The sequence below is a fragment of the Oncorhynchus kisutch genome, linkage group LG9, assembly GCF_002021735.2.
Source record: "Oncorhynchus kisutch isolate 150728-3 linkage group LG9, Okis_V2, whole genome shotgun sequence".
In the NCBI taxonomy this organism is placed as follows: Eukaryota; Metazoa; Chordata; class Actinopteri; order Salmoniformes; family Salmonidae; genus Oncorhynchus; species Oncorhynchus kisutch.
Window position 1 is genome coordinate 16,783,845 of NC_034182.2, and position 144,179 is coordinate 16,928,023.

A 144,179-nucleotide genomic window follows, 5' to 3' on the forward strand; every position below is an offset into this window, starting at 1 on the left:
ACATAGTGCACTACTTGGGCCCTGATCAAAAGTAGAGCACAATATAGTGAATGGGGTGCCATTTGGAACGGGCCCTCAATATCATTAAGGACTATAGGGGTGCTCTCCTCTTCTTTCCCGGCTACTCATATGTCATATGGGGGAGGTGATATTCTAACGAGGTCGTTAGCGAGGGTTTTGCTATGCATTGTTCGTTATCGGTGTGAGACAAGGCTGAGGCATCGAGCACACACACACACACACATACACACACACACAGAATGAGGCATTAATAAAGCTGTCAGCTGTAGAGTTAATTTATTCACAGATTATTTCTGTCCTTCATTCATTGTCTCATATTTGCAAACACTCCCCTTCATTCGTTCTGTGGCATTCCGGCTCCGACACTCACCAATGATAAAGGCTTCTTGAGATGAGTGCCATTAATGATCTGGGTGAGGCTTGTGCTCATGAAGCTTGTGTACACCTTGCCACCTCACTCTCTGTCTCTGCTCTCCACCACTCTCTCAGTCTACCTGTCTCAACCTCCATCTCTCACTCACCACATCTCTCTCTTTCTCATCTGTCTTCTCTTTCTCAATTTTCCCTCATTCACTCTTACAGCCTGTTGTTTCCCAGGGCCAGCGCCAGAACAAACCACTTGAATGGGCATTTGAAATTCATAGAGGGACATGTTGTTTTCACGGTGTGACGACCCTCCCACTCTGTCTGCCGTATTCTCTCTTTGTTTCCTTATTAGGATGCTGGTAGGCGGAGTTGGGAGGGTCGTCAGCTACATGGGAAACACCAGGGCCCGGTGTCTCCCAGGATAAATACACAACTTCCCCATTCATGGAGGAGACTCTCTCCGTGCAGACACCTTTATAGATTTTTTATAGATTTTGTTGTGTTTCTTGGTGGTTTTTTGGTTGTTTGCTTTAGCTTTAGCTGATCCTACTAGTTTTGTCTACAGGAACATAACACGTTAACAGACAGGGTGTAAATGCAATTATGGCTCTCCAATAGGATGTGTTTCATACACAGTAGCCTATGTGTTTTCACATAACATGCTGTGTAACATATGACTGACACACACACACAAACATTAAGTCTAGTATTGGTATGAAATTCTGATTAAGTATGTAAAACTTCATCTATGGGGTGGGAGCAATTCCCAGGGGAAGTAAAACCATAAGTTTAACTGAGAGAAAATCTGATGAAATCAATATCCAACTCCACCTGTTCAGTAACATTTGTTTTGCATATTTCATTAACATTTTCATACCTACCTTTCCTCATTCTCTTTCAGAAGGGTTAAGTCAGAAAGATAGTGTTTCTGTGAGTTATATTAAATGTTTTCTGCTGAATGAAGAAGCAGAGAAGAGTGACGTAAGGAGGAGACATCAGCAGGGGTTAGTTATCAACAGCAGCGTGAGAGAGGCAGAGAGATAGACAGATAGAAGAGAGAGACAGGAACCTTCCCCAGTTTCTTTCCTGCAAAATGATGATGGAGTAGCATTACTACTCCATCCAGATTTTGGGGGGGGCTGGTGTGTAAAATGTGATGTTGCTGTGTTTCGCATAGTACCACCCTAGCAACATTACCATATCAGTTGGGGGGGGGGGGGGGGGTTAAATGTCCATAGTGGGAGCAGAGGGTGGTAGGGATAGGAAGTCCGGGAGGCAGGAGGGAGACAGGGGGAGCAGGTAGCTGACTAGTTGTGGCTATTCAGCAGCCTGATGGTCTGGGGGTAGAAGCTATTCCCCAGTCTGTCAGTTTTTGCCATGAGGCCCCTATACTGCCAGCGTCTGAGTGATGAAAGCACAGAGAACAGGCCGTGGATTGGGTGGCTGAGGTCCTTGATGATGTTTTTGACCTTCCTGCGACACCTGGTGTCGTAGGTGTCCTGGAGGGCAGGTAGTGTGCACCCGGTGGTGCGTTCTGTAGAGCCTTGTGGTGGAGTTGCCGTACCAGGCTGTGATGCCCAACAGTGTGCTCCTGTAGAACACTGTGAGAGCCCTTGGGGACAGGACAAATATATTCAGCCTCCTGAGAATGATGAAGATGGGGCATGCCCAGCCTGGTTCCTCCTGAAGTCCGCAATGAGCTCCTTTGTTTTGCTGATGTTGAGGGAGTGGCTGTTTACTTGGCATCACGCCATCAGAGTGCCTACCTCCTCTCTGTAGGTCGTCTTGTCGTTGTTGGTAATCACTGTCGTGTCGTCAGCAAACCTGATGATGGAGTTGGAACTGTGTGAGGCCGCGGAGTCGTAGGTATACAGGGAGTACAGGAGGGGCCTGAGGATGCACCCTTGTGGGGCCCCTGTGTTGAGGATCAGTGTGGAAGAGGTGATGTTGCCTACCATCACCCCCTGGGGGAGGCTCATCAGAAAGTCCAGGACCCAGTTGCATAGGGAGCAGTTCAGTCCCAGGGCCAAGAGATTTGTGGTGAGCTTAGACGGCACTATGATATTGAAGGCATACCTGTTGTCAATGAACAGAATCCTCACATATGCATTCCTTTTGACCAGGTAGGTTAGGGCAGTGTGCAGTGCAATGGCGAATGTGTCATCCGTGGATGTCGGGGCAGTATGTGAATTGGAGAGGGTTGAGTGTATCAGGGAGGGAGGAGGTGATGTGGTCTTTGACTAGCCTCTTGAAGCACTTTCTGATGACGGCTATTTCAGCCACACCCGTTGCTGACAGTTGTATAAAATCCAGCACACAGCAATCTCCATAGACAAATATTGCCAGTAGAATGGCCTTACTGAAGAGCTCAGTGACTTTCAACGTGGCACCGTCATAAGATGCCCCCTTTCCAACAACCCAGTTTGTCAAATTTCTGCCCTGCTAGAGCTTCCTCGGTCAACTGTAAGCGCTTTTATTGTGAAGTAGAAACGTCTAGAAGCAACAATGGCTCGGCCGCAAAGTAGTAGGCCACACAAGTTCACAGAATGGGACCACCGGGTGCTGAAGCATTTAGTGCATAAAAATTGTCTGTCCTCGGTTGCAACACTCACTACCGAGTTCCAAACTGCCTCTGGAAGCAATGTCAGCACGAACTGTTCGTGTGGAGCTTCATGAAATGAGTTGCTATGGCCGAGCTGCTGCACACAAGCCTAAAATCACCATGCGCAATGCCAAGCGTCGGCTGGAGTGGTATAAAGCTCACCGACACTCGAATCTGGGGTGATGAATCACACTTCACCATCTGGTAGTCCGACGGACGAATTTGGCTAGGCCCCTTAGTTCCAGTGAAGGGAAATTTTAATGTTACAGCCTACAATGACATTCTAGATGACTCTGTGCTTCCAACTTTGTGGCAAGAGTTTGGGGAAGGCCCTTTACTGTTTCAGCATGGCAATGCCCCTGTGAATAAAGCGAGGTCCACAGAGAAACGGTTTGTTGAGATCGGTGTGGAAGAACTTGACTGGCCTCAACCCCATCGAACACTTTTGAGATGAAATGGAACGCAAACTGCGAGCCAGGCCTAATCGCCCAACATCACTGTCTGTCCTCACTAATGTTCATGCCGGAATGGAAGCAAGTCCCCGCAGCAATGTTTCAGCATCTAGTGGAAAGCCTTCCTAGAAAGATGGAGGCTGTTACAGCAGCAAAAGGGGGGACCAACTCCATTTGAATTCCCATGATTTTTGAACGGAATGTTCAATGAGCAGCTGTCCACATAGATTTGGTCATGTAGTGTACTTTCCCTTTCTTGGAGGACATCTTGAAGCAGTTGGGGATTATGGCCTGAGCAAGAGAGGGATTGAACATGTCCGGAAACACATCAGCTAGCTTGTCTGCACATTCTCTGAGGGCACGGTTAGGGATGCCGTCTGGGCCGGCAGCCATGCAAGGGTTAACACGCTTGAATGACTTGCATACATCCTCTGTGGACACCGTAAACAAGTAGCCCTCGTTGTCCTCAGGGGCTCTCATCGGCCGCCGTTATGCTCAAAGTGCAAAAAAGTGTTTAGCTTGTCCAGTAGGACGGCGTTGGTGTCTGACTTTTTTTCGTAATCCGTGATTATTGAATATAAGCCTTGTGTCTCACCACCTTGATCAATCTGCGTAGGTCGTATTCATACGGTTTAACCATACGTTTGTCCCTGGTCACCATGCCGTGTTCACAAGCAGCATCTTTCTACTACAGTTAGCCGATAAGGCTGTGGTCAGTCCACTTTTTTTTGATTCAGGCACATTTTGTAAGTCACCATTGGTATCACATCTATGCATTTTTTTATGAAATCGGTAACTGAGTCGACGTTTTCATTTTTTGTTGTTCCCAAAGCAGACCCGGAACATATTCCAGTCAAAGTGATCAAAACAGTTTTGGAGCATGGTTTCTGATTGGTAAGACCTGACCACCTGAATATCCCTTGAGTCTTTGTTTGTAAGCGGGAGAAGAAAAATGGAGTCGTGTATGATTTGCCAAAAGGAGGACGAGAAAGGGCCTTATACCCGTGTCGGAAAGGTTTGTAGCAGTGGTCAAAAGTGTAATTTCCGCAAATTGGACAGTCATTCTGGAGCACGGCCCTAAATTACTTTTGTGAATGTCCCCGCAACAATGAATGCTGCCTCCGGGTACACGGTCTCCAGTTTGTTCAGGGTCCAAGGAAGATCCATAAGAGCATTTTTGGTACCGGCTTCGGGTGGGATGTACACAGCTGTGGCGATAATCCCAGAGTACTCTCTCGGAAGGTAAAAAAGGTGACATTTAATGGCCAAGTATTCCAAGTCGGGAAAGTTCCTTTACATTAACCCCATTGTAAACTAGTTATTGTTCATAAAACAGACCCCACCACATTTGTTCTTGCCAGAGAGAGCCTGCTTCCTGTTCGCTCGATGAACTGTAAAACCTTCTGGTTATACATAATCCATTTGGATGTCGGAGGAAAGCCAAGTTTCAGAAAAACAGAGTTTGTTGAAGAATCTGACATCCCCCTGCAAGGAGATCCTCACTCTGAATTTGTCAAGTTTATTCACTCATGACTGAACATTGGCGAGTAGTATGCTCAGTAATGGAGGATAGTCACCCGGAGTCTCAATCTTGCTAAGACCCCTGCATGTCTGCCTCTTCATCTGCATCTTAATTTCCTTCTCTCCGGTAGGACTCACATGCTTCCCGGTGCCTTACCAAAGAGGCTAGACCAGGGGTGTCAAACTTATTACATGGAGGGCCTAGTGTCTGCAGGTTTTTGTTTTTTCCTTTCAATTAAAACCTATACAACCAAGTGAGGGGAGTTCTTTACTAATTAGTGATCTTAATTAATTTATCAAGTATAAGGGAGGAGCGAAAACCCAAAGAAACCACTCCGTGGAATAAGTTTGACACATTGGCTAGATCATTGTTACGCCGTGTCCGGCAATTTCTGAATTTCGGGTGGACTGCGAGTACACAGCAATTCGTATTCCAGCCTCTCGGTTTCAGCTTTGACGCCCCTGCACTGACCTCGCCCTCCGGATGACAGTGGGGTGAACAGGCAGTCGCTCGGGTGGTTATTGTCTGTGATGATGTCACGTTCTGACCTTTATTTCCTTTGTTTTGTCGTTATTTAGTATGGTCAGGGCGTGAGTTGGGGTGGGCAGTCTATGTTTTTTTTCTATGATTTTGGGATTTCTATGTTTCGGCCAAGTATGGTTCTCAATCAGAGGCAGAAGTTATTAGTTGTCTCTGATTGAGAATCATACTTAGGTAGCCTGGGTTTCACTGTTTGTTTGTGGGTGATTGTCTATGTTAGTTGCTTGTGTCAGCACAGTTCTCATTACAGCTTCACTGTCGTTATTCGTTTTGTATAGTTTGTATTCAGTGTTCAGTGCTTTCTTTAATTAAAAAATCATCATGAACATATACCACGCTGCATTTTGGTCCGCTCTTTACGACGATCGTGACAGATGATGGGGCAGCAGGTAGCCAAGAGGTTAGAGCGTTTTGCCAATAACCGAAAGGTTGCTGGATCTAATCCCCAAGCTAAAAATCTGTCATTCTGCCCCTGAACAAGGCAGTTAATCCACTGTTTCCTGTTAGGCTGTCATTGTAAATAATAATTTGTTCTTAACTGACTTGCCTAGTTAAAAAAAAAAGTAATTATATTTTTGGCCTTCCTGTGACATCGGGTGCTGTAGGTGTCCTGTTAAATATTTTATTAATCAAATGTTTTTTGCGTTAAAATATATCACATTACAACTGCATTGCAGACACACATTACAAACACATACATTTAGTAATGACAGAATGCATTTTAAACTTCAAGCAATGTATCACTTTCTAAAAAATATTGATAGGAGTGGAAAAGGATTGCTAGTGCATTGATAAGCAGACCAAAGACGGCATTAACGATAAGTAAAACAATTATAAAAGGCACTTATAAAAGCCTATTTCACACTATAGCATGCTGAATTTGCAAGATACATTTTTTTCAAATATTTCAGCGGTCTCAATTAAGTGTTTGGCGGTGCACACAGTTATATTCCTGCTACAGTTAGCATCAAGTGGAGGAGCAATATCTAAATCGTAGTACAGATGAAGCCAGAGCTGGAATGTGAAGCTAACTGAAGCTGGTTAGCTTTAGAAAACCCTGAGAAGATCTAGCTTGCTTCGTAGAATACCCCTCAGCAGGTGTCAACAGGAGAGAGAGAGAGAGAAGATCGAGAGAAAGGAACTTTCCCCTCTTTCTTTCCTGCATAATGATGGAGTACTATTTCAGGAAACCTAGGTGGTGTGTTTGGGGGGCTGGTGTGTTTAATGTGATATTGCTATTTACAGTTGTGTTGCATCATACTGCCCCAACAACACGAGCACTAAGAATACAACATGAATATGATACAAGTCTAATTCAAAGTTACAAAGCAGAGCTTGTTTGTGATATGAGTCTTCTCAACTGCATTGCTGACACACACATTGCTGACACACAGATTGCAAACACACACACTATAATTTATTTTATTTTTATTTCACCTTTATTTAACCAGGTAGGCTAGTTGAGAACAAGTTCTCATTTGTAACTGCGACCTGGCCAAGATAAAGCATAGCAGTGTGAACAGACAACACAGAGTTACACATGGAGTAAACAATTAACAAGTCAATAACACAGTAGAAAAAAAAGAGTCTATATACATTGTGTGCAAAAGGCATGAGGAGGTAGGCGAATAATTACAATTTTGCAGATTAACACTGGAGTGATAAATGATCAGATGGTCATGTACAGGTAGAGATATTGGTGTGCAAAAGAGCAGAAAAGTAAATAAATAAAAACAGTATGGGGATGAGGTAGGTAAAAATGGGTGGGCTATTTACCGATAGACTATATACAGCTGCAGCGATCGGTTAGCTGCTCAGATAGCAGATGTTTGAAGTTGGTGAGGGAGATAAAAGTCTCCAACTTCAGCGTTTTTTTTTTATATTTTTTTTTTTTTTTGCAATTCGTTCCAGTCACATAATAGCGAGGATCCACAGCTGCATAAGATTTGTTGAAGGAGAAAAGTCAAAGTCAAAACAAATGCCTTTTCTATCACTAGGTTACTGCCAGACTGCCAGTAAAGCAAGTGAAATAGCTTTGTGCCCGGGGACATTTTAACTCTGAAAGAATACAGAGGCAATATCCTCAGGAGGTTCTAAAACAGAGAGCTGGAGGGGAGGAAGGTCTTGTTGACAGGGTGTTATAGGGCTCTACTGTGATTCAGTGTGTTTCAGAGAGTACCTCTTCTGCCTCTTTTCTCTCTCTTTCACAGCACATGCTGGCAAACCTTAGATCTCCCCAAATAAATACCATAATTGTAACTCGTTTTAGGAAACTAGGCATATGTCGCGCGTCACTACTTCACAAAAGCTCTATTTGATTTTTATTTTTTTATCAAAATGTGTTTTTTTTGTCAGAAATGCCTTCTGGAACTTTCATATGCCTTAATAACAAATGTTTGTGCCCTCTGTAAATAAAAATGTAATTGTAAAATTAGGAGCCTAGTTGGTTTAGCCACAGATGAAGTAGCAACCATCCCGCCAGCCATGAGTGGGCTGGACATGCCAAGAGATGAGTTCAGATTGGTCTTCTATGTAGTCGCTTCTGTCTATAACATGAGCTGGTCAGCAGCTTTTTTGAAAGCTAACATATAGTAGAACTGCATAAGTGTGGCTCTCCACTTTCTGGAGGACTGAGTTTTGAAATCAGTGGAATTAGATAGAATCAAAAAGAGAACACACAGAAGGGTGTTGTTTAAAACACCTGTCTCCGGATTACATCTTCAAACTAAGGGCAACCATGGCATCCGTGACAGAGAGGGAGAAGCTTCCATCCATGTATACGGGTAATATAGTGTAGCTAGCTACATTTTCAAATATCACACGTTTCTAATTTTGTCAGAATGTCATTTTCATTTCAAGTTAGTGTACTGTCAGCTAGCTAGCTAATGTTACCTGGCTGGCTAGCTAGTTAATATTACGTCTATGATCTGTGTAGTAATATTATTCATATCTCAGAGCCATTTCCATTGCTAGTTAAAGCCTAATGTTAGCTAGCTAACATTGAACCTGGTTGGTTTGCTACCTGCAGATTCATGCAGGGTAGTACCGTTAAGAGTTGGGATTATGGTTCATTGTTTTGCTAGCTAGCTAGCTAGCTACATGTCTAAACAAATGTCTCCATTATGCAAGTAACTATTTCAATAGAATGTTTATGATGTATGTCACTGTGACAACTGTCGATAGACTTAGCTGGTAAATTTAGCTCTGGCTATCTACTCCGTCTTCAGAGCACTCTCGTTTGAGTGTGCCAGAGCGCAGAATAACTGACGAATTTACGAACGCTCAACATCCGTTGAATATGGCCGGTGTCAGTAAACGTTGTCAAAAACGCGTAATTAAATTGTTGCCAGCAGCACAGTTGCAGTCACCAATGCTCTGGATAACATAAAATCAGCCTAACCAGCTCTGCTAGGGTGAGTAAAATGGTCAGTGAGCTTTGCCCTCAGTGTCCAGTGTTCGCTCTGAATGCTCAGAGAGCCAAGCTCTCTAAATTTACGAATGGACAACCTCACAACCCTCAATTTACAAATGCCCAGAGCATACTCTGGCACTCCAGATTAAATGTACATACACACCCATAGTATAAACCAGAGTTTAGTCTTAATCTTTGGTTGTTTAGTACATAGCCTCATATGTGAATCCTTAAAGAGAGTGGGCCTAAAGCTTAAGAGGGTGTGAACGATGCTGAATGGGTGTAGACAAAGAATAGCTCTCCAGTAGATACCAAAAAATTCAAGGGACATTTTCTCGAAAGTGAGGTCAGAAGTTTATCAACTTTCAAAGCATAATTACTTTCCCATTGTTCCTCAACTGTAGTGTATGATATACTATTTTCTAGCTCCGAGTCTCTATTTTTATGCAATGTAAAAAACGATTTCAAATTTTGCTACATAAGACCAGATCGAGCTGGTCGGTCACAATTGTGCTGTTCTCTTGTTTGTATGGATTTGGATAATTATTTTTTTATGCACCATTCAAATACATTCAACCTAGAATACTGAATATGATGATGCTATTTCTTTGGAGAGACCTTGGGTTTGAATGAATCTGACATTTATGAAATATTTAATTACTTGAGTTGTGCTCAAGTTTTTGTATGCACAAATGTTTTGCAAGAACTGTCTACTTCAGTCTCAGCTGACCTTCCTCAAAGCTCCCACAATGAACTGCATTCCTTCCTATATGACAAACAGTCAATTGAAAACCACAGGGACACAACTCTTCATCTCTCTTTACAAATCTTTTAATTCCTTAAATATCCTTTGAGGTATCACAGTCGGTACATTTCAAAACGTGATCATATGTGACCCGATTTCAAGAAACTAGTTATTTGTCACAAGTCACGGCTTCACAGGAGAGCCATTTGAACGTAAAAAAATATATTTTTATCAAAATGCATTTTTTGGATTGGTCTGCCATAAACAAGGCTTCTGTCTATTTGAGCTCGTCAATCTTGGTTCATAATCCTGCTGAATGCGGCATTTTTTTATGTATTGTGTAGTGGAGCTGCATACGTGTTGCTCTCCACTTTCTGGAGGATCATGTTTTGAAATCAGTGGAATTACAATATGACAGCTAAAGCGATGGAGAAAACACCTGTCTTTGGATTACATCTTCAAACTAAGGGCAACAATGGTATGGCATTCCTGAAAGGGAGATGCATCCATCATGCATGATGATGTATACAGGTAAGATAGTCCAGCATTAGCTAGCTACATTTTCAGATATGACATGTTTCTATTATTGACAAAGTGATTTCATTTCAAGCTAAAGTATACTGTTAGCTGGATGGCTCCCTAGCTGGTGTTATTATTCATTTCCCAGAGCTGTTTGCTTTTCTAGTTAGAGCCTAATGTTATCTAGCTAACATTGAACCTGGTTGGTTAGCTCCCAGAACTGTGGCATTGTTGGCACTGTTCATTGCTGTTTAACTAGCTAACGTTAGCTGGCTGGCTCGTTGGATAACATTACATGACGTGTGTACAACACCCGTTGAATATGGCCGGTGTCAGTAAACGTCTGCAAAAAAGCATAATGAAATTGTTGCCAGCCGAGCTGGTTAGGCTGTTTTCATGTCATCAAGAGGTAAACAAATCATCGGTCAGAGCGTCAACTGTGCACTCCGAGAGCGAAACAAGATGGGTGTGGCTAAAGCTTAAGAGGCTGTGAACGATGCTGAATGGGTGTAGACAAAGAATATCCAATGTAAAAAAACACAATTTCAAATGTTGCTACATAAGACCGAATCCAGGTGGTGGGTCAGATAATAAATTGATGTATTTCTTTGAGAGATAAATCAATCTCATCCATTCTTTGCTCGATCCACCAATGATTTACCTTTGTCCACCACTAGTGTGAATTAATTAGAAGTTACACTTGTTCGTTAAATTAATTACACATTGGTTTAACTTTACAGTAATGTACTCTTAGTGTCACGATCGTTTTTAGAAACGGACCAAGGCGCAGCGAATGTTGAGTTTATAATTTATTAATAGTGAAACTTAGCAAAAACAATAAACAAACAATGAACCGTGACTACAGAGGTGCTACATACACTTACTCAAATTACAATATCCCACAAACACAGGTGGGAACAAACACTACTTAAATATGATCCCCAATTAGAGACAACGATTACCAGCTGCCTGCCTCCAATTGGGAATCATACAAATCACCAACATAGAAACTTGAAAACTGGAACACCCACATATAAATAATAAACTAGACAAACACGACAGTCACGCCCTGACCTACTCCACCATAGAAAATAAGGACTCTCTATGGTCAGGACGTGACAGTTAGCCTAAAGTTTATTTGGAATTTACAGTAACATGATACTGTACCTTTTATTACACTAACTTATTACACGGGGGGCAGAGTGTCTGCAGGTTTTCGCTCCACCCTCGTAATTGATTAAATAAGGTTGCTAACTAGTAAGGAACCCCCCTCACCTGGTTGTCTCGGTCTTAATTGAAAGGAAAAAACAAAAACCTGCAGACACTCAGCCCTCCATGGAATGACTCTTTTCTCTGTATATATCAACGATGTCGCTCTTGCGTGATTCCTTAATGCACCTCTACGCAGACGACACCATTCTGTATACTCCTGGCCCTTCTTTGGACACTGTGTTAACAAACCTTCAAACGAGCTTCAATGCCATACAGCACTCCTTCCGTGGCCTCCAACTGCTCTTAAACGCTAGTAAAACTTAATGCATGCTTTTCAACCGATCGCTGCCCGCACCCACACGCCCGACTAGCATCACTACTCTGGACGGTTCTGAATATGTGGACAACTACAAAAACCTAGGTGTCTGGCTGGACTGTAAACTCTCCTTCCAGACTCATATTAAACTTCTCCAATCCAAAATTAAATCTAGAATCGGCTTCCTATTTCGCAACAAAACCTCCTTCACTCACGCCAAACATATCCTCGTAAAACTGACTATCCTATCGATCCACGACTTCGGCAATGTCATTTACAAAATAGCCTCCAACACTCTACTCAGCAAACTAGATGCAGTCATCACAGTGCCATCTGTTTTGTCACCAAAGCCCTATACACCACCCACCACTGTGACCTGTATGCTCTCGTCAGCTGGCCCTCGCTACATATTCGTTGTCAGACCCACTGGCTCCAGGTCATCTATAAGTCTTTGCTAGGTAAAGCTCCACCTTATCTCAGCTCACTGGTCACGATAACAACACCCGCCCGTAGCATGCGCTTTTTGGCCGCCTTTCCTTCCAGTTCTCTGCTGCCAATGACTGGAAAGAATTGTAAAAATTGCTGAAGTTGGAGACTTATATCTCCCTCACTAACTTCACTAACATCAGCTATCTGAGCAGCTAACCGATCCCAGCAGGTGTACACAGCCCATCTGTAAATAGCCCATCCAATCTACCCACATCCCCATAGTGTTTTTATTAACTTTTTGCTCTTTTGCACACCAGTATTTCTTTTTGCACATCATCATCTGCAAATCTATTAACCAGTGTTAATTTTCTAAATTGTAATTACTTCGCTACTATGACCTATTTCTCTTCACACCATTTGCACACACTGTATATAGACTTTTTGCTATTGTGATATTGACTGTACGTTTGTTTATTCCATGTGTAACTGTGTGTTGTTTGTGTCGCACAGCTTTGCTTTATGTTGGCCAGGTCGCAGTTGTAAATGACAACTAGCTCTCAACTGGCCTACCTGGTTAAATAAAGGTGAAATTTAAAAAAATGAAATAAAATAATGACGCTGGAGGGTGGTGGCTGCAGTTATACGGGCTCCTAACCAACTGCTATTTTGTTAGGTATTTTTTTGCATTTTCGCAAAGATTTTTCTTTAACGAGTCCAAAGAGAAGGATACACTCCTTTGTCAAGAAAAGGCCCAGGGGAGGAGGGTGGGGTACCTTGTAATAATTTGCCTACGAGTAGGTAAACCAACTCTGCCCTCCGTATTATTGGCCAACGTGCAATCATTGAAAAACAAACTAGACGATCAAGACTATCCTACCAACAGGACATTAAAAACTGTAACATCTTATGTTTCACCGGAACGTGGCTAAACGACGACACAGATAATATAGAGCTGGCTGGCTTCTCCGTGCATCGGCAGGATGTAGCAAGCTATGTCTGGTAAGACGAGGGGTGGGGGTGTGTGTCTATTTGTCAATAACTGCTGGTGCGCAATGTCTAATATTAATCATGTCTCGAGGTATTGCTCGCCTGAGGTAGAAAAGTTCATGATAAGCTGTAGACCACACCACCTACCAAGAGTTCTCATCTATATTATTCATAGCCATCAATTTACCACCACAAACCGATGCTGGCACTAAGATCGCACTCAACGAGCTGTATAAGGCCATAAGTAAACAAGAAAATGCTCATCCAGATTTGGAGCTCCTAGTGGCCAGGAACTTTAATGCAGGCAAACTTAAACCCATTTAGCTCATAACATTTGATTTGATTAAAATGAGTTTGACACCTATGGTTTAGGCAATGATTTGTCTGCCATTTATACTGCTGAGAACTGAGGCCCTGGCCTCTACTCTCATGTCTTCTCCTCCCCTCCCTTCCTCTCCACCATCCTCTCCTATCCTCCTCTCCTTAGACCAACCACTCCTCTCCTCCATCCACACCTCTCCTCTCAGACAGACCCACCACTCCCCTCTCTTCATGTGAGAATGCGTGACACATTCTCTCACCCTCTCCAGTAATCGGTCTGGTAAACGGGTTGGGTCCCAGCCACTGTCGTCAGCCCAGAGATTGATGCACGCTGGCTGTCTGCAGGGAGCTGATAGGAGAAGCCAGGAGAGCCAGGCATCGGGCCCCAGGTCGTGACAAAACCACTCCTAGGCAGGAAGGATCCTGGATCGAACCACAGTGTGGGTGGGTGGGTGGGTGGGTGGGTGGGTGGGTGGGGGCGTGCGTTTGTGTGGATAGGACCACAGACAGGGGCAGAATACAAAATGGTTGGCCTGGAGAATCTGATTTAACTCTCTCTCCCTCCCGATCGCTCCCTCCCTACCATTCAAAGGACTCCAATATCTTCGCCTCCCGTTGGAGTCCATTCCAGGCTCTCGCCCACCTATGCTGCTGGCCATTTCGCCAAGGCCACAGGTTCAGAGTCCAGAATCTGTTGTTGGCGTGAATATGGTAGAGCAGAGCAGACACACAAGGTACTCTACAGGAAGGGTCCATCACACAGGGTTATACAGAGTGGAGCCATAGTGGAGGAAAAAAATCAGAGGATGGACTCATTGTTGCCCAGCCTTTAAAATAATTCCATCCTCTGATTAAAAGTGCCTTATAGAGGCAGCATGCTGACCTAAAGCACCACAGGAGATAGCATTACTCTGACAATGATGCACCTTAGTGAGGGAGAACTTTGTCATTTGAAAGCTAATGTCATTTTGACACCGAAAAACATTTTTGTGAATTTTAGTGGGGAGTGCAAATGAGCATTATATACATGTCTTTTCTAAAGAAATTAGTCTAGGAGGAGCTAAATGGAAATAAATTACCAAAGCACACTGGCACCTAGATGTTGGAAACATTTATTGGATAATAAATTCAGCTTCCATGCAGCTCGTAAATGAAAATAAGTGACTGACAAATTTAACAAATATTAGCACACATATTATTTTTGATTGCTACTCTTTTCTTTATGAACTGGTTTTGTGTTGGAATGCAAAGGATATTCCCAAGTGTGTTCTTTCATTATTTTCTCTGAAATGTGCATGTTCTCTTTTCACACAAAGATTATGGATATTATTAATTGCCAAGAGGGTAACATACTGAACCACTACGTGTTGAGGTACAGCTATGTTAAACTACATCTAACATCTGAAACTGCAATTTCTATGTTGATATCACATGAAAATCAAAACCTAATCATGTCAGGCTTGTTAACACTTTATTAATATTTTCTCTCTTGAGGGTTGTCCACATGAACACAGAGGCTCCAGGAGACCTCCATTCATTAATTAGCATTTGACACTAACCAGGTGGTTCTTCTCCAAAGGGCCTTGGATCACATTAAAGGGCCTATGCTGGTGTAGAGAACATAACCCCGGAGGACACCCTGCTGGGCTGCCCACTGAGTACAGCTATAGATACATTCTTTAGAGCTATTCACAAAAAGATGTATTCACAAAGGTCTGAGGTGTTTTCAGAGAGCGAGAGAGAGGCAGATGGTTATAAAACCTTCATAATAGAACCGTATTGTGTAGGATATTATTCTCAGTTACAAACATATCGAGTCAGCTCTATATTGCATTTACACCACACTGACAAATACAACACTAGAACATGTCACAAATGTTGCTAGGCAGATTAAATCATAAGTGACATGTAAAAGGTAAACACATACAGGGAGAAAGGGGGAGGGAGGGGTGATGGAGGGAGTGCGAGAGATAGTAGAGAGAAAAAGAGAGAGCAGAGAGAGGACTGCAGCCAGGACCAGGCCTTTATTCTGCATCCCTTAGTAATTTGTAGGGATTTCCCATCCCTCCATCCCTTTGTTCTCCAATTAATAGTCTCAGCTCAGAGAGGAGAGGAGTGAGGCAACCGTGTTTATTCAACATTAATCATTTAACACTTTAGGCTGGTGGGAACTACAGCTTATTAAAACACTATCACTTCAAATACTCAGAAGCAACATGCAGGGAAATAAAGCATCTGGCAGCAACATTTAGGTTTTAGTACAACAGGTCCATTCCGGTCTAGAGACCTTCTAGCTAACAAAGGGATAGAAATGTGAGAAGGAGGAAGGGAGAGAAAGAGAGTGGGAAGGAGACCACTAATTATAGTTATTTCATCAGCTAGGTTATTGAGAGAGGAGAACACATTCTCTTTTATGGTAACAACCTGGCTATAACACAGAAGCAGACATTATCCTCTCTCTCGGCAGCTAGGGAAAGCTCCCCCTAAAATGATTTTGTTTTTAGTGAATATTATTGTTGTTTTAAAACCTGTTGCGACTCTAGGGGCAGTATTTTCATTTTTGGGAAAAAAACGTTCCCGTTTTAAATGGGATATTTTGTCAGGACAAGATGCTAGAATATGCATATAATTGACAGCTTAGGAGAGAAAACACTAACGTTTCCAAAACTGTAAAGATATTGTCTGTGGGTATAACAGAACTGATGTTGCAGGCAAAAACCTGAGAAAATCCAATCAGGAAGTGCCCCATATTTTGAAAACGCTGCGTTCCAATGAGTCCCTATTGAGCTGTGAATGTGCTATCAACCAGCTTACGCTTTATACATATTCCCCAAGGTGTCTACAGCATTGTGACGTAGTTTTACGCATTTGTTGAAGAATAGCCGTAGGCGGCTACATTGCGCAAGTGGTCACCTGATGCCCCCAGAGAAATTATCGTGTAAAATACAGAGGTAGCCATTACTCCAATCGGTCCTACTGAAAAACGAATTGTCCCGGTGGATATATTACCGAATAGATATTTGAAAAACACCTTGAGGATTGATTATAAACAACTTTTGCCATGTTTCTGTCGATATTATGGATAATTTGGAATCTTTTTTGCCGTTTTCGTGACTGCAATTTCCGGGCGATTTCTCAGCCAAACGTGAAGAACAAACGGAGCTATTTCGCCTACAAAAATAATATTTTGGGGAAAAAGGAAAATTTTGCCATCTAACTGGGAGTCTCGTGAGTGAAAACATCCGAAGCACATCAAAGGTAAACGATTTCATTTGATTGCTGTTCTGATTTCCGTGACCAAGTTACCTGTTGCTAGCTGGACAAAATGCTATGCTAGGCTATCGATAAACTTACACAAATGCTTGTCTAGCTTTGGCTGTAAAGCATATTTTGAAAATCTGAGATGAACAAAAGGCTAAACTGTGTTTCAATATATTTCATTTGTGATTTTCATGAATAGGAGTATTTTCTAGGGATATTTATGTCCGTTGCGTTATGCTAATTAGTGCACGCTCCCGCATGCGGGAGTCAGAGGTTTTAATGCAGTTTTAATGCAGTTTTAATGCAGTTCATGTTTTCTCCACATCTGGAGGGAGTAGGAAATATTTAAAAAGCTTTAAAATGCTCAAATTCAAAAAATTACAATGTTAACAGTAGCAGGAGCATTCCATTTGATTTACCAGCATCACATACAAAAGCTGCAGAGGTTAAATGTTTTGCTGACTATAATAATAATAATAATAATAAATTGAACTTCTATAGCGCTTTTCATTACAGAAAATAATCTCAAAACACATGAAAAGCAAAACAAACAAGATATTTAAATTGAGATGGTGGAGATTGAATGTCACAAATGTCCAAATCACCTGTCTTTTCAATGCAGACTTTGTATACTGATAGCAGAAGTCGCATGTCAAGTGTAGACACTGCCAAAGACAGTCTGAAAAAACAGACCTGGCACGCTACATCAGTGCACCACATCTGCTTCTCCCACGGTCAGTTACTCCATAGGAATTGGTCCTCCACTGCTGAAAATGTAGCACCTACAGTTGAAGTCGGAAGTTTACATACACCTTAGGCAAATACATTTAAACTGAGATTCACAATTCCTGACATTCAATCCTAGCAAAAATTCCCTGTTTTAGGATTGATTAAGGTCAGGCTTTATGATGGCCACTCCAATACCTTGACTTTGTTGTCCTTAAGCCATTTTGCCACAACTTTGGAAGTATGCTTGGGGTAATTGTCCATTTGGAAGACCCATTTGCAACCAAACTTTAACTTCCTGACTGATGTCTTGAGATGTTGCTTCAATATATCCACATAATTTTCCAGCCTCATGATGACATCTATTTTGTGAAATGTACTCCTGCAGCAAAGCACCCCCACAACATGATGCTGCCAACCCCCTTGCTTCATGGTTGGAATGGTGTTCTTCGGCTTACAAGACTCCCCCTTTTTCCTCCAAACATAATGATGGTCATTATGGCCAAACAGTTCTATTTTTGTTTCATCAGACCAGCGGACATTTCTCAAAGTATGGTCTTTGTCCCCATGTGCAGTTACAAACTGTAGTCTGGCTTTTTTATGGCAGCTTTGGAGCAGTGGCTTCTTCCTTGCTGAGCGGCCATTCAGGTTATGTCGATATAAGACTCGTTTTAATGTGGATATTGATACTTTTGTACCTGTTTCCTTTAGCATCTTCACAAGGTCCTTTGCTGCTGTTCTAGGAGTGATTTGCACTTTTCGCATCAAAGTACGTTCATCTCTAGGAGACAGAACACGTCTCCTTCCTGAGTGTTATGATGGCTACGTGGTCCCATGTGTTTATACTTGCGTACTATTGTTTGTACAGATGAACATGGTACCTTCAGGCATTTTGAAATTACTCCCAAGAATGAACCAAACTTGTGGTCTACAATTATTTTTCTGAAGTCTTGACTGATTTCTTTTGATTTTTCCCATGATGTCAAGCAAAGAGGCACTGACTTTGAAGGTAGGCCTTGAAATACATTCACAGGTACACCTCCAATTGACTCAAATGATGTCAATTAGCCTTTCAGAAGCTTCTAAACCATGACATCATTTTCTGGAATTTTCCAAGCTTCTGAAAGGCGCAGTCAACTTGGTGTATGTAAACTTCTGACCCACTGGAATTGTGATACAGTGAAATAATCCTTCTGTAATCAATTGTTGGAAAAATGACTTGTGTCATGCACAAAGTAGCTGTCCTAACCGACTTGCAAAACTATAGTTTGTTATCAAGAAATTTGTGGAGTGGTTGAAAAGAATAGTTTTAATGACTCCAACCTAAGTGTATGTAAACTTTCGACTTCAACTGTACCTGGGTGATGCCACGCTGGTGAAATGCGCACAAAAAAGAACAGTCCCTGAGCCACCTCTGGAGAGCATCTCTGGACAGCATGCAGTACTTGCTGTGATTATTCGACAGAAGAAACAATAAAAATGGAGTTGCCTTATTTGAATCCAAAACAGGCCTATTAAGCCTATTCCAGAGCAACAAAAAACACAATTATAAAATGATGTAAAATAATAACATTATGTTCAATATGTACAAGAATACAATCTCTGACATGCTATTCTATACAGAGCATACTGCTGCTTGGCATTCTGCTGCATGCAGGCACTTTGACCATGCCAGACAGAGGAGGAATCACTAATGGTCGCCAGATCTTGGTATTTGATGAACAGGAGCCTGATAATGGACCCTTAACCATTAACACCTACAACAATGGCACCGTAATGATTCATGGCATATAAGTTGCACTTATCCTCTATATACATGAGTTTACATCACTAAAAGAGCTAGCAGACACCTTGAAAGAGAATGAAGTGTAACAGAGTGCCAATCAGAAGATTGACCTGATAAGAAATCAGTTAATTTCAAAAGTCCCCCCCACCCTCATCTCCAACCAAGCCACCATAGCAGACATGGAGTGACAACATGCACCAGCTGTCCCAGGCCTTTGGCATCATCTCCCTACTGGAGGTAAAGGTGAATGAGCTTCGTGGTGAGGTGACTGTTCTTGAGGCAGGATAAGGAGGAGCTCAGAGAGGACTATCATTAGTACAGCGATAGCTGACATCAGGGTGGAGCTACAAAGAGTTACCTACAACAACCCTCACTACCACACCCTCACATCCTCTCATCGGCAGGAACACTGCCGGCGGAGCCATGCTGGGACCCTCATGAGAGAGGAAGACAACAAAAATCCACCTGTGGTCCCCAGCCCACTCCATCCAAAGAACATAACTTAGGACACCACAACCCACAACTGCATCACACACCATGTTCGTCATTTGATATGACTCCAATGGGACATTTCTCAGAGAGAAACTGCTAATCCATTGCATGTCAGTCAGAAAGCTATTATGCCCAACAACAGCAAGTGCCTTAAATTCCGTCAAGCAAAGAATTAAATGGGCCAACCATATCATAATTGACAAATCTGGCATACATCCTCCAAGATCACAACCACTAGCCCCCAACCAAAGTGACCAGCACCATCGGGCCCCATCCAGAACAGCCAACACCACCCTTCACCATCGGGCCCTTTCCAGAGAGGCCAGTACTTGGCGGTCCCATTCTGTTAGCTTGTGTGGCCTACCACTTTGCAGCTGAGACCTTTCCACTTCATAATAACAGCACTTACAATTGACTGGGGAAGCTCTACTAGGGAAGAAATTTGACAAACTGACTTGTTGGAAAGGTGGCATTCTATGACGGTGCCATGTTGAAAGTCACTGAGCTCTTCAGTAAGGCCATTCTACTGCCAATGATTGTCTTTGAAAATTGCATGGCAATGTGCTAAATTCTATACACCTGTGGCTGAAATAGTCTAATCCACTAATTTGAAGGGGTGTCCAGAAATTATTTTTGATATATAGTGTATATTGGTGACCTGAACATTGACTGATTTATAATTTAGTTGTCCTCTCAAGAGGAAGGTTTTTACTTTGACTAATTCCTGCAACATGACCCAGGTTATCACTCAAACAACTAGAGTGTATACCAATAGTGTTGAATCTGTGACTTGTGTTGATCATATCTTCACTAATGCTACAGAGCTTTGCTCCTACGCAATATCAGTTCCCATTGGCTGTAGTGACCATAACATTAGGGCAATAACAAGGAAATCCAAAGTCCCACAGTACTACAGTTGATTATGCTTTCTCATCAATCTTTTTTTGAATTTTACCCCCTTTTCTCCCCAATTTCGTGGTATCGAATTGTTAGTAGTTACTATCTTGTCTCATCGCTACAACTCCTGTACGGGCTCGGGAGAGAAGGTCGAAAGCCATGCATCCTCCGAAACACAACTCAACCAAGCCGCACTGCTTCTTAACACAGTGCGCATCCAACCCAGAAGCCAGCCGCACCAATGTGTCAAAGGAAACACCATGCACCTGGTGACCTGGTTAGCGTGCACTGCGCCTGGTCCGCCACAGGAGTCACTAGTGCGCGATGAGACAAGAATATCTCTACCGGCCAGACGATGCTAGGCAAACGATGCTAGGCAAATTGTTCGTCGCCCCACAGACCTCCCGGTTGCGGCCGGCTGCGACAGAAACCTAGACCACTGCGCCACCCGGGAGGCTCTAAGACTTAAAGTTTTTAATGTTGGTCGGTGAAGGAGGAGTTGGAGTATTTGTATAATAATTATTGCCAATTGTTGACAAACATACACCTGTTAAGAAACTAATTGTGAGAACTGTTAGAGCCCCCTGGATCGATGATGAATTGAAAAATTGTATGGTTCAAAGAAATTATTGGCTGACATACTGTTAATTGAGAAATTGTGACTAAACGTAACAAAATAAAATAAGAAATTGCAAAACAAGAAAAATGACAAGCTATGGAAAAAGACTTGAGCCCTTTAAATGATATTATGGGCAAAAAAACAATTAATCTCCTCCGCTCATTGAAGTTGATGGGTATCTATAACAAAACCTTTTGATATAGCTATTAATTTCAATGACCGCTAAAGTAAACAAATTGACAAGTGAAATGACAACATTTGTTTATTGAAGATCTAATAATGAAAGAAGGCTGTTTAGATTTTTTTTTTGGTGTGGAAGAAGTGGAAAAACAATTGTTATCCATCAATAATGATAAGCCACCTGGTATAAACCTAGATGGGAAACTATTGAGAATGGTAGCAGACTGTATTGCCACCACTATTTGCCATGTCTTTAACCAAAGCCTAAAGGATTGTTTGTGTCCACAGGCATAGAAGGAAGCTTAAGTAATTCCACTACCTAAAAATAGTAAAGCACCCTTTGCTAGCTCCAACAGCTGCCCAATCAGTTTGCTGCCAGTTCTTAGTAAACTAATTGTTTGAACAAATACAATGCTATTTTTCGAAGAACCAGTTAACTACTGACTTTCAGCATGCATATAGGGAAGGGCACTCAACTTGTACTGCACTGACTCAGATGACTGATGATTGTCTAAAATAAATGGATAATAATATGATAATTGCAGCTGTATCGTTAGATTTCAGTGCAGCCTTTGATGGAATTGATAATGCTCTGTTATTGAAAAAACTTCACATCACCTGCCATCACATGGTTGGAGAGTTACTTATCCAATAGCACTCAAATTATTCTTCAATGGAAGATTCTCTAAAATCAGATATGAACAGTGCGGTATCCCTTACTGCAGTTGCCTTGGGCCATTACTCTTCTCTATTTTTACAAGAAGCTAAAATTACTATGTATGCTGATGATTGCACACTGTACGCATCGTCACCAACAGCCATTGAGCTCTCGAAGACTCTAAACAGGGAGTTAGTCAGTGTCAGAGTGGATAATTAACAATAAAATGTCCTTAAAAACATCTAAAAACCAAAATAATTGTTTTTGGTTCGAAGAATTATCTTAGACCTAAACCTCAACTGGGGATGTGCATAAATGTGCACCAATTGTGAATACTTATGTAAATTAGATACAGTTGAAGTCGGAAGTTTACATACACTTAGGTTGGAGTCATTAACCTTGTTTTTAAACCACTCCACAAATTTATTGTAAACAAACTATAGTTTTGGCAAGTCGGTTAGGACATCTACTTTGTGCATGACACAAGTAATTTTTCCAACAATTGTTTTTCAGAGTTGATTATTTCACTTATAATTCACTGTATCACAATTCCAGTTGGTCAGAAGTTTACATACACTAAGTTGACTGTGCCTTTAAACAGCTTGGAAAATTCCAGAAAATTATGTAATGGGTTCAGAAGCTTCTGATAGACTAATTGACATAATTTGAGTCAATTGGAGGTGTACCTGTGGATGTATTTCAAGGCCTACCTTCAAACTCAGTGCCTCTTTGCTTGACATCATGGGGAACTGAGAAGAAATCAGCCAAGACCTCAGAAAAAGAATTGTAGACCTCCACAAGTTTGGTTCATCCTTGGGAGCAATTTCCAAATGCCTGAAGGTACCATGTTCATCTGTACAAACAATAGTACGCAAGTATACACCCCATGGGACCACACAGCCGTCATACCGCTCAGGAAGGAGACGTGTTCTGTCTCCTAGAGATGAATGCACATTGGTGTGAAACGTTCAAATCAATCCCAGAACAACAACATAGGACCTTGAGAAGATGCTGGAGGAAACAGTTACAAAAGTATCTATATACACAGTAAAACTAGTCCAATATCGACATATCCTGAAAGGCTACTGCTCCAAAGAAACCACTGCTCCAAACCACCATAAAAAAGACAGACTATGGTTTGCAACTGCACATGGGGACAAAGATCATACTTTTTGGAGAAATGTCCTCTGGTCTGATGAAACAAAAATACAACTGTTTGGCCATAATGACCATTATGTTTGGAGGAAAAAGGGGGAGGTTTCAAAGCCGAAGAACACCATCCCAACCATGAAGCACAGAGGTGGCAGCATCACGTTGTGGGGGTGCTTTGCTGCAGGAGGGACTTGTGCACTTCACAAAATAGATGGCATCATGAGGTGGGAAAATTCTGTGGATTTATTGAAGAAACATCTCAAGACATCAATTTAAAGCTTGGTCGCAAATGGGTCTTCCAAATGGACACTGACCCCAAGCATTCCCTTCCAAAGTGACAAAATGGCTTAAGGACAACAAAAAAATGGCTTAAGGACAAACAGAGACAAGGTATTGGAGTGGCCATCACAAAGCCCTGACCTCAATCCGATAGAACATTTTTGGGCAGAACTGAAAAAGGGTGTGCGAGCAAGGAGGCCAACAAACCTTGACTCAGTTATACCAATTCTGTCAGGAGGAATGGGCCAAAATTCACCCAACAATAAGTTGTGGGAAGCTTGTGGAAGGCTACCCAAAACTTTTGAACCAAGTTAATTAAACCATTTAAAGGCAATGCTACCAAATACTAATTGAGTATATGTAAACTTCTGACCCACTGGGAATGTGATGAAATAAAAGCTGAAATAAATCACTACTTTTATTCTGACATTTCACATTCTTAAAATAAAAGGGTGATCCTAACTGACCCAAGACAGGGAATTCTTACTAGGATTAAATATCAAGAATTGTGAAAAATTGAGTTTAAATGTATTTGGCTAAGGAGTATGTAAACTTCCGACTTCAACTGTATTTGAAAATATCTACACTGGTCATTCCAACACTTTTTTAATTATGTCATGGAAATAAATGTATTTCCTATTACCAAGTAATTTACGTTTTCTATGCCTTTTATTTTTTCCATGTGGAACAATTAAAAAATTGGGGAATTCTGAAAAGCTATCCAAAGATTTGTTCCATAGGGTTGTGTTTTTAGGGAGTGATATTGGTTCTTGTAGAATAAGTTTAATGTTGTTCCATATTGTTATAGTGTTCTTAACTATTACGTTGTTCATGGTCTTAGCTTTATCATTTGAAAATAGACATGTGAAAAGATTCTGAGGATGAGCATTGCTTCAGGGTTGTTGAGTGTAAGAAGGCTGTAGGATCAGTCCAACTATTGTTTAATTCTGATTTATATGAGTTTCAGAGTTTTCAAAGTTTTTTAAAGAATAACATTTGGCAGCAATTACAGTGAGTCTTTCTGGGTACGTCTCTAAGAGCTTTGCATACCTGGATTGTACAATATTTGCCCATTTATTATTTTCAAAATTCTTTAAGCGCTGTCAAATTGGTTGTTGATCATTGCAAGACAACCATTTTCAGGTAGATTTGTCAAAACTGTAAGTCAGCCACTCAGGAACAAACACTGTCTTCTTGGTAAGCAACTCCAGTGTAGATTTGGCCTTGTGTTTTAAGATATTGTCTTGCTGAAAGGTCAATGCTGCTGCTCCAGTTTCAACTGTTCTGCCTTATTATTATTCGACCATGCTGGTCATTTATGAACATTTGAACATCTTGGCCATGTTCTGTTATAATCTCCACCCGGCACAGCCAGAAGAGGACTGGCCACCCCACATAGCCTGGTTCCTCTCTAGGTTTCTTCCTAGGTTTTGGCCTTTCTAGGGAGTTTTTCCTAGCCACCGTGCTTCTACACCTGCATTGCTTGCTGTTTGGGGTTTTAGGCTGGGTTTCTGTACAGCACTTTGAGATATCAGCTGATGTACGAAGGGCTATATAAATAAATTGTATTTTATTTTATTTGAATTCATCTCCCAGTGTCTGGTGGAAAGCAGACTGAACCAGGATTTCCGCTAGGATTTTGCCTGTCTGTTTATTTTTTATACTGAAACTCACCAGTCCTTGGCGATTGCAAGCATACCCACAACATGATGCAGCCCCCACTATGCTTGAAAATATGGAGACTGTTACTCAGTCATGTGTTTTATTGGATTTGCCCCCAAAATAACACTGTATTCAGGACAAAAAGGTAATTGTTTTGCCACATTTTGTGCAGTATTATTTTAGTGCATTGTTGCAAACAGGATGCATGTTTTGGAATATTATTCTGTACTGGAGTATTTGTAAATGTTATGTGGACCCCAAGAAGAGTATCTGCTGCATGTGCAGTAGCTAATGGGGACCCTAATAAACTAAACTGTCTCGCTCTCCACCTCCCTCATTCCCTTTCTCCTGTCCTTCCTTCCTTCCTTCCACACTCTCTCCCTTGCCCTCTCTCTGTTAAAAATGGGAGCAGTGTGAGTTTTAGTGCCACTGCAGCAATGAGTGATGGGGATACAAAAGCACAGGGAGGCAAAAGTGACCAGCCATGCAATATAAACCTGGAAAGAGGCTCAGTGTATATACAGTGCATTCGGAAAGTGACAGACTTCATCCAGACGTGACGCTTAGCATTCAGGCCAAAGAGGTCAATCTTGGTTTCATCAAATCAAATGTATTTGTCACATACACATGGTTAGCAGATGTTAATGCGAGTGTAGCGAAATGCTTGTGCTTCTAGTTCCGACAATGCAGTAATAACCAACGAGTAATCTAACCTAACAAAACTACTACCTTATACACACAAGTGTAAAGGGATAAAGAACATGTACATAAAGATATATATGAATGAGTGATGGTACAGAACGGCATAGGCAAGATGCAGGAGATGGTATCGAGTACAGTATATACATATTAGATGAGTAATGTAGGGTATGTAAACAAAATGGCATAGTTTAAAGTGGCTAGTGACATGTGTTACATAAAGATGCAGTAGATGATATAGAGTACAGTATATACATATACATATGAGATGAGTAATGTAGGGTATGTAAACATTATATTAAGTAGCATTGTTTAAAGTGGCTAGTGATATATTTTACATCAATTTCCATCAATTCCCATTATTAAAGTGGCTGGAGTTGAGTCAGTGTGTTGGCAGCAGCCACTCAATGTTAGTGGTGGCTGTTTAACAGTCTGATGGCCTTGAGATAGAAGCTGTTTTTCAGTCTCTCGGTCCCTGCTTTGATGCACCTGTACTGACCTCACCTTTTGGATGATAGCGGGGTGAACAGGCAGTGGCTTGGGTGGTTGTTGTCCTTGATGATCTTTATGGCCTTCCTGTGACATCGGGTGGTGTAGGTGTCCTGGAGGGCAGGTAGTTTGCCCCCGGTGATGCGTTGTGCAGACCTCACTACCCTCTGGAGAGCCTTACGGTTGTGGGTGGAGCAGTTGCCGTACCAGGCGGTGATACAGCCCGACAGGATGCTCTCGATTGTGCATCTGTAGAAGTTTGTGAGTGCTTTTGGTGACAAGCCAAATTTCTTCAGCCTCCTGAGGTTGAAGAGGCGCTGCTGCGCCTTCTTCACAATGCTGTCTGTGTGGTTGGACATATTCAGTTTGTCTGTGATGTGTACGCCGAGGAACTTAACTTACTACCCTCTCCACTACTGTCCCATCGATGTGGATAGGGGGGTGCTCCCTCTGCAGTTTCCTGAAGTCCACAATCATCTCCTTAGTTTTATTGATGTTGAAAGTGAGGTTATTTTCCTGACATCACACTCCGAGGGCCCTCACCTCCTCGCTGTAGGCCATCTCGTCATTGTTGGTAATCAAGCCTACCACTGTAGTGTCATCCGCAAACTTGATGATTGAGTTGGTGGCGTACATGGCCACGCAGTCGTGGCTGAACAGGGAGTACAGGAGAGGGCTCAGAACGCACCCTTGTGGGGCCCCAGTGTTGAGGATCAGCGGGGTGGAGATGTTGTTACCTACCCTCACCACCTGGGGGCAGCCCGTCATAAAGTCCAGTACCCAGATGCACAGGGCGGGGTCGAGCACCCAGGGTCTCGAGCTTGATGACGGGTTTGGAGGGTACTATGGTGTTAAATGCCGAGCTGTAGTCGATGAACAGCATTCTCACATAGGTATTCCTCTTGTTCAGATGGGTTAGGGCAGTGTGCAGTGTGGTTGAGATTGCATCATCTGTGGACCTATTTGGGCGGTAAGCAAATTGGAGTGGATCTAGGGTGTCAGGTAGGGTGGAGGTGATATGGTCCTTGACTAGTCTCTCAAAGCACTTCATGATGACGGAAGTGAGTCGTTTAGCTCAGTTACCTTAGCTTTCTTAGGAACAGGGACAATGGTGGCCCTCTTGAAGCATGTGGGAACAGCAGACTGGGATAAGGATTGATTGAATGTGTCCGTAAACACACCAGCCAGCTGGTCTGCGCATGCTCTGAGGACGCGGCTGGGGATGCCGTCTGGGCCTGCAGCCTTGCGAGGGTTAACACGTTTAAATGTTTTACTCATTTCGGCTGCAGTGAAGGAGAGTCCGCATGTTTTGGTTGCGGGCCGTATCAGTGGCACTGTATTGTCCTCACAGTGGGCAAAAAAGTTATTTAGTCTGCCTGGGAGCAAGACATCCTGGTCCGTGACGGGGCTGGTTTTCTTTTTGTAATCCGTGATTGACTGTAGACCCTGCCACATACCTCTTGTGTCTGAGCCGTTGAATTGCGACTCTATTTTGTCTCTATACTGACGCTTAGCTATTTCCTTGCGGAGGGAATAGCTACACTGTTTGTATTCGGTCATGTTTCCGGTCACCTTGCCCTGGTTAAAAGCAGTGGTTCGTGCTTTCAGTTTCACACGAATGCTGCCATCAATCCACGGTTTCTGGTTTGGGAATGTTTTAATCGTTGTTATGGGAACGACATCTTCAATGCACTTTCTAATGAACTCGCTCACCGAATCAGTGTATTCGTCAATGTTGTTGTTGGACGCAGTGCGGAACAAATCCCAGTCCACATGATGGAAGCAGTCTTGGAGCGTGGAATCAGATTGGTCGGACCAGCATTGAACAGACCTGAGTGCGGGAGCTTCTTGTTTTAGCTCCAGACCAGAGAATCTTGTTTCTCATGGTCTGAGAGTCCTTTAGGTGCCTTTTGGCAAACTCCAAGCGGGCTGCCATGTGCCTTTCACTGAGGAGTGGCTTCTGTCTGGCCACTCTCCAATAAAGGCCTGAATGGTGGAATGATGCAGTAATGGGAGAACCTTCCAGAAGGACAACCATCTACACAGAGGAACTCTAGAGCTCTGTCAGAGTGACCAAGAACCTCCCTGACCAAGGCCCTTCTCCCCCGATTGCTCAGTTTGGCCGGGCAGCCAGCTCTCCACCAATCAGGCCTTTATGGTAGAGTGGCAAGATGGAAGCCACTCCTCAGTAAAAGGCACAACAACTCGCTAGGAGTTTGCCAAAAGACACCTAAAGGACTCTCGGACCATGAGAAACAAGATTATCTGGTCTGATGAAACCAAGATTGAACTCTTTGGTCTGAATCCCAAATGTTACTTCAGGAGAGAACCTGCCACCATCCCTACGATGAAGCATGGAGGTGGCAGCATCATACTGTGGGGATGTTTTTCAGCGGCAGGCACTGGGAGACTAGTCAGGATCGAGGGAAAGATGAACAGAGCAAAGTACCGAGCGATCCTTGATAAAAACCTGCTCCAGAGCGCTCAGGACCTCAGACTGGGGCCAAGGTTCACCTTCCAACAGGACAACAACCCTAAGCACACAGCTAAGACAACGCAGGAGTGACTTCGGGACAAGTCTCTGAATGTCGTTGAGTGGCCCAGCCAGAGCCCGGACTTGAACCTGATCGAACATCTCTGGTGAGACCTGAAAATAGCTGTGCAGCGACTCTCCCCATCCAACCTGATAGGGCTTAAGTGGATCTGCAGAGAAGAATGGGAGAAACTCCCCAAATACAGGTGTGCCAAGCTTGTAGCGTCATACCCAAGAAGACTCAAGGCTTTAAATCGCTGGCAAAGGTGCTGCAACAAAGTACTGAGTAAAGGGTCTGAATACTTATGCAAATGCAATAGTTACACATTTCCAAAAATCTGTTTTGCTTTTTCGTTATGGGGTATTGTGTGTAGATTGATGAGGGGAAAAAATATTTTATCCATTTTAGAATAAGACTGATGTAACAAAATGTGAAAAAAGTCAAGGGGTCTAAATACTTTCCGAATGCACTGTATATTGACATGATCCCATTATGAAAAGGTGATTGTAGAGATGGTTGGTGCCTTCATATTGGACTTCAATCAAACCCACCATAGCAATGTTTATGCAGAGTCTTTGTTTACAAACTTCACCCTGCACTTCAGAGTATGATTGAATAGATAGAATTGTGCTCTTAGAAAAGTTTTGAATAAACTCATGCTTTAGTTTACCACCAGGGAACAGAGTGTGATTGGGTTCCGTGACAAGCCTGCCACATATCAACGTTTCATTTCATATGTTCAGTCCTTTGAAGGAAGAAACAGTGGAGAAACCAGACTACTCTGGAAAAACAAGCAGTGATGATGAAAATGATGATGACTCCGTGACTGCAGGTGCATCACTGTCTATAATCGCCTCTGCTCTGCATCCACGGGTATAAACAGGCAAGCAATGCCACACACACGGATACACACAGGTATAGACACACACGGCAACTGGTAGTGCACACAAAACACACACATGGCATATATTATGTATTATTTTCACACAGGAATGTACATGCGCATAAGCACATGAATACACACCCTTACTCATACTTACACATGATCCCCAATTTGTCCCTACACTGCCTGTCCATCCACATATGCAAAGACTTACGCAGCTTTCCACACCTCACACTATGACACAGATCCAGAGAGAGACGTCCTACACTATTCATGCTCTCAGATAGGTAATTATGTTTCTGTTTGTTAGAAAGAGAAGAGGGGGGGTTGAAAAGAAAAAGAGTGTAAATGTAATAATTCTTACAGAGCAGGGCTTATGGCGAAGCCCTATAGGATCAAATCCAATTGTGGCTAGATGCACATTAAGCCCTGTCACTCAGTAGCAGCACAACACTGGCTGCCCTTCGAACAGAGAGAGGAATGTTGATGAGACTACTGGTGGTGGTGGTGGGGGGGGGGTTTCTCTCTTAGGAGCAAGAAATTAGTGTAAACTCACGCATGTACACATGTCCATGTAAGGACAAACACGCACACACATGAAAACAAATGTGCACACACGCAAGGGATGAAGTATGTAGAAACGCAAGTACACACACACATCCGACCCATCATCTATGCTCCAACACCAGGCACTGTACCACAGCCAATCAAACACTGAAAACAAGATTATGCCGCACTGGGAACACTACTACAAATACACTACTACAGATACACAGATACATGACACACACCCACCCAAAAGCAATGACGAGTCACTGTTTGATTAGGTTACCTTTCACAGCGAAAAGCTGTAGTAACGTACAGTCAAAAAGCATTCACGAGTCTATTTACTTTAGTGCTGGACTTTAGCTAACTGCAGAAGTAATTATCCTTCACTTCAAAGGCTCTGTCTGCGTCCCAAACGTCACTCTATCCCAGCTTACGTAGTGCACTATATAAGGAATAGGTTGCCATTTGGGACGCATTCCTGTCCCACAACTTCCTGTGCTGACTGAAGCATGACAGATAATTGGCTGACCACTATGCTGCTGATGTGTTTGAAGAAAGGACATCTGAGAAGAGCCCCTACAGGTTGGGTACTAAACACATACTCGCACATGAGCATTTGCACTCACACACACACACACGGAAATGCACACACTCGCACACAAACACGCTTGTAATTTGAGAGATAAGGGGGATGCTACACATAGTCATTCAGTGATTGAAGGTGTTAATGCCTGTTATAAAGGTGCTATAGACTTATCTGTCTATTGGGGCAAAGCCCTGCAGAACACGAGTAAAATCAACTTCACCCCAAATTCCATCCTCTGGCTTCAGGTACAACCAGTCAAAACTAAGAGCCAACAGCGCCAGAAATTATTTTATTCCAAGTGCAATACTTCAGATGTACAACATGTTAGCCTAATATACACTTTAAGCACTAAGCACTTTGACATGAAAATATAGGCCCAGCTTTACTCAGACATTTTTAGACCCTTGCACTACCTTACTGACTTGTTTGTAAATATTCCGTTTTTTTCTGTTGTGTTTTACATTTTAATATGTGATCTTGTCTGTATGTACTTTGACTGCTGCAAAATTAATTGACTCGAGGACATTAACATATATTCTGAACAACCACACAGTTTGTCAGGGCGACATCCAAGCCGTTACACCAGAGGTCCAAACCTCTCAACGAAGTATCTTCTGTTCAGATGCAGACTATGGATCGCTACAATATGACGAAAAGAGAGTGTAATGGAATGATGCCCATTGGATCAATATATTAAATGTATGGGAAGTCCATTACACCATAATCTGCCTTGATTCAAGACAGTTTACTCCTTTCACCTCATGACATTAATAGAATAATATCTAATCACAGTTGATTCAAATGGACACAATGCAGTTGTTTGACTGAAGCATGTGGCTCCATAGTGGGCATGATATCATGCCAACAGCATTTTGTTTGAATTTATTTAGTCACCTGCCAATAATTCTCTGCTGTTCTCTGACATTCAGAGATTGAGGCAGCATTCCAAAAGTCACTCTATTCCCTATAAAGTCCACTACTATGGGTACCAGTCAAAGGTAGCACACTATAAAGGGAATAGGGTTCCATTTGGAACACACTCAGAGACAGACTATAAACGCAGCAAAAAAAGAAACGTCCCTTTTTCAGGACCCTGTCATTCAAAGATAATTTGTAAAAATCCAAATTACAATGAAGATCTGTGAAGTTAAGGGTTTAAACACTGTGTCCATGCTTGTTCAATGAACCATAAACAATCAATGAACATGCACCTGTGGAACGATCGTTAAGACACTAACAACTTACAGACGGTAGGCAATTAAGGTCACAGTTATGAAAACCTAAGATACCAAAAAGGCCTTTCTACTGATTATGAAAAACACCAAAAGAAAAATGCCCAGGGTCCCTGCTCATCTGCGTGAACGTGCCTTAGGCATGCTGCAAGGAGGCATGAGGACTGCAGATGTGGCCAGGGCAATAAATTGCAATCGCAGTGACAGACCACGTGTAACAACACCTGCACAGGATCGGTACATCCGAACATCACACCAGCGGAACAGGTACAGTATGGCAACAACAACTGTCTGAGTTACACCAGGAATGCACAATCCCTCCTTCAGTGCTCAGAATGTCCGCAATAGGCTGAGAGAGGCTGGACTGAGGGCTTGTAGGCCTGTTGTAAGGCAGGTCCTCACCAGACATCACCGGCAACAACATCGCCTATGGGTACAAATCCACCGTCGCTGGACCAGACAGGACTGGCAAAAAGTATTCTTCACTGACGAGTCGCAGTTTTGTCTCATCAGGGGTGATGGTCGGATTCGTGTTTATCGTCAAAGGAATGAGCGTTACACCGTACCAGTTTGTTGAATCTTGTTATGTTCATAGAAATATTTACACGTTAAGTTTGCTGAAAATAAACGCAGTTGACAGTGAGAGGACGTTTCTTTTTTTGCTGAGTTTAGTAATTAGGTTATCAAGTACAGTTATTAAATGTTCATTAGCTAGCTATTAGCAGCAGCCAATTCCAACATGCATGGCTGCATAGAAATGTAATGTACGATAGACTGAAATTATAACACTTGCATTTATATTCTTTTGAAGTTGTTTGTTTGGCTTACCTTGGAAATACTCAATTCCTATTTCCCCTCTGTGTGATGTTTTTGCGGTTTGCATTAATATTTATATAAATGTACATTGGGCCTCTATCCAGCATAGCTAGTGTTTCCACCATAGCTACTGGAAAGCAGGCCTATTGGGGGGAGAAGGTGGGATAATGCTGAATATTTGCCAGTTTGGATGTTCCTCAGTTGAAAGTTAGACTGTTTGTGTTGTTTATGGAAGACATGTAGTTTTTAAATAAACATTAATTTAAATGTGCTACAATACACCTCATACTCTTTTCTTCTGGTCACAAATGTCCCTAAAGAGATTCCTCTTATCAATTTGAATGTCTTTCAGCTGCAGAATTTTGACTAACCCAAAAAGTGTGTGTGTGTGTGCTTCATATGCGTGCGTGCACCAATGTGAAATGCTTTAAACCACTGACATTTCCTATTCCTCCCTATGCCAGGTTGGTGACACATCTTTATGTTGGTGAGATTACGCATTCCTCCCCTCCTCTTTCTCTCTAGTTGTCACTATGGTTTCACCTGCTGGCTGCCTCCATGCCATCCTATCAACGTATCAGGCAGGGTGATGTCACGCACGTCGAGCCTCAGGCCCTGCCATGCTCTGCAGCCTGCGGCATGGTGTGTGTGTGTATGTGAAAGAGAGCTTCTCTCGCTGTGTGTGTGTGTGTGTGTGTGTGTGTATGCGGCGCCACTAGGCTAATTAGAGGGCTCTTAATTCTGTCAAAGTCATTTGATGACACTGATGTGACAGATTAATATTCACACTTAACTCTCCCGTCCTCTCTCTACCTGAGTGCTTGCTGTTGTGTTGTTTACTTCCCTACACAATTAGTATCGGATTGTTGATGGTTGGGGACTGAGTGAAGAGGTCTCACTGTGCAACCTGATGATTAGGAGATTGGAGGAATATGCCTATGTCACCGGCAACATTTTTCAAATCGCATAAAAATACCATAAACTTTAACCCTTGTGCTTTGTGGTATGGGTCAGATTGACCCGCACAGTTTAAACACACTCAAGACAGTCCAAGAATCAAGTAAAAACAGCCCAAACATTATTTTGTCTTGTCAGACCTTTCGAAAAGAAGAAATACAAGAACATTTGATTTCAAAAACTCGATATTTAAAAACCATTTGTTAAACATATTTCCTTTCTGGAGCTAATTTTTGAGTGTGTGTCAGAGATCTGCTGCTCTCACACAGAGAAGGACAAAGCTTGGGAAAGCTCCTTTTCACCCAAACATAATTATAAAAGTGCAACCAGAACCAGTCAAAATAAAATACATCAAAGACACTTGTTAATTTTGGACCTGTGCAAATATCTGTACAGATGAAAGCCTCCAGGTCAAAATGCCCCACATGTTTTTATTCTAAATCTACACAGATATTCTACAACACATCAGTGTGTCAACATTTTGAAGTTAGGTTCATGACCCTTAATGAGGAAAAGTCATTTAATTTCATGGATAAAACGAGAGGTCAACTAGTATTTTAGACAAATTGAGGTCAAATTGACCCGCAACATAATATGAGGGTTGCTCTTTCATTCAGTGGTAAAAAAAAAACGATTTTCTCTGAACATGTGGACCTCAGTTGGTAGAGCATAGTTATTGTAAGGTCAGGGTAGTGAGTTTGATTCCCGGTACCAACCATAAGTAAAATATATGCATGCATGACTACATGTTGCTTTGGATAAAAGCATCTGCTAAATGGTATATATTGTATTATGTGAAATCCATGCACGCTGTTGGAGTGTCTTCATGAAAATATTCATATCATAAAGCTATATAATGGTTTCTATATAATACTCTATGATTACACCTGGCTTCATCTGTGTCATATGATGTGAGAGTAGAGTAAGCCTCAGTCTGCATTCTAATGGCACCCTATAGCCTATGTCGCCCTGTTGTATCCTGTACACGTGACAAATACATTTTGACTTGATGTAGGGAATAGGGTGCCATTTGGGACGAAACCTCAGTTATAGTTTTGTTTTGATTAATTATTTTGCACCAAAAAAAACAAGTGATAGATAACAATACAGATAAAAACAAATTAAAATAGGGATCATCAATTAACAGTTATTTGTAATGGGTGTTTTTACCATATGTTGACATGACACCTGGTATGTGTACAAGCTGCATGTTAACCAAGCTGATTCTCTAGCACACATAACATAGCTGATTGAGGAATCTAAGTTATGCCAGGGATCATGCCTTCTCATTTTCTATAGAGTCACAGCGCCCCTATGTGAACAGCCATAGAATGACATCCCATATGAATCAAATGATCGATCCTTAAATGTCCAATATCCCATGCCTCCACAAATCTAATGCTTTTAGATTTGTGGAAGTATTGAACAAGTGCACACTTCAGGAGAAAGGAGATGTAGGTGCTTCTACACCTGCATTGCTTGCTGTTTGGGGTTTTAGGCTTGGTTTCTGTACAGCATTTTGTGACATCAGCTGATGTAAGAAGGGCTTCATAAATACATTTGAATGATATTATTGGGACGGACCGTCTGTTTGAATGAGCATCCTTCCTCCCTTCAAGTTATCACTGATGTCAAAATAATTGGTTCTGTGAAATCTAGTACAGCCATTGCCTCCACCTACTATATGTACTCACCTGCATGCACTCACCTGACAAAGACTTCTTTGAAGTCGAAACAATGTTGATTTGGGTGCAAGAATAAAGCACTGGGGAGCTGCAATATTCTGCATAAGGGCCGCTCATTGCTTTTACTCCCCCTACTGTATTAGATTGAGGGAATCACTGATCCAGCACTATGAAGGTAGAAATGAGGGAATTTGAACAGTATTAATTTCAGATGCAATCTTATCCTTCTTCAGTTTGATGTCGCTCCTGAGCTGTTCCATATGTGATCTCTGAGCGTCAATACTGCTGAAAGAGGCATGGCATGAGTAATGGGTACAGTACCGATGAAAGATAGATTGTATCTTAATAAGAGATGACATTGCTCAGTAATTTTATATCCTTGTCTTTTTATTATCTGTGTTTTGATCATTTAAAAAAAGGAAACAGTCCCAGCAATAGACACAATAAAAAAATCTACCAAGTATAAAAGTATCAAAAACTACCCAGAAAAAGAACATACAAAAAAGAATGTTGTGAAGTCTACAGCTAAACCGTCAAAATTACCCAGAAGTAACAAAGAAAAAAAACAACCCAAGGATTCACCACAAAATTTGCCAACAACCACAAAGTCTTACATGACTCTCAAAATATAAAGCAATGTAAATACTTTACAATAAATAACAAGCACATCTTCCTACGTCTACAATAAAAGTTCCTAGAAGTACAGTCAAATTACAGACAAATTCGTGATGTAAAAAATAAACTTTTCACAATTGTTTGCAATAAACTTTCACACCACAGGCACAAACAAATCAAAGTATAAAATTATCTGGGCAGCAAGTTTTTTGGTTTCTTGAGAACGCACATTTGGTTTCCATAACATGAAAACACTTCCCAACATGTGAGCATCTGAATTATACAGATATACAGTTGAAGTCGGAAGTTTACATACACCTTAGCCAAATACATTGAAACTCAGTTTTCACAATTCCTGACATTTAATCCTAGTAAATATTCCCTGTCTTAGGTCAGTTAGGATCACCACTTTATTTTAAGACTGTGAGAATAAGGGAGAATGATTTATTTCAGTTTTTATTTCTTTCATCACATTCCCAGTGGGTCAGAAGTTTACATACACTCAATTAGTATTTGGTAGCATTGCCTTTCAATTGTTGAACTTGGGTCAAACGTTTTGGGTAGCCTTCCACAAGCTTCCCACAATAAGTTGGGTACATTTTGGCCCATTCCTCCTGGCAGAGCTGTAACTGAGTCAGGTTTGTAGGCCTCCTTGCTTGCAGACGCTTTTCAGTTATGCCCACAAATGTTATGTAGGATTGAGGTCAGGGCTTTATGATGGCCGCTCCAATACCTTGACTTTCTTGTCCATAAGCCATTTTGCCACAACTTTGGAAGTATGCTTGGGGTCATTGTCCATTTGGAAGCACAACCAATCTTCAACTTCCTGACTGATGTCTTGAGATGTTGCTTCAATATATCCACATAATTTTCCTGCCTCATGATGCCATCTCTTTTGAAGTGCACCAGTCCCTCCTGCAGCACCCAACAATATGATGCTGCCACCCCTGTGCTTCACGGTTGGGATGGTATTCTTTGGCTTTGAAGCCTCCCCCTTTTTACTCCAAACATAATGATGGTCATTATGGCCAAACAGTTCTATTTTTGCTGCATCAGACCAGAAGACATTTCTCCAAAAAGTACAATCTTTGTCCCCATGTGCAGTGGCAAACTGTAGTCTGGCTTTTTTATGGCAGTTTTGGAGCACTGGCTTCTTCCTTGCCGAGTGGCCTTTCAGGTTATGTCGATATAGGATTCGTTTTAATGTGGATATAGATACTTTTGTACCTGTTTCCTCCAGGATCTTCACAAGGTCCTTTGCTGTTGTTCTGGGATTGATTTGCACTTTTCACACCAAAGTACATTCATCTCTAGGAGACAGAACCTCGCGGTATGACGGCTGCGTGGTCCCATGGTATTTATACTTTTGTACTATTGTTTGTACAGATGAACATGGTACCTTCAGCCGTTTGGAAATTGCTCCCACGGATGAACCAGACTTGTGGAGGTCTACAATTTTTTTTCTGAGGTATTGGCTGATTTCTTTTTTTTTCCCCATGATGTCAAGCAAAGAAGCACTGAGTTTGAAGGTAGGCCATGAAATACATCCACAGGTACACCTCCAATTGACTCAAATGATGTCAATTAGCCTATCAGATGCTTCTAAAGCCATGGCATAATTTTCTGGAATTTTCCAAGCTGTTTAAAGGCTCAATCAACTTACTCTATGTAAACTTAATTTTTTCTCCAGAGCTGTATACAGACAAAGTGCTTTCGGAAAGTATTCAGACCCCTTGAAGTTTTTCACACTTTGTTACATTACAGCCTTATGTCTAAAATGGATTAAATTAAAACAAATCCTCAGCGACCTACACACAATACCTCATAATGGCTATGTGAAAAAAGGTTTTTAGAAATTTTGCAAATGTATTAAAATAACACAGGAATACCTTATTTACATAAGTATTCAGAACTTTTGCTATGAGACTCGAAATTGAGCTCAGGTGCATCCTGTTTCCATTGATCATCCTTGAGATGTTTCTACAACTTGATTGGATCTACCCGTGTTAAATTCAAAAGATTGGACATGATTTGGAAAGGCACACACCTGTCTATATGAGGTCCCACAGTTGACAATGCATGTCAGAGCAAAATCCAAGCCATGACGTGGAAGGAATTATCCGTAGAGCTGAGAGACAGGATTGTGTCGAGGCACAGATCTGGGGAAAGGTACCAAAAAACGTCTGCAGCATTGAAGGTCCCCAAGAACACAGTGGCCTCCATCGTTCTTAAATGGAAGAAGTTTGGAACCACTAAGACTTCCTAGAGCTGGCCGCCCAGCCAAACTGACAAATAGGGGGAGAAGAGTCTTGGTCAGGGAGGCTACCAAGAGAAACAAGATTCTCTGGTCTGATGAAACCAATATTGAACTCTTTGGCCTGAATGCCAAGCGTCACGTCTCGAGGAAACCTGTCACCATCCCTACGGTGAAGCATGGTGGTTGCAGCATCATGCTGCGGGGATGTTTTTCAGTGGCAGGGACTGGGAGACTAGTCAGGATCGAGGGAAAGATGAGATCCTTGATGAAAACCTCCTCCAGAGCCCTCAGACTGGGGCCAAGTTTCACATTCCAACAAAACAACAACCCTAAGCACACAGCCAAACAACGCAGGAGTGGCTTTGGGACAAGTCTCTGAATGTCCTTGAGTGGGCCACCTAGAGCCCGGACTTGATCCCGATCTAACATCTCTGGAGATACCTGAAAATAGCTGTGTAGCAATGCTCCCCATCCAACCTGATAGGGCTTGAGAGGATCTGCAGAGAAGAGCAGGAGAAACTCCAAATACAGGTGTGCCAAGCTTGTAGCGTCATACCCAAGAAGACTAAAAGGCTGTAATTGCTGCCAAAGAGACTTCAACAAAGTACTGGATAAAGGGTCTGAATACTTGTGTAAATGTGATATTACAAAATAAAATAAAAAAATTGTCTTGTCATTACAGGGTAGTGTGTGTAGATTGAGAAGGGGGAAAAAACAATTTAATCAATTTTAGAATAAAGGCTGTAACCTAACAAAATGTGGAGAAAGTCAGGGGGTCTGAATACTATGGACAAACAAATATTGTAAAACTATTGTAAAAAAAAAAATATATATATATATATATTTATACATTTGATTACAGAAGGACTAATGCCAAAGGGAAGTTTATATTTTATAAACTTCATTAACTTAATAAAATACAAAAAGGATATAAAAAAAAAATCCCCATTATTTTATACTGCTAAGGCTTTTTACACTTGTCTTATTGTCATAGCACTTTGAATTACCACACCGCAGTGCTTACATACTTCACCAACAAGTATAAATACTAGTAAGAAAATCCATTGTACAGTACAAATTTCACTCAATCTACAAAATAAGTTAGTGTGTCAGACAAATATTGCAGTTATTTACAGAGTTAACATAAAAATGTAGTAGGTAGTTTTGAGTGGAAATAAATGGCATAATGGATTAAAGCACTTAAGTAGTACTTTCAAATATTTTTACTTAAGTCGTTTTTTGGGGTATCTGTACTTTACTATTTATATTTTTGACTACTTTCACTTCATTACATTGCTAAAGAAAATAATGTACTTTTTACTCCATACATTTTCCTCGGCACCCAAAAGTACTCGTTACATTTTGATTTCTTATTAGCACGATGAAATTCACGCACTTATCAACCGAACATCCCTGGTCATCCCTACTGCCTCTGATCTGTGGGACTCACTAAGCACACACGCTTCATTTGTAAATTATGTCTGAATGTTGGAGTGTGCCCTTGGCTTTCCGTAAAAAAAAATACAAATAAAATAAAAAATGGTACCATCTGGTTCGCTTAATATAAGGAATTTGATACTTAAGTATATTTTAAACCAAATACTTTTACTTGGGTAGAATTTTACTGATTGACTTACTTGAGTCATTTTCTATTGTCTTTACTTTTACTCAATGATAGTTGGGTACTTTTTCCACCACTGATAAGGCGAGATGAGCGAGTTGTTTTCTTCCATTTGGTGCATCATGAACGCGACCATGGAGAACAGTAGATAGGAGGGGAACTGGGGCACATTCTTTAAAGCAGCAGTCGTCAGACCAGCGGGCGAGGGCTGACGTGGAAGCTGGAACCATACCAAGCCAGGGGGGTAGCCAGGCACCTGGTAAACACAGCCAGCACAGACCTTTGGAAAGACTGACAAAGTGGAGAAGGAAGGAGTGTAGGGCAGACTCAGGTCTGAGACAAGACCATGAGCAGTAATTCAAGGGTTGGGTGTGTGTGTGTCTGTGTGTGTGTTAGTCCACGTCGCTGACAGGTTTGTCCTGAACGATGCTACGATGGTTCATGGCACGTTTGAAGGCAGTCTGAACAGCCTTACGGATGCTGGATGTTCTGCCCTCCATCATCTTGATCTTGTCGATGGTCTTGTCGATCCCCAGAGGGACCATCTTAGACTTAGGAAGCCATTGCCTGAGAAGAGATAATAATGAAATCAAATTCAGCTACATTTCTTCTGATACAAATCTGCAAAAATGTAGAACTTATAATACAAATTTGAGTTCTTTGTGTTGTCTGTTGGTTGTGTATGAAAATTCACAGCACGTATTGAAATAACACTTAACATTGCAAATGAAGATTGCAAAATGGTGTATCCATGTATGTTGCTATCAACAACAACAAAAAATCCCTTTCTTAGCATTTAGTATTGGAGAACAGAGAAGATGTCTCACCAGCTGCGTTTGTTGTCGAAGAATAGGACGAGGAAGAGTTTTTCGTTCTTGAACTGCATCCGTTCTCCGACCCGGAGGACGTCGAGGGGAGGTATGGGGATAGACACCCCGTTGTGCTGGTATCCAACCCGGGGCATGTGGGGGTCAACGATCTAACGTGGTGGAAGAGGTGTACCAGGTTTACTAGGGAGTGGTGCCTGGAGTGTTATGGCACAGTATACTTGAATACACACACACACACATGCTCAAACACACAGCTGGTGCTTGTGTTGAAAAGAGGTGCGTCCTCTTAAACTAAGGTCAAATCAGATCTGTTTATTTGACAATGGCGCCATCTAGAGGACTTGGAGTTTGCTTCCACTGTGGAAGAGGAAGAGTCGTTGTCAGCCTCTACTAGTCAGATTCTCACAGGCACACTAGAATACATACATTGCGGCCTCATTGTTTGCTTTCTTGAGTAATGCAGCTCCAAAATGCAGGTGTGTCAGCCTAGCTCAGTGCTTTCTGTGGTGGTGGGGCAGCCAGCAGAAAATACGGAGCATAGAGGTTGGTAATGTTCTCTAGTTGCACCGTGATTGGCTTAGTGTTCTGTCACAAAATCTACAGGGAGAGCTCAAATTCAATCTCTTGCGTGTTGCCGTAGAGTTACATTAGAAGTGCCCATCCAAGAAGGATCAAGGTCATTGGCCACAGATAAAATGAGGTCAAATCACATATCTACAGTAGCTTTGATTGGATTGATTATGTCAACGTCATACTTTCAAAATCTTACCTAGCAGTCATGAATCACGTCAACAATCTACTGTAAAATCCTTTTCAAATAAAGAGAAATTATAGATAAAAAGTATCGGTGCTCATCGGCAATAAACATTACACAACAAGTTGGAAATCACAAATTCAACAATGAGTGGTTTGGAAGGAATAAGTGGCTAACTGGCAAAGCAATCACTAGCCTGCTGTTCAGTGGAGTGGATGTGTGGTCCAAGTCTGGGTTTAAGGGTCTCTTTCTAAGCTTAAAAGGATAAACATTCAACATTGGCCATGCTGTCAATCCAGCATGACTTCTACCATAAATCCAGAGATTGGCAGACTGATGACAATTTTCCCACAAGAAAGACCGCCACACCACCTTCCTGTTCAAGTGATTACAGCACACCAAAGTGAGTCCAAAATGTATGGTATGCTGCTGCATAAATAATGTAATATGTCAGGGAGATATGTATACTGTAGCTAAGAAAGTAATGCTATGTGTATGTTGTATAGTAAGCTGTTAGTAGCCCAGGTGCCTCACCCTAATAATTTGGTCCCTTTTCCCCCTTTAGCCTACTGTTCTGACTTGGTGGTGCACATAGCTTATAGCCTGTTTAACAAAATGTCATAATCAAATATTGTAAGAGCTTTCATTGTCTGCTTATATGCTCCCTTTATTTATCTGACTTGGTGTACAGGGAGAACACTAAGAACGGCCCATGTTCTGAATTCTGTTGCTGTACATTTCAAAAGTGCTGAACAAAGTTATATTGACTAAGTCCGTCCTACCTCGCTCATTAATTGCCTCTTACCCGCTCGTCGTCCCCTGATGCAATAGTTTATACATCTCAATTGTCAGAAACCACATTTGTTTAAGCAAGTCAACCATATCAGCTATGTTTTTTTAAAGGCAGTAAATGAGGCTGAATGAACGGTTTTGCTACCAGACAAGGTTCGTCTGATAGCCGGGTGGAACAGTGGTAAGGTGTTGGGACTGCAATTGGGACAGCTTAATGTAGGCCCAAACAGAGTGTGGGCACCGTTTGTCACCATTATAGTCCAATTAATGTATTGTTTAGTGTTGTGTTGTGGCATGCATCTAAAAAAAAAAAAAATGTTTACCCCACCAAGATTTACATCCTAAAATGGCCACTGATCGTGTCCTGCAACGTCTCGCGCAAATTCACTAGTAGGGCCTATAAAAGGAGGAGACTGAGCTATTCTACACAAAAACAGACCAAAGACTAAAACACACACGTGCGTTTTTCCTAGCAAAGAGAAAGACCAGGCGAGCCAGCAAGGGAGAGAGAGGGAGAGAGAGGATCGGGTCAGGCAGACAAACGTGCACATAGGCTATATCTTGGTAATCTGTATCTCGCAATGTCTTGTCTTTCAAAGCCTCGCAAATTCACCAAAAGTACATTAAAGTATATAATAGGCTATCAATGGCTAAGCTATTATTCACGGTGGCAGTGAATTGAAGTTAAACATCACCAAATGCTTATTTAATGAAACCCTGGCTGGCTGTTGATATCCTAAGTCAGGGCTCTCCAATCCTGTTCCTGGAGAGCTGCCTTCCTGTAGGTTTTCACACCAATCCCAGTTGTAAACTAACCTGAATCAGCTTATCAACCAGCTAATTATTGAATCAGATGCAATAGATTAGGGTTGGAGTGAACACCTACAGGACAGTACCTCGCCAGGAACACAGTTGGAGAACTCTGTCCTAGGCAATCGATCGTAAAGCAGGGCATCCCCACTAAACTTGGAAATGGCAAGTTCACTTTCTCATCCATAAATGCAAATACTGTTCAGCAGCTTAAATCATCAGGATGTTATTGTTATTAGAAAGGACGCCTACCATGGATCGCTAAAATAATGATTATGATCAGACTTAATCAATTTAAATATTATGGGGACACCTACAGTGCCTTAAGAAAGTATTCATACCCATTGACTTATTCCACATTGTTGTGTTACAGCCTGAATTCAAAATGGATTAAATAGATTTCTCCTCACCCATCAACACTCCATAATGACAAAGCCAAAACATGTTTTTAGAAATGTTTGCAAATGTATTGAAAATTAAATACATAAAATCACATTTACATAATTATTCACACCCCTGAGTCAACACATTGTAGAAGCACCTTTGACATTGATTACAGCTGAGTCTCTGGGTAAGTATCAAAAGAGCTTTCCACTCCTGGATTGTACAACATTTGTCCATTAAGCTCTGTCAAATTGGTTGTTGATCATTGCTAGACAACCAATTTCAGGCCTTTCCATAGATTTCAAGTAGATTTAATCAAAACTGTAACTCGGCCTCCGGAACATTCACTGTCTTCTTGGTAAGGAGCTCCAGTGTAAAATTGGCCTTTTGTTTTAGGTTATTGTCCGGCTGAAAGGTGAATTCATCTCCCAGTGTCTGGTGGAAAGCAGACTGAAAAAGGTTTTCCTGTGCTTAGCTCCATCCAATTTATTTTTTATCCTGAAAAACTCCCCAGTTCTTAATCAATACAGGCATATCCATAACATGATGCAGCAACCACCATGCTTGAAAATATGTAAAGTGGTACTCAGTCAATAGTTGTATTGGATTTGCCCCAAACATAACACTTTGTCGTCAGGACAAAAAGAGAATTGCTTCAGTGCCTTGTTGTAAACAGGATGCATATTTTGGAATATTATTCTGTACAGGCTTCCTTGTTTTCACTCTGTCAATATTGTGGAGAAACTACAACCACCATTTTCTCCTAACACAGCCATTAACTCTAACTATTTTAAAGTTGACTTCCTCTCCGGAAAATGAGTTAGGAAGGATGCCTCTGTCTTTGTAGTGACTGGGTGTATTGATACCCTATCCAAAGTGTAATGAATAATTTCACTAAGCACAAAGGGGTATTCAATGTCAGCTTTTTTTTATTTATACTCATCTACTAATAAGTGCCCTTCTTTGCAAGGCATTGGAAAACCTCCCTGGTCTTTGTGGTTGAATCTGTGTTTAGAATGCACTGCACGACCTTAAAGATAATTGTATGTGTGGGCTAAAGTGATTAGGTAGTCATTAAAAAAATTATGTTAAACTCACCATGCAACTTTTGTGACTTGTTCAGCAATTGTTTACTCCTGAACCTTTTTAGGGGTGTGAATACTTTCTGAAGGTACTGCATACATTTGGCAGCCAAGCATGAGTTATCAGTGTAGCCTATTATAGTCTAGACATGACTATGAAATAACTTCACACCTAGAATAAAAACCTCCAGGCTTCCATCAAGAGTGAATTCAATTTGAGAGGGAAAAAAAGAATTACAAGAGACAGTTTGGAGTAATCCTGTGTGAATCGTCTTCTGGAATAACATACATGCCTGGATAATAATTACATAACCAACGTCTCTAGTAATACCTGTCCGAATAGCATTATAACATGGCAAAGAATGGGCTTATCAGCGTAGAACGTGCAGCATCATCACATGGGATCGTCAAGGCTGTGTGCAGCAGAAATATCACCAAAATATTGTAGTTCCACAAAAATATATATATTTAAAATGGGACTTTTATAGGCTAAGTTAATGAACAAATGGGCATCATCATGTTCATATCAGTCCTCTAGAACGCAAATGTAGTCTTCCTAGTAGGACGCAGCAATAATGAGGTGCGTACGTGTGTGTTTGTCTGTTTCAGCTCCTTTTGGGAGTTGAGCAAGAGTCGACTCTTGACTAACCACAGCAGTCGGGAGTCGACTTCAAAAATCCTGGAGTCATGCACCACTAAAGGCATCTGCATGTTTCCCAGCCAGAACAGCTTGTTATATTATGATGACATTGTGACATTTTTGTTCATCTTTGAGACAAGCCGAAGTTGGTAGCCGAAGTCTAGTTTTTCAAGCAAATGTCTTTTAAGGGAGTATGCGAGCACACTCATTCGGTTCGCCTAGCTGAGCATGCTGATGCCTAACGACACGTGACAACTTGAGTGGCCCCATTACCACGGTAAACTTAAAAGGGGCAGCTGAACATTTGTCTCATCTGTGATATTTTGATGAGAAGACTCAGGTCACAAAATATTAAATTGAGCAATACAACACATTACTTCTTATTAGTAATACACATTCCTTGACTTAGAAATACAACTAAGGCAAAAAATATATATTTTGGCTCCTAAAAAAATCTGAGTGGCAGGTAAACAAAAAGTTAGTCCCTGGTAGCAAGCACTGAGAAGAGAGAATGAGATAGTCAGGTGTCATACATATGCTCACTGTCACTCACCAAGGCAGGATAGGAAGGGTATCCGCTACATTTTGCCCAAACTAGCTTTCGAGGTTCCAGAACAACTGTTGAAGCACTAGCAGGCATCCAAATATTGTTATTGCCAACTTCTATGGATGCAGGAATAACAACAATCAAGTTAGGAGGGGTTCACTGTAAATATAGCAAAACACTTCCAGAGGCATGCTAAGTTACAGCATCAACACATACAGGTTAAATACATCACAACTCACTGAAAAATGTAATATTACACAAATACAATTTGGAATGTAAATCATGAATATAATGGCTTTAATTTATGTTTCTCTTGCTTGCATCGTAGTAAACTACTGAGAAAAAAAAACTCTGGTTATATCCTAAAGCTAGAGCCAAGAGTTGGGGCAAATTTTTAGGTACTGTGCTTTTACTGGTATTTCCAGCATTGTCCACTAATGTTGCTGCAGGTAGGACATCCTTGGAAATGTTATGTAATTGACACAAGCTGTCTCCTATCAATCAAACAATGTCTGGATGTGCATGTGTGTTTGGCAGGAGGGATTACTTAAACCAGGGGAGGAGTAGCTCTGCGAATCATAAATCACACAAAACCTATTATTTTGCAGAGAATACTATTTGTAGATCAGTGATTCTACATCTCACTTTGCTCAATCTGATCCTCTCCAACAGACTTGGAAGTAGTAGCTAAAAATAGATAAATTAGGGGCCGTAAAAGGGAGAGTCAATTAAACCAACCATGGAAGTATATTGTAGAAAATTTGGGGGGTAGCCCAGACTGGGATTCGAACCTGGATCCAGCGACTGTCAATGGCTTCCCATGGCTTAGGCGATCCGCCCACCAAACACACACGCACAACAAGACATTGACTGAGTGGAGACAGTTTGTGTCAATTAAATAACATTTCCTAGGATTTTCTACCTGCAGCAAACCTAGTGGATCATGCTGGAAGTGCCAGTAAAGGAACAGTGCCTCAAAAGCTACCCCAAAACTCCTGACCCTATAGCAATAGATCTACTTCAATGACTCTTAGCCAGACCTCATATGACACAAACACACTTGCCTCCACAGTCTCCATTTTCCTGTATGATTAACATCAATACTGACAACTTACCAGCAGCAATCCTAGCAGCTCTGGCAAAATTCCCGGTTTCTATACAGGCAATGAGCTCGTTCTTATCATCCACAGTGTTTCTTCGGACCAGGGCCGGTTTGCCCTTACAACATGTTGGAAGATGGAGGTTGCTGCTGAAATCAGGAAAAGGCATCCACACTGAGTCAGACTGCCTTCTACATAACACACTATAGAGAAATTACAAATCAAATCAAATGTATTTATATAGCCCTTCGTACATCAGCTGATATCTCAAAGTGCTGTACAGAAACCCAGCCTAAAACCCCAAACAGCAAGCAATGCAGGTGTAGAAGCACGGTGGCTAGGAAAAACTCCCTAGAAAGGCCAAAACCTAGGAAGAAACCTAGAGAGGAACCAGGCTACATAGTTGAACTACCAAGTACCACCATGTTCAGCAGTGAAAAGTGTACGAGCTAGAGATGCCGTGCCTACATTGCTTAGAGCATTTGATTAAGCCTGCCTGTGTTTCCACAGTTGGGTCTATTCTAGTGTTTCCATTGTGCCAGGCGGGCTCGATCAAGCTCAGTTCAGGTAATTGAAAGACAAATTCTACTTGAACCCAGGTCTGTTGTGAGGTATATGCATGTACCTACCTGGTGCTGCCCAGCAGACTACCACTAGTTGAGATGCTGGACTCAGAGGCACACCGCCTCCTGGTTTCTAGAGGCCTGCTGGCAGTAAGCTCCCTCTCTTCATCAATAACCTGCTCCATCACAAAACCATTAGACAGGCCTGAGGCGAGTAACACAGAGCAGTACAGTAGAGTCCGTATACTACACATAAACCAACTACAGCATAGACCTACAACATTTGAACCTTTATTCATAAAGCATCTCAGTAGGGGTGCTGATCTAGGATCGGTTTAGTCTTTTAAATTATAATTAATAAGATTACATAGACAAGAATTATCTCTTAATTCACAAGTCTGTGAAGATCATTTTCTACTTCTTACTCATGCTCTATTTAAGAGTTCCTTTTAATTTTATTTTATTTCACCTTTATTTAACCAGGTAGGCTAGTTGAGAACAAGTTCTCATTTGCAACTGCGACCTGGCCAAGATAAAGCATAGCAGTGTGAACAGACAACACAGAGTTACACATGGAGTAAACAATTAACAAGTCAATAACACAGTAGGAAAAAAAATGGGAGTTTTATTTTTTTATTTTATTTCACCTTTATTTAACCAGGTAGGCTAGTTGAGAACAAGTTCTCATTTGCAACTGCGACCTGGCCAAGATAAAGCATAGCAGTGTGAGCATACAACAAAGAGTTACACATGGAGTAAACAATTAACAAGTCAATAACACAGTAGAAAACAAAGGGGGGGGTCTATATACAATGTGTGCAAAAGGCATGAGGAGGTAGGCAAATAATTACAATTTTGCAGATTAACACTGGAGTGATAAAAGATCAGATGGTCATGTACAGGTAGAGATATTGGTGTGCAGAAGAGCAGAAAAGTAAATAAATAAAAACAGTATGGGGATGAGGTAGGTGAAAAGGGTGGGCTATTTACCAATAGACTATGTACAGCTGCAGCGATCGGTTAGCTGCTCAGATAGCTGATGTTTGAAGTTGGTGAGGGAGATAAGTCTCCAACTTCAGCGATTTTTGCAATTCGTTCCAGTCACAGGCAGCAGAGTACTGGAACGAAAGGCGGCCAAATGAGGTGTTGGCTTTAGGGATGATCAGTGAGATACACCTGCTGGAGCGCGTGCTACGGATGGGTGTTGCCATCGTGACCAGTGAGCTGAGATAAGGCGGAGCTTTACCTAGCATAGACTTGTAGATGACCTGGAGCCAGTGGGTCTGGCGACGAATATGTAGCGAGGGCCAGCCGACTAGAGCATACAAGTCGCAGTGGTGGGTGGTATAAGGTGCTTTAGTGACAAAACGGATGGCACTGTGATAGACTGCATCCAGTTTGCTGAGTAGAGTGTTGGAAGCCATTTTGTAGATGACATCGCCGAAGTCGAGGATCGGTAGGATAGTCAGTTTTACTAGGGTAAGCTTGGCGGCTTGAGTGAAGGAGGCTTTGTTGCGGAATAGAAAGCCGACTCTTGATTTGATTTTCGATTGGAGATGTTTGATATGAGTCTGGAAGGAGAGTTTGCAGTCTAGCCAGACACCTAGGTACTTATAGACGTCCACATATTCTAGGTCGGAACCATCCAGGGTGGTGATGCTAGTCGGGCATGCAGGTGCAGGCAGCGACCGGTTGAAAAGCATGCATTTGGTTTTACTAGCGTTTAAGAGCAGTTGGAGGCCACGGAAGGAGTGTTGTATGGCATTGAAGCTTGTTTGGAGGTTAGATAGCACAGTGTCCAAAGACGGGCCGAAGGTATATAGAATGGTGTCGTCTGCGTAGAGGTGGATCAGGGAATCGCCCGCAGCAAGAGCAACATCATTGATATACACAGAGAAAAGAGTCGGCCCGAGAATTGAACCCTGTGGCACCCCCATAGAGACTGCCAGAGGACCGGACAGCATGCCCTCCGATTTGACACACTGAACTCTGTCTGCAAAGTAATTGGTGAACCAGGCAAGGCAGTCATCCGAAAAACCGAGGCTACTGAGTCTGCCGATAAGAATATGGTGATTGACAGAGTCGAAAGCCTTGGCAAGGTCGATGAAGACGGCTGCACAGTACTGTCTTTTATCGATGGCGGTTATGATATCGTTTAGTACCTTGAGTGTGGCTGAGGTGCACCCATGACCGGCTCGGAAACCAGATTGCACAGCGGAGAAGGTACGGTGGGATTCGAGATGGTCAGTGACCTGTTTGTTGACTTGGCTTTCGAAGACCTTAGATCGGCAGGGCAGGATGGATATAGGTCTGTAACAGTTTGGGTCCAGGGTGTCTCCCCCTTTGAAGAGGGGGATGACTGCGGCAGCTTTCCAATCCTTGGGGATCTCAGACGAGATGAAAGAGAGGTTGAACAGGCTGGTAATAGGGGTTGCGACAATGGTGGCAGATAGTTTCAGAAATAGAGGGTCCAGATTGTCAAGCCCAGCTGATTTGTACGGGTCCAGGTTTTGCAGCTCTTTCAGAACATCTGCTATCTGGATTTGGGTAAAGGAGAACCTGGAGAGGCTTGGGCGAGGAGCTGCGGGGGGGGCGGAGCTGTTGGCCGAGGTTGAAGTAGCCAGGCGGAAGGCATGGCCAGCCATTGAGAAATGCTTATTGAAGTTTTCGATAATCATGGATTTATCAGTGGTGACCGTGTTACCTAGCCTCAGTGCAGTGGGCAGCTGGGAGGAGGTGCTCTTGTTCTCCATGGACTTCACAGTGTCCCAGAACTTTTTGGAGTTGGAGCTACAGGATGCAAACTTCTGCCTGAAGAAGCTGGCCTTAGCTTTCCTGACTGACTGCGTGTATTGGTTCCGGACTTCCCTGAACAGTTGCATATCGCGGGGACTATTCGATGCTATTGCAGTCCGCCACAGGATGTTTTTGTGCTGGTCGAGGGCAGTCAGGTCTGGGGTGAACCAAGGGCTGTATCTGTTCTTAGTTCTGCATTTTTTGAACGGAGCATGCTTATCTAAAATGGTGAGGAAGTTACTTTTAAAGAATGACCAGGCATCCTCAACTGACGGGATGAGGTCAATGTCCTTCCAGGATACCCGGGCCAGGTCGATTAGAAAGGCCTGCTCACAGAAGTGTTTTAGGGAGCGTTTGACAGTGATGAGGGGTGGTCGTTTGACTGCGGCTCCGTAGCGGATACAGGCAATGAGGCAGTGATCGCTGAGATCCTGGTTGAAGACAGCGGAGGTGTATTTGGAGGGCCAGTTGGTCAGGATGACGTCTATGAGGGTGCCCTTGTTTACAGAGTTAGGGTTGTACCTGGTGGGTTCCTTGATGATTTGTGTGAGATTGAGGGCATCTAGCTTAGATTGTAGGACTGGCGGGGTGTTAAGCATATCCCAGTTTAGGTCACCTAACAGAACAAACTCTGAAGCTAGATGGGGGGCGATCAATTCACAAATGGTGTCCAGGGCACTGCTGGGAGCTGAGGGGGGTCGGTAGCAGGCGGCAACCGTGAGAGACTTATTTCTGGAGAGAGTAATTTTCAAAATTAGTAGTTCGAACTGTTTGGGTATGGACCTGGAAAGTATGACATTACTTTGCAGGCTATCTCTGCAGTAAACTGCAACTCCACCCCTTTGGCAGTTCTATCTTGACGGAAGATGTTATAGTTGGGTATGGAAATCTCTGAATTTTTGGTGGCCTTCCTGAGCCAGGATTCAGACACAGCAAGGACATCAGGGTTAGCAGAGTGTGCTAAAACAGTGAGTAAGACAAACTTAGGGAGGAGGCTTCTGATGTTGACATGCATGAAACCAAGGCTTTTTCGAACACAGAAGTCAACAAATGAGGGTGCCTGGGGACATGCAGGGCCTGGGTTTACCTCCACATCACCCGCGGAACAGAGAAGGAGTAGTATGAGGGTGCGGCTAAAGGCTATCAAAACTGGTCGCCTAGAGCGTTGGGGACAGAGAATAAGAGGAGCAGGTTTCTGGGCATGGTAGAATATATTCAGGGCATAATGCGCAGACAGGGGTATGGTGGGGTGCGGGTACAGCGGAGGTAAGCCCAGGCACTGGGTGATGATGAGAGAGGTTGTATCTCTGGACATGCTGGTAGTAATGGGTGAGGTCACCGCATGTGTGGGAGGTGGGACAAAGGAGTTATCAGGGGTATGAAGAGTGGAACTAGGGGCTCCATTGTGAACTAAAACAATGATAACTAACCTGAACAACCGTATACAAGGCATATTGACATTTGAGAGAGACATACAGCGAGGCATACAGTAATCACAGGTGTTGAATTGGGAAAGCTAGCTAAAACAGTAGGTGAGACAACAGCTAATCAGCTAGCACAACAACAGCAGGTAAAATGGCGTAGACTAGGCAACGGGGCCAACAGATAAAACAAACAAGCAGAATGGAGTACCGTGATTTATGGACAGTCCAGCGTGCATCAGCTATGTAGCCAAGAGATCAGTGTCCAGGGGGCAGCGGTGGATGGGGAAGGGAAGCTGGACTGGCGAGTGTTATCCAGGTAAAAAAAAACGAACAATGACTAAATAGCTTGTAGCTAGTTAGCTGGTTAGCTTCTGGAGGTTCTTGAGTGTGTTCTAAAAATAAATAAAAAATAATAGCGATTCCGTATCACATTGGGTGAGGCAGGTTTCCGGAAGGTATAAACAAATTAAAAGTCAAAAGAGATAGAAAGTAAATATGGGTCCGGTGGGCGTTTGGGACGCGGCGATTCAGGCGGTTAGCAGGCCTGTGCTAACAAGCTAACAGTTTGTAGGCCCGGGCTAGACAAGGTAGCAGTTAGCGGACCGGAGCTGGACAAGCTAGCAGTTAGCAGGCCGAATTAGCAAGCAGGGAGATAGCGAGGGCTAGAGAGTTAGCCTTTGGGGGACGTCGCGATGGGGTGAGTCTGTTTATTCCTCTTCATGCGGTGACATCGATAGACCGGTCGTGGGCCCGGGTATTGTAGCTCAGGAGTATGCTACGGTGGTAGCGCAGGCCGGGCTAGCTTCAAGCTAAGTGGGTGGAAACGCTAGCCAGGGGTAATCATCCGGGGTTGCGGTTTAGGTAGATAGCTAGTTGTGAAAATCCAGCGTATTTGGAAGCTTAGGTTTAGCAAAATGTTTTTAAAGGGATAGCTATGTAAAAAACGAAAAATATGTAAATAAACAAAATATAAACAAAATATACAGGGACACGACACGACAGGACGACTTACTGCTACGCCATCTTGGATCATCCAAATAAATCAAGTCTATATACATTGTGTGCAAAAAGGCATGAGGAGGTAGGCGAATAATTACAATTTTGCAGATTAACACTGGGGTGATAAATGATCAGGTGGTCATGTACAGGTAGAGATATTGGTGTGCAAAAGAGCAGAAAAGTAAATAAATAAAAACAGTATGGGAATGAGGTAGGTGAAAATGGGTGGGCTATTTACCAATAGACTATATACAGCTGCAGCGATCGGTTAGCTGCTCAGATAGCAGATGTTTGAAGTTGGTGAGGGAGATAAAAGTCTCCAACTTCAACGATTTTTGCAATTCGTTCCAGTCACAGGCAGCAGAGTACTGGAACGAAAGGCGGCCAAATGAGGTGTTGGCTTTAGGGATGATCAGTGAGATACACCTGCTGGAGCGCGTGCTACGGATGGGTGTTGCCATCGTGACCAGTGAACTGAGATAAGGCGGAGCTTTACGTAGCATGGACTTGTAGATGACCTGGAGCCAGTGGGTCTGGCGACGAATATGTAGCGAGGGCCAGCCGACTAGAGCATACAAGTCGCAGTGGTGGATGGTATAAGGTGCTTTAGTGACAAAGCGGATGGCACTGTGATAAACTGCATCCAGTTTGCTGAGTAGAGTGTTGGAAGCAATTTTGTAGATTGCTTCCTTTAGCCGCACCCTCATACTACTCCTTCTCTGTTCCGCGGGTGATGTGGAGGTAAACCCAGGCCCTGCATGTCCCCAGGCACCCTCATTTGTTGACTATCCTACCGATCCTCGACTTTGGCGACGTCAACGTCAGTTGACGTCGCCAAAGTCGAGGATCGGTAGGATAGTCAGTTTTACTAGGGTAAGTTTGGCGGCGTGAGTGAAGGAGGCTTTGTTGCGGAATAGAAAGCCGACTCTTGATTTGATTTTCGATTGGAGATCGGACAGCATGCCCTCCGATTTGACACACTGAACTCTGTCTGCAAAGTAATTGGTGAACCAGGCAAGGCAGTCATCTGAAAAAAATCGAGGCTACTGAGTCTGCCGATAAGAATATGGTGATTGACAGAGTCGAAAGCCTTGGCAAGGTCGATGAAGACGGCTGCACAGTACTGTCTTTTATCGATGGCGGTTATGATATCGTTTAGTACCTTGAGTGTGGCTGAGGTGCACCCGTGACCGGCTCGGAAACCGGATTGCACAGCGGAGAAGGTACGGTGGGATTCGAGATGGTCAGTGACCTGTTTGTTGACTTGGCTTTCGAAGACCTTAGATAGGCAGGGCAGGATGGATATAGGTCTGTAACAGTTTGGGTCCAGGGTGTCTCCCCCTTTGAAGAGGGGGATGACTGCGGCAGCTATCCAATCCTTGGGGATCTCAGACGATATGAAAGAGAGGTTGAACAGGCTGGTAATAGGGGTTGCGACAATGGCGGCGGATAGTTTCAGGAATAGAGGGTCCAAGCTAAGTAATTTATTTTCTGACAAGTGAGAAGAACCCTATTTACCTGTGTCAATGTGTTTGACAGGGGACTCCCCGTCTCCACCCCCGCTGACCCCCACACTGGAACTGTGGCTCCTCTTCCTGGTCCTGGGGTGGAGGAGGGTCTCCAGCCTGGGGATCATCACCGACAGGAAGGTCTTGGTGCCCAGCTGAAGGCACCCTGTCTGGGCCTCGCCTCTTCCTCTCCCCCCCTGGTTCTTCCCAGGGCTAGAGGTCTTGGATTTTCTGAAGAGCACGGCAGTGTGGCGGTTGACAGTCATCCCCGAGGGTTGGGCCAGGGTGGAGGTGGCCACCACACTCACGCCCCCCTCTAAGAGAAGCAGGGGGTTCTGGGACTCAGAGTGGCCATTGAGAAGGGTCTTGGTAGTGGTTGAGAATGTGTTGTTGGGTTTCTTCCGGTCAAATTTGACCTGTCCGTGGGTCTTACTGTCCGGAGTGGGGTTGGGGTGGATGGGTTTAAGGGTAGGGGGTTCTGATTTACTCTCGAAGTGCAGGAAAGGAGGACGGGAGTCAGAGGGTTCCAATTTGGGAGGTAATGATTTGTCCCCTGTTGAAGAATACGAGAGAATACAACACAGAAAGCATAACATTATATAGATCACAATGTAATATGAAAAGAGGGAATTGCACATCTTGAATAAAAACACCAGAACCATTCCTAAAGCACATCATCCTTATCCTTGCAGAATTACAAGACCTCAATACAAATTATCTTGCCTTCTATAATGCATAGCTAAATAACCAATGAGACAGCAAAATATTTTAAAATCACGCAAAGTATTCTGCATTCTAGAAGGCAATCTAATAGTTACTGAGTCAGTGTAGGTTTACTGTGAATCAATTCAGGCTCCTAGCATATCAACTCCACTGTACCAATACCATGTTAAAGAGAAAGCCATGCTACCATTTAGCTATACTGTATAACTACAATAGTATCCCACTTCAACACTCATCAACCAGGCAATGGGATGTCCTGAGACAAGGGATATCATGTGACCCAGCATGACTACGTCATAGCAGGTTAGCATGGCTAAGCACACTATATGGTATGATGGTGTGACTAACTAGGAGTTAGTGGTTACGGTTAATTCCTGATCTAGCTATAGTTTATATCTAGTTTCGGCCAATAAAACAAAGAACTGAGAAGCACATGACATCCTGACACCAGGTCACTGGCGATATCTGAGTGCTTGGCCAAAGCCAGGTACCCCCTCTCCTGACGCTGAAACCCTCATACATGCATTCATCTCCTCCAGTCTTGACTAATGCAACTCGCCACTCTCCAGCATCAACTCAATGTCCTTCCATAAGCTCCAAATGGTTAAAAACTCAGCAGCTTGCCTTCTCACCAACACTAAGCCCCGGCAGCACATCACTAATGTTCTCGGTGAACTCTACTGGCTGCCAACTAATTAATTACAAGATCCTCTTCCTGACCTACAAAGCCATTCACCACCCTGCTTTACCTGTTAAACTTTCTTCTCCTCTACCAAACCACACACGCAATCCATTCTGCCACAGAAGGCCACCTTGACATCCCAGGTCAAAACTACAGAGCTTCGGAGAGAACGCCTTCTCCGGGGTTGCTCCTAGGCTCTGGAACTCTCCCGAGCCATCCGTGACTGAGTTCATCACCATCTTTCAGTCCCTCCTAAAGCCCCACCTCTTTGACAGGGCCTACCCCCCTCCTGTATGGGCAAATATTTACAGTACAAGTCAAAAGTTTGGACACACCAACTCATTCAAGGGTTTTTCTTTAGTTTGACTATTTTCTACATTGTAGAATAATAGTTGAAGACATCCAAACTATGAAATAACACATATGGAATAATTTAGTCAAGAAAGAAAAAGTGTTGAACAAATCAAGTAGCCACCCTTTGCCTTGATGACAGCTTTGTACAATCTTGGCATTCTCTCAACCAGCTTCATTTCAATTAATAGGTATGTCTTGTTAAAAGTGAATTTGTGAAATGTCTTTCTTTCTTAATGCGTTTGAGCCAATCAGTTGTGTTGTGACAAGGTGGGGGGTATACAGAAGATAGCCCTATTTGACAAAAGACCAAGTCCATATTATGGCAAGAACAGCTCAAATAAGAAAAGAGAATCGAGAAATGACAGTCCATCATTACTTTAAGACATGAAGGTCAGTCAATACAGAAAATGTCAAGTACTTTGAAAGATCTTCAAGTGCAGCCGTAAAAACCCATCAAGCACTATGATGAAAATGGCTCTCATGAGGACTGCCACAGGAAAGGGAGACCCAGAGTTACCTCTGCTGCAGAGGATGAGTTCATTAAGGTTACCAGCCTCACAAATTGCAGCCCAAATAAATGCATAACAGAGTTCAGACATCTCAACATCAACTGTTCAGAGGAGACTGTGTGAATCAGGCCTTCATGGTCAAATTGCTTGAATAAATCACTACTAAAGGACACCAATAAGAGGAAGAGAGACTTTCTTGGGCTAAGAAACACAAGCAATGGACATTAGACTGGTGGAAATCTTTCCTTTGGTCCGAGGAGTCCAAATTTGGGATTTTTGGTTCTAACCGCCGTGTCTTTGTGAGACACAGAGTAGGTAAACAGATGATCTCCGCATGTGTGGTTCCCACCGTGAAGCATGGAGGTGGTGGTGTGATGGTGCTTTGCTGGTGACACGGTCTAAATTCATGGCTGACTTCTTGAGATGTTTCTTCAATATATCCACATAATTTTCCCGCCTCATGATGCCATCTATTTTGTGAAGTGCCCCAGTCCCTCATGCAGCAAAGCACCCCCACAACATGATGTTGCCACCCCCGTGCTTCAAGGTTGGGATGGTGTTCTTCGGCTTGCAAGCATCCCCCTTTTCCTCCAAACATAACGATGGTCATTATTGCCAAACAGTTCTATTTTTGTTTCATCAGACCAGAAGACATTTTTCCAAAAAGTACATTGTTCCAATGTGCAGTTGCAAACCGTAGTCTGGCTTTTTTATGGCAGTTTTGGAGCAGTGGTTTCTTCCTTGCTGAGCGGCCTTTCCGGATATGTCGACATCAGACTAATTTTACTGTGGATATAGATACTTTTGTAACCGCCGTGTCTTTGTGAGACACAGAGTAGGTAAACAGATGATCTCCGCATGTGTGGTTCCCACCGTGAAGCATGGAGGTGGTGGTGTGATGGTGCTTTGCTGGTGACACGGTCTAAATTCATGGCTGACTTCTTGAGATGTTTCTTCAATATATCCACATAATTTTCCCGCCTCATGATGCCATCTATTTTGTGAAGTGCCCCAGTCCCTCATGCAGCAAAGCACCCCCACAACATGATGTTGCCACCCCCGTGCTTCAAGGTTGGGATGGTGTTCTTCGGCTTGCAAGCATCCCCCTTTTCCTCCAAACATAACGATGGTCATTATTGCCAAACAGTTCTATTTTTGTTTCATCAGACCAGAAGACATTTTTCCAAAAAGTACATTGTTCCAATGTGCAGTTGCAAACCGTAGTCTGGCTTTTTTATGGCAGTTTTGGAGCAGTGGTTTCTTCCTTGCTGAGCGGCCTTTCCGGATATGTCGACATCAGACTAATTTTACTGTGGATATAGATACTTTTGTACCTGTTTCCTCCAGCATCTTCACAAGGTCCTTTGCTGTTGTTCTGGGATTAATTTGCACTTTTTGCAGCAAAGTACACTAATCTCTAGGAGACAGAACGCGTCTCCTTCCTGAGTGGTATGACGGCTGCATGGTCCCATGGTGTACTATTGTTTGTACAGATAAACGTGGTACCTTCAGGCGTTTGGAAATTGTTCCCAAGGATGAACCAGACTTGTTGAGGTCTACAATTTTTTTCTAGGATCTTGGCTGATTTCTTTTCATTTTCCCATGATGTCAAGCAAAGAGGCACTGAGTGTGAAGGTAGGCCTTGAAATACATCCACAGGGACACCTCCAATTAACTCAAATGATGTCAATTAGCCGATCAGAAGCTTCTAAAGTCATGACATTATTTTCTGGAATTTTACAAGCTGTTTAAAGGCACAGTCAACTTAGTATATGTCAACTTCTGACCCACTGGAATTGTGATACAGTGAATTATAAGTGGAATAATCTGTCTGTAAACAATTGTTGGAAAAATTACTTGTGTCATGCACAAAGTAGATGTCCTAACAGACTTGCCAAAACTATAGTTTGTTATTAACAAGAAATTTGTGGAGTGGTAAAAAACTAATTTTAATGACTCCAACCTAAGTGTATGTAAACTTCCGACTTCAACTGTATGTCAAGAATCTAGAATATAAATAAATATTCACTGTATAAAGAGTAACTCAACTGCAATGTACAGTAGTAGAAAGATAAGAATAAGCTGTCGAGAATACAGTATTTAAATACACAGCACAAAACCCCACAACAAAAAGGATTGACTGGCACCCAGGCTACGGGGGAGCAGCCTCACCATTAAGTTTTGTAAATTTGAAAAGGCGTAATTTGAAAAGAAAAAGCCTACCTGACTGACGCCCTCACTCCTCCTCTTATCGTTAACTACTTCCAGCCAGGCGTAGTCCTCCTCATCCATATCATACTCCACCTCCTCATCCAGCTCCTCTGATGTCTTCTCCACATACTTATAATACACTGGGGGCCTTCTGGGGACAGCTGGAAGGTTATACTCCACAGTCCGGACCTTGGCCTCTGGAAGTGTCTGTGCTGGTGCTGCCTGTGCTGCTGTAGCTCCATGTGTTGTAGGGTTCTGTGCGACCGCAGCTGCACTCCTCTTCTCCTGGCTGTTTTTTAACCGGACGGAGCGCATCAGTGTTTGCTGAGGCTTCTCCATGTTCTCCTTGTTGCTGGTGCACTCCATAATCTCCTGCGCCATAGGGTCATCATCCGAGATCACATCCAGCTTGTCGTAGATGCTGATCCGATGCACCCGGCCGTCAATCTCCATGTCCACCATGCGCTGGGCCTGGGCATAGGTCAGAGTCTGTTTGTTGGGGGACGGCCGGATCGGGGAGGGTGGCCGCTGGGGCACGGGGACCCTGTGGTGCCGAACCTTCTTCCTCATCCTCAACACCTGAACAGCTGCAAAGAGAAGAGAAACAGGTACATAGATGTGTCTATATTGCAACAAAGTAAACAAGCATGAGGAAGACAACAGAGGCAGACAGAGATTACCATCACAATACAATGTCATTAAGTTTTTTTTAAACTGTGTAAACAAAGATTATTTTGACTGGTTTTACCTCCTAAGGGTGTGTTAACAGAGACAAACACCAGGACAATCTAGACAAGCATCAACTGGTGAAGAAATTTGAATGGGCCAACATCTATCTGTTGATCGACAATATGTGATATCAGTTTGAGGATTTAAAATTAAACAATGCTATGGAAATGTATTTACATTAGAAACTATAATAGCAAGTGGGACTGGGTGAGCATCTGCTGGGACATAAGGATAAAAAAGTGCGTCACTAAAATCAATTAGGGACAAGAGGATAGTAGTAATATTAGAGGGGAAAAGGCATGGCTTGTGTTCAAAAGAAACTCAGGTTTCCCATGACAGCAAAAGTATGAGACAACTGCTAACGTTATTACCACTGCTGCAGTGCAGACAGCTACTAACAAGGTCAGAGTTGAATTCGAAGTTCCAACAAGATAAATCTCTGCATTGGTTTGTATGGAGAACGCGTTGCGCTTTAGAGTGGTTATATATATATATATATATACATACATACACACACACACACAGTCTGGTTATTATTATGGAGCTTTCAAGATTTGAAAGTGCGAGATCACGCAGTAAATAACAGAGCCTAAACATTACAACACATACACAGGAAATGTTTTGGGTTGCTAGAGACAATCTAAATGTCGAATCAGTAACGTGTGCTATGCCAGAGAGGACATATTGTTCACACAGTCTGCGTAAAGCAAGGTGAGTGTTTACTTTAGACTTTTAAAATTGTACCAACTTTGTTACACCTAGGAGTGGCAGCCAACTGAGCCAAGCACCCCACCCACCGAACTATACACTGCACCATGATAAATTGCACCATTTAATTTACAATTTGGTGCGTTCGGAGGATGTTATGGTTCCTTCTAGCAAACTAGCAGCTGGCTGAAGAAAGAAAACAGCAATACCAACGAATAGCGCAAACAGAGGAAGCCAGTGTGGACTGTTCGGGTATGAAAAGCCAACTGACATTTACTCATGAGGTGCTGACTTGTTGCACCCTCGACAACTAACGTTACTGTGATTATTATTATTTGACCATGCTGGTCATTTATGAACATTTGAACATCTTGGCCATGTTCTGTTATAATCTCCACCCGGCACAGCCAGAAGAGGACTGGCCACCACTTATAGCCTGGTTCCTTTCTAGGTGTCATCCTAGGTTTTGGCCTTTCTAGGGAGTTGTTCCTAGCCACCGTGCTTCTACACCTGCATTGCTTGCTGTTTGGGGTTTTAGGCTGGGTTTCTGTACAGCACTTTGATATATCAGCTGATGTAAGAAGGGCTATATAAACACATTTGATTTGTAGCTAACAATAACATTACTGTAGCTACTAATGCTAGCTAACAACCTAACGTTAGCAAATGGCGTCAAACAAAACAAGGCAACGGAGCCCTTTAAACGTGTATTGTGCTTCCTATAACACATGCAGAATTAAATCAGTTACTGACCGACTATGTTCTTCATAATCCATGATAAAATGCATCGGGGGGAAACACACACCTCAGAACTAGAAACTGCTTTGCTGGTTGTAACAGATAGAAGCTTGTCAAAAGCCTTTGGAAGCAATGGCGATGTGGCCTGTTAAGATACTGTAATTCCGCGTAAACAATGTTCTCATCCAACGGGAGATGTTTAGGCTTTTTCAGTAATAACAGACAAGAATGCAGTTGGGAGCTCTCTGCGTCTTGCTAAATACTAGATTGGGTTCTATCATGCGTATAAAAAAGTATTTGCTAATTGATTGGCTTCCTCCCTATATATAGCCTGGACCCGTTTGGAGGCTGCAACTGCATGCTCGAGTTCCCCACAACAAAGCAGTGCACGCCGCAACTACTGACGCAATAAGTAATGTTGGAGAGTGCGTTCACACACAAATAGAACAATGAGCCCGATATTTCACCGGATGTATAAATGTGAAGCATCTGGTAGCGTTTAACATTCACTACTAAATATGGCGATGAGAGGAACCGCCAGTCTATGGCAGTGGGAGAAGATTGAGCTAGATTAATTTTGGCCGAAATTCTGCAAATTTGCTCACCGATTAAACATTTACAAGAAGCTCTAACAAACAGAGCGGACTGCGTTTTGTAGACTTTAGCCTTTGCCAAAGTTTTTTTTTTTTTAGTAGCATTGTTTAGGAGTGCAAGGGCGAATTGAGTTATTGACACGCGCGCTTCAGACTGGGCGTTCCCTGACGGAAATATGCAAATAAATGCTAGAACGAGCCAATAGGATTTCACTAGCTCGTGCCTGGCTCTGCTCAATTTCCTCCAATTGGCAACGACAGGCCCTGGTCTATCTTGGGTTAGTTGTAAAAACCATGCCAGAAGAAGTCGTCACTAGTTACCATAGGCACGAAGTCAGAAGGCCCGCCTAGTCGACCAATCAAATGAGGGAGTGTGAGTGGTCATTTTTTTCTGATCGGGGCCACTCTGGTCTACTTATTGCTCCCCCCCAAATTTAATACCACAAAAAGTACAGGGTAGCCTCTTCTGGAGGATAAGGCCGATGTTCTCCGCGGGTGCCAATAAGATAGGTTACTGTTCGCTCAATTAAGTTAAGAATATTGATTACTATTAAGACTATTGTCACCATTGGCTTTCCAAACAGTTTTTCAGAGAACGTATTTTTAAATATTGAAATATGCCTGGCAGCTTCACATGGCCCTTCCGACCTTAGGGTATGCGATTTAAAAACAATCCACAACAGTCTGTGGCCAAATCATGCTTTCTGGTGTAGTAGCCTATTTGTTATACTTGTATTTATTTCTCTATAGACAGGAGTAAGCTAATTAAGCTAGGCCTATATACGTTTGGCGATTTAATTACATTTACTCTAGGGAAGGCTAAGGCCTTTTAATGTGGCAGAAACACAACCAGTCATGATGTTTTCATCTAATTGTCAAACAATCACTTAACTAAGGCGTTTGCGAATATATTTGTTCACTCACAAAATAATTTCAACATTGTAACCCCGATGGTGTACTGTGCACCCGCAATTTGATGAATGGAAATAGACAGTTACAAAACACCTAAGTGTATTGTAATTACATTCTGCGATTGTCATGAATGAGTATCGACGTAACTTGTAACTCAGTTAAAAGCTAAATGTGGTTTATCAAAATAATAATTATTGCGAACTATGACATGACTTAAACGAATTTGAGTATGTCGCAAAGAGAAACAATCATTTGCATTTAATAAACTCGCCAGATCATTTTCCATCAATGGATGTTGATTTAACTAGTTTGACTGCTATGATTAAGCAATAAGGCACGAGGGGTTATGGTGCTACGGGCTTTTCTTAAGGAGTGCCTGTATACAGCTGTTAGCTGTGGTATATTGGCCATATACCACCAACCCCCCGCGTGCCTTATTGCTATTTTAAACTGGTTACCAATGTAAAAGTATTTTGTCATACCCATTGTATACGGTCTGATATTGCATACTAATATCTGGGTTTATGATTGTAATTCAACTTTGCCATGGTTTGCTTAGATACACTATGTGGCCACTATGTGCTCTCGAACATCTCATTCCAAAATCATGGGCATTAATATGGATTTGGTCCCCCTTTTGCTGCTATAACAGCCTCCACTCTTCTAGGAAGGCTTTCAACTAGATGTTGGAACATTACTGCAGGGACTTGCTTCCATTCAGCCACAAGCGCATTAGTGAGGTCGAGCACTGATGTTGGGCTATTAAGCCTGGCTCGCAGTCGGCGTTCCAATTCATCCCAAAGGTGCTTGATTGAGTTGAGGTCAGGGCTCTGTGAAGGCCAGTCAAGTTTGTCCACACCGATCTCGACAAACCATTTCTATTATGGACCTCGCTTTGTGCACGGGGTGCATTGTCATGCTCAAACAGGAAATTGCTTTCTCCAAACGGTTGCCACAAAGTTGGAAGCGCAGAATCATTTAGAATGTCACGCATGCAGTAGAATTAAGATTTCCCTTCACTGGAACCAGTGGCGGTCAGTGTCGTTTAAGATGAGGTAGGACGTTTTATTTTTTTCAGAAGCTTGGCCTTATTTCTATTACAGCATATTGGATGACTGTCATTCATATTCCATTCACCCAGTTCAATGTAACACCGATCGGTTTAAGCCTACATGATACTCAAATTTTCTCTATACCCATCGTCAGTTTGCGACAACCTGAATGAATGAAAGTTTACAACATACTGTAGGTGCACTCAGGTCAGTGTAACATTCAATAGTGCCTTGCACACTCTTGCCTGCATCTAGCTGATTTAGGGTGTAATCATTAGTCCAACAGTTGCAAATGAGAGTTTCTGTTGGACAAATTCAGGTATAGTATGTTTATCCCTGTTTCGTTCTGTTTGCTTCCGTTGAAGAAACGTTTTTCAACAGAATCGGCGGAATGAATACACCCCTGATCACGAGAAAACACAGTTCACTTTCATAGCAGCCAAGTTGTATACCTTCTATGCGCTCCCCTCTTCTCACCTTTTACCTTAGCTTATGGACTTCAATGCACAACACTTCAGCTGTATGTGACCAGGTGAAAAAAACTTTCCAAACCACATCATAACCGCTACACACAGCCTACATCATTGTCACCATATTAAAGAAAGTAAAGTCAACATAGCTAATAGAATTAATGCGTTAGTAAACCTGCTATAATCATACAGTAACGTTACAGTGTACAGTCAGTAAGCAGTTTATCACTTACACCGGTGGGCCCTGGTGGCATAAAGCCGTGCTTCTACACCCGCATTGCTTGCTATTTGGGGTTTTAGGCTGGGTTTCTGTACAGCACTTTGTGACATCAGCTGATGTAAGAAGGGCTTTATAAATAACTTTGATTGATTTGATTGACGGCCTGGGAATGTGATTAAAGAAATAAAAACTGAAATAAATCATTCTCTCTACTATTATTCTGACACTTCACATTCTTAAAATAAAGTGGTTTCCCTAACTGACCTAAGACAGGGAATTTTTACTATGATTAAATGTCAGCAATTGTGAAAAACGGCGTTTAAATATATTTGGCTTGGGTGTATGTAAACTTACGACATCAACTGTAGTTGAACCACACTTTACAGACTACCTCAGGAAGCTGGTTGAGAGAGTGCCTAGCATGTGTAAAGCTGTCATCAAGGCCAAGGGTGGCTACTTTGAATAATCTCAAATATAAAATATATTTTGATTTGTTCAACACTTTGTTTTGGTTACAATATGATTCCATATGGGCTATTTCGTAGTTGTGATGTCTTCACAATTATTTGACAATGTAGACAATAGTAAAAATAAAGAAAAACCCTTGAATGAGTAGGTGTGTCCTAACTTTTGACTGGTACTGTATGTAAATAAAGTATCTGTTTTTCACTTTTAATAAATTAGCAAAAATGTCTAAACCAGTTTTGCTTTGTCATTATGAGGTATTGTGTGTAGATTGATGAGAATTTTTGTTAATTTTTTTTATCGATTTTAGAATAAGGCTGTAACGTAACAAAATGTGGAAAAAGGGAAGATGTCTGAATATTTTCAGAATGCACTGTATATAGTGTAGATGCAGGTAGCCTGTAGGCCTACATTTTTTTCAGATAGTCAACAGTAGCCTAGGCAAAATGTAGGCAAGATGTAAACTGAACGATTTAGCAGCTTGCTTAGTTCAAATTAACAGACTAATTTATTCAACATGAATAGTTTGGTGATTTTGAGGTAAGAAGTGCTTGTGTTTCCCAATATCCTGCTGGAATAGGCTACTGAGAATGGGGTCGTAATTTCAATCACTGAATAAAATATAAATAATATGTATATGAACTGAATATGCTTGTCAAGAACAGCCAGTGTTTATTTAGTCTAATCTGACTGACTGTTACCATCAATCTAATGAGTTCAAACAACTGATCGTCAATTGCCACAAAGCTTTGATAACTTCCAATTTAATTAACTAAACATGGCTATTAGCACAAGGCTACAACAACAATACACTGAAGTTATAGGCTATTTATTAAATCCGTTTGCCAGCTCCAGGTAGGCTACACAAGTGGCACATATTGATTTGCAATGATTGATTTGCAATGACTCCAATGACAGTCATTTCAACGTCAACATATGTATTATATCAAATGGTAGCCTAACAAATAGGCTACTTGATGGCCAACTGATGCAAATGTCTATTTTCCACATTTAAGTGTCAGTTTCATTGAGTAGTTTTCCCCATAACAGAAGCACATTAATGAGTTCCATAACTTCATTTTCAAATTTCCACTTGCTCTTAATGATAAGTTAATACAACCTGTAAAAAGCTCTCCCCTCTGACTCACGGACTCAACCAATTGTGGAGGCATGCTGCAGTGCTCTCTCAACACACGTATGGGGGGTGATAAAGACCTTTACATTCTGCCAAGGCAACGGTACCACCGTGTGGCTGTCGGTTATCATTGAACATCTGACTGACATGAAATGATCCCAACGCCGTGACGCCTGCGTGTCAATAAACCTAGGCAACAGTACCACCGTGGTGCTGTCGCCTACCATTGAACATATAACTCACATTTTCCGGTCACAACTTGTGGACTTGTTTATTTGATGCTGTGCGGTTTGTTGCTAACGTTACTTTGCTACCTACCAACTTTACGTTTTTTTATTAATTACCGTTTATATTTAAAACATTTCCCTCGCTCAACTTTTTTCATTCCACTTTTTCACCGCGGACGCTTTATCTGGACATGGTTCTACAGGACCTCCACCAGCCGAAGCTAAGTAGTAACATTAATATTATGCCTTCTAATTGCAGTCGCTGTACTCATAATATACAGGAGAACGATCACCTTATGGTGAGGATAGCCATGCTGCAAGCCCAGCTTCAGACGCAATTGTTAGGCAAGGGTCATTTAAGTGTAGGAAAGGATGAAACCGTGTTTGTGCCACCAATAAGTATAGAAAGTAGTATAAATGCCCTTGCACACTCCCCGCAGCCGGACAATTTTCTCATGGCTTCTGGAAGATAATGCTGTAGGAATGCTTAACCTGCGTCGCTCATTCAGCCGACAGAAACCTTTCAACCGGTTCTTCCCATACGGGGTCTGAGACGCCGAAGCTTCCCACCATTAGCTCTGAGAAATTAAAAACCCTAGTCACTGGCAACTCCATTACCCGCAGTATTAGACTTAAAAATAAGCATCCAGCGATCAAACACTGTTTACCAGGGGCAGGACTACTGACGTTAAAGCTAATCTGAAGATGGTGCTGGCTAAGGCTAAAACCGAAGAGTGTAGAGGGTATAGGGATATTGATCTCCACGTCAGCACCAATGATGTCAGGATGAAACAGTCACACCAATGATGTCAGGATGAAACAGTCACACCAATGATGTCAGGATGAAACAGTCACACCAATGATGTCAGGATGAAACAGTCAAAGGTCGTCACCAAGCGCAAAATAGCTTTAGCGTGTAAATCAGCTAGAAAGATGTGTCAGCATTGATTAATTGTCTCTGGCCCCCTCCCAGTTAGGGGTAGTGATGAGCTCTACAGCAGTCTCACAACTCAATCGCTGGTCGTTTTTTTTTTTCAAAGATAGAATTTGTTGATAATTGGCCCTCTTTCTGGGACTCACCCACAAACAGGACCAAGCTGTTGAGGAGTGACGGACTCCATCCTAGCTGGAGGGGTGCTCTCATCTTATCTACGAACATAGACAGGGCTCTAACTCCCCTAGCTCCACAATGAGATAGGGTGCAGGCCAGGCAGCAGGCTGTTAGCCAGCCTGCCAGTTTAGTGGAGTCTGCCACTAGCACAGTCAGTGTAGTCTGCTCAGCTATCCCCATTGAGACCTTGTCTGTGCCTCAATCTAGGTTGGGCAAAACTAAACATAGCGGTATTCGCTTTAGCAATCTCACTGGAATAAAGACCTCCATTCCTGTCATTATCTCAAAATGGGGCTACTTAATGTTAGATCCCTCACTTCCAAGGCAGTTATAGTCAATAAACTAATCACTGATTATAATCTTGATGTGATTGGCCTGACTGAAACATGGCTTAAGCCTGATGAATTTACTGTGTTAAATGAGGCCTCTCCTCCTGGTTACACTAGTGACCATATCCCATGTGCATCCCGCAAAGGCGGCGATGTTGCTAACATTTACGAAACCAAATTTAATTTCCCCCCCAAAAAGACTGAGTTTTTGTATTTTGACAAATATCTATGCAGCCTACTGTTTACAGGGCTCCTGAGCCGTACACAGCGTTCGTCACTGAGATCCTATCGGACCTTGTAGTCATGGCAGATAATATATTGTAAAAAATATATATTCACATGGAAAAGTCCACAGGCCCACTCCAAAAGGCTTTCGGAGCCATCATCGACTCAGTGGGTTTTGTCCAACATGTCTCCGGACCTGCTCACTATCACAGTCATACTCTGGATATAGTTTTGTCCCGTGGAATAAATATTGTGGATCTTAATGTTTTTCCTCATAATCCTGGACCACCATTTATTATGTTTGCAATCGCAAACAAATAATCTGTTCAGACCCCAACCAAGGATCATCAAAAGCCGTGCTATATACATTCTCGGACAACCCAAAGATTTCCAGATGCCCTTCCAGACTCCGTCCACCTACCCAAGGACTTCAGAGTACAAAAATTGTTTAACCATCTAACTGAGGAACTAAATTTAACCTTGCCTAATAACTGTGCTTTTTGGGATCCTTGGGATATCCCTACCTCAATGTAAAATGATTATGGTAAGGGTTACGTTTAGTGTTAGGTAAGGGTTATAGTTTAGGGTTCAGGGTACGGACATCCCAAGGAATAAGAATAACAGTGTTCGTTCAAAGAGTGAGAGACGGGCACAGTATTTGAGAGCTTGGCGGCGACACAGACATTTAGCTCCGCGGCGACACAGACGTTTGTTTTTTTACAAGTTGCAAATGCGATTTTTGCGAGTGACTTTCCCAGATAGTTTCTTTACTCGGAACCCAAACCATCTGCGCACGTGCACCATCGTGCGCCATCATGCATTAATGTATTTTGTCCCCCCACACCAAACACGATCACGACATTCAGGTTAAAATATCAAAATAAACTCTGAACCAATTATATTAATTTGAGGACAGGTCGAAAAGCATTAAACATGTATGGCAATTTAGCTTGCTAGCTTGCACTTGCTAGCTAATTTGTCCTATTTAGCTAGCTTGCTGTTGCTAGCTAATTTGTCTTGGGATATAAACATTGAGTTGTTATTTTGCCTGAAATGCACAAGGTCCTCTACGCCACCAATTAAACCACACATAAAATGGTCAACCGAATCATTTCTAGTCATCTCTCCTCCTTCCAGGCTTTATCTTCTCTTGACTTTATATTGCGATCGGCAACTTTCATAAATTAGGTGTATTACCGCCACCAACCTCATTCGTCTTTCAGTCACCCACGTGGGTATAACCAATGAGGAGATGGCACGTGGGTACCTGCTTCTATAAACCAATGAGGAGATGATGGTATGTGGGTATCTGCTTCTATAGACCAATGAGGAGATGGGAGAGGCAGGACTTGCAGCACGATCTGCGTCAGAAAGAGAACTGACTTCTATTTTAGCCCTTGGCAACGCAGACACTCGCGAGCAGTGTGGGTGCAATAATTGAATAATATAGATTTCTACATTTATTTTGCAACGCTCATGCACACGACGTGAGTGGTGTAGTCAACCTGTTAGAGAAGATGAAAATAATTACAGAGATGTCCTTAATTCTATTGAGGAATAAGTAGACTATATTTAAGTTGTGATATTGTTAGGAAATGATTATCTGTGTTAAGGAAAATTTGGTTTATTTGAAAATAATTAAATTTAGTTGATAATGAGTTGATAACGTATTCTCCAAAACATGTAGAAAATATTATTTCCTGTGTTGATAGGGGAGTAGGCTAGTGTACAATAATAATGTAATTTGATGTGCTAGTATTATTTATTTAATGGATTAAATCAATTTTAAATGAAAATATACACGCTGTCACGCTTGATAGTAAGCTGTTTTTTCTCTGTTGGTTGGGGCGTGATGATGACTTGGGTGGGTCATCTAGGTTAATATTTATTTCTATGTTGGCCTGATATGGTTCCCAATCAGAGACAGCTGTTTATCGTTGTCTCTGATTGGGGATCATATTTAGGCAGCCATTTCCCCTTTGTGTTTCGTGGGATCTTGTCTATGTTTAGTTGCCTGTCAGAACAATTTGTTTAGCTTCACGTTTCGGTCGTTGATTTTGTTGTTTTTGTTCGGGTTTCATTTATTAAAAGAGAATGTACGCATACCACGCTGCGCCTTGGTCCATTCCATATGACGATCGTGACACACGGGGTGCTATAAGATACATACATATGTTACATTGTAATACACTACCCCTACATTTCATTGTGTGCTGAAGCTATGTGGGTTTATTTTTCCACTGTCACTAGGCCTACACATTCACACTCAAACTGAATTGAATGGGGGAGGCATATGGGAAAGTATTCAGACACCTTGACTTTTTCCACATTTAGTTACATCACAGACATATTCTAAAATGTATTAAATACTTTTTACCATCAATCTACATACAATACCCCATAATGACAAAGCGAAAACAAATTTTTGAAATGTGTGCACATTTATTAAAAATAAAAACAAATATCTTATTTACATAAGCATTCAGACCCTTTGCTATGAGACTCGAAATTGAGCTCCGATACATCCTGTTTCCATTAATCATCCTTAAGATGTTTCTACAACTTGATTGGAGTCCGCCTGTGGTAAATTCAATTGATTGGACATGATTTGGAAATACACACACCTGTTTATATAAGGTCCCACAGGAGACAGTGCATGTCAGAGCAAAAACTAAGACATGAGGTCGAAGGAATTGTCCGCAGAGATTCGAGACAGGATTGTGTCGAAGCACAGATCTCGGTGAGGGTACCAATTTTTTTGATGTCGCAATGAAGGTCCCAAGAACACAGTTTCCTCCATCATTCTTAAATGGAAGAAGTTGTCCTAGAGCTGGCCACCCGGTCAAACTGACAAATAGGGGGAGAAGGGCCTTGGTCAGGGAGGGTACCAAGGACCCAATGGTCACTCTGATGAAGCTCCAGAGTTCCTATGTCGAAATTGGAGAACTTTCCAGAAGGACAACCATCTCTGCAGCACTCCACCAATCAGGCCTTTATCGTAGAGTGGCCAGACGGAAGCCACTCCTCAGTAAAAGGCACATGACAGCCCGCTTGGAGTTTGCCAAAAGGCACTTAAAGATTCTCAGACCATGAGAAACAAGATTCTCTGGTCTGATGAAACCAAGATTGAACTTTTTGGCCTGAATGCCAAGCACCATGTCTGGAGGAAACCTGACACCATCCCTATGGTGAAGCATGGTAGCGGCAGCATCATACTGTGGGCGTTTTTTTTCAGCGGCTGGGACTGGGAGACTAGTCAGGATCGAGGGAAAGATGAACGGGGCAATGTATAGAGAGATCCTTGATGAAAACCTGCTGCAGAGCCATCAGGACCACAGACTGTGGCGTAGTTTAGCATTCCAACAGGACAATGACCCTAAGCACACAGCCAAGACAACGAATGTCCTTATTTGGCCCAGAGAGAGCCTGGACTTGAACCCGATCTAACATCTCTGGAGAGACCTGAAAATAGCTGTGTAGCGACACTCCCCAACCAACCTGACAGCACTTGAGAGGATCTTCAGAGAATAATGGGAGAAACTCCCCAAATACAGCTGTGACAAGCTTGTAGCGTCATACTCAAGAAGACTCGAGGCTGTAATCGCTGCCAAAGGTGCTTCAATAAAGTACTGAGAAAAGGGTCTGAATACTTATGTAAATGTGATATTTCATTTTTTTATTATTACACATTTGCATACATTTCTAAAAAACTGTTTTTCGCTTTGTCAGTATGGGGTATTTTATGTAGATTGATGAGGGGGGAAAACAATCTAATCAATTTCAGAATAAGGCTGTAACATAACGAAATGTGTAAAAAGTCAAGGGGTCTGAATTATTTTCGAATGCACTGTATGTGCTAGTATTATTTATCTAATTCACAAATTAAATTGTAAATGTGGATGGGTGCTACTTCCTTCAATGATTCTGGTGTTTTATAAGATATAGGAGTAGCCTATTGTCTACAATAATGTCATTGAATGTGCTAGAGTATAATTTATTTAATGGATTAATTAAATTGTAAATGGGGATGGGTAGGCTACTTCGTGTGCATACTCTCTGGGAGTATGTTAATGAAGGCTTTTCAGCTGTTGAACTATGGCAATGTTGAACTAACTTCAAAATATATATTTATTTTAGTCAAGAAGTAATGAGCCAGAGCAACCATTCAGCGTCACTGCAGCTGTTCTACCCACCACCCCCACTGCTGTCCCTCCACAAGCAACCACATCCTCTTCTCCTATTCAACTCATTTGTCACCAAACTGAAAAGGACTGTGGCCATCTCATTGCAACATGATTCATCCAAGGTCTCATTTGGATGCCTAAAATGTGAGAAATGTAAACAAGATGCTACAGTAGTGTGTGTGTGTGTGTGTATGGAGTGTGTGATGTGCTCCTCTGTGTCAATGTTGAAATGCCGTAAATGGAAGACAGCAAAGGAGATAGTGATGAGAATAAAAGCATACAGTATGAAAATAATGACACATTGGGATCTAAAATGAGTGTGGGGTGCCCTCTTGTGTTTCCTTTTTGTCCGTTTGAGGATACTACAGTCACCCCTGGTGGAGGTTCTTGGAACACTGCTATTAAAGTCTTAGCATAGGTTGATGAAAACCTTCAAAGGTGGTGGTGCTATTTTGCGTGTTATCTTGAATACTAGGCAGATGTTTGAGTACCGAATGAAATGGTGTAAACTTAACAGGTTGAACAAGTTGAGTACACTCTTTGAAAATGGGGTTCCAACAGGGTTCTTGGCTGTCACCAAAAGAGAACCCTTTTCGTTCCAGGTAGAAGTATTTTTGGTTCCTTGTAGAACCCTCTGTGGAATGAGATGGTCCAAAAGGGTTCTACTTAGGCACAGAATGTGTTCTACCCGGAACCAAAAAGTGTTCTCCTATGAAGACAGCGGAAGAATCCTTTTAGGTTGTAGATAGCACTATTTTTTTCTGAGTGTAGGCCTATATTGCAGTGGTGTTTCCGTGGTTTTTAAAAAACATTGAATTGGTGGTGGGGAGTTAAGACCATCAGAAATACTATGAAACATCTCTACTTTTAGCACACATTTGCAAGCAGGCAAGTAACCTTCTATGCGTGCTGAAGCATGTGTGATCACTCAACATTGACAGGACAGACAAAAAAAAGCAGGTGCTCACATGCAAACAAAGATAATGTGTCTAACTTGCACTGTTATGCCATTTTTAAGAGACTAGATACAAATAGCTAATCCTGGCTACCAATGTTCTAGCATTCATTTATTGTGGCAAGCAGATCAGAGATGTCAAGGTAGTACCCAAGCATATGCCATGTGTATATGTGACACACATAAATATGTATGGGTCATATTTTTGATGTTTTATTTTGTTTGCTATTTTATGAAGCCATCCCTTGTATCATTTTGATGGCCTCCCAGGTATTTGCATTTAAAGTAAAGTATATGATACTGCCGCTAGGTGGAGCTGTGACATCAATGGGGAGCGTTGGTGAGATCTTGATGGTTTTTCCTTTAATCTTGGAGAATGCCTACTACTGAAAACTACTTCTCCATCTCGTCATTTTACATTCAGGTATGTAATATGCAAAATGTCATGTTGACTCTCAAAATATTCAGGTAACATGGTTAACTACATAGTCCATGAGTTTGGTGATGTTTGAAGGCAATTGAAGGGAGTATTAACCGAGTGGAAAAACTGGTTGGAATTTTCATTTGAACTAATGGAGGTTTCTGTACGTCCAAACTTTCTGTACTTTTTTTCAATATTTTAGATCCTATTTGTTTTATTTTCTATGAACAAATGCTCAGTATAGTTCAGGTAATATATGTAAATATGTGACGTCACGATAAAATGTGTTAAAGTATTAATATTTGTATGAAAATAGCGTTTAACATTTCGCTAGCTTGATGTTAACCAAATGTTGCTTGGCTAAGCGCTAGCTAGCTCTAGGCAATCATTCTGTCAATGTTAGCTTACATGTTCGTGGTTAATAATGTCATGGCTGTAGCATTGTTTCGCATAGGCTTCCAGTAATTTATATATTTTTTCGAAATTGACACTGATAGTGATGTACATAATGTGCATGTGTAGATGTATTGTGACTCCAGGTTTGGATGAACGGACTAACCAGACCCTCAAGACTGCCATGGGCAAGTCCCTTGACGGGAAGGAATGGTGGGAGGACAACCTGAAGGTAATTCTCTTTGCACACAACAGCAGCGTCCAGGGCCTCCAGAGTACTCACCCTATCTATCGCCTGCTGTACGGACGGACGGGAGCCATAGCTGTTTACTGAGGTAAACAATTCAATTGTATATCCAATTATTGCATAGAGTGGAGTATTAAAATATGTGATTGGCTTCGTGTTGTTTGTCTGTTTCTATTTTTGTATAACGTACTTTGAGATCACTGAAACTCCACCTGATGTGGTGAAAGTTGTCAAACCAGATCAGAACGTCTTCGAGGACCACCTTCAGGCATGGGCTGAGAAGCATGTGGAGGTTTTTGACCAGGTAAAAAATATTGTCCTTTGTTAATTTATTTTCTGGCCCTCCAAGAGCTATGTAAAATATGTATTAGTAATAATATGAAATATAATTTCATTTATTTCTAATGTTTATATATTTAAATCTTAAATATTGTCTGATAGGTTTTCACAGCTGTTTCACAAGGTATTCATTATTGTAAATTTTAACATATCCCTTGACGGTATTTGTTAGTGCAACATTAATCATGGTTGTATCATCGGACCTACAATAGATATATATTAAACCACAATGGTGTAATAATGCTATATATTTTTAAAAATCATAATAGCAGACTACTGATATAATATTATTTCAGTGTAGATAAGGGAAGGCCAGTTTAAGTGAAAACATGCCAGCCAGACAAGCCAATGTATGAATCAAATGTATTTACATATGAATGAAGTGGAAATTAGCTGACTTTGTTATCTTTAAGGTAAGTAACATTAATGTATGTGGGAGAGCATCGAAACAAATTATTATATATTTTTTACCCCGATGCCTGTTTATTCATAACAAACAGAAGATTGCAATCAATTATATTTACTATGGTTAGCCTATGCAAATGAATAGGACAACATCAAAAGCTCATTAATAGGACTACATTTAGCCGATTTGGGAACAAACAAAATGGGGGAAAGTCAAAGGATCCTCGTCTTCCTTTGTGTCAAATCTGTAGGCGATTGTTAGCTAAATCAATGACATACTGCTGAAATGTTCAGGCTTCATGATGAGCTGCGATCAAAACAGGCTGGGATGTTTTTGGTTCTGTTTCAGTTAAAGTTATGGGTAATAAAGCAACTGCACTGAAATGAATAGCCTGATTCAATGCGATTCCCCTGAATAAAAGGTGTACCCGTTAAACTGTTTGGTCTATGAATAGACCCATCCCGATTTCTATCTTTTTGGTCTTTTGGTCTTTCGCTGTATGCACCACTAATATTCTAAATTAGGGAGCATTTAATTAAACAACCAAACTTTTCCTGTGATGTTGAGGCTGAGCAAGACCTTCGATAGGCTTAGCCTAGATCACTTTATCAAATCAAATGTATTTGTCACATACACATGGTTAGCAGATGTTAATGCGAGTGTAGCGAAATGCTTGTGCTTCTAGTTCCGACAATGCAGTAATAACCAACGAGTAATCTAACCTAACAATTCCAAAACTACAACCTTATACACAAGTGTAAAGGGATAAAGAATATGTACATAAATATATGAATGAGTGATGGTACAGACGGCATAGGCAAGATGCAGTAGATGGTATCGAGTACAGTATATACATATGAGATGAGTAATGTAGGTTATGTAAACATTATATTAAGTAGCATTGTTTAAAGTGACTAGTGATATATTTTACATCAATTCCCATCAGTTCCCATTATTAAAGTGGCTGGAGTTGAGTCAGTGTGTTGGCAGCAGCCACTCAATGTTAGTGGTGGCTGTTTAACAGTCTGATTGCCTTGAGATAGAAGCTGTTTTTCAGTCTCTCGGTCCCTGCTTTGATGCACCTGTACTGACCTCGCCTTCTGGATGGTAGCGGGGTGAACAGGCAGTGGCTCGGGTGGTTTTTGTCCTTGATGATCTTTATGGCCTTCCTGTGATATCGGGTGGTGTAGGTGTCCTGGAGGGCAGGTAGTTTGCCCCCTGTGATGCGTTGTGCAGACCTCACTACCCTCTGGAGAGCCTTACGGTTGTAGGCGGAGCAGTTGCCGTACCAGGCGGTGATACAGCCTGAAAGGATGCTCTCGATTGTGCATCTGTTGAAGTTTGTGAGTGCTTTTGGTGACAAGTCAAATTTCTTCAGCCTCCTGAGGTTGAAGAGGCACTGCTGCGCCTTCTTCACGATGCTGTCTGTGTGGGTGGACCAATTCAGTTTGTCTGTGATGTGTACGCCGAGGAACTTAACTTACTACCCTCTCCACTACTGTCCCATCGATGTGGATATGATCACTTTGTATCACTTTGGACTAGTAACCGGAAGGTTGTGAGTTCAAACCCCCGAGCTGTCAAGGTACAAATCTGTCGTTCTGCCCCTGAACAGGCAGTTAACCCACTGTTCCCAGGCCGTCATTGAAAATCAGAATGTGTTCTTAACTGACTTGCCTGGTTAAATAAAGGTAAAATAAATAAAACATATCCACAGAAATGTATAGCCTAAGGATTGCATGGTGACAGTGTGTCACGTCTTGACCTTAGAAAACATGTATTTTCTATGGTAGAGTAGGGTCTTGTTTGGGGTCTTGTTTATTATTTCTATGTGGGGTTCTAGGTTTGATTTTCTATGTTGGGGTTTGTGTATGATTCCCAATTAGAGCCAGCTGGTAATTGTCTCTAATTGGGGATCATACTTAGGTTGCATTTTTCCAACTGTGGGTTATGGGATATTGTTTATGTTTAGTTGCCTGTTAGCACTGCATTATCGTCACGGTTAGTTTATTCTTTATTTGTTTCGTCTTTGCTTAAGTGTCACTTTATTAATTAAAATTATGTGGAACTCAAAGTACGCTGCGCCTTGGTTGGATCATTCTTATAAACGACGTGACACAGTGATTGTGTCTGTTGAACCGGTACATTTGTGGTAAACTTGGAACTCTGGGGGAAAAACGAGACAAATCATGACATCAGTGATTTTCAGGTCAGAGAAAGATGCCAGAGTTTCTGACTTGGAATACCGAGTTGCATCACCGTTCAAAACTATTTTTTTCTAGTCAGAGCTCGTGTTTCTCCCCCCCGAGTTCCCAGTTGTCTTGAACGCAATGAAGTCAGAATTCAGAGATTGCTGAGTTCCGAGTGGTTTTAAATGTGCCACTCGAGACCTAGGCTACCTTTTATTTCTGAATAGGGCTACCTGCAACAAAGAAGCCTTTGTGTCTGTATTGATTTGAGAAATAGGCATATCTACACAGTAATGGTGGCTAGCTACAAATTAACTATTCTAATAATTTTTGTTTTTAAGTGATATGCCTATGTTAGCTAAATCAACAAATGAAATTCATTTCATTACTCTGGCAAATGGAAATATTTTTTACAAAATCATGTAGATGTTTGTAAGGCGTTCATGGTGAGATCTTTAGTTTATTATTAAACAGACACTTAAACTAACACGTGACACGTAAATGTCACTTGTACACGACTTGAAAGCATGATATAGACCTTTTAAGGCGTTCATGGTGAGATCTTTCGTAAATAAACTTACAAGCAAACTGAGGGGTTCACTGTAAATAGAGAAACACTTCAAGAGGCATTCTAACAGTGACAGCATCAACACACAGGTTAAACAACTCACTGGAAAGCTTGATATTACAAAAATAATACAATTTGGACTGTAAATCATGAATAGAATTGCTTGAATTAATGTTTATATAGCGTGCATAATAGTATACCCCTCAGGAAAACTCTGGGCTCTGGTTATACTATAGCTAGGGCCAGGAGTTGTAATGATGAATTAAGTATGAATAATGAATAAGCTAAATCATGCAAATATGACTTGTCTGTGTAAGCAGTATATAAGAGGACGTACAGGACTTCAGACCGGTACTTTATGCATCTAAGTCTGACGGTGACCTCCAGCTTGCTGTTAATAAAGAATTATTAATTTAAGATTGACTTTAGTGTCCCATGTGTTGAATTTTCACGACATACCCTTCCTATCCTGCATTGGTGAGTGACGGTGAATGTATGTATGACACCTGACTATCTCATTCTCACTTCTCAGTCCTTGCTACCAGGGCATACAACTAACTTTGTCTACCAGCCACTGTGGCAGGTAAATTTTAAAAATCTACCAGCCACTCAGATTTTTTACCAGCCGTTAATTACACCAAAAAACAAATCAAAATGGATGAGTATGCTTAGTAATGTTTATAAAACAAGGAGTGTATGACTAATAAGAAGTAATGTGGTATTTTGCTCAATTGTCTTTCAGACAAAATATCAGATGAGACAAAAATGTTCAGCTGCCCCTTTAACCATAGAGATGGAGCCACTCAAGTCCTCAAGTGTGCGTTGTAAGTACTGAGGGGACACTATAACAGGGCAGTTTTCAGTAAGTTTTTTAATTCTGGAACGTTCAATTTAACAGACTGTGCAGTACTGAACAAATAGTTGAAAAACGGATTGTGGATCGCTGTCAGCATGGCCACTGCCCTTTAAATACATCAATCATTGCTTAATGGTGCTTTCAAGACAACTGGGAACTCTGGGGGGGGAACTATGTTAAATCATAACGTCAGTGATCTTCTGGTCGGAAAATTGGAGCTCTACAAAGAGGCCCAAGTTCCTTACTTGGAATATCGAGTTGATGACCATTCAAAACTATTTTTCCCAGTTGCCCCAGGGGTTTTTCACAGTCCCCAAATCCAGAACAAATTCAAGAAAGCATACAGTATTATATAGAGCCATTATTGCATGGAACTCCCATCTCATATTGCTCAAACAGCAAACCTGGTTAAAAAAACAGCTAAAGCAACACCTCACAGCACAACGCCGCTTCCCTATTTTACCTAGATATTTTGTGTGTATGTATTGATATGTAGGCTGTGTGTGCTGTTTTTAAGTATGTTGTTCTGTCCTTGAGCAGTTCTTGTCTATACATTTTCTGTAATATGTCATGTTTCATGTGGACCCCAGGAAAAGTAGCTGCTGCTTTCACTACAGCTAATTGAGATCCTAATAAAATAACAAAAATACCTTTGAACCAGATTTTGCCTCCCGCGTGAGCATGGCAGATATTATGGAGGAAACATGAGCTCATGCGAGAAAGCATGCTCACGCGAGAGAGGGAAAGCCCACTTACACAGACAGGAACCTTTAAAATGTGTTCACAAATGGCCAGAGTAAACTATACACCATCTTTGGCCCCATCTGCCCCCTGTCCTGTGAAGCCTCAAAGCATGCATGAGGATTTAAATACATTCAGCCTAGTAATTTGTTCTAAATTCAGTCTGTATTAACATTCAAATTCCCATTTAATGTGCGTTTCATGCTGGTTGAGACAGACTGTCTAAATTTAGACTCACTACACATATAGTAGCATTTACATTTCACATTCATTGTTCTCAGCAGTGATTAGTGAACAATTACTATTATACAACAAGCCTTTCATAACAATGTATTATGCCTGTGCTTCAAGAAATAAGACAAGTCAAATATGTTCATAAATGTGTCGAATTTTGTTTTGTAAACCATATGCCCACCCGTGATGATTTCAGTGCCCCTGGGAGAGACACTTCAGGTCAAGAAACCCCGTTGGTAAGGTTAAAATTTAAGAGCAGTAATAACAGGAGAAAAACAAACACCGTTGGTAAAATTGATTATTGTCCCTGTATTGGCGATGGCATATGCAAAACAATGCCAATAATGCTAACATCTGTCAAGAAGTAGTATGCACGTATCGATCTATTAAGAAGTGTTGCTTTATCGACGAATTTTAGTTTTTTTTTATTGTCCCTGTCGCCATATTGGAAAACCCTTCAACCCAGTGACATCATAAAGCGTGTTTCTTCCGTCCGACGCTGTGTGGACCTGCTTCAACTGAATGTGAACTGCTAGGAGACAAAGCAACGAAGTAAATCCCCCTCTGGATCAATCAAATGTGTCGTATTTAACTGTTTAGTAACAGAAAGCCAGTGATTTATACACTAAGATTTCAAGGTATGTATACTATCTTGGTCTGTGATTTCTAGGGGGTCTCTTTGTTAAAATAACGTCGTGCGTAATGTACTGGGCTGATTCGGTTGGTCTGTGGTTCTTCTGTTCTAATACCAGGGAAGAATCTGGTTCTGTCTCACCAGACAGGTTATGCCCAGTGTGGCCTAGCTAGCTGGCACGACCAGGTTCAATACTGTATCGGATACTGTTGCCAGTTAATAAACAGGCTGCTTCATATGTAGTTGAAAGGATAGTCCGTTTGTGAAGTTATGGTTTCCGATTTCTGTTTTAGAAACCTATACATTGTTTGTGTGTGTGTGCTAACCTAGCTAGCCTCAGATACTGGCATTGCTATTAACTTGGCTGGCTAGCTAGGGTTAGCATTACCTCAATTGGCTCCAAATTATGAGTTGAGTGAAATAGCTACTATTTTAAAGCAAATCAATGTGTCACACCGTAATCCTGGATGTTGCTCGTTAGCTAACTCTACCCGGAAAAGTACTAGCCTGCCAACTAACGCTGTATCAGGAAATAAGGCTCCTGTAGCTAGTTAGCTGTCAAGCTAACTAGTTAGCTGTCACGCTAACTAGCTCGTTAGCAGTTGGATAACGTTCTAGTTAGAAAAGGGAGTATGATACTACTCTAGTTGATTTGTCTCGATTCCAGACATAATTATGATCCAATCGGATTATGTCTGGTTGCTACAGTTTTGGTGAAACAACATTTGTTGTGGTTTGCTGGTAGCTGGCTGGCTGCATGCACGAATAACGATTAATTCCCCATTCGTCTCTTGTTCTGGGTTAGTTGATCTTAAATAACTCACTATCCCTGTGTAAATAAGCAGTTTTATTTTTTATGCAAATTAAAGTCATGATTGCTAATAAGGTTTATTTACTGTGGCAACCATGAAACCGTTTTAATTTGATAACCAATAAATGTATTGTTCTAGGCTATTTTTCTATCATAAATTGGGAAATTAAACTCATTTAATTACATTAAATTATTAACATACCTACTTTGAATTTTGATCAAATGTCACCAATGAATGCTAGACTTTACATTTTGTCACTGAAAATAAGAATTTGTTCTTAAAACTGACTTGCCTAGTTAAATAAAGGTAAATAAATAAAATTGGGTTTAAAGGATCCCAAAGTTAGTCATTGCTGGAAGCAATGCGCACCAACATTGATACCAATTGAATGTACATGTTTTGGGTGGGATACCACCTAAACAATGGTAGGCTAGTATCAATCTGGACCTCGAAGCCAGTTACACTGCATTTTATTGAGTTGTTCCTCTCTAATCAGGGACTGATTTAGACCTGGGACACCAGGTGAGTGTAATTAATTATCAGGTAGAACTCTACACTGTCATCCCGCTAAGCATGGCTAATATAATCTCAAACACCCATTTTAGGGCAATTTTTTTATTTATTTTACCTATATTTAACCAGGTAGGCAAGTTGAGAACAAGTTCTCATTTAATTTGAGGACCTTTGGATTGCAGCCTGACTATAAACAGTTTCTAGTCGGTCAACTTGTTTTTATCTGCTATTTGCTGAAATATCAAATGTTTTATTGAATTTCTCTCTCATTCCAGAGCCGACTGGAAAAGGTGGGAACGTCTCTTCACACTTTCGTAAATAGAGAAAATGGACTACAAGCTTGCTCCTTCTGATCTGGACAAGACTGAAACTTTGGCGTGAGAAATGCTCCCACACTCATGAACTTTTGGCAAGCTGTATTCGATAAGAAAATTTGATTTTCCCCCAGAACTTTGGTCGGCTAACATGGATGGAGAGGAAGACCTCTCTCTTAAGAGTGAAGACGTAGTAGACTCAGAAACTAATGGCATAGAAAACAAGAAAAGAGAGGCAAAAGGAACATGTCTAAAAATTGAGGGGCAAGATGGCTACGTGTTTAAATCATACAGCATCACCCCCCATGAAACTGCAGACGCAAAAACATTTTGTCCGTCTAAAACACTGGCAAAAGACTCTTCACCCGTGGCTTCTATTCACGAGGAGGAACCAGACAATTTATCTATTTCTCAGGTTGATGGACAATTAACAATTAATGAGTCTGTCAATGAAGCAGATGAGGCATGTGATAAAGAGGACTCTCTTGGGCCTACTTCTCCGGCCATTTCAAATAAAATCCTAAATCTAAACACTGCGGTAAAGATAGAAAATGGCACATCTGAACATAATGAGGAAGAGGATCCAAACAGTATGAAGGGGACCCAAGAGGATGAAAGGTTATCATATGATAGTTCTGTAGGCCCCTTTGTTAGAGACGATACAGATGACAATACAGATGATTACAGTAGTATGCTTAGTGGGTACACAAGCACTCTTTATGATGTTGCGATGGATGCTGTCACTCAAAGCCTATTGTCATCCATGAGAAGTCCCACTAATGCTAATCCCAGGAAGAAATCCCCTGCCTGGAACCATTTCTGCATATCTCCACGCGATAGTACCAAAGCAATCTGTATGTACTGCATGAAAGAGTTCAGTCGAGGTAAGAACGAGAAGGACCTAAGTACAAGTTGTTTAATGAGGCACGTACGAAGGGCTCACCCCACTGTGCTTTTACAAGATGGTGACCTCTCCTCAAATACTCTGACTGCCTCAGTTGCCTCATCTGTAATACCCCCCTCAAATTCATCAAATAACGGAAGCCTGGCAGCTAGCATTACTACTCCTGCCTCACGAACAAACTCTTCACCGTCCATCTCTTCAGCAGAGGGCTCTGACATATCATCCAAAGAAAAAGAAGTGTTACCAAAACTTGAAAAGGGTGCCAAAAACGACACTGGCACAGTCTCATCCTCACATTCCAACAACAACCATGAAGAAGCGATGGATGGAGGTGGGTGTGAGAGCCTCGCTGCAACTCCCAAAAACTCAAGTTCTCGTAGAAGATCAGCTGTGTGGAAGCATTTCTACCTGTCCCCTGCTGACAGTTCCAAAGCAGTATGCATACACTGCATGAATGAATTTAGCAGGGGTAAAAATGGAAAAGACCTGGGCACAAGCTGTCTGATTCGCCATATGTGGAGAGCCCACAGAGGAATTGTGATTGAAGAAAATGGACAGGGCTCGAACATCCCACCACCATATACAAACCCAACAACACTATTGTCTCGCTCTCAGCTGCATCAGGACTCAGTAGTCGAGATTAAAAAAGAATCCCCTTTCGCTCCATCCTCCCCAGAAACAATATCTGACGAAATGCCCCATAATGAAGATGAAAGCATGGATGTGAAGGAGGAGTCTGATGACACAATAAACCAATCAGAACAGGATTCCTCCCTCAATCTCTGCTTTGGACTTAGAGATGAGGATGTTCCTTTACCTCCCTCAATGTGTGATCTGTCTCTAGAGGGCTCAGGCCTGAAAGAGGATCTGGCGAGTTCAATTTTCCAACAAAATAAAAAAATCATGAAACGTGTGAAATCCGAAGTGTGGCACCATTTCATCGTCTCTCCAGTGGATCAGCTTAAAGCCCTCTGCCGATACTGTCCCTGTGTCATCAGCCGGGGAAAACGGGGAGACTTCGGAACCAGCTGTTTGATGAGGCATCTAATGAGAAGGCACCCTGATGTTCTCAAAAACCAAAAAAGCACAAATGATAAGGACTCCTCACCTCATCCCTATGCTACTCTCTCTGCTGAGGCTGTTCCAGCCAAACTGACTAACAGCCCTGCCAAAGAGAAAAAGCCACATAACTCTGTGTTCAGTAAAAAGACATCAAAGTTGTGGAATCATTTTTCTATTTCCCCTTCTGATCCCACTAAGGTGGTTTGTTTGCACTGTAGCCGCACAATAAGTCGGGGCAAAAAGACGACAAACCTCGGAACTAGTTGTTTATTCAGGCACATGCAGAGATTTCATGGAAATGTTCTTGAAAGTAACAGTACTATCTCAGGTGATGTGCCGTCTGCTGAAATTCACGTTAAACACGAACTCATGGACACTTCTTCTGTGTATGATGAAAACTGTGAAAGATTTGATGAATACCACCCGGTTGCCAAAATAATCACCAAACTCGTTGCCGAAATGCTTGCACTGGATCTTCAGCCATCAGCCTTAGTAGAGAACACTGGTTTGAATCGATTACTGGAGTATCTTCAACCCCAGTATTCTCTACCCTCCTCTTCGTATTTCACCAGCACTGCCATACCAGACATGTATGAGAGGGTGAAGGAGGTTGTTCTCACACACCTGAAAGAGGCTGAGAGTGGTATTGTCCATTTTACAACAAGCATCTGGGTCACTAGCCAGACTCGGGAATTTCTGACTCTTACTGCCCACTGGGTTTCATACGAATCATGTGTTAGACCTCAGGGCGAGGACTTTCACTGCTCCGCTCTCCTCAGTGTGTCACAGATCGACTGTGACCATGACACGCTCAATATACAGAAGCAGCTCGAATACTTCTGGGACACCTGGATCAGCTCCTTAGGGTTGAAGAAAGGATTCACTGTAACCGACAACAATGCTATTGCAAACGTCCTGGAGGACAACAACCATGTCATCGTGCAGTGCTTTGGCCACACCATAGATCTAATTGTGAACGAAGCCATAAAGAGTCAGAGGATGGTCCAGAACCTTCTAAGCAACGCTCGGAAGATTTGCGAGCGTGTGTATCGCTCAGACAAAGCAAAGGAGAAGTTGGCAGAATTGCAGAAGGTTTACCAGCTACCTGAAAATTGCCTCATCCAGGACGTTCCCTCAAAATGGAGGACATCCTTCTTCATGCTTGAACGTCTGGTGGAACAAAAGAAAGCGGTCGACGAGATGTCAATAGAGTGCAACTTCAGGGAAATGATCAGTTGCGACCAGTGGGAAGTGATGCAGTCGGTATGCAATGCGTTGAAGCCCTTCGAAGTGGCCTGCAGGGAGATGAGCAATCGCACTGCCACTTTGGGTCAAGTCATACCACTGATCCACATCCTCAACCGGAAGATAGACATGCTCTTTGACGAGACAATGGGCATCGACAACATGCTCAAGTCTCTGAAGGAAGCGATGGTGAGCAGGATGTCGTCGACCCTACACGACCCCAGGTACACTTGGGCGACAATGCTGGACCCGCGGTACAAGACTTCCTTGTTCACAGAGGAAGAGGCGGAGCAATGCAAACAAGATCTCATCAGTGAACTTCAGGTGTCCCTTTCTACCTCAATTGAGATAAAGCCTTCACTATCCAACGGATGTGGTGGAGAGGTCCCAGTTTCATCAAGCGGTTCTCCCTCAAACAAGGACAACCTCTGGGCGCTCATGGATGACATCAGACACAAGATAAAACAGGAGGACAAGCCAAAATCATCAGAGCTGGCAGTGCTGGAATACTTGGAGGAGGACATACTTGATCAAAGCTGTGATCCACTGGACTACTGGAACCTGAAGAAGTTACTGTGGCCTGACCTTGCCAAGGTCGCTGTCCGCTATGTGGGCTGCCCTCCCAGCATTGTCCCAGCAGAGATTCTGTTCAGCACAGCCAGTGTGAACTGCGCTCTGAATCAGCCCATGCCATTACTAGAAAACATGGAGGGGCTTCTCTTTCTGAAGGTCAACCTACCCTTAATTTATTATCAGCACTGATTGAAAACCATTGCTTATGAGGCTCCTTAGCAAGGTCCAATTCATAGAACTGTGAAATGACAGGGGTAACTTTTTAGATTCAGGGGTAACTAAAAGGAGAATAGACAATACACTGAGCTTCATTTTCAAATCATGAGCGCATTTGGAATTGTTAATTAAGTTATTCTTAATTGCATTTTGTGTACTACTGTCAACACTTTAGAACTTGCATCAGTCAGAGACTCAGTGGAAAGTGTCAGGGAGGGAGGGGTGCATTTAGCGGTAGGGGTTGTGAACATTTGTTCCTGTGTCTTAATTTTGTCTTCTCTCTCCTTGTGCCTTATCCAAAACTAATTCAGGTCAAAATGCTGTAAATACTTTGATGCGTAAATCAAGTCTTTCAATTTAAATGGCTTAAAATATTAGAAACAAGATGCTGTTTTTTTTTCTAAATGAACACATGGCCCAAAAATAAATGCTGTGACTGAAAGATGTTAAGTTTGTTATTTATTTCATTATGAATGTGGCTCATGGTACTGTCAATTTAGAAGTTGCTTTTTTTTAACTTGCTGAAATATTTTAATATTATGCAAGATTGCTGTATTTTTTTCAGAAGCAATTTGTTTGATATGTCTTTAGCACAATTACATTTTCAAGGGATTAAATTATGGGTTGTCAAGTAAAATGTACTGTACATTTGTTATAATGATTGTTGAACTTAATTTCAAATGTGGAAGCATTCAGACTGGAACCATGCAAATTGTGGCCATTTGTAAATAAAAGGTTTCTTATGTAATCCTTTGTTCCCGTTTTTTTATTTATTTATTTTTTTCATGCTTTATGTACAGAAATTGCCATGTTTGGTAGGGGACACTAGCAAATGTTTGGCAACAGAAAATATGTTCTTACTAGAAAAGTTGGGGCACTACCTACCAATTTCACTTAGTGTGATGTCATGTTTAGTAGGGAGAACAGTGTCACCATGGAATGTCTATTTGCAACATTTAAATGTAACCTTTCTGAAAAGTGGTCTCAAAGCATTTAATATTGCCTCAAATGGCACAAGTACTTCCTTGTAAATCAAACATTTCCTCTTCAGTTTTGTTCATATAGAAAACATTAAATGGAGAACTAGCATGAGTTCTTTGAACTTATTTCAGATTTTTTTTAAATGCACTGTTTTGAAGGATGGCAGTTATTGAACTTGGGTTATCTGACCACTGTTTGGAGGAAGTGTTAGACATTAAACCAGTTACCTGGTTTGGTGGAGTAAAATTGGAGGATTATATGGATCAATTTCATTTGAAGTAACGAAAGGACTGTATACACTTTGCATGTGAATGGAGATCTAAGCTGGCCTAGCCAGACTTTTCTTTTTTTAAATATGTAAATGACAAAGCAGGTGATCCTATCAATATCTGGTTCCAACCAACTTATATCCCAAAAGAGTGATTGAAAACAGAACACTCAATACACTGCAATTTAGTTGTAGTTATTTACAATTTGGTCATAAGAAAATACTAAATCCTGAAAAACTACATCACTTTCCTCAGTTCAACTGGGATGGTCAGGTACTCTTTCTAGCAACACCAGTTTGTCTCCCAGGTTTATACTGAAGAAAGGAAACCGAAAGGCATTCAATGTCATGTTGCTGTAACCTTGGATGAAGGCCAAAGGCACGTGGAAGTCTTTGAGTAGTGCTATGTGGGTGGCATTGGCCTCCATCAGAACATAGGAGTATGTCTTCATATCAGGGTGTCCAGGGCCAATGTCTTCTCTCTTGTCATACCTGACAATAGAACACAAAGCTCTGAATCCTTAGAATGCCTTTAGAAGGTTGGAAACAGTTATATTCCAGAATAGAATACCTAGTCAAACTAACCTCCAGTTTCTGTTCAGTTCTAAGAAATGTGACACTCCAGTTTTGGGCAGCAAATACATCAATATGAACAGGGACATTGAGGAGAAGGAATGGATTTACATACAACCTTTAAATCAGTGTTTTTGCAACCATGACATTTTCTTCACTGTCTGATTTGGTAACTGATATAACAAAAAATGTATAACCTCTTACCAAGTGATAGTGAGTAAATTAATGCTCCTTTTAATACATTTTCTGCAAAAGGTGGTTAAACGCTCACTCAAAATTAAGGTGTGTAAACAGCCTTGATGTGCATTTACTCTCTACTACATCACTGCTCTTACCTGATGTAGATGGTACTAGTTTATGCAGTATCTGCACCCCCCCGGCCTCCAGGGTAGTTGTGATGGGACACGTACAGAGATATGCTGGAGTATGCAGCATTTGTCACCAACTGGCCAACCACGATTAAGGAGCCAAGTTTATACATCCAATATGTGTGGTAGTTGTTCAGACTGTAGGACGGAGAATTAGAAGGTTTTCAACATTAATTTTATAATGTGTTTTCTCTGTCCACACTAAGGTCCATACAACATGTCCCCTGAAAGACAATTGAACTGTGACTCCAACATCCTGAAGGCCAAAAATAAGCACTAATTGTGTTTTTCCAACATTATTATACTAAATTGACCTCCCTGAACAGACAACAATCATGCCAATAACAGCCTTTTTCTACTTACATGAAGGAGCAGCCCCGTGCGGCCACTATATTCAGCACAGGGAAGGTGTAGAGGATAAAGCGTAGCTCCTTATGGGGCAGGAAAGAGTAGAGCAGGATAAATCCTACAGTAGGCAGCAGCAGGGTGCGTGTCCGTCTGTCAAGCAGGCCTGAGGGGACGAACAGCACTGCGCAGCCTAGAGCACGGGGCAGAGCAGAGTAGAAGTACTACAGAAAGGGGGCAGTTTACTGAGGGAGAAAGTCAAGGAAAGGTAGCAAGTTGTTTTCAGGTCAAAAGTGGGCTCTCCGTGATGAGTGGAAAATGAACCCATTTCATAATATTATCCCAAACGTTTATACTAACTCAGAATCAATCAAGGAGAAGCAGGTGTCTAAAGCTGTGGTGAATGATTTAATTAGTTGACTTTGAACATTGTTATGAGTTTATAAGGTTTATAACAGGCATTGAGTGAAGTGAAGGATATTCCCCAGTTGGAGCTCTTGTTCAGGGTGGTGTTGTACCAGAGTACCTGGCCCTCGGGCCAAATCAGCTTATTCCTGAAGAATGAGTCAATGCCGACAGTCAAAGCTTAAAGAGACAGGAGACAAAATTAGACGTTAATCTAAAAGAGCTTATACATTTATAACACTTCTAATCGTGAAAAACTACAGGGTATGTATATTTGGTCCAGGCAAGCTACAGCACACACGACTCATCTAACTACTATAGCTTAGCCAGGTCTGTTAGTGCTGGGCTGGAGAAAAAGCCTGCACACCCTGTAGTTATCCAGAACCAGAATTAGTCTTTCTGATAACAGATTTACCTAGTGACAGAGCACCTGCAGGAATGGCATAGTAGAGCAGTTGAAGGATCCCTAGCCTTCTACTCAGTAATGACATGAGCAGCATCAGACCCAGGTAGAGAGACAGTTCTGATCTAAATACGATGATGACGAGAGTAGAGAGACAGAGGAAAGACCCGTTCCTCTGCCCCATCCATGCAGTGAAAGCCAACAGGACTAGGGAGAAAACATAACAGACCTTTAACTGCACAAGATTACCATCAGAGAAACTGCTGGAAGAAAAAACTCCTAAAATACACTATATATACAAAAGTATGTGGACACACACACGTTGCTGACAGGTATACAATTGAGCACAGCCATGCAATCTCCATAGACAAATATTGGCAGTAGAATATCCCTTACTGAAGAGCTCACCGATTTCAACGTGGTACCGTCATAACATGCCACCTTTCCAACAAGTCAGTTCATCAAATTTCTGCCATGCTACCCCGGTCAACTGTAAATGCTGTTATTGTGAAGTGGAAACATCTAGGAACAACAAACAGCTTAGCCGCAAAGTGGTAGGACACACAACCTCACAGAACGAGACCGTGCTGAAGCACGTAAAAATCGTCTGTCCTCACTACCAAGTTCCCAACTGGCTCTGGAGGCAACGTCTGCACAATAACTATTTTTTCGGGAGCTTCATGAAATGGGTTTCCATGGCTGAGCAGCCACACACAAGCCTAAGATCACTACGTACAATGCCAAGGGTCAGCTGGAGTGGTGTAAAGCTTACCGCGTTCTCTGGAGTGATGAATCACACTTCACCATCTGGCAGTCCGACGGACTAATCTGGGTTTGGCAGATGCCAGGAGAACGCTACCTGCCCCAATGCATAGTGCCAACTGTAAAGTTTGGTGGAGTAGGAATAATGGTCTGGGGCTGTTCTCCATGGTTCTGGCTAGGCCCCTTAGTTCCAGTGAAGGGAAATATTAACACTACAAGGACATTCTAGACGATTCTGTGCTTCCAACTTTGTGGCAACAGTTTGGGGAAGGCCCTTTCCTGTTTCAGCATGACAATACCCCTGTGCACAAAGCGAGGTCCATACAGAAATGGTTTGTGAGATCGGTGTGTAAGAACTTGACTGGCCTGCACAGAGAATAACTTGACTGGCCGGCATAGAGCCCTGACCTCAACCCCATCAAACAATTTGGAATGAATTGGAACACCAACTGCGAGCCAGGCCTAATCGCCCAACATCAGTGCCCTACCTCACTAATGCGCTTGTGGCTGAATGGAAGCAAGTCCCCGCAGCAATGTACCAACATCTAGTGGAAAGTCTTCCCAGAAGAGTGGAGGCTGGTGTAGCAGCAAAGGGGGAACAACTGCTCGGCCTCCGACCGCAAGGCACTTACAGAGGGTAGTCCGTACAGCCCAGTACATCATTGGGGTCAAGCTTCCTGCCATTCCGGACCTCTATACCAGGCGGTGTCCGAGGAAGGCCCTGAAAATTGTGAAAGACTCCAGCCACCCTAGTCATAGACTTATCTCTGCTACAGCACGGTAAGCGGTACCGGAGCGCCAAGTCTTGGTCCAAGAGGCTTCTAAACAGCTTTTACCCCCAAACACAGGAGTGACGGTTGCTGATAATGGGCCTCTGTACGCCTATGTAGATATTCCATTAAAAATCTGCCATTTCCAGCTACAATAGTCATTTACAACATTAACAATGTCTACACTGTAATTCAGATCAAGTGACCCCAAACATTGATTTTGGCACAATGATTCCCTACAATATTCAGTGCTTCTTTTCTCACAGAAATTGAGCCAACAGTGTAGAATTGTAGCCACCAGGAAATGGCAGAGCGATTTTTACACTGGCCACTTGATCCGATATCCACTACATAACAGCTTTCCCATTTTGACAACGGGTGCCACTATGGCAGGAGAAATCAATAGTTGAATATCACAGCCAATCACATCACTGCGGGTAAGTAATACTGTGAAACACTATCCACTATTACTGCAGATATTATGGACATTATAAAAATATATATTATTTCCTGTAGTACTTTTAACACATTGGTGGACATTTTTATTATAGATTTTAATCCTACATGAGGCTTGTCTCCAACAGTACTTTGATACACATTTTTCAGTACAACTTATGTATATTAGTTTTCATCCAAGATATTTTATACTACAATCATGTCTACAATATATCAGTGTCTCTTACCTATTGGCAGTGCAAATACATTGGGGAGGGGTCTCGTGCTGTAGAACATGAGATGGAACTGTGAGGCGCAGGTGAGACAGAACAGTCCCGCAACTGTTGACCCAAACTGCCTCCGAACCTCCCTCTGCATGCGCCATAGAGATAAAGTTACACACACTCCCAGGCAACCTCGCACTGGACAGCAAAAAGGTACACATCAATACATTTGAATAATTGGGCTGATTTGTGAAAGACCTGTCATTTACATATCAAGACGTACTTGATTTAGTTTGTGGAACTACTGTGGCACTATGGAAACAATTGAGTAGTCCCAAAAGTGAAAAATCTATTGGACCCAGGTCTGCTCCATTGCACTGCTGTATATGGATATCATACACTGCTCAAAAAAATAAAGGGAACACTTAAACAACACAAAGTCAATCACACTTCTGTGAAATCAAACTGTCCACTTAGGAAGCAACACTGATTGACAATAAATGTCACATGCTGTTGTGCAAATGGAATAGACAACAGGTGGAAATTATAGGCAATTAGCAAGACACCCCCAATAAAGGAGTGGTTCTGCAGGTGGTGACCACAGACCACTTCTCAGTTCCTATGCTTCCTGGCTGATGATTTGGTAACTTTTGAATGCTGGCGGTGCTTTCACTCTAGTGGTAGCATGAGACAGAGTCTACAACCCACACACGTGGCTCAGTTAGTGCAGCTCATCCAGGATGGCACACCAATGCGAGCTGTGGCAAGAAGGTTTGCTGTGTCTGTCAGCGTAGTGTCCAGAGCATGGAGGCGCTACCAAGAGACAGGCCAGTACATCAGGAGACGTGGTGGAGGCCGTAGGATGGCAACAACCCAGCAGCAGGACCGCTACCTCCGCCTTTGTGCAAGGAGGAGCACTGCCAGAGCCCTGCTAAATGACCTCCAGCAGGCCACAAATGTGCATGTGTCTGCTCAAACGGTCAGAAACAGACTCCATGAGGGTGATATGAGGGCCCGACGTCCACAGGTGGTGGTTGTGCTTACAGCCCAACACCGTGCAGGACGTTTGGCATTTGCCAGAGAACACCAAGATTGGCAAATTCGCCACTGGCGCCCTGTGCTCTTCACAGATAAAAGCAGGTTCACACTGAGCACGTGACAGAGTCTGGAGACGCCGTGGAGAACGTTCTGCTGCCTGCAACATCCTCCAGCATGACCGGTTTGGCGGTGGGTCAGTCATGGTGTGGGGTGGCATTTCTTTGGGGGGGCTCGCCAGAGGTAGCCTGACTGCTATTAGGTACCGAGATGAGATCCTCAGACCTCTTGTGAGACCATATGCTGGTGCGGTTGGCCCTGGGTTCCTCCTAATGCAAGACAATGTTAGACCTCATGTGGTTCCTCTTGCAGTTCCTGCAAGAGGAAGGCATTGATGCTATGGACTGGCCCGCCCGTTCCCCAGACCTGAATCCAATTGAGCACATCTGGGACATCATGTCTCGCTCCATCCACTAACGCCACGTTGCACCACAGACTGTCCAGGAGTTGGCGGATGCTTTAGTCCAGGTCTGGGAGGAGATCCCTCAGGAGACCATCCGCCACCTCATCAGGAGCATGCCCAGGCGTTGTAGGGAGGTCATACAGGCACGTGGAGGCCACACACACTACTGAGCCTCATTTTGACTTGTTTTAAGGACATTACACCAAAGTTGGATCAGCCTGTAGTGTGGTTTTCCACTTTAATTTTGAGTGTCTCCAAATCCAGACCTCCACGGGTTGATAAATTTGATTTCCATTGATCATTTTTGTGTGATTTTGTTGTCAGCACATTCAACTATGTAAAGAAAAAAGTATTTAATAAGAATATTTCATTCATTCAGATCTAGGATGTGTTATTTTAGTGTTCCCTTAATTTTTTTGAGCAGTGTATAATAGCAGCAAGACTTAGCCATCAGTTGTGTGTAGAATTTGGAAGCCTCCAGTAGTGACAGCAGGTAGATTAGTGGGGAGCAGATCGTTGATAGGAATACAGGTCCAAGGAATGTCCGTGACACCACACCAGGGAATTCATGGTGGTCATACTGGTGAGAAATTGGGAAGATACTGTCAACATCAGCAATGGATTTCTGGCATTCGTCATTGTTTGGGTGGGCACAAAATAATATACGGGCATGTAATATTGCAGAAATCTTTATCAAGAGATGAAAAAGATCCAGTGTAACACTGTCAACAAGCATTTGCACCATACATGTGTAAAGAAGATTAGCTAACATTTAGCTAGCTACCTTTAGTTGGCTGATGTATGTGTAGTTCTGAGTCTTACCTTTTCAAAATCAAGTCTGTGATAAAGAATATCATGCACTGCCTGTAAGTTGAAACTCTTCAACTTTTGTAAAAGGTCAAAATAAACAAATGTAATAGAGTCACCGAAATTAGTAAAAACAACAGTGATTTCCCAGACACAGCGCTCGGCTCTGCCATGACGTGAAAGTATATTGGAAGTTGACGCATGCGCACAAATCTGGAAATGTCAACGTATTTTCCACGTGGGTAGACAGAAGACGTTTGTCCCACGCGTGGCGAAATATCATTGGTAGTCACAGTGATTGATGGGCAAAATGACAAATCACGACAAGCCACAATCGTACCAAGAGGGGGTGACGCGGAAATAAAAAAAAAGGTAGCTCCTTTTTTCTTCCTGCATGTAAATATTACTTTCGTACGCTTTGGGTAGCTAATTTCCAATACATTGTTGTATATGTGTATAGACTCTGTGCTACACGTTTTAGGGATAGGAAGCTTGCTGGCAAGTGTCTAGTGTGTCACATTAACTATGATATGAAACTTCGAGTCATTCAACTGCTTTCCAGTTACTGTAGTTACCCAGAATGCTATCGTTCAATCAATTATTGTGGCTATTTTGTAGCCTAGCTTTTATTTTACTGTCACAATGCACTTATGCAAAATACTTAAAAAGCTCATGTAATACCTGCAAACAGATAGCTGATAACTTCAGTAAGGTACGTTTGAATTGTTCTTCTGTGTATAATTTGCCTTGGCTAGCTGGGCAGTGCTATCAATTGGTCTGAATCAAACCGCAACCAATTGATGTGCTTTTATTTACCAATGGGCAACCAATGATGGTGTATTGTGCTTGTAATGCATTCATGTAACCAAGCCCTTCTCTTCTGACCTTGATGTAGGCTATGAAATGTGACTGAGCATCATAACACCAGTGTACTAGGCAGTCAATTAACGTTAGACCAGTTTATAATGTGGGAGTCAGACCTAATAACTGGCTAACGTGTGCTTTTTACACCCAGATTATCAGACAGTCCTGTAGTACATTTTCACCATTGATCAAATGACTGCCAATATCTGTGTCTAGTTAGCTAGTCTTCATACTCACACTACTGTTCCAACAGGGATTGGACCGAACGAAAAAGCAGAACTTTGGTGGAGGAAACACCGCTTGGGAGGAGAGGGCACTTTCCAAATATGAGACAAGGTAAGATTCCTATACACCACTCATCATAATACAGTATTCCTCCTAATGCTGGACTGTTGCAGTGCTTATCGCATATCTGCTTGCTCTGATCAGTGATTGCTAAACCTATTTGTCATGCTGACCCAGACCACGTATTCTCTTGTTGACGCAGTGGCACAATAGAAGCTGATTTTCTGTCTCTTCCCTTTGTCTTCTCCCCCTCTCCTCAGTGAGATCCGCCTAGTTGAGATTCTGGAGAATCTGTGTGACAGCAGCAGCTTTGACTGTAACCACATGGTAGAGGAGCACGAGGACCACTTTGAGACCTGGTGGTTCAAGAGGTGAGTACTTGACTGCTCAGCTAGAACAACAGGGCAGCACATGTCTCATTAGCACAAAACCCCTTACTACATACTTAGTCCTTTTACTTCTCCTGGAGCATAGGCCACTGACATCAGACTTCAAGACCCCACTATCTTTGTCCTTGTGGAATCTCTGAACTTCCAGGCTACAATTCAAATGTGTATTGGGATTTTTAAAATCTCACTCTTCCAATCCAGGCAAAATAAGCATCCTGATCTGTATAAGTGGTTTTGCGTTGATACCATCAAGGTGTGCTGTTCGACGGGAACGTTTGGCCCTGATTGTAATGGTAAACACATACTACTCCAAAATCACATTTATTTGACTAATACCAACCAGCCATGGGTGAATAAAAATCATCTGTTTCCTCCTGACAGCCTGTGTGGCGGGTTCTGAGAGGCCTTGCCATGGCAACGGCGTGTGTGACGGTGATGGAACACGAGGGGGTAACGGCAGGTGCAACTGTGACCATGGTTACAAGGGGGAGTTCTGTCTGGACTGCATGGACGGATACTTCAATGAAATTAGGAACGACACGTTTTCACTATGCACAGGTAATTGATTTATTATGTTTGCATGTTCATTTTAACAATGGTTTACACAAATCCAGTCCTTTCAGATCTAAGCAATGTGCCTAGGGGACAGGCTTGGTGTCTTTGGAGCAGGGCATGCATCTCAACCACCTTTCCCACTCAATTCCCTACACTACAGAGTGCCACACCTCCTGCAAGACCTGCACTGGTCTAACCAATGAGGACTGTGAGAAGTGCAAGACTGGCTGGGGGGAGGATGATGAGGGGACCTGTCTTGGTGAGAGAGACATTTTTATAACTTTTTTCATGGCATAATAAGTACTTTCCCTGTCATGAATTTGACATCAAGCTCAATCTCCCTTTTCTTGTTCCTTCCCATTGTGTGACCCTAGATGTGAACGAGTGCTTGAACGACCCTCCTCTCTGCAAAGAGGATCAGTACTGTCTGAACACGGATGGCTCGTTCTCCTGTAAAGGTACTGTAAAACTGTGGTCTACTACTTAGTGAGAGGACCATATTTACTATGTTGTTGGATGGATACAGCTATTGTATAAGGGACTGAAAATATAAACATGTATACTAAGCTATTTGTAGTAAACTTTAAACAAGTATTAACATTTGACCTCTGTTCTCCTCTCTGGCAGGCTGTGACGAGTTGTGTTCAGGCTGTACTGGGGCAGGGCCTGATAAGTGCCAGAGCTGTGCTCCTGGGTACCAGGACACAGAGGGCACCTGCACAGGTAGGGAGTCATGGGAATCTGCATACGTGGAGTGTGCCTGAAAGTGGGCTTTGCAATTCAAGTGGGAGGATCAACACACGTGGGTGTATTGAAAAGTAACCATTAGTTGGGCAGATTTGTGTGGCTGCATGCTGCTTCCTTGTAGCATTTTAGCTAAGCCTAACCCCTTTCCTAACCTTAACCTCATTCTCCTAACGTACCTTACTGGCTTAGCGAAAATGCTACAAGGAAGCAGCCACTCTATTGTGGCAACTAATCTGCCCAATTACCTATTTTGACACACGCACTGGTGTTGATCCTCCCACTTTTCTATCTTGCAACAACCACTTTCAGTATGGCCCTGGTGGAATACTGAGGAAGTATCTTCCTTTCTTCCCTCCTTCCTTTTCTTCATTATTTTATCCTTCCTCCTTTCCCTCCCTGATAAGCCATAAGCCAGCCTTACGTCAGAGAGTGCTGTTGAGACTACTGTAGACCTTAATTTCAAAACTGTTTTAATAAGTTATTTGGTGATGCAAATATATTTGGTAGTGTTTTATCTAAAAAGGTTAACTTTTGTTTCAAAGTTTCACTTTTTTATGACATTGACTGAGGATGGTACTGTTTGTTACTATACAAGTACTTTGCCAACTGTTGATGTACAATGACTTTATAAAACTTCTGTCAACCTCTTGTCAAACAACTTTTCAGGAAATGGAAAGAATTACCATATTTTTCCCATTAACGAACATATAATTATAACACTTCAGAATCTATTTTGAATACATTTATCTTGGTTCTAGAGTCATGACATTAGTACACTGAGGGGAGTTAATGCTTTCAATAAATATAACAAATTATATTAATTGGCAGAATTGTGTCATCAGACAGTGCCGAAAACCAATTTGATTGTCGATCTGTTCAGATGTGAACGAGTGTGAGCAGACTGATGCTGTGTGTACTGCGGAGAACCAGGAGTGTTTGAACAACAAAGGAAGCTACATCTGTATCTGTGCCAGCAGGTACGAGGAACAGGAGGGAGTCTGTGTAAAAATACCAGAGCCAGGTAATCAATAACAACGATCTGGACTAGTTTATTTATGAATTTTAAAATGCATTATATACATGATGACAGCACTTTAATTGAGTATAGTTATCTTGTGTTATTGAAATATTGTTTTTATGTAATAAAGTCTTGTCAACCGCAACCATAAATGACATTAAATCCTAATCACTCTGACTTGGCAGGTTAAGTACACTGTAGTTACTACTACAGTAACCGTATATGCTCTATGAAATACTGCAGATGCAGTTGTATCAGATGACTCTTGGTTGACACTGTATTTGACAGCAGTGCGTGATCAAGCAAGTATGTGATATAATTAGATCCTTCATTGTCCTCAATGAGGTCATTCCTTTTGCAGCATACACTATACGTGAAGACAAAATAAACACACAAGGATATTGTGTTGCCTTGTACAGAACATGAGTTGAGGGGTGTGGGACTTGTGCTGATCAGTTCTTATTTTCAAGTGCTGTTGGTTTTGTCTTTGTTTCCTTCAGAGGAGAATGAGGCAGAAATTGTGAAACGTCCAGAAGAGCACGAAGACCTTTGACCTCAGGAAATGAACTAATAGGAACAAACCAGGAAGAGCATTTGGAGTAAATTATGAGGTGGGTGTCACCCGTGAGACTACACCCCTATAGCTCACAGCATCAGAATATATTAAGGCCACTCCCTTTAAAGCATTGCGACTACATGGCAGTTGATCACTCGACATGCATACTGCACTCTTTACAGATTTATACCTGTCGATCATGGATGGACAGCCAACAGAATGGCTGAGAAAATTAAAGATTCAACCCCCAAGTACTCTTGTTCTTGTTTTTGCTGTTGTTAACCCAAGTGTTGTCTGGTTTTTAAATTCATGCAGGATTTTGAATGTTATTCAAATAAAGTTTGAGAACAGAAATTATCCTGCATATCTCTGATTTTATGCATCTTTCTGGATAAGACGTCAATGCAAATTTAAATACTGTTGTAGTTTTCAAAGTTGAGCACAGAGTGGCACCCTAATCACACAGAATATATCTCAAAGCCGCTGGATGAGGAGCTGGTTGAAACCTGTCCTGGCTGGTGCTTTCCACAAAAAAAAGAAGTCGCAACTTCCTCCAGCTCACACACACTGCTTATTACCCACATTTCCTCTCCTCTGTCTGTGGTACTTATCCAGTGTTTAATCTGCACAAAACAGCAATGTGTGCCAAAAGTGAGATTAGACTTTAGTTTACAAGAACCCTCAATGATATTCCCCATCTGTGTGCATAATGGCTTTGTTTTTTTGCACCCAGATGCAAGATGTTACGTCACCACTGTACAGTAAGATGGGCCAAGATCTCCCTATTTAGATTTACACACAACGGAATACAACCAATGCAATTCAGGTTTGTATAGATAGGTTAGGGGGAGTAGTAAACTCAGTGAAAAAAGAAACCTTTTTCAGGACACTGTCATTCAAAGATAATTTGTAAAAATCCAAATAACTTCACAGATCTTCATTGTAAAGGTTTAAAAACTGTTTCCCATGCTGCTTCAATGAACCATAAACAGTTAGCGGCCGTACCACAGGTGCATGTTCATTAAGACACTAACAGCTTACAGATGGTAGGCAATTAAGGACACCGTTGTGAAAATTTAGGACACTAAAAGAGGCCTCTTTACTGACTCTGTAAAAAGACGGATGCCCAGGGTTCCTTGCTCATATGCATGAATGTGCCTTAGGCATGCTGCAAGGAGGCATGAGGACTGCGGATGTGGCCAGGACAGTAAATTGCAATGTCCGTACTGTGAGACACCTAAGACAGCGCTACAGGGAGACAGGCCGGACAGTTGATCGTCCTCGCAGTGGCAGATCACGTGTAACAACACCTGCACAGGATCAGTACATCTGAACATCACACCTGCGGGACAGATACAGGATGGCAACAACAACAGGAACGCACAATCCCTCCATCATTGTACAGACTGTCTGCAATAGGCTGAGGGAGGCTGGACTGAGGGCTTGTAGGCCTGTTGTAAAGCAGGTCCTCACCAGCAATCCCCGGCAACAACGTCACCTATGGGCACAAATCCACCGTTGCGGGACCAGACAGGACTGGCAAAAAGTATTCTTCACTGACGAGTCGCGGTTTTGTCTCACCAGGGGTGATGGTCAGAGTCGCGTTTATCGTCTAAGGAATGAGCGTTACACCGAGGCCTGTACTCTGGAGCGGGATCAATTTGGAGGTGGAGGGTCCTTCATGGTCTGGGGCGGTGTGTCACAACGTCATCGGACTGAGCTTGTTGTCATTGCAGGCAATCGCAATGCTGTGTGTTACAGGGAATACATTATCCTCCCTCGTGGTACCCTTCCTGCAGGCTCATCCTGACATGATCCTCCAGCATGACAGTGCCACCAGCCATACTGCTCGTTCTGTGCGTGATTTCCTGCAAGACAGAAATGTCAGTGTTCTGCCATGGCCAGTGAAGAGCCCGGATCTCAATCACGTCTGGGACCTGTTGGATCGGGGGCTGAGGGCTTGGGCCATTACCCCCAGAAATGTCCGGGAACTTGAGGTGCCTTGGTGGAAGAGTGGGGTAACATCTCATAGCAAGAACTGGCAAATCTGGTGCAGTCCATGAGGAGGAGATGCACTGCAGTACTTAATGCAGCTGGTGGCCACACCAGATACTGACTTACTTTTGATCTTGAACCCCCCCCCCCCCCCCCTTTATTCAATTTCTGTGAGTCATGTGGCTGTGGAACTTGTTCAGTCTGTCTCAGTTGTTGAATCTTATGTTCATGCAAATATTTACACATGTTAAGTTTGCTGAAAATGAACCCAGTTGACATTGAGAGGACGCTTCTTTTTTGTTGTTGCTGATTTTAGTTTTTGTGATGCCCTAATAGTGCTCGGAAACACAAGGAAAGCTGCACTTGCAACACTCCCAACTCAACACTGTATTGCAGTCAGTTAGGAAAGTATGTGTTCGCGTCAGAACAGGTTGCTGTGGAGACTTAGTGATGCCATGAGTAGTCCTTCAGCTTTGCTCTTTTCCAACATTTCTCTCTGTTGCTCTTGATCTCAAGCTCAAAAACAACAATAGACTGAAGATTGACATGGAAGTCTTTGCAGCTGACTTTCCTAGACCAAGGCACTTCAAAAGGAACTAGTACGCTCCATTGATGCTCTTTTTAGCCTGCATTCTAACCCTTTTGTGGAGTAAATCCCTGCCTGAACTGTCAAATGGCCTCTGAAGTCTAAAAGTAAGTGTGTGTGTGTGTGTGTGTGTGTTGGTTGAAGGGCTGCTAGGCTCTCTTCCACATCTGTTGTGGTTCTGTGCTGCCAGTAAAGGCCAGCTGAGGTCCACATGGTCCGGTTATACTCAGGGTGACCACAAGGACAGGGAGTACAGACGGACTTCCCAAGGGATGATGAAATAGTTTATTTTCATTCAGAAATGCTTTCGTGAGTTCAAGACAGGTGTCATCCATTGACACGTTTACATGCATCTCTGGTGTCATCACCCCTTGTTAAATTGTCTGAGACTGTAGGCCGACCAGCTGGTTGGGCTTGTTGATGACTGGTTTTGGATGGGCCTGACCTTAATGAATGTCATGCTATGATCAGAATTCACTTCTCTGAGGGCAGTGTGCCCATGGATGTAGAGTCAATGATGGGCCACGGAAGTGCAATGCAGGATACTTGTTCCCCGCCTTTCCTCTCTGGCTTCAAACCCAGTGCCCTGTCTTTCCCTCTCCTCTCACCCCTCCAACAGTGGTTTTGGGTTTGGATCGCTGCAGCGCAGTGAAGCAGTTGCATCGTCGTTTCGCTTAGGCTACTGCCTGATGTGGCTCGCTTCTTTCCTCTGTACTCTTCTGATGTGGTCAGGTCTGCTTTTTCTACGGCACAGCTGGACTGAGAAACCGATGTCCATCAATGAAGCCTGGACAAATTTATAGCCATGCAGACAGTTAGAGAATGGATAGTCAGAAGCCTTGGATGTGTGTAAGGTTGTCCCAAATTGCACCCTTTTCCCTATATAGTACACTACTGTCCGATGGTCCCTGGTCAAAAGTAATGCACTACCTTGGGAATAGGGTGGACTTTGGGATGGACCCTGAGTCTGAGTAGAGGAGAAACCAGCTGGGGCCTGTATTGTGGCCTGAGGCAGAGTAGAGGAGCTGCTTGCTGGGAAATTGTGTTGTTGTGTGAAGTGAATTAATTTCCTGGCCTGACTGACTTGCCATCCCTGTGACCTCTGTAACATGGCAGACCCCTAATGTTGAGATACAGGGAGCTCTGTGTTATCTTAATGCTGCTGATATACACCCGTCAGCAGCTGAGCACAGAGTGTTTATACAGTGGACTACCAACACTTCTGCCTTTTCATCATGATGTCATTGAGTCGCTCACCCTCCCTTCTAGCTAAATTAGGGTGATGCATCAAGGCCATTGAAAAGACCTATGATGAATATCCATAATCTTTTCACTTATTCACAGCTGCTTACTTTGGTCATTAGTAGTGCACTATATGATGTATTACTCTGATGAAAAGTATTGCACTATGAAGGGAATAGAAAGTGATTTGAGTCTTGTGCTCTGCTCCTAGGAGTGAGTCTGAATGTGCTGTCTGCTGCAGTCTGATGCAGACCTGAGTCAGGCAGACAGCAGCATTTTTCTCAGGAGACTGGAGGGAGTGGCGTTGGCACACACACTTCTGCTGCGCAATGCTACTGAGAGACTGCAGACAGACGGGTCAGATGGATTGATGTTGCCCCTCTCTCTGATCTCTGAGCCAGTGTGTGTGTGTGTGTGTGTGTACACACACCCTTGCACGTTTACGTGTGTGTCACCGCTCTGATCTCTAGCACACACACTTCAGGAATTATAGGACTATGACTTTCATCTCTCAGGAAGGCTTTGTCTGGTTTCCACGAGACGAGAGCTGCACGCCAGCCTCAGCTCAGTGCGGTCAATCAACATCGACTGCATTGCTTGGTTGAAGAAGAGAGGTGCCATGACTTCAGCATTTAGTGGTGTTGGCCTGGGCCATGTTTTATAATGATGGAGGATGTAGAAAAACATGGAGGAGCAGAAACAAGGAAGCTATGAGATGATGTATCCAGTCCATGAGGCACTTGGAGGGAATAGGAGGATGTTTGAAGAGCTACTTTCTGGCCTTCAGTATCTTTCAGACATTTCTATTTGAAGCATTTTCTCAAGACTGGCCATCAGTCTGTTTTAGGCATTCGGGTGAAATTTCACATGTCTACTTTATGGAATGGTGTGTCGGATGCGCAGTCCTTCAATATAAAATCAATCGATGTTTAGTCAGCATAACATCGAGCCATTGAATCATCTGCATTAAAATGTTATGATCTAAATTATGCCATGATTACTTTCTTTAATCATACTGTTATGCCTTTTTTTTGTTTTTTATTACCTCACTTCATAATATTGAGACTGTATAGGAAGGGAATTAGTCTTGACTTTTGTGTAAAGTCTGTCTGTAATAAACCCAGCTACCACATCACAGAAAACCATAGCCACAACAGTTTCAAAGCAGGTACCAGCTCATATGCTGCTTATTAAAACAGGCTTTATAGTGATCCAGATCTTGTGTATGTGTCTCAAATGGCACCCTATTCCCTATATAGTGTATTACTTGGGGCTCTGGTCAAAAGTGGTGCACTACATAGGGAATAGGGTGCCATTTGCGACGTAGCCTTTTGCTTCTGCGTTCTCTCTTCTTTCATTTCCTGACCAATATCATCTGATTCTGTTTTATCTCGACCGTGACCCTGAGTGGGATTGAGAATAAGATGGGTTCCTCTTTGAGAATCTTATGAGGGTTTAGCAGAGTAATTCACACACTATCATCTTGGTCTACTACTGGATGTTACTTAACTTAAGCACATTACATTTGCCAGTTTACAATTTTTAAAGAAGATGAAATTGAAATACCAAAACATGAATGACATTTCAAAGGACTGTGTTTTATGACACGTCACTGTAATGTAATCCTGTGAAAATAGAATGTAGGTTTGTAATTGTGTTGCTGTTTAGTCACATAGTACAGTGGAAAGCCACTCCACCATGACATGTGTAACTTACCTCTTCCTTCAGAAGAGTAATTCAAGAGTTCAGGGTACTTTTAATACTGCTGTGAATGTACAGTACATCTACCACTTGTCAGACAGTTATGTCACCATTCGTGTTTGTGTATTGTCATTGGAAATTAATCAGCAGCTGTAATGAAAGTGATATACGGAATAATCACATTTTGTGAGCATTTTCACGTGTTTATGCACATGTGTGTATTAGAAAGTGGGTTGGGTGGGGGGCAGAGAGAGAGAAAGACAGTGATGACTGCAGTCCCATTCCTGCCGGGTAGAGATTGAGGCAGAGAAGAGTGCTGGGCCAGCTAGCTGCCTTCTAACAGGTCAGCAATTCGGGGCATATATCAGCAGCTCTTTTGGGCACACTTGTTTACACATGTCAACCTATTGCTAATCTGAGTATCATCCTTATTTTCTCATATTTTGATATAATGGAACATCAGTCCTTGCAGCCATAGCTCTGTGAATTTGAGAGTGGTTACATTTCTTCAGCCCCATCCCTCAGCTTTGAACAAAACTGTGGCGGGGAGGCCACTTTTTTATTGTTTCAACTGCTGATTGCCGCTTTAAGGACCATTTCCTAGTCAGACTGCCAGAATTTTGTAAAAAAAAAAATTATGTTGGTATTTTTGCCTCAGTTTGTAGTGGCCCAGTTTATAGCCATTGATCTAGCTGCTCTTACGTAAGCGATGAGGAAGCTTCTCTTTTGGAACACTCCAGGTAGAATTTGCCTCTAGGCAAAGATCTAGGATCAGCTTTCCCTCTCCCAATACTAAGCAAAACCATTAGAGAAAAAAAAATCTAAACTGACCAGTGTATTGGAAATGTGTGTCACCAACACCCATTCATTTTCTCCCTGCTGAGCCCCCATTCAGCCACCTGTATCAGTGCATATCTTTGCCACAGGAGCTAACATCCTTTCCCCCTCCCCACCTCTCTCCTCCTGTCGTTCTTTCCCCTCCACCGCTCTCCTCTTACCCTCTCCTCCCTCCTTTCATCCTCTCATCTCTTCTACCTGAGTAGGATGGTTCTGTACCTGGCCTGTGTATCATATCCAGCCAGTAGTAAAGCGGTAGAAGAGGAGGTGGGTCCTGTGAGTCTACAATCCTCAGAGGAGGGACAAGCCTGGCCTACTGCTGCAGTCTGTGTACGCATGCCTAATTCATAGGAGAATCACAAGCCATCCAGCCGCTTCCCCCTCCATCCTTTCCACATGCCTACTCCATTCCCTCTTCTCTTTTTGTGTGGTTACATGTTATTGCCTAAACTCTAAACCCTTCTCAATGGTCCGATTGACAACTTGGAAAATGGCTCATCGATTGGCCGACGGTGAATAAAATAGCTAAGATATTGAACATATTGGGGAGGCAGCGTGAGTGTTTTCACAACACCCTCGTAGACCTTTCCCTGCACTCTGACCTCAGGATAACGCATGCATCAAGGGTGTCATAATACTTTTGTTCCTACCTCTAGTTAACTGTAGAGGAATGCATGAATTATTTTTTTCAGGCCAATTTTCAAACTTAGTGTAGAACTTGGTGGCAAAGCATGGATGAGAACACTTTCTTGTGCGAAATGCATGGCAACAAATGTATCGTTCAATATTCATTTTGTGAGATAGGAAGTTGGTCAGATCTGGCTTTTGGCCCCTTTTCCACCTCCCCCATGCCTCCCCTCTCTGCCTCCCCTGTAGCCCACACTGCTCGCAGAATGTGACCATTTAGTTAGTGGGTGGAGATTGGGAGAGAAAATAGTGTTCTTGTGATTGTGTGTGTGCCTATATACGTCATTCCTCCCTGCACCTGTGTGTGTGTACTGCGTTCACGCTGGCTTCTTGTTTTGAAATGCAACCCAGGTCCAGTGAAAGAGTTCCTAACTAGAACAAAATGTAGAGGCTCCCGCCACACACAGCCCCCAGCTCTCCCTGGTCTGCCAGCATCCTAAATTGCAGCCTGTTCCCTGTAGTGCACTACTTTTTACCAGAGCCCTGCTCTCCTCAGTGTTACACGAGCCTAACAGGCTCTCTGTGGTGCCTGGTGTCACCTTGCTCTGTTGCTCTAGGCCCCAGTTTCCACATTCGGGTCCCTGGACTGTTCTCCTGGCCTACCTGGCCTGGACGAACAGAGCCAAGTGAGGGAGCCTGTGGGAGAGCTGAGGTTAAAATGTTCTCTTTCACTCAGTCATGGATACTTTCACACACATACACACTTACACTTAGTCAAATATAAATAGAGAGAGATATGCATGGTGGAGACATGGAGTAGACCTGATGACCTTGACCAGAGGGAACCGAGCATCTCTCCCACTGCCCCACCTGTTTAGCAAAAAATGTACATACATTTTGTTGCCTGTTTTGCATGTTATTTTGGCATTTAATACATGAGCCACATCAGTTTGCAAACAATGTAAAATAATATATATAAGAATCTCTGCGTTTTAATATAGCCGGATACAAACATGGTCTCTTTTTTTTTTGCTTTCTTGACTAAGGCAGCTCTAAAATGCAAGTGTTTCCACCTAGCTCAGTGCTTTCTGTGGTGGTGGGGCAGCCAGCGGAATATATGGAGCGTAGGGGTTTGTAATGTTCGTTCGTTGCGCCGTGTTTGGCTCTGTTCTGTCACTCATGGGGATACCACGTCACTGTAAAATCTACGGGGAGAGCTCGAAAGTTCAAGCCCCTTGGGTGCTGCCATAGAGTTACATTAGAAGTGCTCATCCATGAAGGCTCAAGGTCATTGGCCACAGATAAAAATGACATCAAATCACGTTATCTACCGTATTTTTGATTGGACTGATCATGTCAACATCATACTTTCAAAATCGTAGCTAGAAAGCTAGACAAGCATTCATCATCATGAATCACGTCAACAATCTACTGTCAAATCCTTTTCATATAAAGAGAAATTATAGATAAAAAAAATATCGGTGCTCATCGGCCACTGGACATAAACATGACACAAGTTGGAAATCACAAATTCAACAATGAGTGGTTTGAAAGGAATCAGTGGCTAACTGCAAGTGTTGCAAAGCAATCACTAGGCTGCTATTCAGTGGAGTGGGTGTCTAGTCCATGTCTGGATTTAAGGGTCTCTTTTCCAAGCTTAAAAGGATTAACATTCAACACCATGGGCCAGAAAAGAATCCAGCATTACTTCTGCTGTGTTCAAAGGAACTGGAAACTCAGAACTGGGAAATCTCAGACTTCAATGAGTTCAAGACATCTGGGAACTCCGACTGGGAAAATACATTTGGAACGGTCATCGAACTCGGACTTCCATGGCTCCGACATGAAGATCACTGATGTCATGATTCAACCTTGTTTTTTTCAGAGTTCCCAGTTGTCTTGAAAGCACCATAAATCCAGAGAATGCCAGACTTTGATAAGGTTTGATGACAAAATTTGCCCACAAGAAGGACCGCCGTGCCTCCTTCCTGTTCAAGTGAGCACAGCAAAACAAGGTGAGTCCTAAAATGTTGTATGCTGCCACATAAATTGTAATATGCCAGGGAGATATGTATACTGTAGCTAAGAAAGTAATACTAAGTGTGTGTTGTGTAGTAAACCATTAGTAGCACATGTGCCTCACCCTAATAATTTGGTCCCTTTCCCCTTCATAACTTACTACTGTTCTGACTTGATGGTGCACATGTAGCCTATAGCCCATTTTAGAGAAATGTTATCAAATATTGTAAGAGCTTCCATTGTCTGCTTATATGCCCCCTTTATTTATCCTACAGTTCTAACTTGGTGGACAGGGATAATACTGTAAGAACGGCCCATGTTCTGAATTCTGTCGCTGTACATTTCAAAAGTCCCGAACAAATGGTTATATTGACTACGTGCGTCCTAGCTCTCTCATTAATGTCTTAATCAAAATGACAGATTGCCTCTTATCTTCTCGTCGTCCCCTTATGCCATAGTTTGTACATCTCAATTGTCAGTAGAAACCACTTTTGTTTAAGCAAGTCAGCCATATCAGCTCTCTTAATTTTTTGCATTTTAAAAAAAAAGCAGTAAATAAGGCTGAATTAACTGTTTCGCTGCCAGACAAGGCTCTGCTTATAGCGAGGTGTAGCAGTGGTAAGCTTTGTTTAGCCCCTAACAGTTTGTGGGCACTGTTATAGTGCAATTAATGTATTGTTTAGTGTTGTTTTGTGTAGTGGCTTTGCTGGCATGAATCCCCCCTTTATTTATTATTTTGCCCCACCAAGATTGAAACGCCACTGCCAGGGGGGCATCAAGGTCAAGCACAAAATATAAAGCTAAGATCTGTCTTTGTGAAGGGAACTTCTGTGCTTTGTCTGAAGTGGAATACCCACCTCTTTTGTATTTGATGGCTTACCCACTCATGTCCCTGTGTTGTGGTATTGTAAAGTGTGATAATGCAGCTGCCGTGTTGCAGGAAATGTAGCCCTGGCCCAGTATAATGGCAGAGCTGCTGATGATGTTGCTGATGCTCATAGGTTCTTTCACAGTTCACAGAACATGCTCTGACCAATGACAATGGCTGCCTACTGGTGTTGACCAATGACAAAGACCCTCTGAAGGTCCTGGCCTGAGTCCAATTGATAAAACAAACAAATGAACAAAAAACACCATTCACAACTGTGAATGTCCATTCTTATCATTCCTGCCGAAGTGGGGCCAGGACAGGGCCTGCTCTGTGTGTGACACCCTTGGTGACAGTATATGACCTGAATGACCTCTTTATACCAGGCCTCCTTGCATTTTCCTAAAGTACTATATCTCTATTGACAGCCATCTCGCACAGATTTTCACCTCTTATCGGGGACTGGAGATTTTCCTGACCAGAAAAAGCTCTGGGTTGTTAGGTACTATAATCCTATATGTCATTCATGCTCTTTGACTGCGGACAGCACGTGAGGTACACCATGGTTATACAGAGAGAAAAATTATTTGGTGCCCTCATTGATCCAGAGTCCATGATAGACCATGAACTTCCTCACCACAGGGCACCAAGGGGTCGAGAGTTGGCTCTCCGTGCTCCCCTCCTCTCTCCTCCCCACTCTACACCTGGTTAGCTGGCAGGTATAACAACAACAATAAAACAGCCGTGCAACATCTGAGGGGTATACTACAAAGCAGAATCAATGAGTTGGCCAGCTAACTTGCCTAAATATTCAGAAATGATTTTAAACTTTTTTTTAGAAAGGATAGCTTGAAATGAGCATTGTCTATTTGACTTAACAACCAAAAACACATTGAAGTCTGGCTTTCTTAATGTTCTTGAAAATCAGTAGATAATTTGGGTTGTTTGTGAAAGTTAGCTGGCCAACTCATTGATCCTGCTTAGTACGGATCTTAACTTGATCACTATTTTTTGCAGAAAATGTACCTGCTGCATAGGAAATTCAAATGAGCCTGGTGAGTCTCTGAAAATGAGCAGTTATCTTTCTCCCCATGAGTGGGCAGTCATTGGGATCATTGCTTGCTCTCATCAAAATAATTTTCACTCTTGCAAGCTGAAACGTTATGCCTAGGTCCTATTACTGCAATGCAGTCATACACATCAACAAGCGTCTTTTTATATAGCCATTAGGTTACGGCATGCAAGTGTCAAGTGTATCCTAAGGTCAAAATTCAGTTAAATCGTGGTCTCGTGGTTAGGGTCACTGACTTGAGCATGCACATATAAGCCTACCAGGTTAGCATGGGTTCAATTCTGGTCCATGTCCTTCTGGCACTAATAATTAAATCCCATCCCCCAATTGGCTTGATTTATTTACATATTTAAAATATGGACAGTCCAATCATATGTAACCCCCGATCTTGATGATAAATGACCGTACTAGACACTTTTGGATAACATAAATAAATAGGAAACAAATAAAAATAATAACAATAGACTACACCAGAGATCATCAACTAGATTTCTTTCTTGGGTGGCTGGTCAGGTGCTAGAACATAATTACAGATCATTTGTAGACTGCAAATTGACCGGAGAAAAAAAACGGATATAATATTAGACTAAAACATAATAATTTCAAACCTTTCTTACATTTGTAAACAATCACATGATAATAGCACTGGAGGAGATGGCTGCAGTTTTATGGTCCCCTAACCAATTGTGCTATTGTTTTTTTTCACAACTTATTTTGTACATAATGTTTCTGCCACAGTCTCTAGATATCAGGACAGCGATTACTCACCTCGAACTGGAATATTTTTTTTCTTTAACTCGTCGGACACAAAGGATTGACTTTCTTTTGCATAAAAAAAAAATGAAAACCGAGATTACTGAATTATATAATAGCTAAATTAGGTCTATGGCAACTTCACTTAACTTGCCACTTCATGTTTTTTTGTATATATTTTCCCATGACCCTCATACTGTAAAATAAATTGAACACCCTCCCCCCTCATAGATTTAACTCAAAATAATGTTACGACCAGAAGGTTGAAGGTTTGCTGATCACCACAGACGAGCTCACTCTCCCTACCTTTTATTACTTCATGATCAGAGCCAGTTGCAGACCATGATCAGCTATGGGGAAATCAGATTTTCAACATTTTGATGCCAGATATATAATTATATAAAATATATATGCAACAAATGTTCCTTCAACAGGTATTTATGCCAATGCGCCACACAACCAATAAACAAAACATACCGATTTCGGTTTCAACACAATAAATAGACTGTCTATCTCGACAAACAGAAAACACTTTACTTTAGGCCTACCTAATGTCGAAGGCTTGGTTTGACAATCTATGAATGTCATTTAAACTTTTTGGTGTCTCTCTCCATTCATCAAAATTGCTGCTGCACAGTTTGGATTGATTTGATTTTTATTTGTCAGTAAAAATAAAAAAAACATATATACACACAAATAATTGTAAAAGTCACCGGTATTGCACAATTAAAGTCAGGGATTTATTTCCATTGTAGTACCTACATTTGCTGCAGCATATGCTACAGTAATATAAGGACTAAATGCACATCTAATTTACACATCTCCATCTGGCTTTTGGGGTTACCTTTTGTTTCACTTGTGGAATTAACAACATACAGTATCACTTGAATAGTGTTGCTTGAAATCAGTGTGCACGTGAACACTCTCTCTCCATCAATTCCATTGAAATTGCATCCAAAATAGATCATCTTGTTCAAAATGTATACAGTGCATTCGGAAAGTATTCAGACCCCTTTACTGTTTCCACATTTTGTTACGTTACAGCCTTATTGTAAAATTGATTCAATTGTTTTCCCCCTCAATCTACACACAATACCCCATAATGACAAAGCAAAAACAGGTTTTTAGAAATGTTGGGAAATGTATTTAAAATAAAACACTGAAATATCACATTTACATAAGTAATCAGACCCTTTACTCAGTACTTTGTTGTAGCACCTTTTGGCAGTGATTAAATCCTTGAGTCTTTTTTGGATATGATGCTACAAGCTTGGCACACCTGTATTTGGGGAGTTTCTACCATTCTTCTCTGCAGATCCCCTCAAGCTTTGTCAGGTTGGATGGGGAACATCACTGCACAGCTATTTTTAGGTCTCTCCAGAGATGTTAGATCGGGTTCAAGTCCGGACTCTGGCAGGGTCACTCAAGGTCATTCAGAGACTTGTCCCGAAGCCCCTCCTGTGTTGTCTTGGCTGTGTGCTTAGGGTTGTTGTCCTGTTGGAAGGTAAAACACCCCAGTCTGATGTTCTGAGCGTTCTGGAGCAGGCTTTCATCGGTATCTCTCTGTACTTTGCCCCGTTCATCTTTCCCTCCATCCCGACTAGTCTCCCAGTCCCTGCCACTGAAAAACTGAAATACCCATGTATTGAATTAAAAAATACAAGTTAAAAGGTTTTCCATCACATTTGTACTCTAGGCCTACTGATTGTTTTGTACAATTTTTTTTTTGAGTAGGTATAGCATTATGCCCACTCTGGTATTGGCACGTGCGCTCTAGCCAACAACTTGCATATACAGTGCAGGTATAGTTTATTACATGATGAGATTATTATGGGCAAAAGTGATTTTTTTTATTTGTCAAATGGCAGCCAAGCATCGATCATCATGTCACAAGAATACGACCCTCCATATTTAAAGGAGCATCAACCTATATTTATGGATTTAATTTATTTAACCTTTATTTAACCAGATAGGCTAGTTGAGAACCAGTTCTCATTTACTACTGCGACCTGCCCAAGATAAAGCAAAGCAGTTCGACACAAACAACAACAGTTACACATGGAATAAACAAATATACAGTCAATAATACAGTAGAAAAAGTCTATATACAGTGTGTGTGTAAATGAGGTAGGATAAGGCAGGTAAAGCAATAAATAGGCCATGGTGGCGAAGTAATTACAATATAGCAATTAAACACTGGAATGGTAGATGTGCAGAAGATGAATGTGCAAGTAGAGATACTGAGGTGCAAAGGAGCAAGATAGATAAATAAAGAATTACTGTATGGGGATGAGGTGGGGCGGCAGGGTAGCCTAGTGGTTAGAGTGTTGGACTTATAACCGGAAGGTTGTGAGTTCAAACCCCCGAGCTGACAAGGTACAAATCTGTCGTTCTGCCCCTGAACAGGCAGTTAACCCACTGTTCCCAGGCCGTCATTGAAAATAAGAATATGTTCTTAACTGACTTGCCTGGTTAAATAAAGGTCAAATTAAAAAATTAAAAAATTAAAGGTAATTGGATGGGCTAGGTGCAGTGATCTGTGAGCTGCTCTGACAGCTGGTGCTTAAAACTAGTGAGGGATATGAGTCTCCAGCTTCAGTGATTTTTGCAGTTTGTTCCAGTCATTGGCAACAGAGAACTGGAAGGAAAGGCGTCCAAAGGAAGAATTGGCTTTGGGGGTGGCCAGTGAGATATAGCTGCTGGAGCGCGTTCTACGGGTGGGTGCTGCTATGGTGACCAGTGAGCTAAGGCAGTGGGTTTGTAGCCAGTGGGTTTGGCGGTGAGTATGAAGCGAGGGCCAGCCAACGAGAGCGTACAGGTCGCAGTGGTGGTTAGTATATGGGGCTTTGGTGACAAAACAGATGGCACTGTGATAAACTGCATCCAATTTTTTAAGTAGAGTGTTGGAGGCTATTTTGTAAATGACATCACCAAAGTAGAGGATCGGTAGGATGGTCAGTTTTACGAGGGTATGTTTGGCAGCATGAGTTATTTTTATTCCAAATAACTACTCTACTCCCAAGCATACCCAGAACATGATGTGTCCAACACCATGCTTGAAAATATTAAGTGGTACTCAGTGATATGTTGGATTTGCCCCAAACATAACACTTTGTATTGAATTAATTTGCCACATTTCCTTTGCAGAATTACTTTAGTGCCTTACTGCAAACAGGATGCATGTTTTGGAATATTTGTATTCTATACATGCTTCCTTGTTTTCACTCAGTTTTCACTCAGTCATGTAGATTAATATTGTGGAGTAAACACAATGTTGTTGGTCCATCAGTTTTCTCCTATCACAGCCATTAACTCTGCAACTGTTTTTAAAATCACCATTGGCCTCATTGGTTTCCTTCCTCTCCGGCAACTGAGTTAGGAAGGATGGCTGTATCTTTGGGTGTATTGATACACCATCCAAAGAATAATTGATAACATCCCCATGCTCAAAGGGATATTCAGTGTCTGCTTTTTTTATTTTCACACATCTACCAATAGGTGCCCTTTGCAAGGTATTGGAAAACCTCCCTGGTCTTTGTGGTTGAATCTACTTGAAATTCACTTCTCGACTAAGGGGCCTTACACATTATTTCATGCATGCATGTGGTACAGAGATGGTGTAATATGCAAAAATCATGTGAACCACTATTATTGCACACAGAGTCCATGCAACTTATTACGTGACTTGTTGAGCACATCTTTACTCTTGTACTTATTTAGGTTTGCCACATACAAAGGGGTCGAATACTTATTGACTCAAGACAAGCTTTTCATTTGTATTCATTTGTTTAAAAAAATCTAATAACATAATTCCACTGACATGGGGTATTGTGTCATTTTAAAATCAGGCTGTAACGCAACAAAATGTGCAAAAAGTCAAGGGGTGTGAATACTTTCTGAAGTTACTGTAGGTGGTAGTAGTTCCCTATAATCAAATGTATACAGTGAACAGATCAGAGTGGCAGCAAGTCTCAAACCTATAATGATTGATAGCCATGTCCTTTTGATTTGTAGTCACTGCCAGTTTAGAAGCCTTTGTTGAGGCCTCGACAAGTGCAAGTTATATAAAACACAAAATATTCAGAAATATGCTGTAATAGCCTGTTTGCACTAATTCCATGTAATTACAGTAAAATACTGTGAAACACAAACATGATTACAGTAACATTTACTTTCTTGCAATAAGCATACTTTACAGTATTTTACTGTGACATTGTTCTACATTTTCCAGTAACTTACAGGAATCTGGTGGCAAATTACTGTGATTATTACAATAAAATAGTTTCCACAAGCTAGAGATGCATCCAAAAGATATCTTGTTTTTAATACAGTCAATTTTGAAGACCAATGTATCCTTAAATACAACAACATTCCCAGTAACGGTTACAGAAACGTTTTACTCGCTATGACTGTGATATTTGTTTTTTTATAAACCTTAGATGAATGCACTGACTGTCTGGACACGAGCATCTTTTAAATGTCTAATGGAAATGTTAAAAATGGAAATTTGCAATCCAGACTGTTGGGTATTATTTTAATGAGCTCTGCCCTCAAACTATTTGTATTTTGATCAAATTTGACCTTGTTTGGAGGCAGATCATTAGAATAATACTGAGCAGTGTGCTTTGCAAGTGTTCATATTTACATTTACATTTTGGTCATTTAGCAGACGCTCTTATCCAGAGCGACTTAGTTTAATACACTAAGGTAAACAAGAATATACCATAGACATAGGCAAGAAAAAATATAATTTTACTGTTAGCGAGAATGTTGTAGTTAAGCGGGCTACTTGCCAAAATAGGCTTCAAGAATTGTTGATCATGCCAGTAAAATACAAAATAGGTATGGAAAGTATTGAAATATCTATATCAAATACATGTAACAGAAATACTGCACATCGTTGGCACTAGCTTCATGCAGTGTAAATCTGCAAATGTTTACTAACCACTGTGCTTCCAGTAATGCATTGTAAATTCTAGAAATACAGCATGTTACTGTCAGGTGTTCCAGTAATATGCTTTAGATTTGTGTTACAGTAAAGGTCCTGTAAATCTGCCAGTCATTTACTGTAAAAATTACAGGAAATGTTTTATAGTGCAGTCCACCCACACACACAACGTACCAGCATAACACTGCTCATTATGACAACGACAATAATAGCAACAATGCTGCTACTACAAGCTATTTACCATCACACTCTCTCTGTATACCCTACGTCAGCATCAACAACAACAAACTGCTTCTGCAACCAATAACACTAGTACACTACCAGTGCAAAGTTGTCAACCTTATGCGTATGAAACCAATAATATTAAAACTGTTAGTGCTAAATCCCATGGCAATATGTCAATGTGGGAAAGATAACGATCTAAAAGCCAAGAGCATGATGCTATGGGGGATGATACAAATAGGAGTACAAGTATACAATGAAGAGGGTCTCCCTATATCTCTCTTCTAATCTATAGTGTGGCCCATATTTTAGCTCTGAGCTGTGTGCCTGCTTTCAACTCAAGATAAACTTGCTGACCAGCCCCTTTATATTCCTACTTCCAAGTTACTTTCCGTTTTGTCCTTCTTGTTCGCAACACAATCTATGCTGACATGTCATATCGGCAACCAACGGCCATGGATGTATTATTCAAGGAACTCATGCGGGGAAAAAACATCCATAAATTGAAGGAATAGCATGTTTTCAGATATTTCATCCAAGGCCAAGTGAATCGGAAGAGGTTGGAGGGCAAATGTAAACTGTCTTTGACTATGTGACAGATGTGTGTGTGTCAAGGCCCTTGATAAAATATGTGCTGGGCAGAAGTATGAAAAACAAGGATGTGTCTCTGAATCACACACACTCTAGGCAAGTCTCAATTCGCACCCAATAATAATACTGCGCTATTATTGACTTGAGCCGTATTAGGCTACTATGGTAACAGCTAGGCCATGCACTACTGCCACTCCATCAACAGAACTCCCCAGCGGGTCAGAAAGGAAAGGATCTTAATGACATCATCTAAACGCTCCATGATTATTCTGGAACCATGACAGCTGGAAATTGGAATAAGTGCAATTCCGGTTCCAGGTTTCGTTCCATTCTACGGATGGATGGATTGGATGATGGCGGTGAAGATGTCATTGCATAATTAAACCTCACTAGAATAAACACCTGGACAATAAACCTGGTCACCATGGCGATGAGGGACAATAAAGCCAGGTGTTTACAGGATGTTGGTCCTGTGTGGGACGTCACCTCAGCCTCAGTCTGTGGTCTTCTGGTGCACACGCACACCAACACAATTTCACTCACACACACACACACAAAGATCCCTAAATAGCCTGGTTTCCATCCACAACAACAGGATGTCATCACTAAGGCAAACCACACTGGACAGGTATACCTGTGAGGTCATCATTGTGAGCCATATGTTGACAGTAGAAATTAATGGGACATTTCTAGAAATAGACATACAGGTAAACAGCAGTAGGTGAGTTACTTGACACCCGTAACCATTCAGTGGTTCGGTTGAGTTAACATTGACATACAGTATACAGCCACCACGATATTGTTAGAAGGTAAATATAGACCATGTAAATTTGACATTAAATGTATCTATTTTAAATGACTGAGGTGAACTGAATGTTCTAGCTACTGTAGGTCACACACCTTAGCAGATACATACACGTGCACAAACACACACAAACTCTGTCCAAGTATTACATAAAAACACTGTTAATAGAGAACTCTGTATTCTACTGATACGGGTTTACATGAAGGTCAAGCTGAAATCCAGCCAGGTCACTCAGTACATGAGGAAAACACTGGTTTACTGTAACTCTTTTCACTGAAATTCTGTTATCAGCCCTTTCTTCACACTTTCTCTTTTTCTCTCTCACTTTACCTCCCCAGATGTCCTCTCCTCTCCACAGGCCTTGGATCAGATTGTACTAGGGACCGTGTTTTGTGTAAATTCTGGTTGAGTAACAGTACAGAGGCCGGGGGAACATTCACAAGCCCATGCCAGGAAAGTCTCTGTTGAAACAGGGAAGTCTGGTGACAAGTTCCCGAAAGTGAAAGAGCCCCCCCAACCCTCACACACACAGCAGGGTTTGGTTCTGAGAAAAACCTGTCCTAGTTGAAACCAAGGAGAGCAGTGACAACCTGGAACGTCACTATTAGCCAGACACACACACACACACACACTGTCAGTGAGGTGACACACACACCCTTGCATGCACACAAGTGTGCACACACAGGGATAGGACAGGTAAACAAGAGGGGAGGAGGAGGAAAAAGGAGAAGGAGGAAGCGGATAGAACTCAGTTAAACAGAGATGGGAGGAAGGTTCAAATTTGTAGGTTAAAAGTGACTGACTCAGACAAAGACGTGTACTCTCTCCCAAGAACAACAATAACAACAGCCTTCATGGGATTTTACTGTTGTTTACAAAATCGCTTTGCTGTAGAAAATGGTCACTCAGGAACAGTTCACTCGCTAGTTTATTAATGATCCGTATTGTTAAAATGGGACAATAGGAACATAACACTCAAATAGCATGGCATTCTTACATGAGTTGCTTGAGGCCATCGGTGCTTCGGTGCCATCAATGAAAAGCTGAGTCTGGCACTTCCAGTACAAACAAAAAAGGAAACAAAAGTATTTGTGCTCAGCACTAAGACCTATTTATCTTTCTGTGTTCCCTTTGGCTAAAATACCTCACCTACCTACCACAGAAACAGAACACTATTGATATCTCTACTCATATGTCTATTGTATTTTAATATATCTGTGGCATATTTCAATAGATATATATTTTATGTTGACACATTGACTTTTGAATGGCAGAGAATAGAGTGCTACATGAATAGATATGAAGGTGATGGACTATATTGTAATGAATTCAGGGGGGGTAGCCCCAACTGGGACTTAAACCGGGGTCCAATAAATGTCTAGCTAACCCCTTAACCGGTATGCCAAGAGGTCCTAACCTCTTGACGAGGTCACTTGGTGATGCCTTAAGGATTTTTACAATATCTTATCCATTGGACAACTCTTTATGTTGCCAAACTGACTTAGTGACTTTGACTTATAAATGAAAGAGAATGGAGAGATATACATTCTTCTAAAAAAGGGTTCTTTTTTTCCCCCATAGGAGAACTATTTTTGGTTTCAGGTAGAACCCTTGGCTGGTAAAAAAGGTTCTACTGAGATGCTTTTAGTGATGAAATATACCATGAAAGGGTTCCACTTGGAACCAAAAATATATATTTTCAAAGGGTTCTCCTATTGGGACAATTTAATAACCCTTAATGGTTTTAGGTAACACCTTTTTTTCCAGAATTTGTTTTTGGTTTTTTTGTCAAGTATAAGGGTTATATGTTGAACCATTTTCATCAGAGTTATTTTCATATCGGGGAGGATTCTTTACTTCCTGTTCTTCCCCTCTTCACCATGTTTTCCCTTTTAGGCAATGAAATCCTACTATGTTAAACAGTTCCTGTAACTTTACGACACACTACTGGCTACTGGTTGTGTTACCGTATTTTTACAGTACAATTCAGTTGTTATTGCTGTAAAATTGAAGTAAGCTGCTGATTACTTGGAGATTTTAACTCACAACCTTTTGGTTGCTAATGACCAGAATTTACTGCTACGCCAACAGGTCAATGGGCATGACAGAGATTGGCCATAGATGTATTGCCAAGTATACATTTCAGTACTTTACTAAAAGTTGTAGTAAAAATAAAGTAAATATTCAACCAACTTAAAAGGTGTTATTGCTGTAAAATGGCTATGCTTCTGTATTCTGATTACAGTACACTGTTGTAAATTATGATATTTACTGTATTTTAACAAGCTGAGTAGCCAGTAAGTTATTGTAATTTCACAAGATAAGTAATACAATAAGTCTCTTGTAAAATTATGTACTTTGAGCATACTTGGGATGCAACCTCTACTGGGATTTGAATGTACAACTCTCAATTGGTTCTAATCTTTGAACAATATCTGTCATACCCACAGTCCCGGTGGCATAGTAGGATATTTAGGTTGCTGGCAACCAAGAGGTTGTGAGTTCATAGCCCAAGTGTGGTTAATTCCAAAGTAATCCGAATACGGCAGCCTGCTGTCTCTTACAGAAAGAACATCTTAATCCAGCAAAAAAAATACAGTCATTTGTTGTATATTTTCACTGCACACACGAGCAAGGATAGTTTTTTACAGTGTAATGATTCCTTGTTCCTGGTAGAATGGATGATTATACAAAGAACCAATATAAAAAGGTTCTCCACAGCCCAAAAAAGGCTTCGCCTTCAGGGGCAAAATTAATTTGCACCAATTTTTTAAACTACAAAAAAAATTCTGTGTAAGAGTGTATGATGGAATGGATGGGTCATAGTGATGGTGAGGGAGTGAGAGTTGCCTAGGGAATAAAACTGTGAGTCAGTGAACTCACTCCCTCAGTTCTGCTGTGTTCAGTCCCCTACATTGGGGTCACTGTATTCCCAACTTGATATTTTACTAAAGGGACATGAATGATGACAGGGTAAATCAAATCAAATCAAATTTTATTTGTCACATACACATGGTTAGCAGATGTTAATGCGAGTGTAGCGAAATGCTTGTGCTTCTAGTTCCGACAATGCAGTAATAATCCAACAAGTAATCTAACTAACAATTCCCCCAAAAAACGACTGTCTTATACACAGTGTAAGGGGATAAAGAATATGTACATAAAGATATATGAATGAGTGATGGTACAGAGCAGCTTAGGCAAGATACAGTAGATGGTATCGAGTACAGTATATACATATGAGATGAGTATGTAAACAAAGTGGCATAGTTAAAGTGGCTAGTGATACATGTATTACATAAGGATGCAGTAGATGATATAGAGTACAGTATATACATATACATATGAGATGAATAATGTAAGGTATGTAAACATTATATTAGGTAGCATTGTTTAAAGTGGCTAGTGATATATTTTACATAATTTCCCATCAATTCCCATTATTAAAGTGGCTGGAGTTGAGTCAGTGTGTTGGCAGCAGCCACTCAATGTTAGTGGTGGCTGTTTAACAGTCTGATGGCCTGATGGCCTTGAGATAGAAGTAATGGCATGTTGCTGAGGAGACAGCCCGGAAGGGGCTCAGGTGGACAGGGAGAGTAGTAAGCTTTGAGGAGGAATGCTTTTAGTCCAAATTACACACTAAAAATACTCACCCCAAAATAAATCTTGATCTGACGCAAACAAAAAAAATACATTGTTTAAAGAAAATGGGTTGGAATTGAGGTGAGTTTAAAGACAACTCACAGAGCATCTCTTCTTGAGAAAGGGGTGATGCTGAATCCATCAGAAAAGAACGACACATTCATTGAATAAGTGCTGAAAAATAAGACTGTTTTAAATATTGCCACTGCACAGAGTTTATCTCATGGAGACGAAGCGCTTCCTGAAGCCGAGAGACCAGCAGTGGAGCCCAGATGCAGTCATCTGGAAACGCAGGCCACTGCTTACTGTGTATCTCTCTCTCACACACACACACACACACACACACACACACATACATATATGTATATATATATATATACCTACCTACCTCTGTTGCCATGGGTCATGTCCTCTTTACTTTGTTAAAACCTCAGTAAGTCTGGTTGAGCTGAAGTGCTTTGAGGGGGGCCAAAATGAATGGACATGTTCTCCACAAATTGATAATTTTCCCTTCTCCTCAAACATTTCCCCAGCTGCATTGCATTCCTGTTGCAGTCCTAGCTGCTCCCAGGATGAAGTGCTTGTGTTGGTTACTACAGGAGGTTGGTGGCACCTTATTTTGGGGCGATTGGGCTCGTGGCAATGGCTGGAGCGGAATAGGTGGAATGGTATCAAATACGTCTATCCATTCCATTCGCTCCGTTTCAGCCATTATTATGAGCCATTCTCCCCTCAGCAGCCTCCACTGTTGGTTACATACCTGCTGTGTTACTTCCCCTGTAATCAGGACTATAGCCCTGCACCCAGGGAGGTTGGGTTTGAGATTAAAACCTCTATGGGATCGGTGTCCCCCTCGTGGGACGGTTGAGCTAATGTAGGCTAATGTGATTAGCATGAGGTTGCAAGTAACAAAATAAATTCCCAGGACATAGGTTTATCTGATACAGGCAGAAAGCTTAAATTCTTGTTAATCTAACTGCACTGTCCAATTTACAGTAGCTATTACAGTGAAATAATTCCATGCTATTGTTTGAGGAGAGTGCATAATTATGAACTTGAAAATGTATTAATAAACCAAATAGGCACATTTGTGCAGTCTTGATTTTGAACATATATACAATGGTTCATTGGATCAGTCTAACATTTGCACATACACTGCCATCTAGTGGCCAAAATCTAAATATGGCCTTTCTCTTGCATTTCAAAAACGCATGTTTTTTTTTCTTTGTATTATCTTTTACCAGATCTAATGTGTTATTCTCCTACATTAATTTCACATTTCCACAAGCTTCAAAGTGTTTCCTTTCAAATTATATCAAGAATATGCATATCCTTGCTTCAGGTCCTGAGCTACATGTAGTTAGATTTGGGTAAGTCCTTTTAGACGATAGTTGGGGAAAAAAGGGTCCGATCCCCAGAAGGATCGGTTGGTGAGCGCTCTGCTTGTGGTCTCAGCTTGTAATCAAGCCCTATTTCTTCTAAAGTTTAAAGTAGACCTTTCTTTCAGCCTTTGCATACTTTGAACTGTATAACTCACATGGGAGATTGGAGGTAACAGAAAAAGTACCAGCTATTCCAATATTGGAAACAAGCTTTTTAACAAGATGTATTACTTACAGTACATGTGCTCAAAAATGAAGTGACCTGCTATAACCTAACCTTTCCTTTATATCTGTGCAATATCATAAAATGTAAATATATAATCTGATCAGCCAAACATGGGTTAATTTAAACATCAGTTGAGTTTTTTATTCAATTTCATTCTGAGTTGACCCAGCAGCTGGGTCTTTTTTTAAATATAATCCATTGGTTATTTCCAGGAGGTGTGGCCTATTGGGGGCTTGGCTTTCATGTAGTTATTTTTGGCCACCTGTGAGAGTAAATGCCATTCCTGTTCATCATGTTAAGTTTGCACACTGCAACATATTTGCCTTCAATATTTTTGCCTGGTCTGATCCCTGGTCGGGTCACTCAGCATTAAGAAGATGGATTAGCGTCCTGTCTAGGAAGTGTAATTGTACGTACATTTATTTTTATTTCACCTTTATTTAACTAGGCAAGTCAAGCTGCCTCACGCTATAGAATCAGGAGATGGGCTCCTGCCCTTGTGGGCCATTCTGGCTGAGATGAGGCTTACTTGTACAAGGTTTACTTACCTACTTACTGTAAAACAGTGGCAGCAGCAGCGACTATAGTTGAAGTCATAGGTATTGTGGGTCTGAATTTGACCCCGATGCTGAGTCTCGTCCCACATTTGGCATGGGCTTGAGGGCTGACTGATTCCTCTCTCTGTTCAAAGGTGCAAAAACAATCATCAGTTGTTGGGCAAACATTGGCGTCTCAGTGTAGCCTACCATCAGCAGGCAAAGGGGTCAAAACAATTTTGTCTGGTTTTACAATGTGGGTGATCCAATGGCTTTACCATCCATTTCAAATCTGGCAGCTGTATTGTATGTTCATACCAATGAATTCACAACTGCCTTGATATTGGTTTATACGAATTACCAACATCAGACATTTTGATATAAAGACTTTAAAATTATAATATAAATAGCTTATACAGTCTTCTAAAATCATGATGGAAGCACAGGAATAGTCTTGAAAACGTGTTTATAAATGCAACATGTAAAGTGTTGGTCCTGAGTTGAAATAAAAGATACCAGAAATGTTTAATAGACACAGAAAGCTTATTTCTCTCAAATGTTGTGCACAAATTGGTTTACATCCCTGTTTTTGAGCATTTAATCTTTGCCAAAATAATCCATCCACTAGACAGGTGTGGCATATCAAGAAGCTGATTAAACAGCATGATCATTACACATGTGCACCTTGTGCTGGGGACAATAAAAGGCCATTGTGCCATTGTGCCAAAAATGTGCCATTTTTTCACATAACTCAATGCCACAGATGTCTCAAGTTTTGAGGGAGCATGCAATTGGCATGCTGACTGCAGGAATGTCCACCAGAGCTGTTGCCAGAGGATTGAATGTTCATTGCCCTACCATAAGCCACCTCCAACGTCGTTTTAGAGAATTTGGCAGTGTGTCCAACTGGCACTACCTCATGTAACCACGCCAGCCCAGGACCTTCACATCTGGTTTCTTCAGCTGCAGGATCATCTGAGACTAGCCACTTGGACAGCTGATGGACTATTTCTGTCTGTAATAAAGCCCTTTTGTGGGCAAAAACTCATTCTAATTGGCTGGGATCTCCAGTGGGTGGGCCTATGCTCTCCCAGACCCACCCAGAGATGCGCCCCTGCCCAGTCATGTGAAATCCATAGACTAGGGTCTAATTTATTAATTTAAATGACTGATTTCCTTTTATGAACTGTAACTCTGTAAAACTGTTGAAATTGTTGCATGTTGCATTTATATTTTTGTTCAAATAAGTTACACCTGCAAATTATAATACAAAAAAGTAAAGATGGTCCTATAAGTCTCAAATTATTGTAGTCCCACCAACCTGTACCAGCACCTTTTAAATTACAGACAAAAAATAGTTTTTAATATATTTTTTTGTTTTCTTATGGTAATTGACTTACAGCAGAGGTGGGCAACCTTCCACTGGACAGCCACTGGGTGGTTCAGGCTTTTGTTCTAGCCCTGCTCTAACAGACCAGATCCTACCAATCAACTGATTATCAGGAACTGGTTGGAGTTGGTCTTGAAAAATGATCTGGCCTTAATTGCCATATGTACTTTTCAATCTCTACCCTGGTCCAGCCAGAAGAGGACTGGCCACCCCTCGGAGCCATGTTCCTCTGAAGGTTTCTTCCTAGGTTTCTGCCTTCTAGGGTGTTTTTCCTAGCTTCTGTGCTTCTGATTCTGCACTGCTTGCTCTTTGGGGTTTTAGGCTGGGTATCTATGTAAAGCACTTTATGACAACTGCTGATGTAAAAAGGGCTTTATGAGAAGAAAAAAAATATTTGAAGACATGAGCGTTAACCTGGGTTGAAGAGGATGATGGCTCGGAGTTAGCCCAGCTCTGTCTTGTCCATTTGCTTGTCATTCATCTTAGACACCAGCACGGTCAGATCCCTGGAGACCACAACACAAGTGACAGTGAGGAAATGTAACAGGAAAAAACAGAGCCCAATTTTACTGCTGTATAGCCCATAATCAGCTTAATATCGAATGATTATAGTGCGCATGTAAATGTGCTGACTATGGTCCAAAATCCAAAATGTCAACCGAAACTGTTTATTTTCTTTATGAATCTTACATAACGTAATAAATCACCAAGGTTGATGTCAATAGAGAGAGATACAGTGAGAGTTAAGCCTGGATTGAATACTTTATTGTGACAACACTAATTAACCGATTATCAAGTGTTTTGTATATGGGTTTATTGTATGTGTGCATGTGTATGTATACAAGTGGTATGATGTGTGTGTGAGCATGCATGAGTATGTGTGCTATGGCGTGTGAGATGTGCTATACCTGGTCGTGGTAAGATGGTCGTCCAGTGGCAGCTCAAAGAAATGGGGGATCTTCTTGGCCACTTCACCAGGGTTGTCTGCTGCATGCAGAGATGGCGAGTATTCCTGTTACATGTATTTTAAATGTGTATTTCAATTACTTCTGAGTATTTTGTCATTTTTGAATTACATTGGGCTGAACTACAATCCCAATGTATTTTGTAACAAGATACTTTCGAGAGCTGAAATTTGCATTTTCAAAATACAAAATACTTTTCTATACTATTTTTTTTATAGCAGTTCACCTTTTGTGTCTCCCTTTCAACCTGCAAATCAAGGATAGTTGAAATCACAGTGTTAAAATAAATGGGTTAAATTAACAGTACTGGTAGTTATCCTAACCCTCAGGGCCCTCCCTCCCAAGGGGCACATTTTGTTTTTTGCCCTAGCAGTACACAGCTGATTCAAAGAATAGGCTACACCTTGTTCAGTTATGTTACCTCATTAGCTAGCTACAGCTAACAACCTGCGGTGCTTTCAGCAGGACGTCACGTTTTGGAACGTTCCAAAAGAAATGTGTATATAGAACAAACATGCCTCTCTGACATGTTGAATAAGGAATAATGTTGGCTCCATTCATGGAATTTCTATCTGCAACGTTTGAGAACGTTTTGCAACTGAACGTGGTCCTGGTAACATTATCAGTAGCCTAAATGCAAACATTTGGTGGCACAGAAAGAAAGGAAAATGGATAGCAAACAATTTAATGACTAAATCCCTCTTGCCACTGCACTAATCAAATCAAACTAAATTTACAGCACATTTCAGACATGGAATGCAACACAATGTACTTCACAGGAAAATAAAAAATAAAAACAATGAAAATAAAAATGAAATATTTACTACACAACAAACAAAAGAATAACAATTAAAACTATTGACTAAAAAGCACCCCAAGGAAAAGCAATGCTAAAAAGGTATGTTTTAAGATCTCTTTTATAAATGTCCCTCAGGTTCTCTGGTGGGCACTATATCTGACTGTATAACTGTATTTTGAGTTAATGTGGACCCAGTGACTCAGAGCAAGGGGACTCGGACTTTAGCCATAGGGACTCGTGAGTCAACCATTGGTGAATCAGACATGGACTCGGACTCGAGAACAAATCAAAATCAAATTTGATTGGTCACATACAAGTGTTTAGCAAATGTTATTGAGGGTGTACCGAAATGCATGTGCTTCTAGTTCCGACAGTGCAGCAATATCTAAAAAGTAATATCCAACAATTTCACAACAAGTACCTAATACACATAAATCTAAGTAAAGGAATGGAATTAAGAATATATAAATATATGGACGAGCAATGTCAGAGCGGCATAGATAGTATAGAATACAGTATATACATATGAGATGAGTAATGCAAGATATATAAACATTATTAAAGTGACCTTATTAAAATTGACTAGTGTTCCATTTATTAAAGTGGCCAATGATTTCAAGTCTGTGTATGTAGGCAGTAGCCTCTCTGTGCTAGTGATGGCTATTTAACAGTCTGATGACCTTGAGATAGCAGCTGTTTTTCTGTCTCTAAGTCTCAGCTTTGATGCACCTGTACTGACCTCAACTTTTGGATGATAGCGAGGTGAACAGGCAGTGCCTCTGGTGGTTGTTGTCCTTGATGATCTTTTGACATTGGGACTGAGACATTGATTGCTGTGACATTGGGTGCTGTAGGTGTCCTGGTGGGCAAGTAGTTTGCCCCAGCTGACGCGTTGTGCAGAACGCACCGTTCTCTGGAGAGTCCTGAGGTTGTGGGTGGTGCAGTTGCTGTACCAGGCGGTGATGCAGCCCGACTGGATGCTCTCAATTGTTTTTCTGTGAAAGTTTGTGAGGGTTTTAGGTGACAAGCTAAATTTCTTCAGTCTCCTGAAGTTGAAGAGGCGCTGTTGCTCCTCCTTCACCACACTGTCTATGTGGGTGGACCATTTCAGTTTTTCAGTGACATGTACGCCGCAGAACTTAAGACTTTCCACCTTCTCCACTGCTGTCACGCCGATGTGGATAGTTGGGTGCTTCCTCTGCTATGTCCTGAAGTCCACGATCATCTCCTTTGTTTTGTTGACGTTGAGTGAGAGGTTATTTTCCTGACACCACACTTCCAGAGCCCTCACCTTCTCCCTGCAGGCTGTCTTAATTGGTAGTCAAGCATACTACTGTTGTGTCGTCTGCAAACTTGATGATTGAGTTGGAGACGTCCATGGCCACACAGTCATGGGTGAACAGGGAGTACAGGAGGGGGCTGAGCACGCACCCTTGTGGGGCCCCCGTGTTGAGGATCAGCGAAGTGGAGGTGTTGTTTCCTACCTTCACCACCTGGGGGTGGCCCGTCAGGATGTCCAGGACCCAATTGCACAGGGTGGGGTTCAGACCCAGGGCCTCAAGCTTAATGATGAGCTTGGAGGGTACTATGGTGTTGAGTGCTGAGCTATAGTCAATGAACAGCATTCTTACATAGGTATTCCTCTTGTTCAGATAGGATAGGATAGTGCAGTGTGATGGCGATTGCATTGTCTGTGAATCTATTGGGGCGGTTAGCAAATTGAAGTGTGTCTAGGGTGACAGGTAAGGTGGAGGCGACATGATCCTGGACTCGTCTCTCAAAGCACTTCATGAGTGCTACTGGGCAATAGTCATGTAGTTTGCATTCTTGGGTACAGGAACAATGGTGGCCATCTTGAAGCATGTGGGGACAGAAGACTGGGATAGGGAGAGATTGTATATGTCCGTAAACACACCAGCCAGTTGGGCAGCACATATTCTGCAGCCTTGCGAGGGTTAACACGTTTAAATGTCTTACTCACGTCGGCCACGGAGAAGGAGAGCCCACAGTCCTTGGTAGCTGGCAGCGTTGGTGGCACTGTGTTATCCTCAAAGCGGGAAAAGAACGTGTTTAGTTTGTCCGGAAGCAAGACGTCGGTGTATGCGACATGGCTGGTTTTCCTTTTGTAGTCCGTGATTGTCTGTAGACCCTGCCACATATGTCTCGTGTCTGAACCGTTGAATTGTGACTCCACATTGTCTCTATACTGACGTTTTGCCTGTTTGATTGCCTTAGGGAGGGAATGACTACTCTGTATGTATTCTTCCATATTACCAGTCACCTTACCATGGTTAAATGCGGTGGTTTGCGCTTTCAGTTTTGCGCTAATGCTGTCATCTACCCATTGTTTCTGGTTAGGGTAGGTTTTAATAATCACAGTGGGTACAACATCTCCAATACACTTCTTGATAAACTCAGTAACCGTCCCAGTATATACATTGATATTATTCTCTGAAGCTACCCGGAACATATCCCAGTCCGCGTGATCAAAACAATATTGAAGCGTGGATTCCGATTGGTCAGACCAGCGTTGAATAGTCCTTAGCACGGGTACTTCCTGTTAGAGTTTCTGCCTATAGGAAGGGGGAGCAAAATGCAGTCGTGGTCAGATTGCTGAAAAGGGGGTGGGGAGGGCCTTGTATGCGTCCCGGAAGTTAGAATAACAATGGTAGAGTGTTTTTCCAGCCCGCGTATTAAAATCAATATGCTGATAGAATTTAGGTAACCTTGTCCTCAAATCTGCTTTGTTAAAGTGCCCAGCTACAATAAATGCAGCCTCAGGATATATGGTTATCAGTTTGCATAAAGTCCATTGAAGTTCCTTGAGGGCAGTCGTGGTATCGACTTGAGGGGGGATATACACGGCTGTGACAATAACCGAAGAGAATTCTCTTGGGAGATAATACGGTTGGAATTTGATCGTGAGGGATTCTAGGGTTGGGTGAACAAAAGGACTTGAGTTCCTGTATGTCATTACAATTACACCATGAGTCGTTAATCATGAAACATACAGTTGAAGTCAGAAGTTTACATAGCCAAATACATTTAAACTCGGTTTTTCACAATTCCTGACATTTAATCCTAATAAAGATTCCCTGTTTTAGGTCAGTTAGGATCACCACTTTATTTTAAGAATGTGAAATGTCAGAATAATAGTAGAGAGAATGATTTATTTCAGCTTTAATTTCTTTCATCACATTCCCAGTGGGTCAGCAGTTTACATACACTCAATTAGTATTTGGTAGCATTGCCTTTAAATTGTTTAACTTGGGTCAAACATTTCTGGTAGCCTTCCATAAGCTTCCCACAATAAGTTGGGTCAATTTTGGCCGCCTATGGCTATTCTTCAACATAAATGCGTAAAACTACGTCACAATGCTGTAGACACCTTGGGGAACACGTAGAAAGTGTATGCTCGTTGATGGTACATTCACAGCTGAATAGGGAGTCATTGGAACGCAGCGCTTTCAAAACCTGGGGCACTTCCGGATTGGATTTTTCTCAGGCTTGCGCCCGCAACATCAGTTCTGTTATACTCACAGACAATATCTTTACAGTTTTGGAAACGTTAGAATGTTTTCTATCCAAAGCTGTCAATTGTATGCATATTCTAGCATCTTCTCCTGACAAAATATCCCGTTTAAAACGGGAACGTTTTTTTTCTCCAAAAATGAAAATACTGCCCCCTAACACCTTAATGACTCCAACCTAAGTGTATGTAAACTTCCGACTTCAACTGTGCACCCCCATCCTTCTTCTTCCCGGAGAGATGTTTATTCCTGTCGGCGCGATGAACTGAGAATCCAAATGGCTGGACTGACTCCGACAGTATATCCCGAGTGAGCCATGTTTCCGTGAAACAGAGTATGTTACAGTCCCTGATGTCTCTTTGGAAAGTAACCATTGTCCTATTCTCGTCAACTTTGTTTTCCAGGGACTGAATGTTAGCGAGTAATATACTCAGAAGCGGTGTGTTGTGTGTGCCTTCTAAGTCTGACCAGAAGACCGCTCCGAATCCCTCTTCTCCGCCGCCGTTGTTTCGGCCTCTGGAATCAGTTCAATTTCCCTGGGTGTTGCAAACAAAGCATCCGCTTTGGGAAAGTCGTATTCCTGGTCGTTATGCTGATATGTTACCGCCGCTCTGATATCTAATAGCTCTTCCCGGCTATATGTAATAACACATAGCCCAGAAAATGTTAACACTGTAAGAAATATTACTCAAAAAAACAAAATACTGCAAAGTTTCCTAAGGACTAGAAGCGAGGCAGCCCTCTCTGTCAGTGCCATTATGGTTGGGACTCTATTCGGACTCGAGGTTTAGTGATACGACTATATCACTGGGCGAAACAGTCATTAGCTCCCGTTCAAAGTCATTAACCTCCATTCTACTTTTGGAGATCGATATGGCAGTGGCATCTGTGCAATGCTGGCAATAACAATGGCAATGACGTGACCGAGTGATGGAGGTGCAACCCATTGTGCGACTCTCTCTCTCTCTCTGCGAGTTTCTGTTTGTTTTGTACACTGTTAGCCATTTTTTTTATTTTATCAGTAACTTACTGTATTAATCAACAATAGATACTGTATAAACTGAATACAGTATATTACCATAGATTGCACAGTACCAGACCAGAAGACCACCCCAGAACCCAAACCCTGATGACAGCAAACACGACCCCCAAACCCCCCTATCCCCTCCAAGAAACAGTTTCCCTCTCCTAGACCCCTCACCATACCATAACTTCTCCCCTCAGCCCATTGCTACCCCTGATCGCTCCTTCCTGCCCCCACTGTCCTTTATCCCCCCTCCCTGCCACCAACTGCCCCTGACTCCCATACACTCACCCTGCTCCTTAGTGACCAAGATCCCTCCCTGCCCCTGTTCCCGTATAGCAGCAAGCCAGAAAGACCCCCTGGACATTCTGAGCCACCTTTACCATCTTCACCACCTTCACCAACCTATCACCCTCCATCTGGACATTTTATGTTGCCACCAGGTAGTCAGTGGGAAGGATCCGCTCGAAGATCTCATCCAAATCTGCAATGACATAAGCAACACCGGACCTGGACACTCTTCATAACCCATTATGACCCTGGCAATATCCACCCTCAACACCAGAAGCATTCGGTTCCCAGATATATGACAGACTTTGCTGGGACACCTCTCCAATATCCCGGCAGCCATCTATCTTCTCCAGGAGTGCAGCATCCCATAAAAGGAGATGGATGCACTCCTGAAGGAGGAGTGGACCCTGGGGGGCTCTCTCTGGTCAGGCTCCAACACCGCCAGAGCAGACAGTGTTGGCATATTGGTTACCAAGCCCTACCTCCAACTGAAATCCAGCAGTTTAGTCGAGAGCGGGAGAATCCTGGACTTAGACCTCGAGATTCAGAGTTTGCCCCTGATGGTCATCAATGTGTACCAACGTGGCCAAGAGAGTATCCCTCTTCAAACGGCTTCAGTCACTCCTGCTCATCTCCCACACCAGTGCCCTCCAAGACAAAGACTGCAGTAGGCCCAGGAGAGAATGTAGCACACAGGAACTACAAAAAATCATCAATGATGCCTCCCTTACAGATGCAGGTGGCACCTCCCCTCCAACATCAATGTGGGTGAGTTCCTCTGGTGCATCCTACTCCAGGATTGACATGTTCTTGCTCTCGCCAGGTCTGAGAATGTTCTCCCTGACAAGCCAAGCGGTGCAGACCACAAGATGATGACTGTGTCCTTAGATTGGGAAGGCCTAGTGAGAGTAGGTAGGGAGGATGAATACATCTATCCTAGCAGTCCAGCTCTACTTCTCCAGACACTACCTGGAGTGGAGAACCTTGAAAGAGCTATTTGACTCCCAGAGTGGTGGGAAATGGTAAAGGCCAGGGCCAAGGGCTACTTTGGGGGAATAGGGTGGAGGAAAGCTAGGGAGAAGAGGGACAGTTTTGAACACCACAACAAGGCCCTCCAACGTCTTAGCCCCCTCCAGCTAGAGGAGTGGAATTGTGGCCCAAGAGCTGGCTAAAACAAAAAAAAGAAGATGCAGCACAAGTCAAAATTCCAGGGTCTGGAGGAGGAGAAATGCATCTACTTCTTCTTTCGCCAAGCACGGTCAAAGCAAAAACACATCCTTTCCCTGTACAGCAACCAAGGGGACTCTGTGACCAACAGTGATGACATTTTGGGGGTGGCCAGGTAGTTCTACAGTAGGCTGTATGACATCAAGCCTACCGACGAGGCCCTTATGGCCACCATCCTAGATGGTGTAGACAGATTCACTGAGGGTGGCTACAGCGAGAACCCTGACCTAAGAGGAGCTCACGAGGTCTGTGGACTTCTTGAACAGACACAAAGCACCAGGACCGGACGGGATCCCAGGAATATTCTATCAGACCTTCTGGAATCTCCTCAAGGACAACATGGCAGAGGTCTTCAGAGCAGTATACAGGGAAAAGAGGGTGGGTACATGGGACAGAGTATGGTTATGGACATCGATTAAGGCAGCCCCAAGCACCTCTCTGATTCAGAGGGGTTGGGTTCAATGCGCAAGACACATTTTAGTTGGATGCATTCAGTTGTGCAACTGACCAGGTATTCTCATTCCCTTTCCATCTCTTATCCTCAAGAAAGAGGACCTCAAGGACCTCCGAACTTTCGCCCCATCAACCTCCTCTCCTTCGACTACAAAATCATGACCAAGGCCCTCACCAAATGGTTCCAGACACACCCCTCAGTAATAGCCCCACACCAGACCTGCAGCATCCTTGATAGGTCCATCAATGACAACCTGCTCCTGGTGAAAGATCTCATCCTGCACTCCCTGGAGGGGAGGTCCCCTTTGGGCCTTCTCAGCCTAGACCAGGAGAAGGCTTTTGACAGGTATAGCTATGGCTTCCTCCAGAGGGTGCTAACCAGATTAACTTTCCCCAACACATCATCCACTGGTCCGAACACTGCTACGAAAATATCACAAGCAGAGTTCTGTTAAAGAACACTCTCACAGACCCATTCCCCAACAGATCCGGCATATGCCAAGGTTGCCCCCTAGCCCCTCTGCTGTACATCATCTACCCAGATGATGATGTTCACCTTTGTCTGTGGAAGCCAGATGAAATGACTCAAGCACATAACCTTGTACAAAGCAGTTGAGAATGGGGGGAAGGTGGTCCCAGGCATCCTTAAAAATTCTTGTTCACCTAACTTCATTGTCCGAGTTACAATAGGCTTTACAGCGAAAGCATGACATGTGATTGTTTGAGAACTGCGACCCACATCAACATATTTTTCCACCGGCACAGGCTTCATAAAATCACAAATAGTGATTTAAATATTCATTTACTTTTTGAAAATCTTGCTCTGATTTGCAATCCAAAGGGTCCCAGCTACAACATGTATTTGTCGTTTTGTTAGATAAAATCCTTCTTTATATCGCAAAAGGTCTGTTTAGTTGGTGCCATTGATTTGAGTAATCCACTCGTTCAACATGCAGAGAAAGGAATCCAAAAAGCGACCGCTAAACTTTGTTAAAACAAGTCAAAATATATTTATATTTAATCCTCAGGTACCCTAAAATGTTCAATAGGAAAGCAAAATTAGCAGGTGCGCGTCCACTTCGTTGAGCGCATAGACTGATTTCCAACTCTGACTCCCAGTCCTAAAACTCAAAATTCTTCCTTGTTTGGGAAGAAACAAGCCTGAAACTTTGAACAAAGACTGATGACATCTAGTGTAAACCATAGGAATTGTAATCTGGGAGCTGGAATTGCATATGCCCCTATGCTTTCCATTGTAAGAGCATGGGCTCTCAAAAACAAAATCTGGTTGGTTTTTCTTTGGATTTTCTCCCACCATATCAATTGTGTTATAGTCTCATACATTATTTTAACATTTCTACAAACTTCAAAGTGTTTTCTATCCAATAATACTAAATATATGCATATCCTGGCTTCTGGGCCTGAGTAAGAGGCAGTTTACTTTGGGAAAGTCAGTCAGACAGGAAGTGGAGAAAAATAAACCCTAGCCTGAAGAAGTTTTAACATCATTAGGGCACATGGTCTATACAGATTGGTCTCCTACATCCACAGACAGTAAAGCCAGCTACTTCGAATTGTACTTTGTCACCCCCATCCCCAGAACCCCGAGGAGGAGGATCACTTATCCTTCTCAGGGATCACGCCATCACAGACTTCCACAAAGACCCGGACCAGGTGAGGGCAGTATGGGGGGTGGCAAGATGAAAGGACATCAACATGTAAACATGCGCCCTCTGTGCCGCCCAGACCAATACCATGGACACATTCTCTACTCCCCCTTCTCACTCTCTATTTCTCTCTACCTCCCTCTAATTGTTTTATTTTTAATTTAACCTTTATTTAACTAGGCAAGTCAGTTAAGAACAAATTCTTAATTCACAATGACAGCCTACCCCAGCCAAACCCAGACGACACTGGGACAATTGTGCGCCACCCTATGACTCACAATCATGGCCGGAGCACCAGACAAAGCATGGAGGAGGGACCAAACATCTAACCTTCACCCGGAATGAGCAGAACACAGGGGAATGCCACCATTGAACTCCGGGTCTAGGGCTCCCTATTGTGTCTGCTTGCTCCTCAGGTTGTCCTTCCTCCCCTCTGCAGGCCCAGTCACAGCACCAGCATCCACCCAGTACCCGGTTTCCAGCACTAGACCACCAGATGAGACGTGGAGGAAATACCAAAGATCAGACCTTCACCAGGAGAGAGCAGGCCACAGGAGAGTACTATCATTGACCTATGGGTCTGGAGCTACCTTGTGGGTCTGCTTGCTCTTCTTCTTCTTCTTTGGGTTTGCGGATTGCATCCAACTTTTAAGGTGCATACACAGTGCTGAAGTGTGAGGCCAGTCACAACCTACCTACAATAAATTATTTTCATTATTCATGTTCCTAAAAGGAAAAAATTGCACCACTATTTAATAAAAAATATAAAAATCACCACCCATTCCACTATTTTCCCCCTAACTGATTCGTACACCCACCCCAACATCTCTTTTCTGTGATTTACCTGCCATTTCTGCAGTACAGTTGATAATCAATGCAATGAATGCTATAAGAAGCCAACCTTACCCAAAGCACAAATTCGTATCACTCTGTATTGTACTCTAGGTCTACTTACTCACCCTTTTGACCCATCATCCTCTACTCTCTTCAATGCCTCAGAAAATGACACCTTCTGTTCTACTCTGACTCCATCGCACTGGCCAGTTCTGATCCCCAGCAACATGGGCACCCCCAGAATTGACATGAAATTTGTTTCCCACCGATACTACACATTCCTTTGTCCATGCCCTCCAACACACTTCTCACATCTATTCATCTCCCTCCTGCACACTACTGCAACATGACCATAGTCTGAAACACCTTAGTGAGATCTGCACAAAAGCTCTCATTGGAAAAATGACATAACCTAACATGACTTTATCAGGTAAAGACTCAAAACTCAAAAGGACAGCCAATAATGTCTTCTCAGTTTCACCATGCCTGCCACCAGTTCTGTGTCGCACCAAATGACGGGCTTCACCTTTAAGTGTTGCTCCACCTCAACACCTCAACACTTAAAGCCACACCAGCAATCACTCCTTTCATAGGTTTAGAAAGGCCCACACCTGTCTATATAAGGTCCCACAGTTGACAGTGCATGTCAGAGCAATAACCAAACCATGAAGTTAAAGGAATTATCCGTAGAGCTCTGAGACAGGATGGTGGCAAGGCTCAGATCTGGGAAAGGGTACCAAAAAATGTCTGCAGCATTGAAGGTCCCCAAGAACACAATGGCCTCCATCGTTCTTAAATGGAAGAAGTTAGGAACCACCAAGACTCTTCCTAGAGCTGGCTGCCCAGCCAAACTGAGAAATCGGGGGAGAAGGGCCTTGGTCAGGGTGGTGACCAAGAACCAGATGGTCACTCTGACAAAGCTCCGGAGTTCCTCTGTGGAGATGGGAGAACCTTTCAGAAGGACAACCATCTCTGCAACACTCCAAGAATCAGGCCTTTATGGTAGAGTGGCCAGACGGAAGCCACTCCTCAGTTAAAGGCACATGACAGCTCTGGAGGAAACCTGGCACCATCCCTTACGGTGAAGCATGGTGGTGGCAGCATCATGCTGTGGGGATGTTTTTCAGCGGCAGGGACTGGGAGACGACTCAGGTAAAGATGAATGGAGCAAAGTACAGAGAGATCCTTGTTGAAAACCTGCTCCAGAGGGCTCAGGACCTCAGACTGGGGCAAAGGTTCACCTTCCAACAGGACAATGACCCTAAGCACACAGCCAACACAAAACAGGAGTGGCTTCTGAACAACTCTCTGAATGTCCTTGGCACTCATTGTGTGTGTGTGTGTGTGTGTGTGTGTGTGTGTGTGTGTGTGTGTGTGTGTGTGTGTGTGTGTGTGTGTGTGTGTGTGTGTGTGTGTGTGTGTATGTGTGTGTGTGTGTGTGTGTGTGTGTGTGTGTGTGTGTGTGTGTGTGTGTGTGTGTCTGTGTGTGTGTGTGTGTGTGTGTGTGTGTGTGTGTGTGTGTGTGTGTGTGTGAGAGAGAGAGTGAGTGAGATTTTATAACTACCGGGTCAAATTTTTATAACTACCCTAAGTCAATCTTTGTTCCCTGGTGGTGTACAGCTTTCATGGAAATATGAACAAAAGCAACGTTTCACTTTTTCTAATGCTGGGGTCACCACCAGGAAAAGTAATCAAATTTCAAGTTGAAAAAATATAATTTAGGGGGTTTTCTCTGCTGTTAAACATAGTGGCGGGTGATTTTTGACCCTTAAGACAACACAAGGGTTAATGGATGAATATTTACCCATGTCTATTTGCTCTGTAAACACAGCCAGTTTGAGAGCTTTTGATAAAGCACAGATGTGCAGGTGATATAAAAATCGAATCAAATCAAATTTTATTAGTCGCATGCGCCGACTACAACAGGTGTAGATCTCACAGTGAAATGGTTACTTATGAGCCCTTAACCGACAGTCCAGTTTCAAAACATACGGATAAGAATAAGAGATAAAAGTAACAAGTTATTAAAGAGGAGCAGTAAAAAATAACAATACATACAGGGGGGTGCCGGTATATAGTCGATGAGTTAATTAATGTGACTATGCATAGATGACAAAAGAGAGTGGCAATGGTGTGGAGAGGGGAGGGTGGGGCAATGTGAATAGTCTGGGTAGCCATTTGACTAGATGTTCAGGAGTCTTATGGCTTGGGGTTAGAAGCTGTTTTAGTAGCCTCTTGGACCTAGACTTGGTGCTCCGGTGCCGTGTGGTAGCAGAGAGTCTTTGACAATTTTCAGGGCCTTCCTCTGACACTGCCTGGTATAGAGGTCCTGGATGGCATGAAGCTTGGCCCCAGTGATGTACTGGGCCGTTCGCACTACCCTCTGTAGTGCCTTGCAGTCAGAGGCCGAGCGGTTGCCATACCAGGCAGTGATGCAACCAGTCAGGATGCTCTCGATGGGGCAGCTGTCAAATCCCATGTCAAATCTTTCCAGTCTCTTGAGGGGGAATAGGTTTTGTCGTGTCCGCTTCATGACTGGCATGGTGTGCATGGACCATGTTAGTTTGTTGAAGATCTCAACCTGCTCTACTGCAGTCCCGTCGATGGGAATGGGGGAGTGCTCGGTCCTCTTTTTCCTGTAGTCCACAATCATCTCCTTTGTCTTGATCATGTTGAGGGAGAGGTTGTTGTCCTGGCACCACATGGCCAGGTCTCTGACCACCTCCCTATAGGCTGTCTTGTTGTTGTTGGTGATCAGGCCTACCACTGTTGTGTCATCTGCAAATGTAATGATGGTTTCGGAGTCGTGCCTGGCCATGCAGTCATGATTGAACAGGGAGTACAGGAGGGGACTGAGCACACACCCTTGAGGGGCCCCTGTGTTGAAGAGCAGCATGGCAGATGTGTTGTTACCCTTACCACCTGGGGGCGGGCCGTCACAAAGTCCAGGATCAAATTGCAGAGGGAGGTGTTCAGTCCCAGGGTCCTTAGCTTATTGATGAGCTTTGATGGCACTATGGTGTTGATCGCTGAGCTGTAGTCAATGAATAGCATTCTCACATAGGTTTTCCTTTTGTTCAGGTGGATAGGGCAGTGTGGACTGCAATAGAGACTGCATCATCTGTGGATCTGTTGGGGCGATATGAAAATCGGAGTGGGTCTAGGGTTTCTGGGATGATGGTGTTAATGTGAGCCATGACAAGCCTTTCAAAGCACCTCATGGCTACAGACATGAGTGCTACGTGTCGGTATTAATTTAGGCAGGTTACCTTGGTGTTCTTGGGCACAGGCACTTATGGTGGTCTGCTTAAAACTGTCCTGTAGCTTAGCATCTGTTTCATTTGACCACTTTATTATTGATTTAGTCACTGGTGCTTCCTGCTTTAATTTTAGCTTGTAAGCAGGAATCAGGAGGATAGATTTATGGTCAGATTTAAAAAATAGAGGGAGAGCTTTGTATGCATCTCTGCATGTGGAGTATAGGTGGTCCAGAGATATTGTCCCTGTGGTTGCACGTTTAACATGTTGACAGAAATGAGGTAAAACTGATTTAAGTTTCCCTACGTTAAAGTCCTTGGCTACTAGGAGCGCCGCTTCTAGGTGAGCGTTTTCTTGTTTGCTTAAGGCGGAATACAGCTCATTCAATGCTGTCTTGCTGCCAGCATCTGACTGTGGTGGTATGTAAACAGCTACAAAGAATATAGATGTAAACTCTCTTGGTAAGTAATGTGGTCTGCAGCTTATCATGAGATACTCTACCTAAGGCAAGCAATGGCTTGAGACTTCCTTAGATATCTTGCACCAGCTGTTGTTTACAAAAATAGGGAGCTGTATATCCTCTGCCTCGGGCTCGTCAGAGTCATGAAAGAAGAAAAAGGATTCTGCTAGTCCATGGTGAGTAGTCGCAGTCATGATGTCTAGAAGTTATTTTCGGTCATAAGAGACGGCAGCAGCAACATTATATACAAAAATCGTTTTATTTTTATTTTTTACAAACAACACAGATAAATGAACAAAAAAACACAATTGGTTGGGTGCACAGTTGGGGTCACATAAAACGTCTCCCTTCTGCTCCGGCGCCACCTAGTATTCATTAATGTGATGTAATATGCAAATGCCTACAGCCTACCTGCTTGCTCTAATCCCTTGTAATTACAGTAAAATACTATAATACATTTTTTCATACAGTTTAATAGTCACTTTTCCTGTATTGTATTTTGTTTCATTGCTCTGGCATCAAGTTACCGTGAATATCTCAGTAATGTATTGGCACTATCCAGAGATAGTCAGAGATATAAAATAAGATATCTTGTTGTAATTACAATTATTTTGAAGACCAATGTATCCTTAACTACAATGCCTGTGCCCGCTCGTGTTACAATTAAAACCAATATTTTACTTGCAAAGAACACTGTATAATATGTCACTATTCCAATAATATACTGTAAATTAAATTACAGTATCATTGTTGGTACCATTATATGGATTACCATAAAATGGATTACAGTAGCTGTACTGTAAAATAAATTACAATAATTTACTGGATTATTGCAGAGGAAATGTTTTATACTGTATGTAATGTGCAATATCTATTTAGGCTGAATTAGGAATTTACATGGCCACATAATGGTTATATATTCTGATATACAGCGCATTTGGAAAGTATTCTGGCTCCTTGACTTATTCCACATTTTTTTAAGCTACAGCCTTATTCCAAAATAGATTAACTTGTTGTTTTTCCTCATCAAACTACACACAATACCCCAAAATTACAAAGCAAAAACAACTTTTTAGACATTTTTGGAGAAAACAAAACAAAAAACAACATTTATACAAGTATTTAGAGCCTTTCCTCAGTACTTTGTTGAAGGACAACCATCTCTGCAGCACTCCGCCAATCAGGCTTTTATGGTAGAGTAGCCAGACAGATACCATTCCTCAGTAAAAGGAACATGACAGTCGGCTTGGAGTTAGCTAAAAGGCATCTAAAGGACTCTCAGACCATGAGAAACAAGATTATTTGGTCTTATAAAAAAAAAGATTTACCTCTTTGACCTGAATGCCAAAAGTCACGTCTGGAGGAAACCTGCCACCATCCCTACCGTGAAGCATGGTGGTGGCAGCATCATGCTGTGCGGATGTTTTTCAGCAGCAGCAACTGGAAGACTAGTCTGGATCGAGGCAAAGATGAACGGAGCAAAGTACTTGATGAAAACCTGCTCCAGAGTGCTCCGGTCCTCAGACTGGGGTGAAGGTTCACCTTCCAACAGGACAATGACCCTAAGCACACAGCCAAGACAGCGCAGGATTGGCTTCGGGACAATAATCTGAATGTCCTTGAGTGGCCCAGCCAGAGCCTCAGACTTGAACCCAATCGAACATCTCTGGAGAGACCTGAAAATAGCTCCCCTTCCAACCTGACAGAGCTTGAGAGGATTTGCAGAGAAGAATTGGAGTAACTCCCCAAATACAGGTGTTCCAGGCTTATAGCATCCTACCCAAGAAGACTCAAGGCTGTAATCGCTGCCAAATGTGCTTCAACAAAGTACTGAGTAAAGGGTCTGAATACTTATAAAATGTCATATTTCAGTTTATTATATTTGATAAAATAGCAAACATTTCTAAAAATCAGGTTTTTACTTTGTCATTATGGGTTATTGTGTGTAGATTGATGAAGGGAAAAAATATTTTATTTATTTTAGAATAAGGCTGTCAAAATGTGGAAAAGTCAAGGTGTCTGAATACTTTCCAAAGGCACTGTACTTAGTGCCTTGTTGCATATATTATTGTGGAGTCACTACAATGTTGTTGATGCATCCTTAGTTCTCACCCATCACAGTCATTGAACACTGTAACTGCTCACCGATGACCTCATGGTAACATCCCTGATCAGTTTCATTCCTGTCCTGCAGCTCAGTTCAGAAGGACGACTGTATATTTTCTGGGTTGTTTAATACATACTGAACAGCACAATTATCAACTAGACCATGCTTAGAGATATTCAATGTCTGATTTGATCTACCAAATCACTGCGTTTCGAAAAGCTCCCTGGTTTTTGTATTTGAATCTTGAAGTTCAATACTTGACTGAGGGACCTTACAGATGTTGAATGTATGGGGGATCGAGGAAGTGTTAGTTATTTAAAAATTATTCAATGTAAATTTAAAAATGATTCCATGTCAATTTAATGTGATTTGTTAAGACACATTTTTGCTAATGAACTAATTTAGGCTTGCCTAAACAAAGGGGCTGAATACTTTATGCAACAAATATATTAGAATTATTACATTTTTTATTCATCTTTTTTTTTAAATCACCTTTTTCTTCCACTTGACATTAGATTGAGTATTTTGTTGACAGATTGTTGACAAAATGTTGTATTAATTTTAATACCACTTTGTAACAATAAAATATGAAGAAATCCAAGGGGTCTGAATAGTTTTGCAAGGCAAGATAGCTAATTAAAAGGTAAGCCGTGCCTTTTTCCCCAGCACATGCTGTAAATGAGTTCCTTAATCACTGTGTGGATCCTTGTGTATGTTTAAAGTGCTTTAGGAACCAGCTATCCAATGCGAAAACCCTTAAATGTCCATATCCCTGCTGTCATATTGGAAATGAAAGTGTATGTGCATGCCTCTGATTTGATGTCTGATTTTTAGATAGGGAGAGCTATAAAAATGTACTTTACATATATTTATTTATTCATATTTAGGATAAACTTTAACGGTTAACCATGGACACTTGACCTAGACACTGAACTAAGATCTGTTATATTTTTCACCTTGAACAGTTAAGGTTTAGCTTGAGGAAGGGTAGCACCTAGATCTGTGCCTATGGTCATTATCTATGCTGAGGTGCCATAACAGAGCATGTGCCGGGAGTCACCAGAGGGGGCAGCACCTCCCCACAACAACAACAACACTCGTGCCTCCATCCCCTATTATTTGATCCTGGGAAAAACGGACTTATAGATGATGATGACCATCATACCTCTTTTTCTCTCTCGCTTTCTTTCTTTCTCTCTCTCTCTCTCTCTCTCACTTACTCACAGCCCACTGCTCTGCACCACCAATAATGGAGTGACTTATGGTATTGTTATTGTATGGCAGGCAGACATGCAGATGAAGCAGGCAGCATAAAATGTAAAAGCAATTAGCTTTAGCTAGGTTCAGGGTTGTGTTGCGAGTGTGATGATGCATGTCTCTGGCTCCTGCCTCATTCCTGCGTCACTTTCCTACCCAGTCCTCTGTGTACAGCTAATACAACCACGTCACATACACTTAGTATACCAAATATTTTACAAACACCATGACATATTTCCATGACTGACCAGGTGAATCCAGGTGAAAGCTATGATCCCTTATTGATGTCACTTATTAAATCCACTCCAATCAGTGTAGATGAAAGGGAGGAGACAGGTTAAAGAAGGATTGTTAAGCCTTGAGACAATTGAGACATGGATTGTGTATGTGTGCCATTCAGAGGGTGAATGGACAAGACAAAAGATTTAAGTGCCTTCGAACGGGGTATAGTAGTAGGTGCTTTGTGTACTGGTTTGTGTCAAGAACTGCAACGCTGCTGGGTTTTTCACACTCAACAACTGTGTGTATCAAGAATGGCAACCACCCAAAGAACATCCAGCCACCTTTACACAACTGTGGGAAGCATTGGAGTCAACAGACTATTGGAGGTGCACAGTACTTCATAGAGCCATGGCTACATGGAACTCTATTCCACATCAGGTAACTGATGTAAGCAGTAGAATCGCATTTAAAAAACAGATAAAAATACACCTTATGGAACAGCGGGGACTGAGAAAAGACACACACAGGCACAGACACACACGTGCACATGGATGTTGTATTGTAAATATGTGGTGGTGGAGTGGTGACCTGAGGGAACACACTGAATGTGTTGGGTAAGGTGTTATGAACTGTATGTAACGGCCTTGTTGCTGGACCTCAGGGAGAGTAGCTGCTGGGGATCCTTAATAAATAGAAATACAAACATGGGCCAGCATCCCTGTGGAATGTTTGACATCTTAAGTCCATGCCCAATGAAATTGAGGAAAATGTTTGGTATACTCAGTTTCTGTCCTCAATTAGGGACTATGGTTTCAGCAGTCATTATTTTAATTGATTCTGTCATGTCTAACTGAAGCGGTCAGATTTATGAACAATACTTTAAACTCTTAGTGTGTAATGAATTCCGTCCACCTGTAGTGTGTGTGGGAATGCTTACTCAATGTATAAAATTTTTATTTATTTATTTTTTATTTTACCTTTATTTAACCAGGTAGGCAAGTTGAGAACAAGTTCTCATTTACAATTGCGACCTGGCCAAGATAAAGCAAAGCAGTTCGACAGATAAAACGACACAGAGTTACACATGGAGTAAAAACAAACATACAGTCAATAATGCAGTATAAACAAGTCTATATACAATGTGAGCAAATGAGGTGAGAAGGGAGGTAAAGGCAAAAAAAGGCCATGATGGCAAAGTAAATACAATATAGCAAGTAAAATACTGGAATGGTAGTTTTGCAATGGAAGAATGTGCAAAGTAGAAATAAAAAAAATAATGGGGTGCAAAGGAGCAAAATAAATAAATAAATAAAAATTAAATACAGTTGGGAAAGAGGTAGTTGTTTGGGCTAAATTTTAGGTGGGCTATGTACAGGTGCAGTAATCTGTGAGCTGCTCTGACAGTTGGTGCTTAAAGCTAGTGAGGGAGATAAGTGTTTCCAGTTTCAGAGATTTTTGTAGTTCGTTCCAGTCATTGGCAGCAGAGAACTGGAAGGAGAGGCGGCCAAAGAAAGAATTGGTCTTGGGGGTGACTAGAGAGATATACCTGCTGGAGCGTGTGCTACAGGTGGGAGATGCTATGGTGACCAGCGAGCTGAGATAAGGGGGGACTTTACCTAGCAGGGTCTTGTAGATGACATGGAGCCAGTGGGTTTGGCGACGAGTATGAAGCGAGGGCCAGCCAACGAGAGCGTACAGGTCGCAATGGTGGGTAGTATATGGGGCTTTGGTGATAAAACGGATTGCACTGTGATAGACTGCATCCAATTTGTTGAGTAGGGTATTGGAGGCTATTTTGTAAATGACATCGCCAAAGTCGAGGATTGGTAGGATGGTCAGTTTTACAAGGGTATGTTTGGCAGCATGAGTGAAGGATGCTTTGTTGCGAAATAGGAAGCCAATTCTAGATTTAACTTTGGATTGGAGATGTTTGATATGGGTCTGGAAGGAGAGTTTACAGTCTAACCAGACACCTAAGTATTTGTAGTTGTCCACGTATTCTAAGTCAGAGCCGTCCAGAGTAGTGATGTTGGACAGGCGGGTAGGTGCAGGTAGCGATCGGTTGAAGAGCATGCATTTAGTTTTACTTGTATTTAAGAGCAATTGGAGGCCACGGAAGGAGAGTTGTATGGCATTGAAGCTTGCCTGGAGGGTTGTTAACACAGTGTCCAAAGAAGGGCCGGAAGTATACAGAATGGTGTCGTCTGCGTAGAGGTGGATCAGGGACTCACCAGCAGCAAGAGCGACCTCATTGATGTATACAGAGAAGAGAGTCGGTCCAAGAATTGAACCCTGTGGCACCCCCATAGAGACTGCCAGAGGTCCGGACAGCAGACCCTCCGACTTGACACACTGAACTCTATCAGAGAAGTAGTTGGTGAACCAGGCGAGGCAATCATTTGAGAAACCAAGGCTGTCGAGTCTGCCGATGAGGATATGGTGATTGACAGAGTCGAAAGCCTTGGCCAGATCAATGAATACGGCTGCACAGTAATGTTTCTTATCGATGGCGGTTAAGATATCGTTTAGGACCTTGAGCGTGGCTGAGGTGCACCCATGACCAGCTCTGAAACCAGATTGCATAGCAGAGAAGGTATGGTGAGATTCGAAATGGTCGGTAATCTGTTTGTTGACTTGGCTTTCGAAGACCTTAGAAAGGCACGGTAGGATAGATATAGGTCTGTAGCAGTTTGGGTCAAGAGTGTCCCCCCCTTTGAAGAGGGGGATGACCGCAGCTGCTTTCCAATCTTTGGGAATCTCAGACGACACGAAAGAGAGGTTGAACAGGCTAGTAATAGGGGTGGCAACAATTTCGGCAGATAATTTTAGAAAGAAAGGGTCCAGATTGTCTAGCCCGGCTGATTTGTAGGGGTCCAGATTTTG

General features: G+C 42.2%; 3 protein-coding genes, 1 long non-coding RNA gene and 1 pseudogene across 10 annotated transcripts; 2 read left to right on the forward strand and 3 right to left on the reverse strand.

Annotated features, from left to right (window-relative positions):
- Positions 1–39,819: 39,819 nt before the first annotated feature.
- Positions 39,820–61,554, reverse strand: LOC109896331 (bromodomain-containing protein 1-like). The gene is made up of 7 exons (XM_031832033.1): positions 60,978–61,554; positions 58,800–59,374; positions 47,648–47,757; positions 47,034–47,167; positions 45,925–46,034; positions 40,907–41,058; positions 39,820–40,646 (listed from the first exon to the last, which is right to left on the reverse strand). The coding sequence occupies exons 1-7, from the start codon at positions 60,991–60,993 to the stop codon at positions 40,472–40,474; spliced, it is 1,272 nt and encodes a 423-aa protein (XP_031687893.1). The 5' UTR covers positions 60,994–61,554; the 3' UTR covers positions 39,820–40,471.
- A 10,023-nt stretch (positions 61,555–71,577) lies between these two features.
- LOC109896825 (zinc finger BED domain-containing protein 4-like) lies at positions 71,578–86,744 on the forward strand. Of its 4 annotated transcripts, XM_031832034.1 has the most exons (5): positions 71,578–72,029; positions 73,151–73,264; positions 73,801–73,886; positions 74,098–74,205; positions 81,469–86,744. In XM_031832034.1, the coding sequence occupies exon 5, from the start codon at positions 81,659–81,661 to the stop codon at positions 85,478–85,480; it is 3,822 nt and encodes a 1,273-aa protein (XP_031687894.1). In that variant the 5' UTR covers positions 71,578–72,029; positions 73,151–73,264; positions 73,801–73,886; positions 74,098–74,205; positions 81,469–81,658; the 3' UTR covers positions 85,481–86,744. The 4 variants fall into 4 exon arrangements, with proteins under 4 accessions (XP_031687894.1, XP_020346799.2, XP_020346796.2 ...); XM_020491210.2 differs by having other exon boundaries at positions 71,675–72,029; positions 73,784–74,205; XM_020491207.2 differs by having other exon boundaries at positions 71,675–72,029; positions 73,801–74,205.
- A 269-nt stretch (positions 86,745–87,013) lies between these two features.
- On the reverse strand, positions 87,014–91,535 carry LOC109896827 (dol-P-Man:Man(7)GlcNAc(2)-PP-Dol alpha-1,6-mannosyltransferase-like; annotated as a pseudogene).
- Positions 91,536–93,691: 2,156 nt separating this feature from the next.
- LOC109896826 (cysteine-rich with EGF-like domain protein 2) lies at positions 93,692–98,117 on the forward strand. 4 transcript variants are annotated; one of them, XR_002256149.2, is made up of 11 exons: positions 93,717–94,058; positions 94,464–94,546; positions 94,756–94,866; positions 95,086–95,177; positions 95,266–95,442; positions 95,600–95,698; positions 95,814–95,897; positions 96,067–96,162; positions 97,067–97,207; positions 97,705–97,815; positions 97,943–98,117. XR_002256149.2 is itself a non-coding variant. In XM_020491211.2 (10 exons), the coding sequence occupies exons 1-10, from the start codon at positions 93,927–93,929 to the stop codon at positions 97,755–97,757; spliced, it is 1,068 nt and encodes a 355-aa protein (XP_020346800.1). In that variant the 5' UTR covers positions 93,692–93,926; the 3' UTR covers positions 97,758–98,117. The 4 variants fall into 4 exon arrangements, 2 of the variants coding, with proteins under 2 accessions (XP_020346800.1, XP_020346801.1); XR_004211013.1 differs by having other exon boundaries at positions 97,067–97,163; XM_020491211.2 differs by having other exon boundaries at positions 93,692–94,058; positions 97,705–98,117.
- A 22,832-nt stretch (positions 98,118–120,949) lies between these two features.
- Positions 120,950–124,951, reverse strand: LOC109896829 (uncharacterized). Its single transcript, XR_004210946.1, has 3 exons — positions 124,111–124,951; positions 123,617–123,708; positions 120,950–121,957 (listed from the first exon to the last, which is right to left on the reverse strand). It is a non-coding gene; the product is annotated as an uncharacterized LOC109896829 (long non-coding RNA).
- Between the last annotated feature and the right edge of the window lie 19,228 nt (positions 124,952–144,179).

Coding starts and splice junctions, on each gene's coding strand:
- LOC109896826 (XM_020491211.2), top strand. CDS start 93,927: ATGCTATCGTTCAATCAATTATTGTGGCTATTTTGTAGCCTAGCTTTT. Junction 95,178..95,265: donor GTTTGGCCCTGATTGTAATG/GTAAACACATAC, acceptor TCCTCCTGACAG/CCTGTGTGGCGGGTTCTGAG. Junction 97,208..97,704: donor TGTAAAAATACCAGAGCCAG/GTAATCAATAAC, acceptor TGTTTCCTTCAG/AGGAGAATGAGGCAGAAATT.
- LOC109896331 (XM_031832033.1), bottom strand. Junction 47,758..58,799: donor GGAGTGAGGGCGTCAGTCAG/GTAGGCTTTTTC, acceptor GTGATGGAGCAG/GTTATTGATGAAGAGAGGGA. Junction 40,647..40,906: donor TTCGACAACAAACGCAGCTG/GTGAGACATCTT, acceptor ATCTCTTCTCAG/GCAATGGCTTCCTAAGTCTA.
- LOC109896825 (XM_031832034.1), top strand. CDS start 81,659: ATGGATGGAGAGGAAGACCTCTCTCTTAAGAGTGAAGACGTAGTAGAC.